This window comes from Oryctolagus cuniculus, chromosome 4 (genome assembly GCF_051225735.1).
Source record: "Oryctolagus cuniculus isolate XC-2025 breed Fujian yellow rabbit chromosome 4, ASM5122573v1, whole genome shotgun sequence".
Classification (NCBI taxonomy): domain Eukaryota; kingdom Metazoa; phylum Chordata; class Mammalia; order Lagomorpha; family Leporidae; genus Oryctolagus; species Oryctolagus cuniculus.
In genome coordinates this window covers 11,725,342-11,868,010 of record NC_142870.1, presented here as the reverse complement: position 1 = coordinate 11,868,010, position 142,669 = coordinate 11,725,342, and the positions used below count along the sequence as shown (strand labels likewise).

Below are 142,669 nucleotides of genomic sequence, written 5' to 3'. Positions count from 1 at the left end.
GTCCCAGCTGCTCCACTTCCAATTCAGCTCTCTGCTATGGCCTGGGAAAGCAGTAGAAGATGGCCCAGGTGCTCAGGCCCCTGCGCCCACATGGCAGACCCAGAAGAAGCTCCTGCTCCTGGCTTCAGATCAGCCCAGTTCTGGCCGTTGCAGGCATCTGGGGAGTGAACCAGCAGATAGATGGAAGACCTTTCTCGCTGTCTCTCCCTATCTCTGTGACTCTACTTTGCAAATAAATGAATCTTTAAAAATAATAATACAAAGTCTAGATTGTTTCAAAACACTTCAGCAGAGCTGGAATACAGACGAGAACGGCTGTGTGGCGACAGCAGCCAGAGCCAGCTGAGGGTGCGTGGGAATTCACAAAACCATTCTGCTGACTTTTCAAATGAAATGTCCAAAATATGTTTGAAATGGTCTGCAATGAGCCCCTTTTATTATCCTGTCCCAGGAAAAAGGAAGCAGAAGTAGAGTCGAAATTTTTAGGAAAAAAAAAAAAAAACTAAGGCTACAATACCCAACTTAGGTGTCATTTTGGCTTAGGGCACAGTGCTAGGCCCTGGTTCACCTGGGCCGGTTGGAGAAGGTTGATGAGCCTCTGACCAAGGGCTCCCTTTGCTGCCCTGCTGTTGCTATGCCAATACCCACTCTCCAGCCATCCCCAATGAGTACTGATAGATCACGTGGCTACTCCAACGGCTTCTCCAAGGGTAACAGACTAAATGGAGAAAACTGGCCAGCAGCCCCATCAGCAAGGCTTGGCTGTGTGGCTCTGCAAACCCTTTTCCGGAGTGGAAGGGAGAGGGTGACAAGCAACATCTAGCCAAGTCCCAACACCTCAAGCATGTCATACAAACGGTGAGGCAGCCGAGGCGCACCTGCGTTCTCTCACCTTTGCCCCACCCTGTTTTGGTGTTAAAGTCATGCTTTCCATTCGGGGTTCCTATTCTAGATCTTTCCTGCCGCTGTTGGGAAATTCAGTGATAAAAGCAACTTGAAGTGCCTGCAAATCTAAGCCTCAGGTCTAATTTCGAAATCAAAATTGTGACTACCCGATAGTATTCACAGAAGCACCTTTCACTTGAACAGAAAGCTGCTGACTGAACGCTGCTGCATTAGAAAAATCGCGAGATTTCCAGAAGCGAGCATACGTCTACATCGCGTCACCCATCTCCACCCCGGGGATTTGAGCAAGCAAAGCCACTCCACAAATGCTGAGGCTGTGTTTCCAAAATGACCTTGGATAGTCAGTGTCACAGATACATGGGGAAAGGGGAGGCTGGAGTTAGAAGAAAAATTGCACATTGGCCGCGGCTCACTAGGCTAATCCCCCGCCTTGCGGCGCCGGCACACCGGGTTCTAGTCCCGGTCGGGGCGCCGGATTCTGTCCCGGTGGCCCCTCTTCCAGGCCAGCTCACTGCTGTGGCCAGGGAGTGCAGTGAAGGATGGTCCAAGTGCTTGGGCCCTGCACCCCATGAGAGACCAGGATAAGTACCTGGCTCCTGCCATCGGATCAGCGTGGTGCGCCGGCCACAGCGCACCAGCCACGGCGGCCATTGGAGGGTGAACCAATGGCAAAGGAAGACCTTTCTCTCTGTCTCTCTCTCTCTCACTGTCCACTCTGTCAAAAATTTAAAAAAAAAAAAAGAAAAATTGCACATTGGTATCTTTATCACCAAAACACCAATATATTACCACCAAAGTAATGGAGGAATATAGAGCCCAACTCCAAAGAATGCACCTAAGTTTTTAATTACCCCCACATTAAAAAATATGTAATGTATGCAGCCATGTGTATATATGTATTTTAATGAATATATATATATATATAGGAACAGCTGTTTTTCAGGGAAAAGTAGAGTCACAGACAATAATAATATTCTTTTTTTTTTTTTTTGCAAATTTGTTTATTGATTTTGAAAGTCAGAGTTACAGAGCGAGATATAGAGGGACTACTCCATCCACTGGTTTACTCTCCAGATGGCTGCAATGACCAGGGCTGGGCCAGGCAAAAGCCAGGAGCCAGGAGCTTCATCCGAGTCTCCCACATGGGAGCAGGGACCTATGTACTTGGGGTATTGTCTGCTGCTTTCCCAGTTGCATTAGCAGGGAGCCAGAGAGGAAGTGGAACACCCAGGACACAAACCAGTGCTCATATAGGTAGTGGCTTTACCCTTTTTATTTTTATTTTTTTTTATTTATTTGAAAGCAGAGTGCAAGAGAGAGAGAGAGATCTTCCATCTACTGATTCATTCCCCCAAACACTTGTAAAAGCTGGGGCCAGGCCATGCCAAAGTCAGTAGCCAAGAGCTCAATGAAGGTCTCCCACTTGAATGACAGGGAACCAAGTACTTAGACCGTGACTGCTGCCACCCAGGGTGCACCTTAGCTGGAAGCTCAATTGTAAGCAGAGAGTAGACTCAGGAGTGGAGATAGGACTTGAGCCCCGGCAATCTGATATGGGCTGCAATCAAGCCAAGTGGCAGCTTACCCCACTACACCACAATGCCCACTCCCACCCCGCCCCCCATGCTTTAAATCCTCTCCAGATGACTTACAATACTTAACACAAGGTGAGAGTTATGATACTATGTTGCTTAGGAAATAGTGACGCGGATAAAGTCTGTATGTTCAGTACAGAGCCAAACATCATAGGCAGGACTCCACAGCACACATCAATAGCAAAGTAGCGTCTTTGATGCCGGTTGGTTGGTTGTATGTGGATGGCCCACTGCACACAATTTATTTCTCTGTTACACTTCAGTACAGCAGGAGGGGGTGGGGAAGAGCTCATGTATCTGCAGGATTAAAGCCAGGGCTCTCAGTAGGAAAGAGCAGACAGGGCTCTTGGGGGAGAAATGAAAAGTGACGAACCCACCTGCGGACAAGCAAGCTGGCTGGGACCTCGCGGGACTGGCAGGGGATAGGTAACATTCATTGTCTTTCCCAGGTCACCGAGTGGTAGCTGTGGTCAGGCAGCCCCTGGGAGGTGTCTTTGTCTCCCTCACATCCGGTCTGCTAGCAAACCCTTGGGCCTCACTCAGACCTGCAACTCTCTCCTTTCTGTCCCCACTTCATGCACACCAACCCCCATGTTCCTCAGACAGACAGGGCCTGGCCTCAGCTATCTCCTCTCCCTGGCACACGCACCCCCGGATGCCCCTGTGACTCACCCCCTTACCTCCCCCAAGCCTTTGCTCAGATGTCACCTTCTGCCTCGACCTCCCTTACTTAAAACCGGAGCCTCCTCCATCTGTGTTTCCATGCCCCAGCGCTGCGACATACCACTCCCACAATGCTTGTCAGCCCCTGCTGCAGTTTGGATGTCCCCACCACAGCTCAGCTTGAAACGCAATCCCCGCGGTGAGGCTTGAAGAGGGTGATACCCTGCGGTACCAAGAAGGCCCCCTTAGATGAGACCCCTGGACCTTGAACCTCTCCACTTCCAGAACCATAAATCTTAACTGGTGCCTAAGCGCTAGGCCAAATGCCTGTCCCTATTTTTAATTGACACATTATAATTGTGTATCTGTATGTCTGGGGTTCAATGTGAGGTTTTGACACATCAGGTAGTGACCCAAATCAAGGTTACTATCATATCTAGCACCTGCAACACTTGTCACTCGCTTGCGTGAGAACACACTAGCTGTTTGGAGGAAACACACAGTGTGTTACTGGAACTGTGGTCATCTTCCTGTGTCTTTGCTCTTCTGGGGCCCCCTGCACCACCCTCAGTTTATGAGCTGACTCAAGAGGGGTACGGCCCCCAGAAAGAGTAAACCCTGAGCAGGAGCTTGCTGGCTTCTGGGGAGAAGAGGGTGCTGGAGATGGCTCTGTCATGTGGCCAGTGATTCACTCCATCACGTCTGTGTCATAAAGCCCCAATAATGATGATTTTGGGAGGCATCCTGGTTAGGGGGGCCACACAGATGGATCAGAAGGGCAATAGGGCTGGACTCCATGGGCCGGGGACCCAGAAGCCTGCACTGGGGACCCCTCATCCACTGCCTCCTAGGATGCACTGATTGGAAACGGAGTGGCTGAGACTAGCTTTGGGACTTTGATATGGGAGGTGGGCTTCCCACATGGCAGCTTAACCGGCTGCATCACGAGGCCAGTGGGAGGAGCTGGGAGGGTCAATAGGCAGCCAGGAAAGGCCCTGTGGGAATAAAGAAGCAGGTGTCTGTATGAAACCTGACATCAGCTGATCAGACAAAAGACATGCCCCAAGAAAATGAAAAGACTGCTAGGGAACACAATGGGTCCCATACCCATAGGTCACCCTGTGAGAAACTAGACCGGCATCAGACCAGAACGCACCGCAAAGCAGCAGGTCTCAAGTGCTTGGCAACTGACCAGGGAGGCGTAACCTGTCTTCATTGGTCAGGCCAAGAGTGTTTCTCAACTGTGGCATCTCCCAAGTGGTCGACATGGTGACTTGTTCACAGGTTAGGAACCATAACTACTATACAAGAGACATGGAAAAACAAAACAAAGCAGATTCCTGATGTATTGAAACTATGTAGAAGAATTGATCAATGAATATGCACTCCCTGTGTAAGCTCCCAATACCCAGACCTGGATGGCCCCTCCTGGCTAGCAGGAGTCTCTGCTTCTCAATGAAATCCACTTTCACTTGCTTTGCTCACTCCCCTTTGTTGTCCGCGTGGGGCGTGGTAATTCTTCAGCACCATAAGTCAAAGAACCGACTCCGAACTCCTATATTACCACGGCCTCATTCTGCACTTGCTGCCTCCCTGGGATTGTCAGGAGAGTGAGACAGGAGCCCCCTGTGCTCTTCATCCCACAAACCTGCTTTCTCTACCTGGATTCAGCTGGAGGAGAGGGGAGACGCAGGCTTTGTATTTCTCAGGGGCCACCACTATCTGTGCCCCCACTTCCCATCAGATTACACCCACCCCTCCCCCACAGCCCAGCGCAGCCCTGTCCAGTGCCAGATCCATGCCCTTCATCACTGTGGCTTCCACAGGCCCACGGGAGGGTGAAAATCTCCTAAATAAAGCTGCACCAGCTCCAGGTATCGGCCACACATGCTGGCTCAGCAATGCAGCGTGCCATCGGCTGTGGGCCATCGGCTCTGCCCCCTGGTATAGCCTGCCTGACTCAGGCTGACTGCTGATGACGATGGGACTGCAGCCGGCTAGTTGGAGAAAAGACCCAAATTCAAAGGAGGATTCTGAGTACCCACCACTTTGGCACCAGTTGAAAAATTGTAAGTTAAACCATTATAAGTTGGGGTCCATGGGTATCTGGAAGCAGTACCTGGATCTGTTCCTTCCCTTGCTGTCTTTTAGAATCCAAAGATCTGTTTCTTTTTGTTTTTGTTGTTGTTGTTGTTGGTTTTTTGGTTTTGTTTTGTTTTTTTGTTTTTTTGACAGGCAGAGTGGATAGTGAGAGAGAGAGAGAGAGAGAGAGAGAGAGAGAGAGAAAGGTCTTCCTTTTGCCGTTGGTTCACCCTCCAATGGCTGCTGCGGCTGGCGCACCGTGCTGATCCGAAGGCAGGAACCAGGTGCTTCTCCTGGTCTCCCATGGGGTGCAGGGCCCAAGCACTTGGGCCATCCTCCACTGCACTCCCAGGCCACAGCAGAGAGCTGGCCTGGAAGAGGGGCAACCGGGAAAGAATCCGGCACCCCGACCAGGACTAGAACCCGGTGTGCCGGCGCCGCTAGGTGGAGGATTAGCCTATTGAGCCGTGGCGCCAGCCCCCAAAGATCTGTTTTCAAATAGAGCCCACGTCCCTCCCGATGAAATGCAAATGCAAAGAGCACCCCCTTGGGAAGACTCTCATCCCAACAGTTGAACCGGAGTCTAATCAAGGCCTGCAGCTAGCGTCTACCCACTGGAAATATGAAGGCTAGAGTTCAAGTCCATGATGCCACATAGAAACAAACAGACAAGTGCAGAGTGGGAAGTGAGAACTAAAGCAAGGACAAACATGGAGTCTGCTCCAGGCTGAAAGACACCTACGAGATACAACAAGCAAACGCCACGTTGGGTCCTGATTGGGCCAAACCAACAGAAAAGAGACACTCTGTAGGCAAGAAAGGAAATTTATGATGGACAGACCTTATACCCAGTCATGTGCCACATACCAACATTTGGGTCAATGATGGGCCACAGACAACCCCTGTCCCATGAGATTATCAGGGAGCTGACAGCATCCTGTGGCCCAAGGACATGGTCATTGTCCTAACATGATAGCACAGTGCATTCCCCACGTGTCTGTGGCCCACACACACACCTTCTGTGTCACCAGTCATATAAAACAGCACATGCAGCTACATCTGGGACACGACCCTCGATAATGACGAGAAATGACCACGGTACTGGATGTGTGTTTACCACGCTGGCATACTCTGTATCATCATTTTAGCATGTACTCGCACTTATTAAAAAAAAAAAAAAAAAAAAAAAAAAAAAAACAAGTTTACTGAAGGACAGGATGACCTGGCTCACTGGCAGCCGCCTGCTCCACCTCACGTTTACACAGAGGCCACGTCCAGGGGTTGACCTACGCCATCGCGGAGGTGTAAGTGCACTCTGCGGGGTTCTGACGATGACAGGCGATGTCGCTTAACAGCACATGTCCCAGCAAGCCCCCGGGCCGTGAAGTGATGCCCGACTCTATCACCTAAGAAGCGGTGTGTGTTTTGTGAGGTGTGATGATCTTATCGTGCTGATATACAAAAATGTGTGATGCCCTTACAGCTAATGGCTGGAGGGTGTAGAGGTTAATCCATGTGATCTCTAGGATTTTCATTAAAGTACTCCGGCATATGAAAAGGGATGAATGAAACCCAGGTGGCAAGGTTTGTTTTTAAATCAGATTGACTGAGGTTTAGACACAATAAAGCTCACTCTGTTAATATGGGGCTCGTTTGGAGGAAAGAATACGGGTAGGCAACCTCTACCGTAGTCAATCATGTCCTCACCTCTACAGAGTTCCCTGCGTATGCAGACGTTATTGCGTTTAGGTGGTGGATGGCTGGATGGGGTGTACTGTGTTATGTCTTTGCTGCTGTACGTCACCCTGAACACATCCGGCCAATAAGAATGGGGCTGGTGCTACCTGTTCCACAGCTAGGGTGCCTGACGAGGGACACATGAGTATCTGATCCTGGAAACTTCTACAGAAGTGTCCCCAGGAGAGTTCAGAAGCCCTCCTTGAGACAAGGATTCAAATACAAGTGATGGATTAAGGATGTGCTGATGAAGAAACAGGCTGAGAAACTTCGAGAGCACAAAGCACTATGGTGAGTGAAGCCAAAATACACACCGCTTTTGTGAGGCAGTGGGCAGAAGTCTCCAAACGTCAACCACTGCACGATCCGTGGACCCCATGATGAAGCCACTGAAGGTAACCTTTCTGGATTTACTGAGGATTCCTGGGAGTCCGCATGTCCCGACAGTCTCACCCCACCTTCCTGCTGCACGTGGTTTGCTCCGAATTCCTTGGCTTCTCGGGCAGTTCACATTTCTGGTGTCAAGCACTCGTCTTCCACATTGTAAGGACATGTGAGTGTGTCGATTTCACCGCCCTCTATTTCTGCGCACTTCTGTCCCGCACCTGGCCCCTGCCTCTGCCTCTGCTTTGGTGGTGAAACCAAAGTCTGCCTGGAGCCCATTCGAAGTCTCTGTGTCACAGCTTCAGCAAATGGTTCATCCTGGGAATTAAATTTCCAGCGACCGGCCTGAGCCTCAGTCACTGGCAGAAGTAGGAAAACTCAAATCCAAAATGTTGTGCTGTGGTTTTCCAACACTCGGTGGCCTCTGTTGAGCTTTAGGTGATGTGAGTCCTTGACTGTGCACTTCATAGTTGTTCATGGCTTCTCCATTGGTTCTGGTGCCTCTGATGCAGCCTCGAGTGTTAGCCCTCCCCAGTCTGCCTTGTCCCTTCCGGGTACATCGCCACATCTCTCAGCACCGTTGCAGGTGCAGTTGGTTGTCTGGTAAAGGCTTTGCTTTACTGATGATGGTAATGATGATGTGTGATGGCTGTGATGAGGATCATAACTGGGAGCAATTGAATGAAGCTGTGCAGAGAGGTTTAAGCTACACACCAATCTCTCTTGATGGGGAGATTTACAGAATTGGTGACTCCCCTGGGGCAGATCGGGAAGACTCCTCCTTGGAGTTGGCTCATCCCCACATAGATCAGTGCACGTGTAGGCAGGATTGCTAAGCTTTGGAGGAGTCTGCTGCCAGACCCAGGACGGCACGAAAGGAGTGAGAATGTGTCCTTGTCTGATTGCAGCCGTGATTAAACAGAAACCGACAGAAGCATGGGCGTAATGGCTGTGGCATTTCAGATGGCCAAGCGTTGTTCAGGCTTCTCCACTGAGAAGCACGGTCTGCTTGGCCTCCCCTTGATGCTGAGCTGGTCTTATGAGTTGCCTTGGCCAATGGAATATGGCAGAAGTGACCATGTGTCAGTTCCAGAACTAGACTTCAAACATCTCATAGCTTCCACGTATGCTCCCATTGCACATTACTGTGCTATACCCTAGGCTGTTAGAGGCCACGTAGGGAGATGACCTGAAGAACCAGTGGTCATCCTGGACGTTTCAGCCCCAGACAAGCTGGGGCTTGGACCATACATGTGATCTCTGCCAACATCACTCGGAAGCAGATGAACAGCCTAGCTGAGCCCTGTCAGACCTTCTGGGCCACAGAATCCAGAGAAAGAATACATTGGTATTATTCAGTCCCAAATTTGGGCATGTTATACAGAAATATATAACCCCTAATTGCTCTGTCGGAGCCAACAGGATACTCAAGGATCAATCCCTCAAGCGGGCTTTCCAAGGTCCTTCCAGCAAGTCCTGTCCATCTTGGGGATAGTTGGGGAGAAGAAGAGTGTAGTCAGAAAAGTACTGGCTCCTGTTGAAAAGGCTCCTCCAGGGACCGGCGCCGTGGCTCACTTGGTTAATCCTCAGCCTGTGGTGCCAGCATCCCATATGGACGCCGGTTCTAGTCCTGGTTGTTCCTCTTCCAGTCCAGCTCTCTGCTGTGGCCTGGGAAAGCAGTAGAGGATGGCCCAGGTGCTTGGGCCCTGCACCCACATGGGAGACCAGGAGGAGGTACCTGGCTCCTGGCTTCGGATCAGTGCAGCTCCGGCTGTTGCAGCCACTTGGGGAGTGAACCAATGGAAGGAAGATCTTTCTCTCTGTCTCTCTCTCACATTGTCTGTAACTCTGCCTGTCAAATAAATAAATGAAATCTTAAAAAAAAGAAGAAGAAGAAGAAAAGGCTCCTCCTCCAAAAAGCTGTGAGCTACGTGGTCCCTGGTGTGGAAAGAATTGTGTCCTTGCAAAATTCATGTGTTGAAATCTTCGCCCTCGTGTGTTGGTATCAGTGTGTAGGACCTTTGGGAAGTCATTAGGTCATAGGTTAGAGTCCTCATGGATGAGGTCAAAAGCCTCAGAAAAGGCAACTGGAAATCTCTCTCACTCTCTTTCTGCCATGGGAGGATATAGTGAGAAGACAACCCAGAAGAGAGCCCTCACAAGCACTGGCCATGGTGGTGCCCCGATCTTGGACTTCAGCCTCTGGAACTGTGAGAAACACACGTGTGCAGTTCACAAGCCATCCAGTCTCTGGGACTCTGGCCCCGTGCTGCCCTGCATCCAACTGCTTACAGGGCTGAGACACATAATATAAACCAATGAAGCGGGAGGGCGTGTGCAGATCGATCAGAGGCGTGAGCACTCTTCCCATCCACAGGGAACTGTGTGTTTCCCAGTTTTTGGAGACCATCAGCCGACCCTGAGTGATCAAAGAGGTGCTAGTAGAGATGTAAATAAAAGAGAGATGATTTCTACCAGACAGAAACTCTGCAAGAACAACTGAAAATGACAGGTGCTCTTGGCTTCAGGTTCCGGGGGGGTGGGGACAGGTCGGGGAGTAGACATCGCAGGCTGCCCACCATCCCGCAGGACTGGGAGGTCGTTCCCTGAGCCCCTGGAAGCGTGGATGCTGGTGGCGCCCAGCCAGGCCACTCTCTGGGAACTGCCCTCAGCAGAAAATGGCCACCTGACCCCCCATAGTCATGCCCCCTCCCGGGCAGCCTCCAGCCAGGGATGACTGTTAAGGCTCCTTGGCTTGAGGCAAGGACAACCATGAGACACGGCCATCCTAGTGCGCAGTCTTCATGGATCCACCACGCGGATTCAGCTCCACTGCCTAATCTTCTCCCTCATCTCCACTGTCAATGTCAATTCTGAGACCACTGCCCAGATAAACTCCTGTCTGCAGAGTTGGCTTCCCCATGAGCCCCACCTAAGCTGGGCAGGGGCAAAGATGGCCAGGAGTGCACCTGTGACTCCAGCCCGTGATTTTGCCTTGAGCTGCATCTTACAATGTTTTAAGAGATGCTCTAAATCTAGAATTTTATAGGAAATAGTTTAACATCGAAGTGCCAACTTGCTTTTTTGGCTGTTTTCATATGCAATCTCTGAATCTAACCTTCTTCACCAAAAAAGTGAGGCTTCACCATGGAATATATCCAGTCTCTTGAATTCAGTAAACTCCATGGACTCGGCATTATGCCGTATTCCCTCATAGTCTCTGATAACTGGTCAAATATGAAAAGATAGTAAACAGCATTGGCCTTCATGTAGGCTCTCAACCTTATTTCCTACCTATCATCTATTACACTACGTCATTCCAGTCAATGGTCAGTTATCCACTTTGCCCCCAGTGGAAATGCCCACAATGGGACCTCACATGGGCCACAAGATGAGCACATTGGCTCCTGTGTGGCAAATGTGCCCTGTAGCTCAGCACTCTTCCTTGTCCTCAGGCACTGGAACAGAAATTCTCCAGCCATGTCAGTCTCCATCAATGAAACCTTTGAATTTTAAACTTCAACTTATTTCTGAAACTGCTGATCCAAGATTAATGCACCCATGTCCACAAATCAGCATTGAATTGCCAAGTCCCCTCCTGCAGTTCCTGCATGCAGTAAGAGCTCCCAGGAGCTCTCGTTCCCTTCCCTTTTTAAAGACAGTAATCAGAGAGGTTGGGGTTTTAAGCTTGAATTCTAACGAAGAGAAGACTTCCCATCTTCAGAGCCATGAAGCTGTGCCAACACAGGTCAGCACTAGGATAGGCGAGAGAGTGTCCAAGCCACGTTCTGCACCTGCACAAAGGGACATATGGGGACAGAGGGGTGACTTGGGTGTGTGTTTTCCCCTACATCGGGGGCTTGAGGGAAGCCAACTCCCTCACCTTCTCTACATATTCACATACAAGGGAGCCAGTGTTGTCTGTTTAGAAGGTGGGGCCAGCACCAACTTAGCAGGGTAGGAAGGATGCCCTTTTCATAACATGTGTGTAGTACAAAACAAGCAGTGAAAGTTAAAATAATTACCTATGAACGACTGTGTATGTTTCTTTCGTCTAATTAGGCAATCTGCCCAGGTGTTTAGCACCAAAGCCTCTATGCTTTAATGGGAAACAGTCGAGAACAGAAACTAATTAGCAGCATTAATCCAAACCAGAAGTCTAATGATATTAACCACAAGTCACCATTGCAATCAGGACCCTTGATTCTAAACCATTTTTCCAAAGGGAGGCAGGCAAAGTGTTTTGAGTTTTAGAATACGGCTTCCAATCGTGAAGTCCAGGCGAATGTGGCCACTCTCAGAGAGACTGAAGGAATTGAGATTAACCGGAAGGCAGTTCAGCCGATGCATACTTTATCCATGCCCCATTTTGTAGGCACTAAGTGAGTAAATTCCATCCCAAATCCAATAGCAGTCAGCTCTGTCCACACGGTCTTTCGCACCTCTCTCTTGGTGTCCCTTAAAATGCACAGGTGATGACCCACATATCCCTGGAACTTTCAAACATGGCCTCAAAGCTCTTGTGAAAATTTCCCTTTGATTCATTATGGTTCTTATTTCAAAGCGGGAGAAGAAAACCAACCAAATTCCAGGAGAAAATTTCCTAGTTGTGAGACGGCCAAGGGGCTCTCAGGGCTGTAACCCCAACAGGATGGGCCCTTCCACGTGCCCCTCTGGTCTTCTCCCGGGATTTTTTCATTTCTGGTAGCACCGATGGGGGAAAACTATTGATCTGAAAAGACAGCAGGCAGGGTGCATCCGTTCTGTGGTTCACTAGCATCAACAACAATAATTTTAGGTTCCTAGACACTGAGCTTGTGAGTGCTTAATTAGAAAAAGGTAAAATTGCACAGAATTTGGGCTGAAAAAGAAGCCCCACTCTGAGGTCCAGGACACGCAGACCCCCAAAAGTCCCGATGTGCTGTGGCAGCCAGCATTTTCCTGTCCCTTGCTCTCTCCCCCGATGAGAGGTTTTGTTAGTGTTTGCAGCCAAATCTCTCAAGATTCACCGCGATGTGCCCCTCCACCCACCTCCCACCCACCAAGAAAAGGAATTGCACTGTCACTTCTCTGATTTCTGCTCCCCGTTCCCTACCATCGCTATCTGTCCTCAATGCCTTAACAGACAAAAAAAAAAAAAAAAAAAAAAAAAAAAGTTCTTATAAAGAACAACTTTCCAAAGAATCGAATCGAGCAGCACTTGGCAGAATTCAGTATCTGCCTGGCAGAATTTTTTAAAGGAGAAAAAAAAAAACCACAATATTTTCCCCAGCCTTCCCTCTAGAATGTAAACTGCTTGCCTCGTGAGAACACGCCCGTGGCCCGGCACCTGCTCTGGAGGCTTGTGGCTTAGGAACCAGAAGGCGTAAATAAAAGCTATGTCTAAGGTAATGCTCCCCGCAGCTGCCTGGGGAGGGGAGCCGGGTTTGTTTATTTTTATTATTATTATTTTTTTCATGCTCGCTTTGTTTGACACAGGCTAGGTTTTTAACTAGCTGGCTTTCAAACATTGCTCATGTTTAAGGGTTAAAATAACCCGGTCATTATCGGGCTGTTCCCAAGGACCCACAGCAGACTCGCTGCAGCTGTTACGCAGCCCAATTGCCATTCACAGGGGATTCGGCTTCTTTCTATATCGCAGTCTCCCACCTTGATAAAAAAGAAAAAACACACCCATTTCATTTGGACTGTGTACTAAGAATAATTGCCACCAATATTGATTGGCCCTTGGGGACCCGGCTGAAGGTAAATTTGCACACGGCAAAATCCCAGCTGATGGATCCTCACCCAGATCGCTGCTTATTTGTGACATGTTCCTATGTTTAGACTTATCTACGAAAACTGTGAAATTAATATCCTCAGGTTGGGGACAATATGGTGCCACACCCTGTGAGGCACACCACGATCTCCGTTCTTCCGGTTTTTACGCTGCTCCTGTCTGCGCCCACTGCAGATCTTCATGGCAAGGAAACCTTAAGATTTCTGTCACTGGGGGGTGTCGTGGGGGGTGTCGTGGTCTCGGGGTTTTCCGTGCCATGGGGCTTTGGGGCATGGTTTCAGCTGGATGTTAAGCCAGCGGGCTCTGGCACGGGCCCCTAACTTGGCTGCTGCTCCCACTCGGTGCCACATACCTCGGTCACCCACCCGGGGAGCTGAGCACTTCCTGACAAGGGCTTTCGTCTGCTAAAGCCAGGGAGGAAGACGTGCAGGAGTCATGACTCCTAAATCCACCCGATTCCGTGGCAAAGGTCGACTGTGCCAGCGATGGAAATTCCACGTCTCTGAGATGAGTCACAGCTAAGAAGGAAAAGCGAACCCGATGCACTCTCGCCTAAATCACGCAGAGATGTGCTTCGGACCCGTGTGTGAAAAGACACAGATGACACTGACATTGGCAATCCCAGGCAGTCAGGGGCTGTCACAGCGACACAAGGAAAAGCAGCAGAGGACGAGGACGCTCGGCTTCCTGTGTGTCACGCAGTTTCTTTGTCTCAAATATTATGATCAGAGTCGTTGCAAAATCGGATGTTCCTTCCTCTCCTTTCCAGCTTCCTCCTTTCTCCCCTACTTTGTGTGCTGAAATGAAATGACAGTTTGTAAAGAATCTGAAGGAATTGTTTTACATAAACACGCACAGAGAAAAGGCCCAGAAAGACGCACCCTGAAATCCACAGAGGTCGCCCTGCGATGATTGTTTGGGCTCATCATTTTCTCTTTATTTATCTCTATGTCCTAAATTCCCCACAATGTATGTGAACTTCAGTAACAAGCAAACAGTTATTAAAAAAAAAAACCTGCTATAAATAACTGCATGACACCATGCTTCCGTCTGCAAGTTCTATGTCATTTCGCTCCCAAGTTGTTTTCAAGGGAAAATTATATAAACAGAAGATGTGGTATCACCGTCAATATTCACCCTTGAATTTCGCTTACAGAATTTGTTTTTATGTTAAAATATTTCAAGCTCATTCTAACATACTACAGTGAGTAATTAAAATGCAGCTATCCTTTACTTTTTATTTACTTATTGGTTGGTTTCATTTGCACTTTGGAAGGAAATTTTCTTATTTTTTCACTTTTTGGGGCATTTTACTTTATTATCATCATCTGAGGTTTCAACACAAGGCAGCAGTGTCATAAACCCAAGTCGTAACTGTTGAGTTACAAAGCCCACAGCACATGAAAAGCACAAATGCCCCACATACACACACTGTAGTTTATTATTCTAAATTTTTAAAATTATTTTCCAAATTGCAACCCAGCTAGCTCAACATACAATGCTTCTGTTGGACTACAGAAAAACAAAAAGCAAGTCTAGTATTTGCTTTTTGATCCCCCAGTAGATCTCCAAATTAACTTAAACAGCACCTCCAGTTGTTTTCAAAGAGAAATAGGCCATAAGAAACAGAGACAGGGCCAGCGTTGTGGTACAGCGGGTTAGGCTGCTGCCTGAGATCCTGGAATCCCACTTGGGTGCTGGTTCAACTCCTGGTTGCTCCACTTCTGATCCAGCTCCCTGGTAATGCACCTGGAAAAGCAGCGGAAGATGGCCAGGGGCTTGGGATCCTGCTGCCTAAATGGTAGACCTGGTTGGAGTTCTAGGCTCCTGGCTTTGGCCTGGCTCAGTTCCAACAATTGCAGCCATTTGGGGAGTGAACCAGTGGATGGAAAATCTCTCCCCCCCCATCTCTCCATAACTCTGCCTTTCAAATAATAAATAAATACATATGTATATAATAATAAATATATAATATATAAATAAATATAATATTTAAACAGTAAATAAATATATGTAGATCAAATCAACAAGTTCTATATCTTAAATATATACAATTTTTGTCACACCTCAATAAAGCTGGAAAATTTTTTTGAACAATAAAAAAATTTCGCATACAAAAAATAAAGTGGTTTTGAAGTTGAGACCACAAATGCTGATTCTACTCCTACAAAATACTTCTGCTCATGCCAGCCCCACCCTAAAGACCACCACGTTTTCAGCTCAGGAGCACAGACTCCACGCAATGGGCCAGCCCCGCAGGGAGGGGCTGTCGCCACGGTGGACCCTTTGCTGCTGACCTCAGCAGCAATCTCCCTTCGGAGCGTCCTGTGGTTATGAATCGCAGCACCACGTGCTAGGTTGGCATCACTAATTTTTTTTACTTCTGATTACACTTATTTGGACATACCAAAGGCAGCAAACAGGCTCATCAAATTATCTTGGCTGAATCTGGTAATTTGTTGACAGTCATCATTCCCCTAATCTCACACTCACACACACACACACACAAGCTTTGAGTTCTAGATCCTTTCCTTGGAGGCTGGGTGTTGCAAGAGGTATCACCAGAAAGTGACCTAGAGCCGTTGTCATGCCAACAGCCTTGTCCATGTCAACAAGTATGGTCTTAAAAAGAATAAAGGGGGCCGGCGCCGCAGCTCACTAGGCTAATCCTCCACCTGCGGCACTGGTACTCTGGGTTCTAGTCCCGGTTAGGGTGCCGGATTCTGTCCTGGTTGCTCCTCTTCCAGTCCAGCTCTCTGCCGTGGCCCGGGAAGGCAGTGGAGGATGGCCCGGGTGCTTGGGCCCTGCACCCGCATGGGAGACCAGGAGGAAGCACCTGGCTCCTGGCTTAGGATCGGCGCAGCGCGCTGGCTGTAGCAGCCATTTGAGGGGTGAACCAACAGAAGGAAGACCTTTCTCTAAAAAAAATAATAATAGTAATAAGGAGAGGGGGAAACAGTTCCACTTATTTGCATGTGGAAGGTTAGCAGCTGGACTCTGAGCACAGGCAGATGTGACAACTCAGACACTACCCGGAAGTGGGAAAACTGCCCCTGGATTGTGTGGGTGGTCCCTGCGAAATAAACCATGAGCTCCCCCAAACACATGAGGGGACTGCAGGAAGTTCATGGGAAAGAAAGTTAAAAGACAAGCTTAATTTGGTGCAAAAAACTTTTGAAATCCATGCATGGTTTTTCCATAAAACCATATTATTGCATATTATTTCATAATAAGCCCCCTCCTATTAGGAAAACAAAGGAAGGATTTGTATTTTTTCCCAGTGGGTTTTGTGCATTCCATTTACAATGCAATGTATTCCTAGAAGTATTCTTTTAAAAAAAAAGATTTACTATTTGAAAGGTAGAGTAATTGAGGTGGGCAGGTGGAAAGAGAGAGAGAATTTCCATCCACTGGTTCACTCTCAAATGGCAGCAATGACCACAGATGGGCCGGGCCAATGCCAGGAGCCAGAAGCTTCTTCTGGGTCTCCCACATGGGTGTTTGAGCCCAGGCACTTGGACCATCTTCCTCTGCTTTCCTAAGTGCATTAGCAGGGAGCTGGATAGGAAGTGGAGCAGCCAGGACACAAACCAGTGCCACTGTGGGAGGGTGCTGTCGAAGGCAGCAGCCCAACCCACAGCACCACAACACCAGCCCCAGGGGAGTCATTCTTAGATGCATTTTATTTACTAGAAAAATACTTTGAGGGGCATGTAGTTTAGGAGTCGCTAATCTGTCAACAACAGGTGCATGGGCTCCTAAGCCAGGCATCACCGGGGAGACCACGCACTGCCTCCCAGGGGTCCCTGCCCAGGGACAAGGTGAAGGTAGGCAGAGCAGGAAAAGGCTGATCTGTTGAAAAGGCAGCTCCTGCAGCCTCAGGCTGGTCACAGAGAAAGTCGCCAGGCAAAACAGTTCAATGTTGACTTCAGATGCATAATCTTGTATAAGTGTGTGCCAAATTTTGCATCAGACATGCATTTTTAACTGTATCATGATTCAAGGTACTACTATGTCCTAGTCTACATACTCAATCATACAGACACACATCTATATGAGGGCAGCTCCAAAATTCATAGAAAATGCAGTTTGAAAATCAGTTTGCTTTGGTGCAAAAACATTTTGAAATCCACGCACACCAGGAGCCTTTAGGAAATTCATGGGAAAAGGCACTCTGTGAAAAAGCTCTGCTCAGATTCCATTATTTTTTAAAGATTTATTTATTTATTTATTTGAAAATCAGAGTTACACAGAGAGAGGAGAGGCAGAGAGGGAGAGAGAGAGAGGTCTTCCATCGGCTGGTTCACTCCCCAATTGGCCGCAACGGCCAGAGCTGTGCCGATCTGAAGCCAGGAGCCAGGAGCTTCTTCCAGGTCTCCCACATGGGTGCAGGGGCCCAAGGACTTGGGTCATCTTCTACTGCTTTCCCAGGCCATAGTGGGGAGTGAACCAGAGCTGGGAGTTTCCTCTCACTCTCTGTCTCTCCCTCCCTCTCTGTCACTCTACCTTTCGAATAAATAAGTCTCTAAAAACTATTCAATAACAAACTAACAAAAGTTTCTCCCCACCACAAGGTGAGGTCTCCTAGTGGCTCAGCACCCCAAGAGCAGAAGAAGCCCCAGCTCCTAGGTGACCTTGAACTCTGGGAGACAGGAGAATCCCCACCACGCGAAGGCATTGAGTACCCACTCACTGTCTGGAGTCCTCACCATCCCCAGCAAGGAAACAAAAACTTCTCTTAAAAAAAATAAAAGCTTTCTGGGCTTAGTGGGTAAAGCCACTGCCTGCAGCACCGGCATCCCATATGGACACCCGCTGGAGTCGCAGCTGCTCCACTTCCGATCTAGCTCCCTGCTAATGCACCTGGGAAAACAGCAGAAGATGCGCCAATTGCTTGGGCCCCTGCTCCCATGTGGGAGACTCAGATGAAGCTCCTGGCTCCTGGCTTTGGGCTGGCCCAGCCTTGGTCCTTGCAGCCATTCAAGGAGTGAACCAGCTGATGGAAGATCTCTCTGTCTCTACCTCTCCCTCTGTAACTCTGTCTTTCAAATAAATACATCTTAAAAAAAAAAGTTTTCAAATCTAAAAGACGGAGTCAGTTTCCATATATGCCTGTTGGGGTGTACTTGTCAGCCCACTCCCTAACATGCTTCACATTGTATGCAATAGGAAGTGGCTTGGAAACAGTTTCCTTGGAGTTATTTTCACCGTCAGGCTGTGGTGAAGGGCTTCTTCCCAAGCACATGTTGTAGGGGCCGGCATTCGTCACAGTCATTAAGACACCACTGGGGACGTCCACGTCCTACATCAGAGTGCCTGGGCTCGAGTTCCAAGTCCATTCTCTCTCTCTCTCTCTCTCTCTCTCTCTTTTTTTTTTTTTTTTTGACAGGTAGAGTGGACAGTGAGAGAGAGACAGAAAGGTCTTCCTTTGCCATTGGTTCACCCTCCAATGGCGCCACAGCTGGCACACCGCGCTGCCAATGACAGGAGCCAGGTACTTCTCCTGGTCTTCCATGGGGTGCAGGGCCCAAGTACTTGGGCCATCCTCCACTGCCCTGCCTGGCCACAGCAGAGAGCTGGCCTGGAAGAGGGGCAACCGGGACAGAATCCGGCGCCCCCACCGGGACTAGAACCCGGTATGCCAGCGCCGCAAGGTGGAGGATTAGCCTAGTGAGCCGCGGCGCTGGCCTCCAAGTCCATTCTCAATTCCAGCTTCCAGCTCCTGCTGCACCTGGGAAGCAGCAGGTGATGGCTCAGGGGTTTGGGTTCCTGAGGTTCAGTTGTGGGCATTTGTAGAGGGAACCAGCTGGGCTCTCTCTTTCTTTCTCCCTTCTCGCTCTCTTCTCCTCAAATAAATTAATAAATAAACTCTAAAAAGTAAAAAACATGCTGCCTCAGTTGTGATCATTTAAACAGATATGATGCTTCCCTACATTTCAAAAGAAGCCAGTATAGAATGACGTTCCATCCATGCCATTTTCCCCCCAGAAACCTTTTTATTTAAGGACTACAAACATCATGCATTTCCTAAATACAACTTTAGGAACATTGTGATTCTTCCCACCATGTCCACCCTCCCACCCCTCTTCCTCCTCCCTCTTCTATTCCCATTCTTATTTTTTACTAAGATCTACTGTCAATGAATTTATACACAGAAGATTAACTCTATACTAAGTAAAGAGTTCAACAAATAACATGAAAGGAAAATGGTCCTCAACAATTTTTCGGTTTCTTCTATGTTGTTCAGTCTCCACGTGATTGCATATGTTCTAGAGATTCTTGCATTGTTGGTTCCCAGCTTCATTCCATTGTGGTCTGAGAAGATGCATGGTATGATTTTGATTTTTTGAATCTTCTGAGACTTGCATTATGGCCTGGCCTGTGATCTTTCCTAGAGAAAGTTCCGTGCACTGGTGAGAAGAATGTGTATATGTATTCTGCAACTGTAGGATGGAAAGTTCTGTAGATATCCATCAGGTCCATTTGGTCTGTGGTGTCGATTAACTCTGTTGTTTCCTTGCTGATTTTCTGTCTGGTTGATCTGTCCATTACTGAAAGTGGGGTATGGAAGTCCCCCATTACTATTGTATTTGAGTCTATGTCTCCCCTTACATATGTTAACATTTCTTTTAATTAGCCAGTTGTCCTGTAATTAGATGCATATACATTTATAATAGTCACATCTTCCTGTTGAATTGATCCCATAATCATTACATAGTGCCCTTCTTTGTCTCTTTTAACAGTTTTTGTGTTAAAGTCTATTTTGTCTGATATTAGGATGGCAACACCAGCTCCTTTTTGGTTTCTATTTGCATGGAATGTCTTTTTCCACCCTTTCACTTTCAGTCTGCATGCGTCTTTGTTGGTGAGATGTGTTTCTTGTAGCAGCAAATAGATGAGTTTTGTTTTTTAATCCACTCAGCCAGTCTGTGTCTTTTAACTGAGGAGTTGAGGCCACTTACATTCAAGGTGACTACTGATAAGTAATGACTTGGCCCTGCTGTTTTTCCATAAATATCCCTGTTGTTTACCTTGGATTTCCTTTGTAGTTTTGCTGGAAAATTTTCTGCCTTCATGTTCTTTCACAGTGATGACCATGTTTCTGCATTTCTATGTATAGAACATTCTTAAGCATCTGTTGTAAGGCTGGACAAGTGGTGAAAAATTCTTTGAATTTCTGTTTGTTATGGAAGGCCTTTATTTCACTTCCTTCATAAATGAGAGTTTTGCAGGGTACAGTATTCTGGGTTGATAGTTTCTTTTCTTTTAAGACTTGGACTACATCTCGCCATTCTCTCCTAGCCTGTTCTGATGAGAAGTCAGCGGTGAGTCTAATTGGAGTTCCTCTGACAGTAACCTGACATTTCTCTCATGCACATCTTAGAACCTTTCTTTGTGTTTTACTGTGGAGAGTTTGACTACAATGTGTCATGGTGAGCATCATCTCTGGTCATGTCCACTGGGAGTTCTATGTGCTTCCTGTACTTGGACGTCCCTTCCTTTCTGCAGGGAAGTTTTCTGTAATTATTTCACTAAGAAGGCCTTCTATGTGAGATTTCCAGAGGTTTGTCTTCTAAATACCATTTTTTTCCTTCTTTCAGATGTAAGGGAAGGGAAAATAAGTTGACCATTAAAGCATGTGTGCATGTGTGTGCCACAAGAGCTTGAATCTTGCTGTGATTCGGAGTAACAGACGCTGGAAATTCAATGACAACTTAGTCCTTTAGGGCAGTGAAAATCACAGAAGCGCACGGTCCAGGGAGCCCATGTCCGGCCTCGCCTCCGTCGTGAGCCGGCGGGGGGTCGGGGGTGACGTTGTGTCTCCGCTTCCATTTCCTCGCCCGGGGTTTGGGGGAAGCGGGGACAGGGATGCCCAGTGCTCCTCGCCCTCTCTCCAGTTCAGCGCCCTCCTCTCCCACCTTGTTTAAAAGAGGGGACCACGGCTGCCGGACCTGTTTTCTTGAGACACAGCGCCACCTGCAGGTGATGGTAGTCACGACAACAGGTGCGTGCAATTGACCCGCAGAAAGCCTTCCTGGTGTCCTAAGGGAGATGGTCACACCCTCGGGAGTGGGCCCCCTGGATTCGGATCAGTGGGTATGGACACGGCGCCAAGCTGAGATAACTGGCCCACAAGGAGACAGATGCCTAGCCTCGGCCTCACTACCACCGACCCCAGCTAATAGAGCTCACACCCACAATTGTTCCTTGTGGATTCTTACAAAAGAGAGGAAGCCGGGCGTACACGGGATGACCTGTAGCGTGCAGAACAAGCTCAGTGGACATGCCTCTTCCTTGGGCAAGTCCACACAAGACAGTCTCCAGCTGTTCTTGTCCCGGCAAGAGGTCCACTTGGAGATATCTCCTGTGGATGCTTCTACTTAAAAATATCTATCTATGGGGTGTAGGGGCCCACGCACTTGGACCATCTTCTACTGCTTTCTCAGGCCATAGCAGAGATCTGGATCAGAAGTGGAGCAGCTGGGACTCGAACCAGCACCCATATGGGATGCTGACACTGCAGGCAGCAGCTTTACCTGCTACGCCACAGCCCTGACCCCCAACAGACCTTGTGAAATAGGAATTAATATCCCCATTTTTCAAGATGAGGGAAGGGAAGATGTGAGAAGCCCAGAAATAGCAAAGCTGGCATGCAGGCTTGGATGAACACAGGCACACAGACGTCCAGTGAGACTGTGGCAGACACCGCCCCCTGTCAAGGGCGTAGCTCTCATCACGGTGTACCACTTGCACTCTACAGTTCGGAGAGCAGACCAGCTTTGAAGTGTGTGATCTCTAAAGAAAACTACCCTATCTTTTGCCAGCCACCAATGCTGGCAGGCTGGATGAGGTGTGATAGGGCAGTTTCTTTCCAAGTACCTAAGTGTTGGTTCTTAGAAACAGCGTAGATAACATTTAAGACCATCCTTGTAACAACGTCCCAACACTTCCTTGATGCCATTAACTCTTGGCTGGGAAAGGAGTGGGACACATGGCAGCCCAAGGGAATCCACCAGATCTGAATTTGTCCCTTTTTCCTGTGCATCAGAGGGGGAGAGAGATGGAAGCCACCGCTGGGTGGCTGAGCTCTCTGGCTGTGATCTCAACTCTTTCCTATTTCTACAAGTGCTGAGACCATGGGCCAACAGAATCGGATTTTTCTCTTCTTTGTATCCTGCGCTGTACTTTTTAGAATACTGGCACAAAAATGCACCTTCACTAAATATCTGCTGGTGTATGGGGGTGGGGGAGAAAAGGTATCCAGGCTGTGTGCTGAAAACAAGAATGTCGGACCCGATCAGACATTGCTGAAATGACAGTGAGGCATCGAGACGGGACAGAGTCCAGAGAAGGAGATCGGCTGGGAAGGGGAAGTGCCAGGGACTCTCAGGTTGTGGTGGATGTGGGAATAGGTCCAAATGGAACAAGACACTAGAATTGGGGTGACCCTCTGGGAGAAGGAGAAGTTAAGATCTGATATCGAAACCGCAAGGCAGACGCCTGAAAAAGAAATACATACTATTGTGCAAGCGCAAACTGCCTGCTTTAAGCACTCTCTACACAGAGGAAACCGTGTTATTCAAGGTTGAATAATCACTAGGTTGCAGCTAATCAGCAGTCCGGGGGTGAGGGAGGAGTCGGAGCTCAGCATCTGGCTTCTGCATGTCTGTGCCGTGGTGTTGATGTTATCAGTCACAGGAACAGGAGCAGGGAGGGAGTGGAGCCAGCCCAGTCACCCAGGGTGAACTGGGGCAGGGAAGCAGAACCATCTAGAAGGCGAGTGTCCTGGAATGAGTAAGCAGCAGTGGCTGAGCCTAGCTAGAGGCTGGTGAGACCTCTCTCTAGACCCAGCAATGAAGGTGAGCAATCCATTGTCAGATGTCAGCATCATCTGTGTGTCTGTCCTGCTGGCTCCTGTCTTCTTTTTTTTTTTTTCTTTAAGATTTATTTATTTTACTTGACAGTCAGAGTTACACAGAGAGAGAAGGAGAGTGAGAGAGAGAGAGAGAGAGGTCTTCCATCTGCTGGTTCACTTCCCCAGATGGCCGCAACAGTGGAAACTGCACTGATCTGAAGCCAGGAGCCAGGGGCTTCTTCCAGGTCTCCCATGTGGGTGCAGGGGCCCAAGGACTTGGACCATTTTCTACCATTTTCCCAGGCCACAGCAGAGAGCTGGATTGGAAGTAGAGCAGCCGGGACTCAAACCAGCACCCATATGGGATGCCGACACTGCAGGTGGGGCTTTATCCACTACACCACGGCAGCGGCCCCATCTCTCATGTTTTCTTCCTGCCCCACCTTCAGCTAACCAAGCCCAGTTTTTTACAACTGCTAATCTGCAAGAGGCAGAGACCATGGAGAATCAGAAAATACCTCCTATCATTGTGTGCGCAAAATAGAACCTAACACGTTGGAACCTTTTGAGCTCTGCCGGTTGTCTGAGCTGTGTCAAGAACAAGGCCTTTGGCCGGCACCGTGGCCCACTTGGCTAATCCTCCTCCTGCAGTGCCAGCACCCTGGGTTCTAGTCCTGGTTGGGGTGCCGGATTCTGTCCTGGTTGCCCCTCTTCCAGGCCAGCTCTCTGCTGTGGCCAGGGAGTGCAGGGGAGGATGGCCCAAGTGCTTGGGCCCTGCACCCCATGGGAGACCAGGATAAGCACCTGGCTCCTGCCATCGGATCAGCGCGGTGTGCCAGCCATAGCAACCATTTGGGGGGTGAACCAACGGAAGGAAGACCTTTCTCTCTGTCTCTCTCACTGTCTAACTCTGTCTGTCAAAAAATTAAAAAAAAAAAAAAAAAAAAGAACAAGGTCCTTGGTGTGTTATTTTCTGAAGCTCTCTTTTCTGCTCTTTTGTTCTGCATGGGGCCTGGAGGGCTGCTGATGCTCCAGAGAGAGAGAGGATTTAAGTGGTGAAGAGCACATACTCCATTTGAGGGTGCACAGCGGGGAGTGCTGAAGGGTGTTACCTGGAGGACTGGGTTCGGACAGGGTAACAGGAGCTCCCATGGGGGAGGGCTTTGTGATTTCTCCAAACACATACCGTGTGCCGCACACTAGTCACCGAGTGAGGACAGTGACGAGGCAAGGTCCCGGGTGATTCCCATGGACTGAGCGGAGGAGATATTTGGGCGTTTGGCTGGGTCCAAAGGAGGCAGAGACTGTGCAGGGGCAAGGCAGGCAAATCCTCCACCATGGAAGGGTGGGGAGTGGCTTTACCTGCCTGGAGCAATTGGCACAGGCAGGTGCACAGTAAAGGGTGAAGACACTTCTGGGCGAGGAGCAGCCGGTACCTGGGGCAGCAGTGTGAGGACCTCATGATCTTTGAAGATGCGAGGCTTCAGGCTCCACCAGCCCACAGGGCCACTTTGTGTGATATTTTTTAAAGATTTATGAATTTATTTAGAAAAAGTTACAGAGAGAGAGAGAGAGGGAGAGAGAGAGAGAGAGGTCTTCCATCCACCGGTTTACTCCCCAGATGGCCACTACAGCCGAGACTGAGCCAAGCTGAAGCCAGGAGCCAGGAGGTTCATCCGAGTCTCCCACATGAGTGGCAGGAAGCCAAACACTTGGGCCATCTTCTGCTTCTTTCCCAAGTGCATTAGCAGGGAGCTGGATCGGAAGCAGAGCAGCCAGAACTTGAACCAGTGCCCACGTGGGATGCTGGCATTGCAGGTGGCGGCTTTACAAGCTACGCCGCAATGCTGGCCCCTGTGGGGATATTCTGTCCTCTGGCCGCTGCAGTCCAGGTGTAGGGTTGACAAGGAAAGGTTACCTCCGTGGGAACTGCAAGACACTCACAGCCTCACTGCAGGGGCTCAGCCCCCACGAGCCCCTCCCTAGCTGTGCTCTGATGACACTTACTGCCTTGAGCGTTTGCTGTTCCAGCAAACACGTTCCCACCCTGACGACCCCCTCTGCTCCTTTTTCCAATTTCATCTTAGAGGTGAATGTCTCAGGTCAGCGGGACAGCTCTCTCACCCAGAAGTTGCCCCACATCTCCCTAACTGCACTCACCACAGTTACAAACACTTGTGAGGACGTCTGTGTCCCCCACGACAGTCCGATCTCCCAGAAACCAGAGTCTGTGTCCCTCGCGTTCACTGCCAAGTCCCCTTGTGTGTGCCGTGCACATGGGGGTGCGCTCGGCAAATGCTTCTGGAATACATGAATAATGGGGTGCATGGCAAGTTCAGTACAGGAGCCACTGGAAGCTGCCTCTTCCTCTAAGGGGAGGGGCCTGGCCACAGTGCCTCCTTCCGCCATACTTCCTCATTCAAATGCATGGCTTACGACCACCTGGGGATCTGGAAGCTGAGGCTGGACCAGCTGGCCTCATCTGTGTCCTGAAGAGGCGGGCTCAGCACACTTTACAAAAATGTGCTGTCTGATCTTCTGTATATTAAGATAATCGAAAATGAATCTTGATGTGAATGGAAGGGGAGAGGGAGTGGGAAAGGGGAGGGTTGTGGGTGGGAGGGACGGTATGGGGGGGAAAGCCATTGTAACCCATGAGTCGTACTTTGGAAATTTATATTCATTAAATAAAAGATAAAAAAAAAATGTGCTGTCACCTTCCCCAGGCTGTATGATAGAGGGAAGACACCTCGTTATATAAAGACAGTGTACAACAGTCAGGGGACTACCCACATTTGGAACTCAGAACTGATGGAGGGCTCATTTCACGGTGTTTCATCATCATTTATCGATTGGAAAAACATTTCCTGGGCACCGGCTATGCACCAAGCACTATTCTAAGGGCTGATCTTTTCCTATCCCATGATAGATTTTTGCAACTCAATTTGCTTGGATTGTCCACCTTTTCGTAGCAATAAACAAAGTGGCCAGTGCTTGGACATCCTACGTTCTAATTGAAATGCACTAAGCCAGGTCCAGACTTGTCCTGTTCATAGTCCTGACAATACCACTGGGACATGTGAGGAGAGGGAGGATGGCAGCAAGGAGTGCAGGTTGGATAATCCAAACCGCAGCAGGATGGTGACTCCTGCTTAGAAGGGATTTGCTTGTGGACTGTTGCCTAGGAGCAATGGATTTAGTTAAAGATCTGGAGTTTCGTAAGGAGGTGTTAGGGAACTTTCTACAGGAAGAGAAACCCACCTTTGGCTGGAGGGCTGCATCGTCCATCCTGGTGGATCCTTCCACACCACTCGGTTGGTGCAAAGTCACCACCCCAGGCTTCGCAGAACTTGAAGGCAGCCCTGTCCGCTCAGCCCCACCCACAGGACCAGCCCCACTCCCTCTTCACCATCCAGCATCCTTCGTGCTAACGCACAACACAGTAGAGAACCACACCGGTTGCCAAAGAGTCATCCATCAGTACCACCCAAGACCTAAGTTACCAAAATCCCTAATGCTCAAGTCGCCTCCATAAAATGATGTTGAATTTGCGTAGAACACATCCTGCCACACACTTCAACCCAGCTCCAGCTAACTTGTACCCAATACAGTGTAAATACTGTATACACGGTCGCTATACTGTATTATTTATGGGAAAATGACCAGAAAGAAAAATCTGAACGGGAGAAATCAGACACAACCCACACACACACACACATACACATTATTTTTGATCCACTGTTTGTTGAATCTGAACCCAGAGGCTATAGAGGACCCACTGTGGGTTTTTTTTTTTTTATGTAATCCTGATTACAGGTGAAGGCATATACCAGAAGCTCTCTAAAGATTCCATATCGTTTATACTCTGAAGTTTCCATTAAAGATTGTAGAAAGAAGACCTGAGTACTTGCTGCTTAATTCTGTCCTGGCAGAACAGGAAGTTCTATTTTCCGGGGATTGTTTGGCCTTTAACATGCAGGCCCAGCAGAGGGCGTCATTTCCTAACATGAACGGAGCGATGGCCCCAAACAAGTTGGCCGCTGTGTTCTCCTTTATTAAGTGGCATGGGCTGGGCAGCTCAAACAACAGAAACTTAATTCCCTCTCCTTCCTGGAGGCCAGACATTCAAAACCAAGGGCTCGGCAGGGGTGGTTCCGTCTGAGGTCTCTGGCTTGCTTGTCTTCCTCCTGGGTCTTCACAGGGCCTGTGTCCTGATCTCTTACAAAGACGCCATATGACCTCATTTTTCCAGACCTGCCTTTTTAAAGACCCTACCTCCAAATATAGTCGCAATCTGAGGTTCTGGTGGTTAGGACTTCAATACAGGAATTTGGAGAAAGTTGACACAGGTCAGTCCATCACACTCATCTGGCTTTAATTTTTGTTGACCTATGAAAAGTTGTATACAGATGGCCCCTGACTTACGATGGTTTGACTTAAGATTTTTTTTTTTAATTTTATGATGATGTGAAAGCAATCTGCATTGAGTAGAAACCAAACTGTAGATTTTGAATTTTTTGTTTTGTGTTTTTTGTTTGTTTGTTCGTTTGAGAGGCAGAGAGAGAGAGAGAGAGAGAGAGAGAAACTCCCATCCATTGTTTCACTTCCCAAATGCCCACAACAGCCAGGGCTGGGTAAGGGCTGAAGCTGGGAGCCGGGAATTCCATCCGGGTCTCCCATGTGGGAGGCAGGACCCCAACTACTTGAACCATCACCACTGCCTCGCGGGGTCTGCATGAGCAGGAAGCTGGGGTCAAGGACTGGAGCCAGGCATGGAACCCAGTACCGTGATGTGGGAGCAAGTGTCTTGCCTGCTGGGCTGACTGTCCACTCCCAGATGTTGGGTTTTGACCTGTTCCCAGGCCAGCCACATGCAGTAAGATCCTCTCTCAATTGTGTATTTCTCAATGTTTCCCCCATTGTTTTCTTTTTTTATTATTTTATATATTTGACAGGTAGAGTTATAGACAGTGAGAGAGAGAGAGACAGAGAGAAAGGTCTTCCTTCTGCTGGTTCACTCCCCAAATGGCAGGAGCCAGGTGCTTCCTCCTGGTCTCCCATGTGGGTGCAGGGCCGAAGCACTTGGGCCATCCTCCACTGCCTTCCCGGGCCACAGCAGAGAGCTGGACTGGAAGAGGAGCAGCCGGGACTAGAACCGTCGCCCATATGGGATGCCGGTGCTGCAGGCGAGGATTTACCATGTGAGCCATGGCGCCAGCCCTCCCCCATTGTTTTCTAAAAATCATACTGCCTTTTCTACTCCCCATAATGGGTCTGTGGTTTAAAGTCTTGGTCCCACACACCGCATCAGTGGTGTGCTCCGATTGTTGAAAGTGCAGACCTGCCCACCCCTGTGGTCCTGTGAGTTCACAGAGGTGAACAGAGGCAGCCTGTGAGTGGCACTGACTGCCAGCTTCAGAGGCTGAGTTGGGTTCCCGGGGCACGGAATGGGGAGCTGCAGATGTTAAAGCCAAGGTCATTGCAGACATCTTCAAGACCAGCATTGCAGACTCTCTCCTCCCTCTAATTTCCTTCTCTCTTGCCCCAGCTCCATACACCCAAGGCTGGGGCTGCCCCACTGATGGGCTAGCCTGGATCTTCCCAGGGCCAAGCGTGCCTCATCAATCCTGCAGTTAGAGGATAGCAAGCAGGCTCTGATGCAGTAGAACACCCGCAGTTCCCCACCCCACCCCCTCCTCTGGGTCCCACCTATGAAAGATTCCACCACCACTCACATCACTTGGGCAACAAACCACAGTCAAACCATAACAATGACCTTGGCCAGTTGAGAGGTAGATGTGACCCAGAAAGGATGATGATTCTTCGCTTACAGTGAAATTCAGCGTGGACTTGCTCTGCCATAGACTGCTTTTACTGACAAGGACATTAGACAGATAAAATTTAATTCTTTCCAGGAGTGTCTAAGCCCCCCACCTGAGTCAACAGGGAACCATTCATGGGCGCATTCTGGAACCCCGGAGTGAGCCTGGGCTCTCTCCCTTTGGAGAGTGGAATGTGTATGGCTCAGGCCCATTGATATCACCATCCAAGATATCAACGGCTCCCACCTGTTCTCAGGCCCCCAGTTATCCCAGCACGGCCTCAGGGCATCTTTGGGCTCCGCTAATGGAATCCACTCACACTCATGGCACAACTGGGAGATCTGGAAAATTCCATAGGGGGGACCATGGGGCAGGGAGCGGTGTAGCTCAACAGTTACATCACGGACTCCCCAGAAAACAACCCCACAACAGTGCCTCGCCTGCTGCCCTGCCCAGAAGGGCTGGGGTGGCTTGAGCCCTGTCTCTCGCTTGCTCTCTGTCTCACTCTCGCTCTCTCCAGCCCTGCGGCCCTCTGTCATTTGAGTCCCTTGCAGCAGCCCAGCTGAAACGTCTCTTTCGCACGATGCAGCCTTTTAAAAGCCAGCTGGATTGCATAGAGCTTTCTAGTTTCTGTTCCCTTGATAACCTGCTTAACTGAGTCTCGTGCGTGCCTTCTGCGTTGCGATTGTGAATGGGGCTCTGGAGCCAGGCCTCGGGACCGGGACCCTGCTGTCACCCCTGCCGTGTGTCACTGGGTACTTCCGGACCTCCCTGGCCTCTTCCCGTCTGTAAGTGAGGGAGGCGGGAACAGCCCCTGACTCACAGGGTGATTCGAGGGACTGAGCGGGACATGGAAGTTGTGGGAATGCTGGGAATGCCGGTGTTACAAACACCGAGTCAGCCCCAGGCCCCTGAGACGCCAGCCTCACTCACCTCGGGGCCAAACGCTTCTGATGACAGCCAGTGACCCATACACATAGCACGCACATACGCACCACGCGCACCACACGCAGTGTCCACCACACACACCACACACAGCGTCCACCACACACTACACACACAGTGTACACTACACACAACACACACAATGTCCACTACACACACTATACACAGTGTACACCACACACACTATACACAGTGTACACCACACACACCACACACAGTGTCTACCACACACACCACACAGTGTCCACCACATGCACCACACACAGTGTCCACCATACACACCACACACAGTGTCCACCACACACACCACACAGTGTCCACCACACACACCACACAGTGTCCACTACACACACCACACAGTGTCCACCACACACACCACACAGTGTCCACCACACACACCACACACAGTGTACACTACACACACTATACACAGTGTCCACCACACACACTATACACAGTGTACACCACACACACCACACACAGTGTCCACCACACACACCACACACAGTGTTCACCACACACAGTGTCCACCACACGCACCACACAGTATCCACCACACACACCACACACAGTGTCCACCACACGCACCACACACAGCGTCCACCACACACAACACACACAGTGTACACTACACACACTATACACAGTGTACACCACACACACCACACACAGTGTACACCACATATACCACACAGTGTCCACCACACACAGTGTCCACCACACACACCACACACAGTGCACACTACACACAACACACACAATGTCCACTACACACACTACACACAGTGTCCACCACACACACTATACACAGTGTCCACCACACACACCACACACAGTGTCCACCACACACACCACACGCAGTGTCCACCACACGCACCACACACAGTGTTCACCACACACAGTGTCCACCACACGCACCACACAGTATCCACCACACACACCACACACAGCGTCCACCACACACAACACACACAGTGTACACTACACACAACACACACAATGTCCACTACACACACTATACACAGTGTCCACCACACACACTATACACAGTGTCCACCACACACACTATACACAGTGTACACCACACACACCACACACAGTGTCTACCACACACACCACACAGTGTCCACCACACACACTATACACAGTGTACACCACACACACCACACACAGTGTCCACCACACACACCACACAGTGTCCACCATACACACCACACACAGTGTCCACCACACACACCACACAGTGTCCACCATACACACCACACACAGTGTCCACCACACACACCACACAGTGTCCACCACACACACCACACAGTGTCCACCACACGCACCACACAGTGTCCACTACACACAGTGTCCACCACACGCACCACAGTGTCCACCACATGCACCACACACAGTGTCCACCATACACACCACACACAGTGTCCACCACACACACCACACAGTGTCCACCATACACACCACACACAGTGTCCACCACACGCACCACACACAGTGTCCACCATACACACCACACACAGTGTCCACCACACACACCACACAGTGTCCACCACACACACCACACACAGTGTCTACCACACACACCACACAGTGTCCACCACACGCACCACACAGTGTCCACCACACGCACCACACAGTGTCCACCACATGCACCACACACAGTGTCCACCATACATACCACACAGTGTCCACCACATGCACCACACACAGTGTCCACCACACGCACCACACACACTGTCCACCACACGCACCACACACAGTGTCCACCACACACACCACACAGTGTCCACCACACGCACCACACACAGTGTCCACCACACACACCACACAGTGTCCACCACACGCACCACACACAGTGTCCACCACACACACCACACAGTGTCCACCACACACACCACACAGTGTCCACCACATATACCACACACCACACACAATGTACACCACATATACCACATACCACATACCACAGACATACCACACACACCACACATATACCACACACACCACACACAATGTATACCACATACACACCACACACAATGTACACCACACATATCACATACCACACACACCACACACAATGTATACCACATACATACCACACACAGTGAGCACCACATACACCGTACACCACACATACACCACATATATACCACACACCCCACAATGTACACTATACCACACAGCACAAAAAAACACATCTGTACCACACACGCCACACACAATGTACACCTCATATACCACATACAACACACAGCACATGCATACCACACCTACTACACACAATGTACACCACATATACCACACACAGCACACACAACATACACCACCTAACCACATCCATACCATACACCCCATACACACAAAATATATACACCACAGGTAACATGTCGGGGACCACCACATGGCCTGAATTCTGTTAAAGGCCACTGCATGGCGTGCCTGTCCAGACTGCCACGGTGAGCAGCGCAGTTATGTCAATGGCAAAGGTCATTTGACGTGATGCTGAGGTAGCCAAGGAACTGCCGTGGGCTCCGGCAAAAGCAAGGGGGGGCCGTCCGCCCTGTGATTGTTCTCTTCATCCCAGCTTCCAAGCCATCACATCCTCTCTGCAAACACCCAAACTCTCCTTTGTTCCCTGGTTCACTGTTTAAACTCCTGCATCGGGTAATCCTGTGTCCACGGAGCTGCGTGTTTTTCATGACTAATCAGTCACATCACCGTGGATAATAAACACGCGGAGTAACCAGACATCTGGGCCTCTGCCTCTGCCTCTGCCTCCACCCTGGCAGCGGACAGAGCGCCCCCTGGTGTCCCCACGTTAAACTCTTCAGTCTGGTCTGCTTCCTTCATCTACGCGCTACTGTTCCTCCTTCAGGTTAACCTGACACCCTGCCACGCTGGACACAGCAATAACCTACACTGCGTATACCACCCACATCACACATAGACCAGACACAAATCACACAGCAGAAATCACACAGCAGACACCACACCCACAACATACACCACATAACCGCATCCGCTATATACCACAACTACAATACACACCATGCAATCGCTTCTTGGCCTTTTGGCTAAGATCAAGGGCGATGTACACCATCCATGCCACACACACACCATACACCTGACACACCACATATACACTACACAGCACACACACACCACGTCCCGTTATGCCCAGTTCAGTTGTCCCCAAAGACCACCAAGGAGCCGATACCGCTGTAAAGCACACGAGAGTTCTATTGCAGGTCCGGGCCTGGTCTCTCAATCAACACTGACGCAGCTGGTCTGAGTTGAGAGGCCCGACCCTTCAGTTAACAGGGTTTTTATAGGGTTTTCAGAGACATTCTGTACATCATGGTCCCATTTAGCAAATCATCTCATCCCGCGGGGAATTTAAAGGACATCTCTTAGAATGGATTAGTGCATCCAGCGGCGGGAACGGACCTACTAAAGGTGGTTGGATGGCTTTGGGGTTGATGCCTTTTGAATTGATTGGCCGAAGCATAAGGTCCGAGCTGCTGGGTCTCAGGTAGCTATCAATCGCCTTATTTGCCCCGAGAAGACACCAGGAACTCTAGGTATTTCTCTGTTAATCTGTTAATCAGCTGTTGCTAGGAGAGTTTATTGCAAGGGGAGTTCATTTATTTACTTTTAGGAGCTTCTGGCTTAGGGTTCAGGGCCTGGTCAGGCCCAAGTTACAAGATGGAGGCCTAATTTAAAATAGTTACACCTTGATCCAGGCTCAGGTCTCACAGTACCACACACATGACATGCCCCCACATGCCACATGCATCACTCATATAACACACATACACCATGCACCACATCACACTGCATACGCCACCCCAACACCACACCCAACACGCACGCCCCGTGCACAGACCCCCCAAACTGCACACACGCGTCCTGCCGGGCCCCGTGCACTGCTATTTCTGGCCCATTTCTGCATTCCTTTTACTGCAATCAGGAGGGCTGAGCCTCACCAGATCCCTTTCCCAGCCCACAAATGAGCCCCAAGTTGCAATTTTCTAACACAGGCGTGGAGGGAGGCGAGGAGAAGCCACAGGCCGCTGCAGAACGGGATCTGTGTCTGCCTGGACCTCTCACAGGGCGGGCTGCTGAGCCCTCAGCCTGAGCCACAGCCACTGCTCACCACCGCCCTGCCACGAAGCCTGCAGGATGCAGGCGGGGCTGTCTTGGTCCCAGAAGCACCCTGGCCGGCTTCTGCTTCTAATCACTCTTTGTTTCACAATGGCCTGCGGGTTTCCTTTGTCTTCCTCCAGATCAGTGTTGCCCAAATGGCAGCCGGCCCAGCCCCCTGCACCTGAGATCCCAGCAACCACAAATACTTTGCATTGCGGGTGTGCGGGTTCCTCCCTCCCTCCCTCCTTCCCTCCCTTCCTTCCTTCCTTCCTTCCTTCCTTCCTTCCTTCCTTCCTTTAGGTAGGAAGTCAGATATGAGCTTATGTGTGTGACATAAAGGCCTAAAGAGAAGACGTCTCTGTCCCGCATATGCATATGCATCTGCATCTCAAAGTCATTCATGGGCAGCCCGGTATTCGCATCCTGCCCTGCCCCCTCCTACCCGATAACCTGCCAGGTGGGGGTCCCCGCCCCTTCTGCCTGACAATCTTCCACAAATCTCCCAGATGCAGCCCGGTATCTGCATTTCAAACACCCTGCTCCGGGATCCTGGGTTAGGACGCCAGCTAGGCTTCCTCCTGTCTGATACCTTCAGGGGAAAACTCAGATAGGAGCTTCTTAATATTTACATCCATAAAATCCTTTGTTTCGGGAGGAGATGTGTGAAGACAGAGACCCATCTCCTTAAACCCCCCCCCACCGCCACCCCCAACCGGACTGGGCGCTCAGCCCTCTGCCTCTCTGCTGAGCCGCCCGCCTGCCTGCCCAGGTGTACTCTTTCCACTCTACCATGTAACCTCGCCCCCCACCCCAGGTCTGAGCAACTGGGCACTCTCTCCCAGGTCCTGTCTGGAGAGGTGCCCATCCATTCTTACGGGTGTCCCTGCCCTAATAAACTTTGCTACTTTTACTTTCCACTACTCTGTTTCACGCCTGAATTCCCTGCCATTCACTGGTAACCTTCCCTCCCTCCCTCCCTCCCTCCCTCCCTCCTTTCTTTCTCTTTCTTTCTTTCTTTCTTTCTTTCTTTCTTTCTTTCTTTCTTTCTTTCTTTCTTTCTTTCTTTCTTTCTTTCTTTCTTTCTTTCTTTTTTCCCATCATTCCCCAAACAATACAGTCTACCAACTATTCACTTAGCACTGACGCTGCACTGGGTGTCATACACCACCTAGGGACAAGGTGAAACATTCCAGAAGATGTGCATAGGCTACAAGGGACGTGAGCATCCTCGGATTTTGGTTATCTCCGGAGCTCCCCTACCCAGTCCCTGCTGGATACGAGGGAGGATGAAGACCCTAAAGTCTCAGAACTAAAGGGAAGTCACTGGAAGGGAGTGAGACTCGAGGGCAGGGCTGGGCCAGCCAGCCAGCACGGAACAAGGATGAGGGCTGGTGTGGCACGGGGGGGGGGGGGGGGGGGGGGGTGGGAGTGGGGTGGGGGGGGATGGGTATGTGCTCTGTTTTGATTCTGACTGCGGAGCCAACTGTTAAGTAAGCAGAAATCTAAACCCAGTGCAGAAGAATCAGTCCTGTCTGGTGACTCAGAGGACGTGCGTACCGGGGGGAACACTCCGGGAAAGTGAAGAAAGCGCCTGGAGCCCACAGGCCTGGCCCCTTTCTACTGGGAGAGGACTCCATGGGATCTTATCCTGGCCAGCATTCCTCCCGGTTCCCAGAAGCTCCCCGCGCACTGGGAAGAACTGGGCTCGGCAGCGATGACTCACCCCTGGGGCTGTGACCAGCCCTGCTCCTCGTGCCTGGGCAGCTCTGTGGCCGCTGCTCAGAACGGGGAACTCCTACCCTGGACTTTCCCTCCAGCTCCGCCTGCATCTCAGCGTTCTGAGCGATGCCAGCATTACTAGACTATTTAGCGTAAGTCAGATTTGTCTCTTAAAAACTACTAGGACCAGAGATCTTAATCACATTGATTTATATGAAAGTTAGATTGCAGCAATAAAGTGAATAATAAAGTGAATGGATGGGCTTTGGCATGGAAGATGCCTTTTTTTTTTTTTTTGACAGGCAGAATCAGACATTGAGAGAGAGACAGAGAGAAAGGTCTTCCTTTTCCTTTGGTTCACCCCCCAAATGGCTGCCACAGCCGGCGTGCTGTGCTGATCCGAAGCCAGGAGCCAGGTGCTTCCTCCCGGTCTCCCACGCGGATGCAGGGCCCAAGGACCTGGGCCATCCTCCACTGCCCTCCCGGGCCACAGCAGAGAGCTGGACTGGAAGAGGAGCAACCGGGACAGAATCTGGCGCCCCGACCAGGACAGAACCCGGGGTGCCGGCGCCACAGGCCAAGGATTAGCCTGGTGGGCCGCGCCAGCCAGATGCCTCTTTTTTTTTTTTTTAAGATTTATTTATTTTTTACTTGAGAGTCAGAGTTACACAGAGAGAGGAGAGGCAGAGAAAGAGAGAGAGGTCTTCCATCCATTGGTTCACTCTCCAATTGGCCGCAATGGCCAGGACTGCGCCAATCAGGAGCCAGGAGCTTCTTCTGGGTCTCCCGCGCGGGTGCAGGGGCCCAAGGACTTGGGCCATCTTTTACTGCTATCGCAGGCCATAGCTGGGAGCTAGATTGGAAGTGGAGCAGCCGAGACTAGAACCCTTGCCCATATGGGATGCTGGCGCTTCAGGCCAGGGCGTTAACCTGCTGCACCACATCGCTGGCCCCAGAAGATGCCTCTTGGGACACCCGCATCTCCTGTCAGAGAAGGTGGGTTCAACCCCAGCTCTCGCCCTTGATTCGTTCTCGCAAATGCAGACTCTGGGAGGCAATGGGTGTTAGATCAGGTCGCTGGGACCCGGCCACCCTTGTGGGAGACCTGGGAGCTCCTGGCTCCTGGCTTCAGCCTCAGCCCAGCCCTACATTCTGGGCATTTGGGGACTGAGCTGGCAGATGGAAACTCTTTCTCTGGCTTTGTCTCACTTCTCTCAAGTAAATTTTTTTTAAGTTTTTCTTTTAAAAAAATGAAGTTAAGGTCTATTTAAGTGTATTTTTAATTAATTTCCTTTCTTGGAAAGAAGTGATTTTTTAAGCGGTATTGTGCTAAAATACCCAGGATGTGCAGTCACCAGGTGTGAACTTGTGTATTCCTATGTGTACACACAGAGGTGCACACACCGATGTCTCCCTTGCTGTCTCAGCACCCATTTCTCGACCCACCCCGCCCTCCCCTACACCCCTCCCCCACACCCCATCAGTGCCTTCCTCCCCCCCCCCCCACCGGGTTCCTCATCAGACTCAGTACAATGGCCCTCCCTCTTCTCAGATGCTCACAGCCTCACTCCTCAGTGTCCTTTGCCAGCTTTTCTTGCCCTAGGAAACCTTGATGTTGACAGCGTCCTTGGCCCTCCCTCCCCTCTTCATTCCACATGCCTTCTCTAAGCCACAAGGTCCCACGGGAGCTGCAGGTGGACAGCTCTCGGTTGTCCCAAAGATAGGGCAGATGCAGCATCACTAGCATTCAGTGGGTGAGGCTAGAGAGGCCAAACAGGGTAACATTGCCGAAGGCTGTCCACGCCCACCTCCCTCTGCAGGCCCAGGACTCCCCAGCCAGAACCTGCCTCCGAGCTCTGCTATCTCACTCACGCACCCAACAGGCACCGCGCCGCCTACCCATCCCACTGTCTTCTCCACACACTGTCTCTCCACCAGGATGTCTTTCCCCAGTGCTCAGCATCACCATCCGGCCAGGTACTTAAGCAAAGGGAGTCTACAGCTGCCTGTCCACCCCCAACCCAATCACCGACCCCTTCCAGGTCCGGCTCCTAAATATCTGCAAAACCCACCCGCTTTTCTCCACGTTCACTGGTGGCATCACTCTCTCAGCCACCGTCCTCTCTCTCCCTGGACTTCTGCAGTACCTGCTCACTGGTCTCCCTGCATCACAGCCCCCGTCCTCGTTGGAACCAGGGTCATCTTGTAATACAGCTGCTCTGTTCTGAGCTCTCTCTTAAACTGCCCAGTGGCTTCCCACTGCTTTCACAATGCAGCCCCAAAGCCCTCACCCTGCAGGATTACTCCTCGCCTTCTTCTCCCCTCTCTTGGCCCCTTGCTCTGTTTTCTTTCTTTTTTTTTTTTAAGATTTATTTATTTATTTATTTGTTTGAAAGGTGGAGTTACAGAGAGGCAGAGAGAGAGAGAATCTTCTGTCTGCTGGTTCACTTCCTAAATTACTGCAATGGCTGGAGCTTGGCCAATCCGAAGCATGTGGGTGCAGGGGCCCAAGGACTTGGGCCATCTTCTCCTGCTTTCCCAGGCCACAGCAGAGAGCTGGATTGGAAGTGGAGCAGCTGGGACTTGAACTGGTACCCATATGGGATGGTACAACACTGCAGGCAGCAGCTTTATCTGCTATGCCACAGTGCCGGCCCCTCCTTGCTCTGTTTACTGTGGCCACATTGATCTCTTGCCAGCACTTCTAGGGCTCTATGCCCCTCCCCCACTCAACCCCAGCAAACCTTAGCCCTCCTCTCTGCCTGAAATGCCTTTGCCCAGCCCATGGCTAACACCTAACATTTTTCCAGTTTCCTGAATCAGTCCAAATGCCACTTCCTCCAGGAAGCCTTCCCTAACTCCCTAGAACAAACCATGTATCCTCATATCTCCTTTCTAGAACTCTTCACAATGACCATGAATCACCTAGGTGCAAAATGGTTTATTTAAGGCCCCTCGACCCTCTTGTTCTGTAAGCAGCTGTGCGGGGCTGCAGACCAGGCCAGCCCTGTCCACTGTGTGCCGTGGCACCCAGCACAATGTCCAACAGAAACTTCTCAGTCAAAACCTATTGAGTGGATGCAGGTTCCGGTTTCAACAAAGATGCTGAATCAGCAAGAAGGGGCTGAGTTTCCCAAGATAAGCCCAAGAAGAACTACAGTGGGAAAACTGGAGAAATCAGAGGGGAACAGTTGAGAAGGGCTGGGGGGGGGGTGCTCTGGCTGGTTGCAGGATGTGGGTGCTGGGTGTGGAAAGGGCCAAACAGAAGAGGAACTGTGCACTTCTGCTCTTGCTCCGCCCCTGCCGACACCAGGGACAGCAGTGCCTGCCCCAACACCCACGCTGGCAGTGACCTCAATCCAGAAATCCCCATAGTAAAATCCAGGTATTTCAGAAGTCCTGTGCCTATGAGGAGCTGGGAGAGGGAGTTAAGGAAAAACAAAACGAGATAGTGTCTTCCTTTTCTGACCCTTCCCTTCCAAAGCCTCAGGTCAAGGAAATGATATCCAATGAATGACTCCTCTTGTATTGCTTTTCCTGGATATAAAAGGTGGAGAGATGATCAGAGGGGTTGTCTTGCTGGTTGGGGCATGGCTGAGGGTGGTGCAGGTGTCTGGGGCTGGTCTGCCCCTCCCCTCTCCCCTGGGGCTGATACAAACCAGAGTCCAGTCTTCTCCCATGGGCACTGCCTGATGGAGAAGCCAACCCCTCTTGGAAAATGTTTCATGGGTCAACACAGCAAGACAGTTGGGAAGCATAACCATTTCCCAAAAGATAGATTCCAGATTCCAGATTAGATTACTAGATACAGATTACTAGATAGATTACTAGATCACAGATTCCAACAGAAGCCGAAATGTGGGCAAAGTCCAAGAAGTTACAATCAGATTCCAACAGAAGCCGAAATGTGGGCAAAGTCCAAGAAGTTACAATCAGCCGTTTTTCTTCACTTGCTAACTTCTTTCTTAACTTACTAAGAAATAAGGAGAAGTGAGACAAACTACTGTTAAAAAAGGCATAAGAAATAAAGATACATTTATACATGTATAGCATTGTTACATTGTACTCCATAAAAATGTACAAACACTATATGTCAATAAAAAAATGTCTAGGGAACAGGATTTGGTTCAACCTTTAAAATGCTGTTTGGGAAGCCTGCCTCCTGCATCAGAGGGCCTGAGTTCCTGGCTCTACTCCTGATTGCAGCTCCTAGTAAGGGGCACCCTCGGTAGCAGCAGGTAATGGCTCAAATGGTTGAGTCCCTGCCATCTACGTGGGAGACCTAGACTGAGTTCCTGGCTCCTGACTCCAGCCTGATCCAGCTTTGATTATTGTGAGCATCTGGGGGATGAACCAGCAGGTGAAAGTGCCGTCTCTCTTTCTCTCTCACTCTCACGCCTACTCTCACTAGCTCTCAGTCTTTCAAATAAACCTACTTAAAAACAGGAAAAGTTCTTGGAAAAAATAATTGTTGAAGGAAAGAACACATTTTTACGGCAATAAACTCAGAATGAATACAACTCAGGGACGAATAGATGAGTTGGGAGTTCAAATTGAGGAAGTCCTTCAAAAGACGAGCAAAAAATTAAAAATATTAAAGAAAAACAAAAAATATGGGACAGTTTATAAATAAATGTTAATACCCCAAAAATCTGTGGAATCAAAAAGAGCAAAAATATCTAGACAATTCATAGTGAAATATGAGACTATCAAAAATGAAGAAAATTCTGGAAAGAGTAGCTCTACAAAGAACCGAAGACAGGATCAGCAACCAATTTCCCAACCACAAGAAGACCTGAAGACAATGGAACAGTGCGGACAAGTAGTGAGGAAAACGACCTTAGAACCGTGAAACATGCGTGTACGTCACCTAGGTCAAGCTCTGTTTGTTAAGTCCTCTGACTTCAGCCCTTAAGGAGATCTGTAAAATTCCATGATAACAGCATCTTGATTAGCGTTTGGTTGAACACCATGTGTGTTCACCAGGAATTTCTGAAGCCATATTACAATTTCACCTGATACCAAGTCTGCTCATGGAATGAAACACTTCATAGCAAGCAAATAAAATACGCAAAAGTCAGTGGGAGGGAATGTTAATGATTTATGAAAGCAAAAAACAGAGCCTCAAAAGACTACAAATTAAAAACCATTAAAAATATAAGAAAGAGAGCAAAGAAACCATTGGCTGGATTCTGGGTGATGACTGTACAGGTCTGGGGAGGAATACCCTCAGATGGTCAGGGGTTAGGGCCTAGCTTGGGGGAGGGCAAGTGGGTCTATAGATGTTGTTAAATTATTTAAAATAATGCATTAGGGGTCAGCGCTGTGGAGGAGCAAGTAAAGCCACCATCTGCAGTGCTGGCATCCCATATGGGCGCCAGTTCGTGTCCCGGCTCCTCCACTTCTGATACAGCTCTCTGCTGTGGCCTAGGAAAGCAGTGGAAGATGGCCCAAGATCTTGGGCCCCTGCACCCACATGGTAGACCCAGAAGAAACTCCTGGCTCCTGGCATTGGATCGGCGCAGCTCCAGCTGTTGTGGCCAATTGGGGAGTGAACCAGCAGATGGAAGACCTCTCTCTTTCTCTCTCTCTCTCTCTCTGCCTCTGTAACTCCATCTTTCAAATAAATAAATAAATCTTAAAAAAAAAAAAAAAAAGAGGTGGGGCCTGACTGCCTTTTTCTTTTCCTTCCAGCACTAGTTCATTTCTCAAGCAAGCTTGGGGGATGGTTCAGACATCATAGGACTATGGCAGCCCCAGGGCCCCTATGCATACCCCATAAGAAGATTGACAGGTGGGGATGGAGAGAATTAAGTCCTGGGTGTTGAAGCTGGATTTAAAATAAAGTAAGAGAAGAACAAACTGAGTAATTCTGAGAATCAGAGGGGAAAAGAGGGTCACCTGCTCGTGATTTGGCCCCTGAGTTGAGGTTGAATGTGATAGAGTCAGCTGCCTCTCTCTCTACATACAAGGCCAAGGGCTTGCAAGGCTGCAAGGCTCTGTTAGTAGAGCTGAAACAGCCACTGCCACCCCTCACCCCATCCCCACTTCCTCCCATGTGCCAGGCTGAAGACAGCACCTGCCTATGTGACCACACTATGATTTGGGGTTTCTCAGAGGAACCTGCCCCCAATCACCTCACTTACGCAAGTCGGAGGTCAAGTTCCTAGCTTCAGAATCTGCCAAGAGGAAACCAGGCTGCAGCATCTAGCCTCAGAAGTGAACTTGACCTATGAGATGACCAGGCCAGAGTTGGGACCAGATCTGGTCCTCCTGACACTCTTTCCATTGACCCTGGGGAAGCAGGAAGTTGTAGAGGTAGGGACTTTAGGAAGAGAGGGAGCCAACCCACATGAGCACAGTCTCCAGCCTGCAGAAATGCCGTCACAAAACTCACCTTCCATCATGAAGCCTTCGATGATACACAAGAGTATCACACATCTAGACTATTCTTTATCCAAACACCTCATTCTCAGCAGATAACATTGCCACACGCTTCCTGCAAAAAGCAGAAGCTGCCCGTCTGGGGACACCCCCCGCCTGCCGTGGGATTCTGGTCTGAAACTGTGACCTAAAGCACTCAGACAAAAGCAGTCCCCTACATCACACTTGGCAACCTGCATCGCACTTGCCAAAGCATAGAAACCCCCTAGCATGATCGCTCAAGCTTAAAAACAGACACACCCGAGTTATTGACAAGATTGTAATTTGTCTATGTCCTACATATGATTTAGGCCAATACTTGGATTAATGTCAAGATTACAATTGATATTGTTCAGATTGTAATTGGTATTGTTAAGATTATACTTGATATTAGTTTTGCATAGGTTTTGGGTCAGCGTGACCCCAGTAACCATGTATTCCCTCTTGATCCTAGCAGTCATGCATTCCCCCACACAATTTTGTGGTTTTTGCCTTTATAAACCCTGTTGCTTTGAGCTTCGGGGTCGAGAGTTCTTTAGGGCATGAGCCCGCTCTCCACCACCAGCAATAAAGGACCATCCAATGTTATCCATGTGTGGTACTCCTCTGTTTGCACTCACTTAGGCACAACGCATCCACCCCCTCTCCAGGTGCACCGCCCTTTCAGAACCTGGACGTGTTTACCAAGCCAGAAGCTCTCCAAATTCCATTGTTGGCCGGCGCCTCGGCTCACTAGGCTAATCCTCCGCCTTGCGGCGCCAGCACACCAGGTTCTAATCCCGGTCGGGGCGCCGGATTCTGTCCCGGTTGCCCCTCTTCCAGGCCAGCTCTCTGCTGTGGCCAGGGAAGGCAGTGGAGGATGGCCCAAGTGCTTGGGCCCTGCACCCCATGGGAGACAAGGATAAGTACCTGGCTCTTGCCTTCGGATCAGCACGGTGAGCCGGCCGCAGCACGCCTGCGGCGGCGGCCATTGGAGGGTGAACCAACGGCAAAAAGGAAGACCTTTCTCTCTGTCTTTCTCTCTCACTGTCCACTCTGCCTGTCAGAGTGGCAGGCAGACATAACTGATTATTGGCTCAATCTCCAACATCTGTCCTTCTCTCCTTTCCCCCAGAGGTTGGCAGGTTGCGGTCAAAAGCGTGGGCTTCATTTCTCAGAAAGCTTGCTCTTTCTGGTGCCCAGCCCCCATCTTGAAGCTATCCAAGGGCCCACCAAGGGTCACTTCATTCAAGCCAAAGACGCTCCTATCACCCCTGTCATTGAGGGAAATAACAGGGATTCAGAAACTGTGTCAGGAACCAGGACAAAGATCAGCCATCTAGGAAACCATAGAATCCTTGGTATGTTAATGATGCTAATTTATCTTTTTAAAGATGCACAGAGAGATCTTCTATCTGCTGGTTCATTTCCCAAATGCCTGCAATACTTGGGGCAGGGCCAGACTAAGGTCAGGAGCCCAGAACTCAATCTGGGCAGGGGCCCAAGTACTTGAGCCTCCACCTGCTGTCTCCTGGGGTGTGCATTAGCAGGAAGCTGAACTGAAAGTGGGGGAGCTGGCACCCCATACAGGCTGAACCCCAAGTGGGATCTTAAGTACTGTGCCAAACACTCACCCGATGCTGATTTAAATTTCTAGTCTGATAATTTCAAATTCTCTACCATATCTGAGTCTTATTCTTAAGCCTGCTTTTTCTCTTCAGATTGTGTTTTATTTCCTGTCTTTTAACATGCCTTGTAATTAAAAAAAAAAAGAGAGAGAGAGATCTATTTATTTGAAAGGCAGAATTACAGAGAGAGGGAGGGGGAGAGACAGGAAAAAAAAAAGAGATCTTCCACCCACTGGTTCACTCCCTGAATGGCCACAACAGCATGGCTGGTTTAGGTTGAAGCCAGGAGCCTGGGGAGCAGGAACCCAAGTACTTGGTCCATCTTCTGCTGCTTTCCTAGACTCATTAGCAGGGAGCTGGATAGGAAGTGAGCAGCTGGGACTTGAACTGGTGCTCTGATATGGGATGCCAGAGTCAGAGGAGGCAGCTCAAGTCCCTGCACCATGACACTGGCCTTGCAATTTCTTGTTGAAAGCTAAACCTGATGGATCAGATAATAGGAGCTGAGGTGCATAGTCCTTAGTATGAGGCGTTCCATCTGCCGTATGGTTAGACTGTTTAATGTTGGCTACAGCGGTGTCACAGGCTTCAATCTCATCTAGTGGATGTCCTAGAAATGCCTTCTTAAATACAATTGTAATCCATTGTTATTGTAGTGGAGTGCTGATGATGTGTGGTAAGGCATTATGTGGGGGAACATTCCATAATCTTATGATGAAATCTCAGGTTGTTTTTTTTAAGCTTTTTTATTTATTTATTTGAGAGGTAAGATTTAACAGAGGGAAGGAGAGATAGAGAAAAAGAGACTTTCCATCCGCTGGTTTACTCCCTAAATGGCCACAATGGCCGGAGTTGGGCAAATCCAAAGCCAGGAGCTTCATCCGGATCTCCCACGTGGGTGCAGGGGCCCAAGCACTCTGGCCATCTTCCACTGCATTCCCAGGCCACAAGCAGAGAGCTGGATCAGAAGAGGAGCAGCTGGGACAGGAACTGGCACCCAGATGGGATGCTGGTGCCACAGGTAGAGGCTTAGCCTACTATACCATAGGGCTGGCCCATGTTTTTTGTTTGTTTGTTTGTTTGTTTAACGAGCCTGAATCAATGCGTTGTGACCTTCAGAGAAGTTTCCTAGTCTTTGTTTCCCGTATACACACATAAGCAGACAAGAAGGTTAGAGTGAACTAACTTGTTTAAGTTCCCTTCTGTGGGATCAGATCGTGTTCTGGAAAAGTAGTTCCCCTTGAAGACAGGTTTTGGTTACTGAACACGCAGGGCACATGTGAGAACAGCTGTTTCCTTCCCCTTGACCAAGCAGGAGCGGACTTTTCTCTGGCTGTCATCATGAGAACCTGATGGGGCTTCTCAGTAAAACTCAATATTTAAAGATTGATTCATTCATTTGAAAGGCAGAGTTACAGAGAGAGAGAGAGAGAGAGAGAGAGAGAGAGAGATGTCTTCCATCTGATGGTTCACTCCCCAGACGGAAGTCAGAAGCCTAGAACTTCATCTATGTCTCTGAGGTGGGTGCAGGGGCCCAAGCACCTGGGCCATCTTCTGCTGCTTTCCCAGGTGCGTTAGCAGGAAGGTGGACAGGAAGTGGGGCAGCAGGGACCGGAGCTGGGATGCAGGCACCTACCCTTAACTGGCCGCACCACAATGCCACCACCACCTGCCCTCAGGAGTCTTATCTCCTCTCTCTCTCTCTCTCTTTTTTTTTTAAAAACAAAAAGATTTATTTTTATCCCTTAATCTAGTCCGGGCTCAGCCTCCAGAAACTAATCGATTACATTTTAAGTTTTCTTGTTGTCTTGGAGGCTGCTGGTCCCAGCCAAATGTGGTTCTCGCACCTGCCCGTCACTCCATTTACTGGGGCTACACTTTCCCTGTGACTCAGTTCAGGGAGAGATCAAGGAAGAGTTGTCGGTTCTCAGTTTGTGCAGCTTTTCAGTTACTGGGGTTGGGGGAGGATGGAGTGATGACTTCCAAGCTCTTCATATCTTAGGGTGAACAGCATTTTTTTTTTCAAGCTTTCTCCTGATCATCCAAGTGAAAATTCATTTTGCAAAACATCTGGAAAGGAAAAAGAAAAATCACCCATTATTGTCCAAGCTGCAACTGATCACACTTAATGTATTGATACATTTCTATTTTTATATGTATTTATGTAAAAGCGTGCATGTAGTGCATGGAGTCCTGTGAAGATGGGCTCTTTCTCCCATGTTCAGTGGAGATTTCGGCCATTTCAACAGCAGTGGCTGAAAACATTTTCAACGCTGAATGTCGTTTGTAACTCACAGGATGCTGGGTGAGTTCTCTTCCCACCTCCTGCTGGTGGGAACCCTGCGGAGGGCAACAGGCGAATTAGGGCGGTGGCTTCCTCCGCGTGCACCCCGGTGCCCAGCGCACAAAGGGGGACCAGCGAATGTTTAGCTGACTTCATGGATGGAAATGTCCCTTCTTTCCGCCAGTTTACAAGAAGTAAGAAACACCCTCTGGGGCCGGTGCCATGGCTCACTAGGTTAATCCTCCGCCTGTGGTGCCGGCATCCCATTTGGGCGCCGGTTCTAGTCCCGGCTGCTCCTCTTCTGATCCAGCTCTCTGCTGTGGCCCAGGAGAGCAGTGGAGGATGGCCCAGATCCTTGGGCCCTGCACCCGCATGGGAGACCAGGAGGAGGCACCTGGCTCCTGGCTTTGGATCAGCGCATCGCCGACCGACCTTGGAGGCCATTTGGGGGGTGAACCAACGGAAGGAAGACCTTTCTCTCTGTCTCTCTCTCTCACTGTAACTCTACCTGTCAAATAAATAAATAAAAAATCTTTAAAAAAAAAAAAACCGCCCTCGTCCTCAGTTTCCTCCGAGGCCAGAAAACGGAAAACAAAAAGTGGGTAGCTCCACTAAAATAACCTGGGTGGCGAGTGTATTTTTTCCCCTTCTTATCCAAAATGATTTTACCATTTGCAGTGTAGTAGCTTAATGTTCAGAGTACATACACACTTTTCCCAGAAAGCGTTGCACGTTGACGGGGGACGTATCCTGGGGAAGCAAGCTCATGCAGGGTTTTCGGGTTCCGGAACCTCGGAAACCAGCAGTCAGCGAGTGGACCAGCCACGGGAGTGCGAAGGAAGACGTGAGGGAGGCGGCACTCGCACCATTTACTGAGCCTGAGCCTGAGCCTGAGCCTGAGCCTGAGCCTGAGCCTGAGCCTGGGGCCGTTTCAAGTCTTTAAGGCTCACGGCTTCCGTTTTCTGGATCGGAAAACTACAATCCGAGCAGTTCATATAACCGAGAAGTAGGGGAGACCGTGAAGAACCCCTTCACTCGCTCCGCCCTTCTTTCAACACAGTTTGAGTGTCGTCTAAGTTCCAGGCACTACAGTAAGCAATACGGCCCCAAATCCATTGTCCCTTCTCCCTTGCACCTGCCTCGCTGAGGCAGCGGGTTGGGTAGGAGCAGCACCAGCTGGCTGCAGATGCCAGATAATTAGCTCTGGCGGCATTCCCGCCCCGCCCCCGGCCCCGCCCCCGGCCCCGCCCCGGCCTGCCAGACCCCGCCCCTCGCTCTCGTCCCCCAGCGCCACTCCCGGCCCCGCCTCGCCCCCGGTCTCACCCCGGCCGGCCAGGCCCCGCCCCTCGCTCGCGTCCCTCAGCGCTGCTCCCGGCCCCGCCTCTAGTCCCGCCCCTCAGCGCGCTCTCGGCCCCTCCCTCCGCCAGGCCCCGCCCCCGGGTCCCGCCCCTCGGCCGGCGCGGCCGGTCCGGTCGCCAGCTTTCTCTCTGCCAAGCTCGGCCTGCGCTCCGCGAGCGCGCTCACTTTGCAAGTCCTGCCCTTCCTGCCCGCCGGAGCCCGGTCGGCGGCCACTCTCTGGCTGCGCCCTCCTTTGTCTCACGCGGACCCGCGCCGCGGCCGAAGAGGCCGCCGGGAGCGCGCCTCCCGGCCGCAGGGCCCGGCTGCGGGCGGCCCGAGGCTGGCCTCTCCGAGGGGATCGTGCGGCGACATGCCAAGGTGAGGGGACGTGGCGGGGGCGGAGGTGGGGTGCGCGCCCCCGCCCCTCGCGGCCGGCTCCCGGAATCCCCTCCAACCCCTCTCGTCCGGAGGCTGCCCTCCCCGCGTCCTCGGCCCCTGGCCCCTGCGCGACCCTCGGAGACCCCGCAGCCTTCTAGCTGTTGTGGGGCGCCGCGGGCGGTCCCCGTTCATTCATCATCCTGCTGGGGCGGGGCGGACTTTCTGGGAGTCCAGGTCTCCCTGCTGCCCCTGGCACCTCGCCAAGAATGCCTGGGAGGGTCACCGGGCATTTGTCACCTCCAGGTGGGCGTCGTGATGAAGCTGGAGGGTCAGATTCCTTAAAACCCACCCCGCCTTGCAAAACCGGGGTACCCCGTCAGGCCTCGGCTTCGGGGTCTCCGGCCCCGCGCCCCGGGAGACCCCCAGGATTAAGCATGCCTTGTCCCCCGGGAGCGGTCGCCGCGGAGCGCCCTGCGCCCTTAGATCCTCGGCTTGGCGGCCGGCGTTGGGGGAAGGGGCGCGGGGACGCAGCCTGGAGACCGGGGGGGGGGGGGGGGGGGGGACCGTGGCGGGTCTGGGTGAGTGAGGTGCGGCACAGATGCTCTCCGGGCGCTAGGAGACCTTGGGCGCCCGCGTTTCAACCCCAAGCGGGTCCATCAGAACGTGCCGGAGTGAGGCGGAGGCTCTGTCCACCCCTGTATTTGGCTAGCGATGGCCTGGTTGAGAACCTGGGCATCCTACTTCCTTTCTGTTTCAGTATTTGTCTCCACACAACCTAAAGTAACCTGGCCGAGCGAGGCGTCAGAGGCTGGAGGGAGGGGCTGGGGCTGGCATCGGAGGCCCTGAGACCCTCCCCGCCCCTGGGGAGAGAGACGGGGAAAGGGACAAGGGAACTTGCAAGGAGCCCTGCTAAAGGGGTGTGTGTGTGTGTGTGTGTGTGTGTGTGTGTGGCTCTTCGAACAGAATCTTATGATTGCCTTAGACCTACAACTTCATAAAAATTTGAATTCAACAAAGTAAGCCCCAAAATGAGAAAATTGCAAAATAAGAGATTTAAAAGCGATTGTAGACCAAAGAAATCATAAAAACACAATTGCAGAAGAAATAAATTGGAGGGATGTTTACAAAAAAGCAAGAAAGATAGTTGAAAAATAAACGAGAAATATAACAAGATGTTAGCACTGTTTGGTACTAGATGGTAGAAATAAGGATGATTGTTACTGTCTTCTTTGTACTTTTTTGTATTTTTTTAATTTCGAGGATAAGTTATGTAATCATATGTATATCCATGTATTTTACTTTTGTTTATTTGAAAGGCAGAGAGTGAGAGTGGGAGGAAGAGGTGTGGGGACAGAGACAGAGATGTCCCATGCACTGGTTCACTCTCCAAATGCCTGCCGTGGCCAGGGCTGGGTCAGGCCAAAGCCAGGAACTGGAAATTTGATCCCGTTGTCCCAAATGAGCGGCAGGGATTCCAACTACTTGATCTCCCTGGAGTACGAATTAGCAGGAATTAGCAGGAAGCTGAATCGGGAGTGGTGCCAGGACTGGACCCTAGGCTCTCTGATACGGGACATGGATGTCCCCTGCACCAAACACTCATCCGAGTACCTGTGTTTCTGAATCCAGTTCATTCCTTATACATCGATTGCCTAGCCGTGTGCCAGGCATCAGGCTGCGCCAGGTGGAAGGAAAGACACAATTGCACTATTTCCTGGGAGAATGTGAAGCAGTGTGTCCCTTGAGGGTTGTTTGTCCAGGAGGAGTTGGAATTTGAGAAGGGTTAGTTTTGGGGATTTTTGAGTTCAAAGAAGGCAAGGAGGCAGCCAGTTAAAGTAGAAAGGACTTTATATTTTAGGGACATACTTGGTGGGTAAAGAGAGTGTCTGGGTTGAGGCTACCCAGAGAGAGCAGGGGCTAGCAGCAGGCAGAGTCCCTTCTTAGGTGGCTTGTTGACCTGCTAAGTGGGTGGGGGACATGTCCCTGGTGAAGTCTACAGTGCATTGTCCTAGCAGTTTGGCATGTCCCAGGTACAGGGCTTTGCAGAGCAGTCAACACTGCACTAGCCTTTAGATTCTCTGCCTGTGACCAGTTTCATCAGGCCTGGGGGTTCAGGGTCCTGTCAGGCCTCAGTGGCCTAATAGATTCTAACAAGAGGAGTCATTTCCCCCAGGCAGCGTCATGCATTTGAGCTGGGCCTTGACAACAGAGGGTGTTCATGTGAGTGTGAGTGGGAAGGCCAGCTCCAGGGTAGACCTAGGAGTGGGGTTAGGGGGAGGCCAGCAAAGGGGGTGATCTGTTGCCTGGAGCCCCAGGGCAAAGCAGAAAGCTGATGATGGCCTTGAGTTCACCCCGAGGAGCTTGGGCATTGTCGGGCAGCAGTGTGCTCCAGCCTGGACTGGCTGTATAATTTGTACAGTGCACCCAGAGCAAATAAAAATGCAGGGCCCACTCATTTAAGAAGCGGGGAGAAGTTACTAAAGGTACTAAAATATACACCTTTTCCCCGTGATCTTTCCTTGTTTTTTATTATTTGCTATTTAAAGTCATTCTAAGTAAAGCAAGTCATCAGCATGGATTTTACAGTACTTGCTTTTGCAAAGTCAGATTTAATTGCAAGTAAAAGTGTTTAATGCATATGTGCAATCACTGAATTCCACAATTAGTGTTTTATAGCAAGTCTTGGGAAGTTCCCTCAAACCAGCCAGAAGAAGCCAACTTAAGCCGGACTCAAGAAGGTTGTAAAAGAGGAAGAAAGGTCTTCCCCAGGCACAGAGCCCCCTCAGGTGTGATGCCACTGGGGGGCCCATGCAGGTCCCCTCAGGTCGCCAGGGCCCCCCTGCCCTGGTGAATGTAGGTGTGTACACACTTGGGCCTGGAGTCCCCCTCTTGGCAGCTGCTGTTCAATCCAGTATGAGGCAGGCTCTGGCAAAGTTGAGTCGCTTCTCTTCCCAGGGACCTGCCATCCCACCCCTCTGTGTACAGGCCACAGCCAAGGGTCCTGAAACCTTTATTGCTAGGTGCCTGGCTCAAGGGTGACCTACAAGCTCATCCCCTCCAGACCCAGAGTCCAGCCAGCCATGCCCTGAGTGAGGCAAGCACCGCCAGGTCAGGGCTGGAGTACCTGACCTTGACCTCCCCAGCACCCATGCCAGGAGGGCTTCAGAGAAACATTGGGACTCTGCCAGTGTCACCCAGTTGGCACCCATGCCAAGGGTGGCAGCAGTCATGGGGCACAGGGAGAGGCCCGGCAGGGACTCAGCTGTGGAGAGCATGTCTTGCAGAGGACAGGAGCAGTGCGTGTGTGAGCTGAGGCTCCCACCCTGCCCTGTGCCCCACCGTTCCATCAGCCCCCCCACTCACAGGCCACCAGCGCAAAGACAGAATCACTAAGAACTTCAAGGCAGTCACAGAAGCGCATTTCAACCAGCAATGCTCCCTTCTGCATGTAGGGCCCTGGAGGGTAGAGGCTGGCCCTCACTGCGGAGATGAGACTAGGCATGCTTGAGGGAGACTGATCTATTGGTAGTCAGGGGGAGTTCTAAGGGGCTCTGTTAACAGTTCAGGCAGGAGGGGCAGGCATTCCCTGAAGTGGTTAAGACTCCACTTGGAATACCCGCACCCTGTATGAGAGTGCCTGGGTTTGAGTCCCAGCCCCTCTCCCTATTCCAGCTGCCTGCTAATATAACCTGCTAATAGACACCTTTCCACCCACACAGCAGTGCCAGCTGTTGCCACATCTGGGGAGTAAATCAACAAACGGCAGATCCTTTTGTGTTTGTCTCTCTGCCCTTTCAAAGAAATAAAAAATATTTTTCAAGTTAAAAAACAATTCGGAGGGCCGGTAAAGCTGCCGCCTGCAGTGCCAGCATCCCATATGGTTGCTGGTTCAAGTCCCAGCTGCTCCACTTCCGATCCAGCTCTCTGCTTGGGCCCCTGCACCCACGTGGGAGACCTGGAAGAAGCTTCTGGCTCCTAGCTTTGGATTGTCCCAGCTCTGGCTGTTGCAGCCATTTGGGGAGTAAACCAGCGATGGAAGCCCTTTCTTTCTCTGCCTCTCCTCTCTGTGTTTAACTCTGACTTTCAAATAAATAAATAAATCTTTTTAAAAAAAAACACACAATTTGTCCCTAGAGACTGAATATTGATTGCTATGGATACATAACAGAAATGAATATGGGCTGTCAGCAGAAAAAAAGGGGAGAGACTAGAGGCCTCAGGTTGGGCATTTGAATGAAGGGAGTTGGATCAGATGTGACATCAGCAATCTAGGTGTGCCCAGTGTCACAGCCATGGGCCTCACCCACCACGAAGTGATGTCGGGGGCTGGCATTGCATCCATCACAAAGGTATCCTAGCAGATGTTTCTAAATGGGCACAGTGCAACGGGGTAAGCTGTGGGCGAAGGTGTCTCAGTGTCTCATTGGTGGTGGAGTGTGCCGCGGGGATGGAAATGTTGACTTGGAGCTGCTTGGATTTCTCTAGAATATCCCGCCTGGGACTTTAAAGAAATGCAGTTGTTTTTGGCTTGAGCTCAATCAGCTACATCACGATCTTTTTTTTTTTTTTCCTATGGGCATGGGGCCTTAGACCACCCGGTGTTTGAGGTGCAGAAGAATTCTAGAATCAACAGGGCTTTGTCATCTGTGTGGGGACGAAAGATGGAGGGAGAAAATGAACGAAGACATGCTGGGGCTCCTTTCATTTCTTAAAGAGTCCTTTCTCATCTTAAGAGTAGGGCAGGCTAGAGCCCGGTGCTGTGCGCAGCAGTTTAAAACCCCGGCCTGCAGTGCTAGAATCCCATATATGGGCGCTGGTCCACGTCCTGGCTGGTCCACTTCAGATCCAGCTCCCTGTTCATGCACCTGGGAGAACAGTAAAAGATGGCCCAAGTGGTTGGGCCCCTGCACCTGTGTGGGAGACCCAGAAGAAGCTCCAGGATCCTGGTTTCGGATCAGCTCAGCTCCAGCCGCTGCAGCCAAATGATGGGGAGTAAACCATCAGATGAAAGACCTCTCTTTCTCTCTCTCTCTTTCTCTCTCTCTCTGCCTCTCTCTGTAACTATGTCTTTCAGGTGAATAAAATAAGAGAGTAGGGCAGGCTTTCTAACTGCGACTCAGAATTCAGATATGCTGAAAAAGAAAATACTTTTTAATCTAAAACCTGAAACTCAGCAACTTCTGGAAGGTTTAAAAATAAAAGCACAAGCAAATCAAGGGGCAAGAGACAGATGAGGGAGAAGAAAAGATGTGATTCATAACACAAAGGGCCAGTTTCCTTCACACTTAAAAAAAAAGCATCTGCAAACCAATAAGAGAACAACAACTTCATAGAAAATTGGGCCAAGGAAGGAACAGACAGAGGAAAGGAAACGCAGGCAGTTCTTGTAAAAGATGCTGCATCTCACCTAGAGTAAGAACTGTAACTGAAATTAGCGTGACGACAGTGCTTCACTTATGAATTGGAAAAACATCCAAGAGCTAGAAAGCAGAAAGTCTCACTTGATGTGGATGTAGGTGGTTATGTAATTGGGCACAGCCCCGGGGGCAGGCAGACGCACTACTTCTATCAGAATTACAGCCACGTGGCCCTGCCTGCTGGAGTTCTCCATCTGCCCCTCCAGGCCCACTTTCTACCCTTTCTCCACCCTTGACCTTGCCATGGGATCCTGTCTCAGAACACAACCCCACTCCCCTTGCCCTACGGTTTCACACTGGTTTCAGCAAGTGGGGGCAGCCCCAAGTAAGAGAAAGGAGGGAGACAATGAAGGGAATTTATTCCTCAGCTGCCCTGTCCAGTCACCTTAGCCTGATTGTGGCATTTGTCCTCACGTCTTAGCTCCTCTTACAGGATTCTTCTTCCAAATCCCAAATCTCCTTTCTTGTTTTCCCTTCACACTCAGAGTGGTAACAGCACCGACTGGTGTTTGCCCAAGGTACTACATGCTGCCTATGGTTTGCCTACCTCAGTTGCTCTGTTAAAAGTCTACCTCAAAATCTAATTTGAATGTGCAATTTCTTGCTGGGACTCTTTGATGCCTTAGTCCACTTAGTGCTGCTATAACAGAATACCATGTTCATCTGTAATGAACAGAAATGTATTTGGCCCACAATTCTGGTGGCAGCTGAGAACTCAAAGATCAGAGGGCCAAGTCCAGTGAGGGCCTTCCCCGCCTCCACACCCTGGTGGAAGGCCATGGGCGAGAGAGCACGTATGTTCGAGTGGACCAAGCCAGCTTTTATAGCAAACACTCCGTCTCCCACAGTGACAGCATTAATCCATTCCCGGGAGCAGAGTCCTCGCGACCTCAGCACTTCTTAACGCTGGTGTTGAGGATTGGGTTTCCGACAGCGAACCTCGGGGCACATGTCGAAGCCACAGCAATACCCTGCCTGGAAATGTCCTAGGCGTAGACTTGCAGCTGTGCAAAATGATGCCTGTCCAGGAGAAGACCTTCCAGAGGAGATGGGAGCTAGTTCAGTTGCAATCCACTGGGGATTAGTTATGTCAATGGTGGCTGTCCATAGATGAGAATGTTATGACTGTTTTTTTTTTTTTTTAAGATTTATGTATTTGGTTGAAAGGCAGAATTACAGAGGCAGAGATAGAGGCAGAGAGAGACAGACAGAGAGAGAGAGAGAGAGCTTCACTGGTTCACTCCCCAGATGGCCACAACTGCAGGAGCTGGGCTGATCTGAAGCCAGGAGCCTGGAGGTTCTTCCAGGTCTTCCACGTGAGTGCAGGGGCCCAAGGACTTGGGCCATCGTCTACTGCTTTCCTAGGCCGTAGTAGAGAGCTGGATTGGAAGTGGAGCAGCCGGGACTCGAACTGGCATCCATATGGGATGCCAGCACTGCAGGCAGCGGCTTTACCTGCTAAGCCACAGTGCTGGCCCCTGTTAGAACTATTTGACAACACAAATTCTCCTTGGTGGAGGGATTTCCCAAAATATATTTTAATGGAAAAATCAAGGTAGAACAGGGGCCATCTGTGCTATCTCATGTTTGTTGTCTAAAAGGGGGGAAATGAGAAGCTGTGTTTATTTTTTTCTTATGTATAAAGACATTCTGAAGGATTTGCAAAAACAAAAGTCGTGGGGGCTGGTGCTGTGCCAGAGAATTTAGGCATTTGCCTGTGGCGCCTGTATCCTGTATGGGCACTGGTTTGAGTTCTGACTGCTCCACTTCTGATCCAGCTCTCTGCTGTGGCCTGGGAAAGCAGCAGAAGATGGCCCAAGTCGTTGGGCCCCTGCACCCACATGGGAGACCTGGAAGAAGCTCCTGGTTCCTGGCCTTGGACAGGTCCAGCTCCGGTCATTATGACCATTTGGAGAGTGAACCAGTAGATGGAAGACCTCTCTCTATTTCTCCCGCTCTCTGTCTGTAACTCTGTCCCTCAAGTAAATAAATAAATCTACAAAAAAAAAAAAAATTCAAAGTCATTTTCTTAAAGGAGCAAGATTTCTCACTTGGATTTTGTATGTTTAAAATTGTGAACCAAATGACTGTTACCTGTTTAAAAGTTAAGTTTAAAATTTCTCCCTGAAGAATAGCATTGTAGCCCAGAAGGTTAAGCTGCCTCCTGCAACACTGGCATCCATAATGGTTCAAGTCCCAGCTGCTCCACTTCTCTTAGATCTGTAATTGATGCACAGTTATTCTTAAGTGTTGAAAATTAACTGAAATGTGATCCCTGTTGAACATGGTGGTGGGAATGGGAGAGGGAAGAGATGTATAATTTGGGACATGCTCAGGCTGACTTGCCCCAAGTGGTGGAGTTGGAAGCATACCAGGGGATTCCAATTCAATCCCATCGAGGTGGCATGTACCAATGCCATCTCACTGTTCCAGGTGATCAGTTTCAGTTCACAGTTGGTCATGGTGAAGGGACTGGGAGTCAAAGGGAGCACATAGACAAGTCTAGTACCTGCTAATGCTAACTGATGGAGTAAATAAAGGGGAGAGTGATCCAACATGGGAAGTGAGATACTCAGCAGACTCATAGAATGGCAGATGTCCTAAATAGCACTCTGGCCTCAGAATCAGCCCTAAAGGCATTCGGAGCTGGCTGAAAAGCTCATGAGAGTATTTCAGGCATGGAAAGCCAAGACACTCTGGCAAAAGATCTCTGCGAGTGAGATCCCAGTGGAAAGAACAAGCCATCAAAGAAGGAGGTACCTTTCTCTGAAGGGAGGAGAGAACCTCCACTTTGACTATGATCTTGTCTAAACAAGATAAGAGTCGGAGAACTCAGAGGGCTTCCATAGCCTTGGAAACTCATGACTGGAGCATGGGGAGATTACTGATGCCATAGACAGGAGTGTCAATTGGTAAAGTCAACAACAGGAGTCACTGTGCACTTACTCCTCATGTAGGATCTCTGTCCTTAATGTGCTGTACATTGAGATTTAATGCTATAACGAGTACTCAAACAATATATTTCACTTTGTGTTTCTATGGGGGTGCAAACTGTTGAAATCCTTACTTAATGCATACTAAACTGATCCTCTGTAAAAAAAAAAAAAAAAAAAAAAAAAAAAAGAAAGAAAGAAATTATCAATTCCCAACTTGACTCTCACTGGGATTAAACATGACAATAGGTCTGCTCTGATTTCATCATCATCTAAAAAAATCATCTATTATTTTTCACTTTATGTTTCTGTGTGGGAGCAAACTGTTGAAATCCATACTTAATGTATACTAAGCTGATCTTCTGTATATTAAGATAATCGAAAATGAATCTTGATGTGAATGGAAGGGGAGAGGGAGTGGGAAAGGGGAGGGTTGTGGGTGGGAGGGACGGTATGGGGGGAAAGCCATTGTAATCCATAAGTCGTACTTTGGAAATTTATATGCATTAAATAAAAGTTAAAAAAATAAAAAAAAATAAAAAAAAAAAAGTTCATGGAAAAAAAAAAAAATGTGTCTGGGAAAGCAGCAGCAGATGGCCTGAGTGCTAGGGCCCTGCCACCCATGAGGGAGACCCAGATGGAGTTCCAGGCTCCTAGTTTCCACCTGGCCCATCCCCTGCCATTGTGGCCATTTGAGGACTAAACCAGCTGATGGAAGATTCCTTCCCTCCCTCCCTCCCTCCCTCTCTGTAATTCTGCCTTTCAAATAAAATCTTTAAATTTTTTTTTCTTTAAAAACAAGATTTATTTATTTGCGAGGCAGAGTCACAGACAGAGAGAGGGAAAGACAGAGAGAGAGGTTTTCCATTTGGTGGTTCACTCCCCAAATGGCTGCAACAGCCGGAGCTGGGCCCATCCAATGCCAGGAGCCAAGAGCTTCTTCTGGGTCTCTCACTTGGGTGCAGGGACCCAAGCATTTGGGTCATCTTGCACTGCTTTCCCAGGCCAGTAGCAGGGACTGGAATGCAAGTGGAGCAGCCAGGACAGGAACCGGCGCCGGTATGGGATGCTGGCGGTATGGGATGCTGGCGCCGCAGGCAGAGGCTTAACTCACTATGCCACAGCACCGGCCCCAATAAATCTTTTTTTTTTTTTTTAACCTCCCCCTGGCTAGGGGAGAGGTTGGTTTGAGAAGCTGAAGAAGGCTACCCCGGGAGGGTAGAGGAAGGCTGGAGCCAAGGATTTGTCTATCTTGGTGGCCTCTTGCTGTGACTTTGTCTCCATTCTTATCTTCACAATTTACACACCAGAATTTTGCTTGCTTAATACTGAATTCCTTTCAGGTATGAACTAAACAAAGGACTTAAAAAAACAACAAAGAAAGATGTTTTGGAGCCCAAATGCCTCGGCTGTCAGATCCCTTCATTTGCATCTATTGGGTAAGTGTTTTAACCGGACTCCTACAGGAAAGAACCTGTGATGTCCTTATCACCAAGAGCCCTGCAAACCCAAGAGCAGCTTGCCTGGAGTCAGAAGTCAAATGTAAACTAGACAGGAGCCTGCAGGAATAGTTTGGAGTCCATAGTTTTCTGCCCTATTGTTACTCTTAGGAAAACAAACAAGAAGGACGTGAAACTCAGTATAAGATGAGGAATACCTTGTATGTAATCCTATTCTTGCCTTTTTTTTTTTTTTTAAGATTTATTTATTTATTTAAAAGGCAGAGGCAAAGAAAGAGAGAAGAGTCTTCCATCCGCTGGTTCACTCCCCAAATGGCCCCAACGGCCAGAACTGGATTGATCTGAAGCCAGGAGTCGGGAGCTTCCTCCAGGTCTCCCACGCGGGTGCAGGGACTCAAGGACTTGGGCCATCTTCTACGACTTTCCCAGGTCATAGCAGAGAGCTGGATTACAAGTAGAGCAGTCAGGACTCGAACAGGCACTCGTACAGGATGCTGGCACCGCAGGCAGCAGCTTTACCCACTATGCCACAGCGCCGGCCTCCATTCTTTTGTTTGGGAAAAGACCAAGTTCCTTATCACCTACCACGTCCATCAGACTGAAGAGTCATCTCTGAACTTTGGTTTCTGTATTTTTGCCTGTTCCCAATTTTTTTCCTTCCAGTCCTATTGATCAGTGCCTTTTCAGTATCCTCCTACTGATCCTACTTCCATGTCGCTATGTCATCTTTTCCGCAGTCTAGCAGTAGGGGATCCGTAGAGGGGCAGTTCTCTGGGTACAGCACGGTGTATGCACTTGATAATGGATAGATAGCATCCTTGCTCTCCCCCACTAAAATGCTGGTAATCCCAATCCCCCTGGAGTCCCTGTGACATCCAGACAACAAGGGCCCCCCAAGTTGAGACTCACCAGTTTCCATCACAAACGCCTTTTCTGCCTCTTCCACCTTTAGTGAATGTCTTTACCTTTAAAACTGGCTAATTAGCAACATACTTATTCATATTTGGTGAAATTTTCCAGATAGATAACTGCTTCTCAGGCTATACCCTCGACCAGCACAGCCCCTGTTGTTAGTGTCAGATCCCACATGGACCTTATTTTGGGTAAAGTCTGGATGCAGTCCTTGGACCATATGTTGTGGGTCAGACAGCTCCCATCTGCTGATTTATCCCACAAATGCCCACAACAGTCTGTGCTGGGCTATCCTGAAACCAAGAACCAAGAACTCAGTCTCGGTGTCCTGTGTGGTGTGGGGACACAGTACTGGAGCCATCACCTCTGTCTCTCAGGGTACATGCGTGGCAAGCTGGCGTCAGAAGCCAGAGCTGGACTCAAACCCAGGAACTCCAGTGTGGGATGCGGGCATCCCAGGCAACATCTCAAACACTAGGTCAAACACCCACGCCCCAGCATTTTATTTTTTAGCAAGCACAGGAAAGTTTGAATGCAGTCTGAATACGTGTGTGTAGAAGACCCTCAAGCTTAGGGGGATATCTGTAAGTTGAGCCCAGAGAAACTTGGTTGCTTCCCTAACATGTTTTTCTTCTTCCTAGTGTGCATCAGCCTGGTGTTTGGGATTTCACATGCTTGGCTTGGTAAGAGATTTTTGGGGTTTGACTAAATTTTGAGTAAGGATCAAACTGTTGAGGTGACCATTCGGTTTCTAATCCCAAATCTGTTGTCGATTTTATTGGAATCTGGGGAAGGGGCAAAAGTTAGGACTCTAGTTTTCACATTTGTCTCTCAATACTATTACTAGAGATTAGCACTAGAAATCATTTGAAAACTCCTTGAAAGAATATTCAAACTCAATATTCTTACTAACGGATGAATGAGGGACCCCAGTTACACCAAACAAAAAATTGACCCAGAAGTACTTTCCATTTCATTTGCATCCTTCATTTGTCGGTTCCAGATAGAGGAAAATCATTTCTGTAAACTAAACTTCTTATCTACTTATATGAATTTGTCACGAATCTTCACTAAGCGTTCAATAATGTCTGACCTTGTGCTAAAACACCAGGCGATGTAGAGTTAAAAACCACAAAAGTCTGAACCCTAATTACAGGAAACTCAGATGATCTTTAAAAAATTAACTATATAAGGCAAGACTTGACAAATAATAGCTTTAGACTCTCATCTGCCATTGCCACTGCCCAGCTGCATAACACTGTATAACAAATTCAGTCTTCCCATCTGTAAAATGGGCACTTACTTGAGCATTGTTGCGGGCCTTATCTGCCTACAGGGGCCAGGCTGAGTGCAGATATGCTCCCCTCCTCTCTGACAGGGAGTAAGTGCAGCAGAGACTCCAGGACAAGAGCAGCCTGCAGTGGGCAGAGCTGCTTACGGAGGACCTGATGGAGGAGCCAGGGCTGTGCGGGAGGACGGGACAGGGATGGGGGGGGGTGCACACACCATGTGGCCCAGGATGACTGGACTATTCTGGTCAATGATTCACATAAAATCACTGATAATCAGAAAAACCCTTCTGTGCAGATCCTGGTCACTCAGTGCTGAGTTCCTGTTTCCTGACCTTGCTGCCTTGAACGTGTGTTGCTCATTAATAAGCTATATTAACTCACTTCCTACATCCAGTCGACTTCTTGTGTTTCAAGACCCCAGAGCTGGCCGGAGGGCTTCACTGTTGGAGGTGTGGGCCCTAAATCCCAAGGCCTAGGTTCAACAGTGGCTGGAAGACAACCTGGGCTCCACATTTCAATGCTTTTCTCCACCACCACCCTCTCCTGCCTTTAGATTTCACAGATCAACCTTGTGTTTTTAACATGACGTTACGAAGTCTGCGGCCAATTTTGTCATGGAAATTAAAAAACCATCCCATTGTACCAACTTACTACAAAGTACAGCACACAATTATGAGGTTGGTTGGCTTTTTTTTTTTTTTTTTTTGGCTAAATATATATCTTTCTACTACGGGAACTTACTTTCTTTTGCTCTTGCTCTCAGATTTTTATTCACAATATTAAAAGGCCAAAGAGAAGACACCATCTGTTTCTAGTTAAATGGAGTACTTTAATAGTCCAAAGCTATTTTTTGACAAAGCTTGTATTTATAATCAGAGTCAGTTTCTACAGGTCAGAGCTTCATAAAAAGAATCATTTCTGTGTATGGTTCCTGCGATGACTTATCTAATTTAATCAGTCTGAATGTTTTCTAAAAGTCAAGGATCTGTTGACCATGTCAATGGTGTATGTTCACTTTGAGGCTACCTAGCTTAGCCTAGGGCAAATCTGGGTGCAAAGTCTGGTTTAGTCACTGAGCAGGTCACCACTTGATAGACCTGGGCCTCTGCTTAGGGGCTGTTGCAAAGATTAATGATGTGATGGGTGGAGCCGCCACACTCCTAAGCCGTTGCTTTGACCCAGCAGCCCCTCGGAGAGCCCCTCCGTTGGTTGTTTATCTGGCTGGCGGCTGTCTTGAACTTGCCTTCTGCACTGTGCAGTTGCTCATCTCACTCACCTACTTTCTTTTTTTTTTTTTTTTTAAGATTTATTTAATTTATTTGAACGTCAGTGTTATACAGAGAGAGAAGGAGAGGCAGAGAGAGAGGTCTTCTATCCGCTGCTTCACTCCCCAGTTGGCCGCGACGGCCGGAGCTGCACTGACCCAAAGTCAGGAGCCAGGAACGGCTTACAGGTCTCCCATGCAGGGGCAGGGGCCCACGGAATTGGGCCATCCTCCACTGCTTTTCAGGCCACAGCAGAGAGCTGGGTGGGAAGTGGAGCAGCCAGGACTCGAACCAGCACCCATATGGGATGCCGGCACTGCAGGCGGTGGCTTTACCTGCTTTGCCACAGCACCGGCCCCTCACCTACTTTTCTGAAGCTTGATCAATGAAAATGGCACAGGGCTGACTTGGGCCTGGACTGTGTGGTCTTCCCCAGAGAGGAACAGGGTTTCAGAGAAGGTATTCGCGATTGTCCTGTGGGGACCCGTAGAACTGGGACCTCATCCATAAGAGCCCAAGGTTTGACCATTGCTTCATTCATCCGGCAAATATTTACTGGCACTTAGTACATGCCAGGGCGTCCAAACATAGACCAAAGTCCCTGCCTTCCAGAGCGGCAGAGACCTCATTAAACAAATGAAGACCCCCTGTGGCAGGTGGAGGGCAACACTAGAGTGAAACAAAGGAAGCTAAGAGGGGTGGAGCCTGCAGGGCGGGGAGGGTGGAAGGGGCTGCGTTCAGATGAGGTGGTGGGGAAGGTGAGGTGACACAGTGACGCTGGGGCACAGCTCTAAAGGAGTGAGGAGGTGAGGTGCACCGAAAACGGGTTCTTAGGACCTGAACGCCAGTGTCCTCCTTTTTCCGTTTCTTTGCGTTCTGAAGTAAACTAGACACTATGAAGATAGTTGAAGGCTGTACAAACATCACGAGACCGTCTTGTGACGTCATGGACGTGCTGGAGGACATCCACGAGAACTACCTGTTCCTGCTGGAAGGATTCAGGGGCGGCTCCGCGTTGGATAACTGCTCGGACATCTTCACGTCGGCAGACAGTGAGCTGGCCTCTGCTTTTCGACTTGGTCACCGTGATCAAGAGCATCAGAGATAGGAAGGTTTCAGACTCCGAGCGTGGGGCTCGCCCCTGGCTGTGCCTCTCCCTAGCTTTGGAACTGCCTTAGTCCTCGCGGCTCTGAGCTTCAGTTTTCTGTTGTGAAAAGTGGAACCATAATCTGTACCGTGCAGATTACTGCCCAGTGCCTGAATAAGTTCACCATGTGGGCAGTAGTTGCGATTTTTCTGTTCCTTTCAGGGCCTGACAGGATGTAGGGAGCTCCACCCACCCCACCCCCCCTTCCCCCCAGCCTCTTCCCCTCCCCCTCGCTGAGGGGTAACCCCATAGCTCTTACACAAGTGAGCATGAACACTGGCTGTGCATCCACCTACATCTAAAGCTCAGACGAGAAGACTGGGGCCCAGGAGTGGAGCTACCTCTTCTTTTTGTTTTGTTTTAAAGATTCATTTATTTATTTATTTATTTGAAAGGCAAAACAACAGAGAGAGAAGAGACAGAGAGATCTTCCGTCTGCTAGTTCACTTCCCAAATGGCTGATACAGCTAGGGCTGGGCCAGGCTAAAGACAGGAGCCAGGAGCTCCATCCTGGTCTATCACGTGGGTGGCGGGGGCACAAGTACTTGGGCCATCATCTGCCTTTGCAGGTGCATTAGCAGGGAGCTGGATCAGAAGCTGAGAGCCAGAACTCAGCCAGCACTCCAACAGGGACGAGACGCCAGCATCCCAAGCAATGGCTAACACCGTACCACAGTGGCGGGCTCCTGGAGGTGCCCCATCTTTCTTCCCCTGGGCCCGGATTCAGCTCCCTGAGACACTGTGGTAACAGTTCCAGCTCCCTTACCTTTCCCTTGTCCCAATTTGCATCCTGTTTCCAAAAGAACAGTTCTGCTTCAGCTCCTTGTCATAGGCTATGTGGGTGTGCACAGGCCCATACGTCCTCAGCAAAGTGACAGCTGAATCCCACTGTGGCCAATGATTTAGATACTTATGAGATTGCTGGAATTTTGTGTATCTGTGTGTAAATAGACTTACATGTGTATACACAAAGAGCATAATTTATAGAACATGATATTTGTTTCATTAAAGTAATGAGATATTTCCCATGATTCGCTGGAAACTGTAAAAATGCGTGAAGAAGCCGGCACCGCGGCTCACTAGGATAATCCTCCGCCTTGCGGTGCCGGCACACCGGGTTCTAGTCCCGGTCGGGGCACCGGATTCTATCTTGGTTGCCCCTCTTCCAGGCCAGCTCTCTGCTGTGGCCAGGGAGTGCAGTGGAGGATGGCCCAGGTGCTTGGGCCCTGCACCCCATGGGAGACCAGGAGAAGCACCTGGCTCCTGCCTTCGGATCAGCGTGGTGCGCCGGCCGCGGCGGCCATTGGAGGGTGAACCAACAGCAAAAAGGAAGATCTTTCTCTCTCTCTCTCTCTCTCTCTCTGTCCACTCTGCCTGTCAAAAAAAGTAAAAAAAAAAAAAAAAAAAAAAAAGGCATGAAGAGCCAGGTGTAGAGGGAGGGAGAGTGAGCTTACTCAGGCCAACTCCTCTGAAGGAACTGAGCAGTGTGTGTTGAAACCTTAGTGTGGACTTGATCACATCCAGAATTGCGCTCTAGTAATCTATCCTGAAGAAATTGTTAAGGACAAGTGGAAAAATTTAGCCCCAAGAATACTCGATGATGTGTTGATTTTTTAAGTAAGTTTTTTAGTTTAAAGATTTGAGGTACATGGATTCTATTCAGAAAAGTTAGAGACGATCTGAGTGTTCACATCAAGCGACTCCGTTAAACCCTGGTGCAGCCGAATTACCACGTCCTGTCAGAACCTTTCCTGGTTTGCTGTGGCACCGCTAACCAAGCCACCTCGCTTCTACTGTTCTGTTTCTCACCACTAAAATTAAAATGGCACATGCTACCCTTGGAGTCACAGGCAGATTTAAAATAATGCTTCTTTAAAAGCAGTAAGGCTGTATCCTGACAGTGGGAGGCGTTGTTATGCGATCGTTGGCTGATGGATTTGTTTCTCACTTTGCTTTCTGACAGTGTATTTTGAACCACCAGAATTTGAGATTGCTGGCTTTACAGACCTCATTAATGTGACAGTGAAATTTCCACCCATCATCCCCAAGATATTTAAAAAAGAATTACAACATTCCTTGTCACTGGTTATCAGTGAGGAGTCGGGAGGGATTGTTAAGACGGTAAGTGATCTCTGGTGTTAGAGCAAGTCAGCTCTGTATTAGCCACAGACACACTCGACTCCTTTAAACAAAGTTGAACAGTTCACACTAAAAACTCTGGACCTCTGTGAGGCCTGACTTCAGGAAAGAAGTCTCTGTAGCAATGTGTCAGTTTAGCCCGACAGTGCAGTCTTTAAAGTAAAAAGCCACACATACAACGTCAGGGAGCACGCGGAGGGCACAAGTAGTTCAAAGACCCGAGCCTGCAGTGGGCCCTGTGCGTCTGAAAAACAGCAGAGAAGGTTGGCTGGGGTGGTGTGACCCGGGGGAGGGTTGGAGGAGGTGAGGCCAGAGGTCAGGGGACCAGGCCTGGTATGGGCTTTGTCAGCCCAAGTCTTCTGAATGTGATGGAAGCCACTGGAAAACCAGGGCTGAACAGGAAGTCCCACGGCGGGCAAAGGTGGAAGTGGGGAGATCAGTGAAGACCCTATTAGATGGTAATCACTTAATAGGCAGTAACAAATTATATGGTTAATATCACTTTTTCTTTAATACCTACATGGATTATAGTTAACACTCTAGGAAAAGGGAGCAAAATAGTGGGGAGAAAGTAGTTGATGTGGCTCAGGGATCATATCAAATGTCATGAAGTATCATATTTCTACCTTAGCTCATTAATTTTTAACCCATGGGTGACTAATTCCATATTTTAGGTTATTATTTTTTTCTTGCTATTTATTTATTTATTTGAAAGACATAGAGAGGGAGAGACAAGATAGATCTTCCACTTGCTGATTCGCTCTCCAAATAGCCACAAAGGTCAGGGCTAGGCCAAGCCAAAGCCAGGAGATTCATCCTGTGCTTGTTGGGATATTAACAATACTCTATGTGAAAAACTATCATTGATAAGGATCTTATTCACAAAAGAAAATTCATCTTTAAAGCAAGAGGAAAAGAGTTACGGATGTAATCCATGTCACAGGTGGCAGTTGCCTGGACTGCTCGGTGGGGGGGGTGGGGAGTGAGAAGTGATCAGATTCTGCATACACCCTGCAAGTGGAGTGAGCAGTATTTTCACGTGTATTGAATTGTGCTCTCGTTGTGGGAGTGGAGAGTAGGAAGGTATCGACCACTTTGTTGAAGCCTCATACAGTGACTTCAGTGACATTCACACAGCCAGTAACAGCAAAGGTTTACTATAGGAAAAGAACATGTTCTTCTTAAGAGAGCAGAAGCAGGCCAAGAATCAAAGCTCAGGTTGAAGCTGAGGCTGGAGACCCTGAGCCAACTGGAGCTGTGGTGTCACAGGAGCTGCTCTCAAGTCGCGGGTCCCTTAGTGAGGTCTTGAAGTCACCTGGTGTGTAGGCCATGTGGGCATTACCTCTGCATGCCGCTTCTAAGTGGAAGTTTCTTTCAAGCTTGGAATTCTTTCTCAAATTCGAGTAGCCCTTATCTGTGTTTTTCCTCAAGGTCTAGGGTAAGGGAGGCAGGGACAAACAGACCACCAGAGAGTTCTGGAATGTGCTTTTCTCAGCTTTTCCGGTTAACCCTTAGCTGCCTCCTGCCTCAGTATGGCAGAAAAGGAGAGACTCCCACACTTTGGTTATGGACAGAGCAGGTGGGGGTTGATCATGAGGAGCTCAGTTTTGGAGATGTTCAGTTTGAGGCGTCCAGAAGGCACCTTGGAGGAGAGGTTGGCAGGAGTTGGATGTTCTGAGCCTGGAGTTTGCAGACCTCCCAGCGAGGGAGATGTCCGGAGAGCCAGTGGCTCTGCGGTGTGTGTTAGATGTCTTGAGACCAGAGTGGAGGCACAGAGAGAAGAGACGTCCGAGGGTGGAGCCCCAGAACATTCCAAATGTGGAGGTCTACCAAGTAAGGACGAACCAGCAAAATGGACTGAGAAGGAGCGACTGGCATGGTGAGAAGAGGACGAGATGAGAGTGATGTCCTGGTCACTGAGAGAAGAAAGTTCCAGAAGAAAAGTGTGAACTGTCGAATCAGATGCTACAAATGAGACAAGTTAGGACTGTGAGGCGATTGTTGGCTCTGGCAGCACAGTAGTAATCAGGCCCTAAATTAGAATAGTTTTGGTGGAGTTGAAGAGGCAAAGGCCTGGTTGAAGTGGATTCAAGAAAGAAGGGGGGAACCCTAACTGAAGGCTTGAAGAGGGCTCATCTATCAGAATTTTTCTATGAAACAATAGGCAGTGGTGGCTAGAGGGGAAAGTAGGGGCAGAGGAGAGACTTTTTAAGATGGGAGAAATTACAGCACGTTTGCATGCGTGTGGAGTGTTCCAGAGAGTGTCCTTGGAGCAGTGTCCTAGGGTAGGTGAGCGTAGAAGGTGGAGCAGCTGAAGAAGTTGCCCTTTGCCGGGAGCAGGGAGCCTGCACCCCCAGTCAAGGAGCAGGAAGCAGAGGACGCAGCACAAAAGCATGCAGGGAGGGCGCTGGGGTGAGCTTCCGGGTGCTTGGTGAAACAGGAAGCACGCGAGCCCTGCCGCAGCACCCAGCGTGCTGTCCGGGCGTCTCCCCTCGCTCACGTTATGCTCTTGTATGAGAGACGGGAGTCCTCCTACCGTGACACTGGGTATCACCATCTCCGTCTAGTTCTTGGGCTTATATGTCAGTTTGTCTGTTTCATAATTTCTCCTCCTTACACACAGAACCACACTATCACAGAAGACTGTGTGTGAACTGCTAGAAATCCTAAATTTATAAAACTGCTAACGAGAAGGTATTTTGAAAGCCATAAAACGTGATACAAAAGTTGTTATTCATGACAGGGCCTTCATAGCATCTTAGAAATTCTGAAATGGAACAGATTAGAAGGAAAAGCAAAGGCACGGTGCTTTCCGGACAAGACAGGAAGTCAGCCCTCAGCCTGAGTTCAGCTGCAGACTCCGGTGTGACTTTGTAGAAACATTGTGGCTACGCTGAGTTGCAGGTTCCTCATCTGTTGAACAGAGAGATGCCTGCTTTGCAAACTGTTAGAAAATCAGTGAAATTAAGACAACAGAGCTTTAGAAAATTCATATTATGAAAAAACTATGCAGGGATTTTTGATGTTTTTTTTTGTCACCAAAAATAAGCTTATCTTTTAATTCCACAACCTTTTTTTTTTTTAAGTTTCATTTATTCATTTGTGAGACAGAGCATGCACACTCACACTCCCATCTGCTGGTTCACTCCCCGAATGCCCACAGTGGCGCATTCCACAAAGTTCATGAAAAATGGGATTTAGGGGCCAGCGCTGTGGCATAGCAGGTAAAGCCGCCGCCTATAGTGCCAGCATCCCAGATGGGCTCTGGTTTGAGTCTCGGCTGCTCCACCTCCGATCCAGCTCTCTGCTGTGTCCTGGGAAAGTAGAGGAAGATGGCCCAAGTCCTTGGACCCCTGTACCCATGTAGGAGACCCAGAAGAAGCTCCTGGCTCCTGGCTTTGGATCAGTCCAGCTCCGGCCGTTGCAGCCATCTGAGGGAGTGAACCAGCAGATGAAAGACCTCTCTGTTTCTCTGCCTCTGCCTCTCTCTGTAACTCTGCCTTTCAAAAAAATAAATACATCTTTTTTTTTTTTTTAAGGATAAGTTTATTCTGATGCCAAAAAATTTTTGAATTCTTGCATACAAGGGGTCTTTGAAAAGTTCTTGGAGGGGCCAGCATTGTGGCACAGCTGGTTGAGCTGCTGCCTGCAACATTTGCACCCTGTATCGGACTCCTAATTTGAGTCTTGACCTCTGCTTCTTATCCAACTCCCAGCTAATGCACCTGGGACAGCAGTGGGAGATGGCCCAAGTTCTCTGGCCTCTGCCACCCCCGTGGGAGAACTCAATGGAATTCTGGGCTCAGCCCTGGCCATTGTGGCCATCTGGGGAGTGAACCAGTGGATGGAAGACCTATCTCTGTTTCTCCATCCCTCTCTCTGCAATTCTACCTTTTGAAATAAATGCATGGGTTTCAAAAAATTTTGCACCAAAATAAATATCTTTTCACTCTGTTTTTCTAGGAACTTTGTAAGATGCCCTTGTGTGTGTATATGTATGTGTGCATGCGAATATATAAGTACGTGTCCATGTAGCCTTGTGATAAGTTGCTTGCTGCAAGTGACCGATAAATCCATTTCTCTTGCCAAGCCTGTAATATTTCTTAACTCTGTCCAGGCTAACTCCAAGTATCTTAGCTCTCCTTGAAAGCAAATCACCAAAGATACTTGTAGGGCCTGCCTCAATGAAATTCTCACTCAAAGTCTTACCGATTTTTTGCTTATTTTTATAGCATAAACCCAAAATAACAGGAAACATCGGTGGAAATTTCAGCTATGTCATTGACAAGTTAATTCCAAACAGCAACTACTGTGTATCTGTTTATTTTGAGCCTAAATTTATGGGAACTCCCATAAAGTCTCCCTTAAAATGCACCTTCCTTCAGTCTCGCCAGGAATCAGGTATGTTCATTTTTTTTTTAATAGTTGTGAAAATGGATGCTTTCATTCTGAGAGAAAACCTATTGAAGAAGCAAGTCTGAAGTTCAAGGAGCTATTAACAGGAAGACCAATAAAGGCACATCACAGAGGGGTTTCGTGGTGGCCAGGCCCTGCTTTCTGCAAGAGTCACTTTCATGTTGTGGTACCGGAGGGATGGTCAGCCATGTACCTGTATAAAGTCGGCAGTCTTTCTGAAATGCAAATATTTTTGTTTCAGGAAGTCAGGATTAGATTCGGTGCGCGTGCCCTTAGCGTGGCCATCGTCGACGTCAAAAGCTGGACGGTGCTGAGTTTCTTGAAGCAGCATAATGCAGAGGCAGCACGGGGTGTAACAGCGGACGCAGCGAGGCTGAGGGTGGTTCATAGACACGGCCTGACTCAGGGGAAAAGCAGGTTTGCCAGCATGGACGAGATGGCACTGATGAAAGGGGGAAGCCTTCTCTTGCCGAGACATCAGGACAGTAAACGTTGTCATCCGGAACCTTCCTCCATGCTGAGCAATGCACAGGGGGTGATCCAGCCAGGGCCCTTCCCCACTGATGTCTGCTCAGTGACTAACAAGATCTCGAACTTTCACTGAAAGGAAAAAGCTCCCTCGAGAAGCTCCTCTAGCTTTCGCAGTCCCAATGGAAGTTTCTTCAATGTTCTGATTGGCAAGAGTAAAAATAGTGGGGATTATACAGAAATGGCTTTGAGTGACAGGGTTATCCGTGAATCAGCCGGCTGCCCAGAGCAGCAGCAGGTTCATGACGGTGCCGAGTCAGAGCGGCAGTGCAGGGTGACCTCACTCCCCAGTGCTCCTCAGGGCCCCGTGCTACGCAGACTCGTTTTCATGGAAGAGGTCTCCCAGACCGTTAGCTTCAGCTAGTTTTGTAATGTCTGCTAAGTATGAGCAAACCTAAAACTACATACAGAGTCTTTATGCCTGTAGCTCTCAAAAAATATAAACACAAAGCAAAATTACATATTTAGGTCCTAACACCAAATCTTTGACCACAGCTAGATATCCCACAATTCAGTCCACTCCTGACACTGATCACCCAAGTCAGGACAGAGCCCGCAGCTTAAGGGCTCAGTCCCACAGGCTGGCTCCACTGCAGATGCCAGCCACAAGTCCTGAACACTTTCTGTTCAACTTGGCTGCAAATTCAGAGGTTCCCAGGATCCCTCTTCAAGTTCAAAAATTTGCTAAAATGACTTCAAGAACTCAAGAAAGTGCTCTACTTCTGATTACCATTTTATTATCAAGGATACCAAATGAATAACCTAACGAAGAGTGCCTTAGGACAAGGTCTGGAAGGGTCCCAGTTTTTGTTGCCATGGAGTCAGAATGTACCTCCTCCCAGGGTATCCACATGTTCTCCAGTCCAGAAACTCCTCAGGCAGGCCTTGGTGTTCAGAGTTTCCGTTGGGGTTTTTATGTAGGCGTCGTTGATGAAGTCAGTGGCCACAGGACTGAACTCAATCTGCAGCCCCTCTCCCTTCCCTGGAGGTCAGGGGTTGGACCTAGCAGTTCTGACCCCCTACTCATGCAAATGGTTTTCCTAATGAAATTGACTGTCCCCTTGGCTGGCACCATGGCTCACTAGGCTAATCCTTCACCTGCGGCGCCAGCACCCCAGATTCTAGTCCCAGTTGGGGTGCTGGATTCTGTCCCGGTTGCTCCTCTTCCAGTCAAGCTCTCTGCTGTGGCCCGTGAAGGCAGTGGAGAATGGCCCAGATGCTTGGGCCCTGCACCCGTATGGGAGACCAGGAGAGCACCTGGCTCCTAGCTTTGGATCAGCACAGTGCGCCGGCTGTAGCAGCCATTTGGGGGGTGAACCAAAGGAAGGAAGACCTTTCTCTCTGTCTCTCTCTCTCTCTCTCACTGTCTAACTCTGCCTGCAAAAAAAGAGAAGAAAGAAATTGACTGTCCCCACCCCAACGAGTCACCGTGTTAGAAGCTACCTCAGGTATGGCCCCTGTCTTGAAGCTGTTCCTGCTGTTACAACAGGATACCTGAGACCAGATAAATTCCAAGAACGGAGATTTATTTCTCACAGCTCTTGAGGTTGGGAAGTTCAAGATCTGTGGGGAGCAACTCGGACTGGACTAAGTTACTGGAATTGGGACTTATTCTGTGCATCTGCTCTCCCACAATATGGTGCTGGGAGAGGAGGAAACAGCTTCTATACAGCTGCCTCCAGTTCAACCAATAAACAACAGGACCTGCTCCTGATTGGAGGAGAGCAGCGTACTCGGCGTGTGGGTAGCAGAGTTGGGATTGGTGGAAGAGGACTATAAAGGAGGAGAGAGACAACATGCACCAGGAACATCTAAGAGGAACACCTGTGCAGCCCCCTAGAGAGCCGGCCGGCGGTGTGCCGCTCCCCCGCGGAAGTGGGGAAAGTGGCTAGGGGGAACCGCCCTTCCACGGAGGTGGAATGGTCGGTAGCCAACCCGGGAAGAACCAGCAGCAAACCCGGGGAGGGCCGAGCAGACAAAAGAACAGCGCAGGGTCCTGTGTCGTTCCTCCACGAAGACGGGGAGCGACAAAGATCAAGGAGACAAATAAGACGAGGCCTTCTCGCTGTACCATAATGTGGCAGGGACATCACAAGGCAAGAATGCCTGAGAAAGGGAGAGCCACTCCAGCGGTAACCCATTGTTCAGAGCAGAGCCCTCCCCACACAAACGACATTTAGAGGCCTCTCTTCCCAGTGCTGTCATGGTGGCAATGAACTTTCACCTTGAGTTCTGGAGGCAACATCAACCCGTAGCAGTCACTGCAAGGGGCCCGTTAGGAGTACCGAGCTGTCACTCACAGGAGATGCCATACAAGAAGACCTCGGATGAGTCATAGGACAGTCACACGAGGTTTCATGAAACTCCCAAGAAGGCACAGGGTCTCTGGGGGTTGGCATGCCCTGCGGTGACTCACTTCTCACTTTCTCCTCTGATCTCTCCTAACTTACCTGCTAAGAAATGTTCACACGACAGCAGCAGCCTGTCAGGTCCTGTCTTCTTCACTTGGGGTAAAAGCATCGTTTTGTGTCTTAAGTCAGCCTCCGTTCTTTTTTTTTTTTTTTTTTTTTGACAGGCAGAGTGGACAGTGAGAGAGAGAGAGACAGAGAGAAAGGTCTTCCTTTGCCATTGGTTCACCCTCCAATGGCCGCTGCGCTGCGGCCGGCGCACCGCGCTGATCCGAAGCCAGGAGCCAGGTGCTTCTCCTGGTCTCCTATGGGGTGCAGGGCCCAAGCACTTGGGCCATCCTGCACTGCACTCCCTGGCCAGAGCAGAGAGCTGGCCTGGAAGAGGAGCAACCGGGACAGAATCCGGCGTCCCGACCGGGACTAGAACCTGGTGTGCCGGCGCCGCTAGGTGGAGGATTAGCCTAGTGAGCTGCGGCGCCGGCCAGAACATGTTTTTACATTGCATCATTCACATTATCTTCCAACACCAGGCTGATATGCATGTGTGCTCACTTGTGACTATTTCTTGGATTTCTTTTGAAGTAAAGGCATTTAATTTCTTTCATCAGAATCATCAGAATCTGCCAAAATAGGAGGAATAATTACTGTGTCTGTGATAGCAGTTGTCTTCATCGCCACCGTCCTGACACTGAAACGGGTTGGTTACATATGCTTAAAGAACAAGTTCCCCAAAGCCTTGGTATGTAGCTTTAAAATTTTCCTATCTATTATTTGTTTTTTAACTTAAGGGATTTTATCTCATACTTACAAATTCTCACAGAAGATATAATTTTCTAAAAACATCGAGATGCTTCATCGCCCTGGGTTCTTCTGCCTCCCTGTAAGCCTGCATTTCGTAGCTATCTGCACTTTATGATTTCTTACTGTATCCTGTCCAGCTGTTGTTTATGGTGCTCCCATCAAATCCCATTATTATTAATGCCCTGCTGTTTACTTCACCACTTTCCAACTCAGGGTGTTTGAATTGACTTATTTTTCAGTTCTTTTCCTTTCTGTCCTTGTCCATGATGAGCAGTGCATTGGACACTCGTGTAGAGATTATCTTAGTTTTAGATTACTTCAGTGGAGCGTAATACACCAACCGGAATTATAAAGACATAAACAGCTGATTCGCAACACCAGTGGCAATGCATATACCCCTCCAGAGCTCCACTGGCGTGGATTCCTCACTCGTGCTACTCTTGCTCGTTGTTGTGTGTGCAGCAACCCCTGACGTCACTCCCCCGTGTTACTCTCACTCCAGTGAAAACAGCCCTTCGCCTCTTTGCTTCTGCTCAGAGCCTTTGCGCAGCCTGGGTTCATCTTACGCATTTCCAAAACTTCTTCATGTTTTTTACCTCAAGTGTGTTTGCTCATCATGTGTCATTCGTCCTACCCCATTGCTTTATTTTTTATAATAAACTCTGTACTGTTTCATTCAAAAAGAGCTTTTTTCTGTGTTGAACTCATTGAACTTATTCTCCAAATTTTCGACAGCCGTCTAACAAGGCTCTCATCTTATGTGTGGTCATCTTTTGTCTAATGTTTTTCTATTGAAAATTGTTCTTCTGTGTGTAAGTAAAAACTCTAAAAATAGGAAAACAGAGCATTGTAGGTCTAGTATGTTTGTGTGTATGTGTTTAATCAAGAGCAGATGTTAAAAGTTTTAAATATAATTTTTTTCATTCTTTTTGAAATGTAATGAGTATTCGCTGAGAATCTGCTTTTATCAAGATGTTCTTGGTGCTGGGGATATAGAAGTAAACAAACAAAGTGAGGGGAGAGCAGACCGCAGTAGCCCAAACCACTGGTGAAAAAGCAGCAGGAAGAGCCTAGAGGGAACGAGGCTTGAAGCTCGGGGGGGGGGGGGGGGGACCTGCACCATCCAAACTGGAGGAGAGAAAAAGGAAAGGACAGACAGACATGTTTCTGTCTCCAGTCACTTCACAGAGGTGTGCTGCAACAAGCCAGTAGAGCGGCGCCATTTTGGTCCTACGTAACAGCTGCGCCAGCTTGTGTCTGCCCGGCAATCAGCCAAGCAGACTCCTGACTCTGGTGGGGAGAAATAACCGGGCGCTAGGAGCTTGTGACCGCGTGAAGCTTCCGAAGCAGGACTGTGAAAAAGACCGAGGGCGTGGGGGAGGACACGCAGTGTGGCTGGGACTGTGAGCAGTCTCAGGGGGAGACGCCACAAGCTCGGGGGTTCGTGGTTACCTGGTGAGAGACATCGCTGGGGAATCTGCGCTTACACTGAGGATTGCACAGATCCTTTGTGTGGTCCCAGGGACAGAGCGGGTGAATATTATACCCACTGGGGCCAGTGCTCAGGCACTGGTCTCCATCAAGAAGAGCTCAGCTGAGCAGAATTACTTCCCTTCTGATTAAAAAAAATTAGAAGATTTACCACGCCAAACCTGGGAGTGTCACCTTAGGCATGCCCTTAACCCTGGAGAACTGAACAGAGTTCTCTGGCCACACCCACTGCAAGCCTGTAAAGATTCGATGGAAGCAGACATTCCACTTATCTACAGTCATAGTACAATGATAAAGCTGCCACAGCAAAAAAAAAAAAAAAAAAAAAAAAAAAAAAGAAGAAGAAGAGGAAGAAGAAGAAGAAGCAGCCAACATGTATCTCCACAAGAAGAAGAAGCCAACATGTATCTCCACAAATGCCAAACAAACATACCAATCCAAGAAACAAGAATAAGGAAGACAACATGACGCTCCCAAAGGAACACGACACCTCAATACTAGATTGTGAAGACAACGAGATAGAAAAAATGCAGAAAATAGAACTAAAAAAATTGATCATAAGATAACATAGAAGTTATCAAAAGCAAATGCATGAACTACTAAAATCCATGCAGGATATGAAAGAAAATTTCTCCCATGAAATTGAAATCTTAAAGAGAAATAAAAATGAAATGAAGAATGCAGTGGAGAGCCTTAAAAACAAAATCGGTGAGGTAGAAGAGAGAATATCAGAAGACAAAGGACAGGCCGGCGCCGCGGCTCACTAGGCTAATCCTCCACCTTGCGGCGCCAGCACACCGGGTTCTAGTCCCGGTTGGGGTGCCGGATTCTGTCCCGGTTGCCCCTCTTCCAGGCCAACTCTCTGCTGTGGCCCAGGAGTGCAGTGGAAGATGGCCCAGGTGCTTGGGCCCTGCACCCCATGGGAGACCAGGAGAAGCACCTGGCTCCTGGCTTCGGATCAGCACGGTGCGCCGGCTGCAGCGCGGCGGCCGCGGCAGCCATTGGAGGGTGAACCAACGGCAAAAAGGAAGACCTTTCTCTCTGTCTCTCTCTCACTGTCCACTCTGCCTGTCAAAAAAAAAAAAAAAAAAAAAAAAAGACAAAGGACAGGAAAGTATACAGTCAAACCAAAGACAAGAAGTGGAAATTAGCAACTGAAAAACACTGTTGGGAATCTACAGAATACTATTAAAAAAAAAATCGGGTTCTAAGAGTTCCTGAAGGCATGGAGAGAGAGAAAGGATTAGAAAGCCATTTTAGTGAAATACTAGCAGAAAACTTACTGGGTTTGGAGAAAGAAAGGGATGTCCAAGTACAGGAAGCACACAGAACTCCCAGTAGATATGACCAGAAATGCAGAAAAGATCCTTGCCATGACACACTGTAATCAGACTCACCACAGTGAAATATAAAAAGAGAAGATTCTAAAATGTGCAAGAGAGAAATGCCAGATTACTCTCAAAGGATCTCCAATAAACTCACAGCTAACTTCTCATCAGAAACCCTCCAGGCTAGGAGAGAATGGCGAGATATAGCCCAAGTACTAAGAGAAAAAAAACTGCCATCCCAGAATATTATATCCTGCAAAGCTCTCATTGTGAATGAAGGTAAAATAAAGACCTTTCATAGCAAACAGAACTGAGGGGCCGGGCTGTGGCTCACTTGGTTAATCCTCCACCTGCGGCGCCAGCATCCCATATGGGTGCCAGGTTCTAGTCCCAGTTGCTTCTCTTCCAGTCCAGCTCTCTGCTGTGGCCTGGGAGGGCAGCGGAGGATGGCCCAGGTGCTTGGGCCCCTGCACCCTCATGGGAGACCAAGAAGAAGCACCTGGCTCCTGGCTCCTGGCTCCTGGCTTTGGATCAGTGCAGCGCCTGCCATAGCGGCCATTTGGGGAGTGAACCAATGGAAGGAAGACTTTTCTCTCTGTCTCTCTCTCTCACTGTCTATAACTCTACCTGTCAAATAAATTAAAAACAAAAAACAGAATTGAAAGAATCTGTCACCACCTGTCCAGCCCTACAAAAAAAATGCTTAAGGATGTGTTACCTACAGAAACACAGAAACATGGTCATCAATTTGAAATAATGTAGAGGAAGAAAATCTCTCTGTAACAAACCTGCCTTTATGGAACTTCAAGTCTAAGGAGTAGGGTAGAAACAGCGACAATTTATAGATGATACAGTTGTCTAAATAAAATATTCTCATGAAACCTAGAGATAAATCCGTAGGATTAAGAAGTTCACATACAAAATAACATTTGGTAGCATTCAGTTACTAAATAAACATGAAACTGCTTTGCGATATCTAAGAAATAAAGCAAACACAACATAGGTACATACTCTGTGAATTTTCACAAACTGAAAACATTCTGTAACTCTCGCCCAGATCAGGAAAGAGAATGTGGTGCCGGCTTTGTGGCGTCGCAGGCTAAGCCACCACCTGCTACGTAGGCATCCCACATGGGTGCCAGTTTGAGTCCTGGCTGATTCACTTCCGATCCAGCTCCCTGTTAATGCTCCTGGGAAAGCAGCAGAAGATGGCCCAAGTGCCTCAGCCCCTGCCACCCATGTGGGAAACCCAGATGAAGCTCCTGACCCTCGACTTCGGCCTGGCCCAGCCCTGGCTGTTGCAGCCATTTGGGGAGTGAAGCAGCAGATGGAACATCTCTCCTCTCTCTCTCCCTCCCACCTTCCCTCCCCCCTCTCTGTCTACAACTCTGCCTTTCAAATAAATACATTTTTTTTAAAGAGAGAGAACATAACCAGCACCCCCAGAATTTTCTCTCCTCCTGCCTTGTCATCACCCCTTGCCAAGGGTGATGACATCCCGATGACTAACAGCATGGATTAGTTTTACCTGGCTTTGATCTTTAAAAAAAATGGAATCATACAGTTTTAAAAATATAATACTTTTTAAAAACATGTAAGCAATAAACTGAACTAAATGTACCAGCCTTTTGTGGAGACATTAATCAAATCCCACTGAAAAGCATTAACAAAATCCATGTCCAAAGAGGATTCCAAAGCAGACTGTGTCATGTGAAAATACAATTCATGACAGCATGGGCATCACAGATTGGCAGGAGGAAATGACACTGGATCCCTACCTCACGGCCACACACAGAAATCAGGTCCTGGTAAAGGCAGGCTAAGAGAATGAGAAAGACCAAAGCATCCAGGTTTTAGAAGGTAATGCAGATGGCTCCCTGCTTACAATGGTTGGAATCAGTATTTTTTTTTTTTTTTTTGACAGGCAGAGTGGACAGTGAGAGAGAGAGACAGAGAGAAAGGTCTTCCTTTGCCGTTGGTTCACCCTCCAATGGCCGCCGCGGCCGGCGCACTGCGGCCGGCGCACCGCGCTGATCCGATGCCAGGAGCCAGGAGCCAGGTGCTTTTCCTGGTCTCCCATGGGGTGCAGGGCCCAAGCACCTGGGCCATCCTCCACTGCACTCCCTGGCCACAGCAGAGAGCTGGCCTGGAAGAGGGGCAACCGGGACAGAATCCGGCGCCCTGACCAGGACTAGAACCCGGTGTGCTGGCGCCGCTAGGCGGAGGATTAGCCTAGTGAGCTGTGGCGCCGGCCCGGAATCAGTATTTGACTCCACCTCGGTGCAAAGGCAATACACATCCAGTAAAGACCAAATTTTGAATTTAATATTTATTATAAAATGAATTATTATACAATTGAGCTCAATACTTTATTATAAAATGGGCTTTGTCCTGGGTGATTTGGCCCAGCTGTTCAGTCGGTGAGATGTATGTATGAAACGCATTACTGACTCGTTGGGCTGTCGCCCCAGTGTAAGTTGAGGAACATCTGTGTAGAACATTCTATACTTTGGGGTAAGGAAGTTCCTCTCAGACACAGAACCTTAAAGGAATAAAACTGATATGTCTTACTCTCAAGTTGAGAATTTGTTTTCAGCAGACGGCATCGTAAGGAGAATAAAATGATAAACCACAGATGGGGGATTATAAATAATCGACATGTAATTGGTGTGCCAATTATATAAAGAACTCCCATGAGTCAGTAAGAAGACCCGCAAGCAGCCCAGTGGGAAACTGCAGCCCCTGGGTGAGGCTGGATAGTGTCAGGGAAGGACGGTCTGCCAGGCCACACAGCCTGTGAGCCTGCGCCAGCACAGGGGGGCAGGGACGGCCACGGTGCTGACGAGGGCTCGGGGTCTGTGAAAGAACTCTCCTGACCCCCTCCTCACCAACTGCCCCTCCTAGTTATTCTGGCACTGGGACCCCCCAGCAGGCTGGACTCGACCTGCCTCGCTTGCCCGGTGGCTTACCCTTCCCCGCCGCTAGCTCACCCTTCCCCGCCGCGCCTTGGAGGTGTCTTCTCCCAAGGACTGGGATGGAACAGACTCCAGCCTGGCTCTCTGCACTTCCCACCCCTGACCCTATAGGGGTCTTCAGAGCCTCCAGGGTCCTCCGTTTCCCTGGACTTTGACCTGATGGAAATGGCACCCAGGAGCCCGTCCAAGCCTGTGGTCAGTTCCTGGACACGGCTCAAGAATGCTCTCACAGCCCAGATGGAAGCCTGTCCAGCGGGGTGAGGGGTTTCCTGGAGCAGGAAGCAGCCGAGTGAGAGACGCCGGAACCCAGCCTCAGCTGCAGCTGCCCACTCACAGGCACGACCCTCAGGTTCAGCGTCTGAGCCGCTCTGCACCGCGTGTTCGCGTCGGTAAAGTGGATATGAAGATAGTAAGCCTGCTTCCTAGAGCTACTGTGAGGGGAAAGTGAGTTACAGTGGGCTCTCTCTATCTGCATTTTGCACGGATTCAACCGGCCAAGGACTGAAAATACACATATAGACTTTTTCTTGTCGTTATCCTCTAAATAATATAATTTAACAACTGTTTACGTAGTGTTCACATTTTATTTGATGTTGTAAGAAATTTAGGGACAACTTAAAGTACAGAAGTATTATACGGAATGTATATATAATGGACTGGGACATTGTATGTCAGGGACTTGGGCTTCCACAGGTTTTGGTATTCACAGGGGCTCTGAGGACCAACCCCGGCTGCCAAGGGGGCCAAGTGTGTGTAAAACAGAGCAGTGGCCAGCCAAGAGCAAGCACTGTGTCCCTATTAGCTGTTGTCATTGGTGGTGGCGACACTGTCCTCAGCATCGCCATGTGCATCTTTGTGCTGCCTCACAAAGCTTCATTATATGAAAGATCTAAACATAACTGATACGGTCTCTTTCTCTCTCTCTCTCTCTCTCTCGTCTCTCAAGAATTTTCAGAACTTTCTATTCTGGGTATTTCCTGAGCTGCCCCCATCAGAAGCAGTGGACGTGGTGGAGGTCATCTGCATCAACAGGATGAAGAAACTCTGGAATTACAACTATGACGACGAAAGTGACAGCGATGACGAGACAGCCCCCAGAGCAAACGCCGGTGGCTACACCACGCACGGCCTGCTGGGCAGGCCTCTGAATCAGACCTCCGCCACCTCGGCCACCTCTGAGGAGTCCCAGTCCGCCGACGGGGACGCGAAGGAGTCAGACGTGGAGGAGCCTGACTCACCTGAGGCCCACGCGGAGTCCCCCACAGTCCCCAGGCCGGCCCTCTGCCCCTCGCCGACAGAGTGCACCGACGAGAGGACAGAGAGTCCGCCCCAGGACCCCGTCCCCGATGGGGACAGCAGCAGCACCGGGGGGTCTGGGGACCGAATCGTCTTCAACGTGGACTTGAAATCTGTGTTCATGAGAGTCCTTGACGATGACACGGAAGACGCCCCTGTGACGTTCTCCCCTCCTCCAGAGGACATCAGCGACCTAGAGGATCCCGGTCGCACGGAGCCCACCACGCTGGCGGCCGGTGGGGACGGGCTGGAGCCACCCCACCCTGGCGCCTCTTTCGAGTGCCAGTGCCCTGCCGACATTCCTTCTGAGAGGAGTGACACTTCTGATTCCGACTCAGACGTTGGTGCGGGGGGCGACTATATAAGGAGATGAGTCCGAAAAATGTTTAACTCCGACCATCAAGGACCCACAGGGTCCTCTCTCCTTGGACCCTAGCTTGCTGCTTTGTGGTCTGCAAGTGTTTTCTGCCAGGAGGAGTAGGGAACCTCCTGGGCTTCCCGGCGACACCACCCGTGCAGGGTCCCAGCATGGGAAGCGTCCTGCCACTCAGCGCCGCGTTGCCCAGTTCCAAGTGATACCCTTGGAAGGGCACATACTCTGTCCATTGCATTCTGCTGGTGTACCTGGGAGCAAGGTACCCAGGGAGCACAGTTCCCTGTGGCCCTCCAGGGTGAGCTAGGGCCCTGCGGTGTGTCTGACAGAGAAGCAGATGGGTGCAGGGGAGGCTGGGGTCGGGGAGAGAACAGGAAAGCAGGCAGCAGTGGAGGAGGGGACAGGACGGAGTGGGGGGCCGGGAAACAAGGATCGGCCAGCTCGTCTCCATGCACCTCTCAGATGCCAGAGTCGGCCTCCCGTGCCGCGGGAACAGCGCCAGCACCTCACCAGCCCTCTGGAGAGGAGTCACAGATGCTACACACTCCGGTCCAGGCAGGTGACTAACGGAGAGAGGACACATTGCACAGGGAAGAGGAATAAAATCTCAGTGCCATCTTGTGGGATTAAAAAAAAAAAATCACAAGTGCAACTGCGGCATGCAAGAGCTGGGGAGCTGACCTGACACTCGCCGACGTGCCGCATGCCGGTTCCAGGCGTCCTCCGGGTGATGGGGTGTCTCATGACTGGGGGGAGGAGGGAAGGCGAGGCTCTACCACGTCACGGAGCGAACAGCGCAGGACTGGGCCACAGAGCTCCCCGGCTGCCATCTTGCTGTTGTGGCTCGGGGCATTTTGCTAAGTCTCTCCAGAGCCCCAGTCCTCATTTATGAATTACGGGGATTACCACCCTATGAATCCAGGGCAATACTGGGAAGTATTCAGAAATAAAGACGCCAGTGGGAATGGGGCAACCTGGGGAGGCCCCGGGATGAATGAGCGGTGGGGGACCCTCCTTTCTCACCGCTCCCACTCCCGCCAACTCTATTCAAAAGGTGAAAAGGGAAAGTTGTAGGAGACCCAGTTGTAGGAGCCTGGAGAGATTATTTGTATCATTGCGCTAAAGTAACTCAGGCTGTGCCGGGGCAGCCATCACTCGATGACTGAAATGCCCTACGGAAGAGGCCGCACGCACATCCTGGCCTCCCGGGCCCTCTGCATTTCCAGACTGGTATTTCAGAGTAGCCTCTCCCATCTGCACTTGGGTGTGTCCCTTTCACAGTTTTGCATCATGGCCTGAGCTGGTAACGGGTACGACAAGCACACTTTTTAGTACAAACTTGGCGCAGCCTCCATGGCGAGCACCCGTGCAGATCTGTGAGCCCACCGGCTCGCTGTGACCACCTCCCGCCCCCTTCCTCACACATCGGCCTGGGGCTCCCCTGGCAGACGGCAGGCAGAGCTTCCAGTCCGTCGGCCCGCGCTGGAGTTTCCAACCGCACCGCTGCCCACGTCCTAGAAAGAGGAAATGAAAGTTTTCTGGGCTGGCCCCTGAAAAATGCTGCTCACTGGCAAGTAAACGGCGCGGCTTTCCTGGGACCCTCCCTGGGTGGGTAGACTCTCACCCTGGCGTCCCCAACAGTGCTCTTCAACCACCTGCTGGGGAGAGGGCCTTCCAGAGAGCCAGCTGGGCCCCTGAGAAAATGAAGGTTTAGAGAAAAACCAGCACTGCCCCAAATTCCACCCTTCAGATAAAACCCCAGGGTGAGCGGCCCAGTGCGCGGATGTGGGTGCCTGGAAAAGTTCACAGGGCGAGTTGGGCGCAGCACGCCGGCTCGCAGTCCCTGGGTTTGAGGTCCAGCTCTGCTGTTATGGCTTCCTGCTCGTGCGCACCTGGGAGGCGCAGGTGGTGGGGTCCCTGCCACCTGCACCTGTTCAGGGTTGGGTTCCGGGCTGCTCGCTTCAGCCTGGGCACCTGCTGGGTATTTGGGGAATGAACCAGCAGGTGGGAAGGAACTCTGTCCACCTTTCAAATTAAAAGGCAAAAATGTTCACGGAGAATGAAATTAAAACCTAAGTTTATTGTGATGCAAGAAAGTTTGTAACTTTATAATATGCATTTTCTATGAAGTTTTTGAAGATGCCTGTGTATGTGAATCTCGACATGTTTTTATACCGAAACAAACTTTTATTTCTGTCTTCCCACGAACTGAGTCCAGTGTGCCTTTTCCTCCTCGCTCTTCCTCCAGTGCCCCCGCCACGCCCCCGATACGGAGCTCCAGGGGCGGCACAGGTGCACCCGGCAGGGGGCGGGCCTGATGCGGGGGCGGGGCCTGAGCGCCCCGCCCCTCGGGTTCCCGGAATAGGGCGCGGCGGCGGGAGAGCGAACCGGGGGCAGACAGGGGCGTCCAGTGCCCTCCCCGGCACCGGGCTGGCACGGCCATGGCGCGGAGCCTCGGGAGCTGGCTGTGCGGCTGCCTCCTGGTGTCAGGTGAGGGGTCTGCGGGGAGGGTCGCGGGACCTGGACCCGCCCTCCGAGGCACGCTTGGGACCCTTGAGCCCAGTCGAGCTGCGCTATGGTGCACGCGCGGGACGACCCCACATCGCACCCCTGGAGCGCGGGGCGAGGGCTGCACCCGAACTCCGGCGGGAGCGGCCGGCGCCTGCCTTCTTCCGCTCCCCAGCCGGTGGGCTCTCCCTAAAGACCGGCTCCCGAAAGTCCAAGGCACCCCACGGGGGCTGTCACCGGAGCCCACCGGGCGGCAACCCCGCCCTCCACCCACCCGGGACCGACTCCTCCCCAGCCGACGGGCCCGCATCCCCGCCCCCCGTCTTCTCTTCGGTCCTCAGCGCGCTGAGCCCTCAGTCCCATCTCCAGCGCCCCACCTCCCAGGCGTCTTAAGTCTGAATCCGGTGAATGCGTGGCTGCGCGGGATTCCGGCAAGGCGATGGCCCCTCGCTGCCTGGCCCCGGGGACCCTGCATTGTTGGGTGTTCCTGCTGCTCCTCGGGGCCACGGCTGCCTGAGGCTGCCACCGCCACCTCCACCAAACCTCAGTGTAGCCGGGGCCTGCGGATTCTTCGCTCTTCCTCTCCACGTGCTCCTGAGGGGGTTCCGCAGAACCCTGGCATTAAATACCCGGGCTGCACGCAGATCCACGACTCTCATGTGTGTCTCTTGGCGACGGTTGGGTGGGTAGGTGGTGGTCTATTATGCGCCTCTCTCTACTTGTGCGTATGTTAGAATTTCCTATTAAAATTTTAAAGCCTAATTTCTATCTGTAGCCCAAATCCGTGGGCCCTCCGAGTGCATCCGTCTGTCTCCCCGACTCCGCCACTTGAACTCAGTCTGATGCCACTCCTAGGGAAACTCTGGGCTGCCGGTGCCAGCCCCAGCCGGATCCCCAGAAGCGGGTGATGGCTTTGACTTCTGCACAACAGATGTATTGGCAAGTCTAGACCTGACATCTCTGGAAATAAATCTTAAGGCTGTCTGCCCCACCTACGCCCTCCCATCGGTCTGTCTGGACCCAAATCCAGGTCGCCGTCATCTGTCCCTGCGCCACACATCTGCCTTCCCCGGAGTTCACAGTCATCACAGCTCACGTCACTCACCTGTCCCCTCCCACGGGGCACTGGAAGACCTGCAGCTGGCCGGGAGACCCAGGCGTTGGACGTGCGTGTTTTCATGGGCAACGTTTTCGAAGCAAAAGTTGTGAATTCTTTTCCTTTGTGTTCACAGCACTGGGCATGGTGCCACCTCCTGAAAACGTCAGAATCAATTCTGTTAATTTCAAGAACATTCTACAGTGGGAGTCACCTGCTTTTCCCAAAGGGAATCTCACGTTCACAGCTCAGTACCTCAGGTGGGTCTGGGGACCCCCGGCGGTGAGAAGGTGACAGAGAATGGCGGCCCTGGGCTGGATCCCACGAGGGAGGGAGTCTGGCTGCTGTCACCTACGTGACCGTGACGGCCCAGGGGAGCCTTTTCCTTTCTGTCCGGGGAATTCTTGTGTTCAGCTTTTCCTCTTGACATTTGCTTGTTGGTCTGGCTCCTGGTCTGACTTCCCCAGGGCTGCTCGTAGATAGGTAGATACATTATCCTGTGTGTGTGGAGGGCAGCCACAAAGAAGGCCTGGGCTCACACAGAACCAAGCTCACCTGTCATGATGGACATAGCAGGGGACTTCAAGAAGTTCGTGGAAAATGGAATTGAAAGATAAGTCCATTTTGGTACAAAACAATCGAAAGCCATCCGTAGAGAGATCTTCACAGAGTTCATGGAAAATGTATTAGGGAAAAAAATGCATGAATTTCAAATTATTTTTTGAACCAATGTAAACTTACCTTTTTAAAAATAGGTTTTTAACTTTTTAAATAATTATTTATTTCATTTACTTGAAAGGTAGAGAGAGATTTCGCATCTGCTAGGTCACTCTTCAAATGTCACAACAGCCAAGGCTGGGTCAGGCCAAAGCCAGCAGCCTGGAACTCCGTCTAGGTCTCCCACGCACGTGGGTGGTAGTGACCCAACCACTTGAGTCATTGTCTGCTGCCTCCCAGGAAGCTGGCGTCAGGGATGGAGCTGGGGCTCCCAGGCATTCCAGTATTCCCACATGGGATGCAGGTGTCCCAAGGAGCGGCTTAACTGCTGCACGCTTGCCTGCCCAAAACTTACTTTTTGACTCGGTTTTCTCCATGAAGTTTCTGAAGGCCCCTTGTTTTTGCAGAGAAAGGTGGCCCCACTGTTGTCTCTCTTAAAGCCGCAGCACCCAAAGCTGACAGTGTGCATGCACATTGTGTCCGTGGGAAGCTGTGCACACAAGGGACGTCTACAGAGCCAGTGGGAAGGCCCGGCTGCCACACCACCCACCCCTCCAGTGGATTATAACCACACGCCCGTGCTGGGGGAGGCTGTGTCTGACGCTGCGCGTAAGGCAGCTACGCCAGCAGAGGATGGCTGTCGCTGTGACGGTTCCCCCAGTAGTGGCCTAACTCCTCTCCTGGCCTGCCTGTCAGTGCTTCCCTACGCCCAGGGGAGACAGTCCCTTCTGCCCTCCCTGGGCAGCCTGCCAGCCCACGGCACAGGCTGGACTACAGGTGACACATCTCCACAGCAGGTGCAAACAGCCAGCACACCTGCTTCCCGTGTGACTCAGCAATGAATACAAAGATTGACAAGCGCTTCCGCGAGGCAGGGAGGGACCGGGCCCCAGCTGCCATGAATCCCACAGTCCTACCCATTACAGCCAAGGCCTGCTAAGTCGCAGAAGTGGAAAGATCAATAAGATAGTGCTTGCTAGGGCTTGGATTTTTTTTTAAACTTTTCTATTTTGAATAATTCCAGACTAACCAGAAAATTTCCAGATTTTAAGCCTGGTGCAAAGAACTTGCAGATGGCCTACGTCCAGATCCCCCAGCTTTTGATACGGCCACGTTCTGTCTCTGCGCGTTCTCTGCACGCTGTCGCTCGCTCGCTCTCTTTCTTGTGCATCATGCCCTTTGCCCCTTATTGTTACAGTGTGTGTTTCATAAGAACCAGGCTAATCTCTCACATCGCACGGTATACTGCGGTCAGGTGCAGGAACCCTGACGGAGTGCTTTCATGGACTCTGCAGTCCATAGTGCAGTTTTTTTTTTTTTTTTTTAATTTGACAGAGTTAGACAGAGAGAGGGAGAGACAGAAAGGTCTTCCTTCAGTTGGTTCACCCCCCAAATGGCCGCCACAGCTAGAGTTGCGCCGATCTAAAGCCAGGAGCCAGGTGCTTCCTCCTGGTCTCCCATGCGGGTGCAGGGCCCAAGCACTTGGGCCATCCTCCACTGCCTTCTCGGGCCACAGCAGAGAGCTGGACTAGAAGAGGAGCAACCAGGACCAGAACCCGGCACCCATATGGGATGCTGGTGCTGCAGGCAAAGGATTAACCAAGTGAGCCACAGCACCAGCCCCCAGTGCAGTTTTGTCAGTCCCAAGAGTTGAACAGAGATCCTTTGACGTTCAGGTTTCTCTTCCTGAGACACGTTTTTCCAATCAGACTTTCTGTATGCTTTCATCGCAGTTTCCTCCACTGGGTCTGGAAAGCTACCTTCCCTCTCCCCGTCTCTCCCCTGTCATTTCTTAATTGTTCCACGCCTGGCTTCCTGTGTCACCACGGTGCTTGGTTTCTGCCGTTCATCTTTTGATGAGCAGTGTCAGTGACACCTGCAGGTACAGGGGCAGGAGGTGGCCGTGGCTGGCCTCGAGGTATCTCCCACAGAACTGCAGATAGGGCAAGGTGTGGGCTGCAGAAGACAAAACATGTGCTGGGCATGTGCTTGGGGGAGAGACTGGACCCCAGAAGATGGGAGGACCCCTGGGTAGCTCCATGGAGCTGTCTGTTGTGGATGTGCAGCAGGGTGGGGTGACCAGAACAGGGAGCGTGTCCGAGGGTGTGCTGGTGATGTTGCTGTGGACAAGCCCCCAGATTAGAAGCACATACCGTGCATGGGCCGTATTACCTATTGCCTGGGGAGAAAAACTTTCCTAAGTGGAATAAAAACAAGCTAAGCGAAAGAGAAGTTGTTGCACAATGACTGCGGGTATACCATGTGTGCCAAGACACTGGCACATTCATTTCAGGGAGGAAATGCCCGCAGGTGAGACTGCCCCTGGATGCAGTAGCCCCTGGGTGTTCCAAGTGATGGGGCGTTGGGCAGCCACAGAGAGTGGGTTGATTGGTAAAATATACGCGGTGGATTAGGTGAAAAAGGCAGCTTGCAAAGCAGTTCCGTCTCTGTTCTCTCTGTCTGCCTTTTGCAAGGTCGGTCATTATGCCTATCGTGGTTTGTTTGTAACGTGGCAGCCAAGGCTGGGTACTGTATAACGAAATCGACTTGGCTCAAGATTCTGGCGGCTGGAGCGTCTGAGCAGCAAGGGGCCAGAATCCTGGTGCAAGCTCCCTGGCCGCGTTCCAACGTGGTGAAGAAGCAGAAGGGGGACTGGCAGAAGGGACCCAGTACCCGGGTGGCCTCGCTGCTCACGGCCTGTGCTCATGGCGCTAACTCATTCCACGAGACCATGATCAATCCCTTCCAAGGCGATGCCTCCACGCCCTGGACCCCATCTCTTAAAAGGTTCCACAGCCGGCCAGCGCCGCGGCTCACTAGGCTAATCCTCCACCTTGCGGCGCCGGCACACCAGGTTCTAGTCCCGGTCGGGGCGCCGGATTCTGTCCCGGTTGCCCCTCTTCCAGGCCAGCTCTCTGCTGTGGCCAGGGAGTGCAGTGCAGGATGGCCCAAGTGCTTGGGCCCTGCACCCCATGGGAGACCAGGAGAAGCACCTGGCTCCTGCCTTCGGATCAGCGCGGTGCACCGGCCGCAGCGCGCTGGCCGTGGCGGCCATTGGAGGGTGAACCCACGGCAAAGGAAGATCTTTCTCTCTGTCTCTCTCTCTCTCACTGTCCACTCTGCCTGTCAAAAAAATTTAAAAAAAAAAAAAAAGGTTCCACAGCCTCTCAACATCACCACACTGGGGACCGAGCTTCCAGGGGGCACACGCAAACCACACCCAAACCAGAGCCTTGTCTCAGGGTCATTCAGGTGCCGTGGAGCACACCATGGAGCACAGTGCGGAGAGCGCTCTTGTGCTGATCAGAACCGGCGACGAAGAACCCGCTTGAGACTTTTCTCGTTTCCTCTGTGGGTCTGAGGGCGGGAGGCCTCGGAGACCCCGTGTTGGAGCTCTCGTGACTTCGTCTTTCTGATTGTACAGTTACAGGAGATTCCAAGACATGTGCAAGGGGACTGCCAAGACGGAATGCAATTTCTCCAGCCTCTCCAAGTATGGGGACCACACCCTGAGAGTCAGAGCTGAATTCGCAGAGGAGCACTCGGACTGGGTGCAGGTCGGCTTCTGCCCTGTGGATGATAGTAAGCCGCTTCCTTTCCGCTCCGTTCTCATGCCATCGGCTTGCCTTGCTTGTGTTCACATGGGCTGCTCCACCAGCCAGAATTCTTTGAGTTTGCACCAAGTGGATGGCCTTGCTCAGTGAGCTCAGGAATATATTATCAAGAGGGCCGTAGCCTTGGAGAAATCCATGGAAGAGACAAGAAAGGATAAATGTATCATCAACAAAATAAACGTATATGTTTCCAACGCCTCAAGGGAGTGAATGCGTTGGAGCCAGTGCTATCAGCGAGAACTGGGTAGATTCAGGCTGTACGTGTTCTGAAAGAAGTTATTTTGGAATTTTGACTTAAATAAATATGACATGATAGGCAGCAGAAGAATACAGGCAGGTGTGGGACAGAAAGAGCGCATGGCAGAAAGTCAGCTTAGCCAGAGCGCAGTACAGAGGGTGGGATGCAGCTAATGGTTGGGCCACGGTGGCTGGTAAACATTGGAAAGATGAATGTCCCCAGGTCAGATCCTGAGGTCATGGAGAGGCACCAGAGGCCAGGAGGTGAACCTGTTTATAATGTCAAGAGTTGAAAACTATTTAAACCACCATCCAGCCATTTAGGAACTAAAGGCAGGGCTGGTGGTTACAAGAACCTCATTAGCAGAACTCACGGGCCACCCTCCAGGGGTACACAAAGAGAAGCCCCTAAGGAGCTGTCTCCTTGTGGGAAGGGGTCCCCTGCTCTGGACCCCTGTGGCCTGCACAATTCCATCCTCATTGGCAGGGAACAGGGCTAGGGACCCCCTTCTTCTCTTTCTGTCCCAAGCTTGAGCAAAAATCTTATATATGGAGTCAGAAATTATCGATGTTATCTTTTCTAAGGGCACCTGTATGAAAGTAAATGGGAAAAAAATGAACACACAAAGAAATAGAGTTTAACAGTAGTCAAGTCCCAAAATGGTTCAGGCAGCCCTCTAGTCATAGATTCCACATCTAGGGGTTCAACCAACTGTGGATTGAAAAGGCCTGGAAAGACAAAATTGCATCTGTTCTGAACATGTATAAACTTTGTTTTATTCCCTAAGCAATAGAGCGTAGCAGCTATTTATAAAGCAATCACATTGTATTAGATGTTGTAGGTAATATATATCCAGGAGGACGTACGTGGGATATACAAACGCTATCATATTTTTCATAAGGGATTTGAGCATCTGTGGTTTCGTCGTCTGCAGGAGTCAGGGTCTTGGAGTTACTCCCAGATACGAGAGATGACTGTACAGGTTTCTGCTCCTTAATCGCTTCCCAGGTCCACACTGGTTCCAGGTCCTGCTTTTGTTCCCTTCTGTGGAAGCTTCCTTTAGAGGTGCACAGCTTGCTGAGAGGTCACACGGATAGTGAGTGGCAGGAGGATTCACATCCGGCTCCCGTAACCTGGCTCCTAGCAACGACTACCCTGTGCTGGGTGTTCACATCTTGAAGCTTGTTTGTTTTCATGATCAGAAGGTGCTTCAAAACATCACGTGAAACCCATTGGTACTTGGTGAAAGTATCTAACATAATTTTCATGTCTGGCTTTCAGACCAGCAGATTAGCATGGGCAGAGGCAGACCCATTAGCGGCCTCCCAAACAAGTCTCAGCAGCCAGAGAAGAACACAGGATACAACAGCCCAGGGCCATTGTTATTCATTAGGTGATTATTACCAAGCACCTACGGTGTGGCAGGCACATTCTTAGTGCTGAAGCGACACCTGTGAACAAGAGCTTTTGTTCTAATGGGAAGACCCATAGAAGACAGATACATATTGTTTGATAAGCAGTGACCGTGGCTCCCAAGAAAGCTAAAGCAAGCTAACAGGACAGAAAGAGGTGGGAGCTGTTCTTTTCTATAGGGGATAAGATACGGTCTCTTTGAGGAGGTGGCATTTAAACAGAGACCCACATTAAGAACAGATCACCCACATGATTATATATGTTGGGGGTTTGGTTATAGATGTTAAAGATTTAAGGACAGCCATTAAAAATAATAGAAAATGGCTGGCGCCGCGGCTCACTAGGTTAATCCTCTACATTGCGTCGCCGGCACACCGGGTTCTAGTCCCGGTCGGGGCACTGGATTCTGTCCCGGTTGCCCCTCTTCCAGGCCAGCTCTCTGCTGTGGCCAGGGAGTGCAGTGGAGGATGGCCCAAGTGCTTGGGCCCTGCACCCCATGGGAGACCAGGAGAAGCACCTGGCTCCTGCCATTGGATCAGCACGGTGAGCCAGCCGCAGCGCGCCAGCCGCAGCGCACCAGCTGCGGTGGCTTGGAGGGTGAACCAAAGGCAAAAGGAAGACCTTTCTCTCTGTCTCTCTCTCTCTGCCTGTCAAAAAATTAAAAAAAAAAAATAGAAAATACCATCTGTAGCTTCCAACCCAGCAATAGAAAGAAAATTCAAGCCAGTAAAAAAAAAAAAAAAAAAAAAAAAAAAAAACAAAAAAACAGGAGGGTAAGAAGCCAAAAATAAATATATAAATAAAATTTAAAAGTTGTGTGTTAGAAAAAAAAGCCAAAGTAATGTAGTAGAAATGAGTCCACATATATCAAGAATTACAATCAATGTAAATGGGCTAAACTTCATTGATAAAAACAAAGGCTATCACATTGTTTCAAAGTAACAAAATCTAACTCTGCTCCTTAGCACATCTGTCATTGTCACAGTAACAGTGTCACAGAGAGCCGTGTACTTGAGGAGACTCCTTGCTCTGCACAGCTGTGAAAAATCAATGTTGCAGTGAGGTTGTTACAGTGTGATTTTGATGGTCAATTTGCTTTGTTCTTGGACTTAGCTATTATTGGGCCGCCTCGGATGCAAGTGGAAGCCCTCGCTGATTCTTTACATTTGCGTTTCTCGGCGCCCCCGATTGAGAATGAACCTGAAACATGGACCATGAGGAATATTTATAACTCATGGGCTTATCATGTGCAATATTGGAAAAATGGCACTGACGAAAAGGTAAGTGTGGCTCATCACAAGCATTTCAGATGTAGACTCCCACGTTCTCTGCCCAGTTTTGCTCTGAGACCTTGGTGATGGAGGGAGGGAGCCTGACGCCATCCAGGCCAGGCCCGCGAAGATGCCAGGAGGCTGCTAGGCTGAGGGATGGCCGATATCTCTGCTCAAACTTCCCAAGGGACATGCACAGAGGAGACTTTCAGGGTGATGGCTGCACAGCGCGAGCACGTGTTTCCTTCTCTGAAGGGAAGTTGCAGAGGGTGGAGCTGAGTCAGCACTCGGCTGGGGGAACTTGGAGTCGGCTGACTCACATGGTCAGCTAAATGACTGCTGTCTCGTGGCCTCAACGCTGTAGACCCATGCATGCAGCAGGTTAGTTAGGTGCATGGGCGCTGCCCCACTGCTGGATCTGGGGCCAGCAGTGTCATCACCATTCTAACCTTAGTCTTCCCTGTGGTTTCTCTAATCCTCTGTTAAAGGAGATAATTCCTTTGAAACTATAGACTTGCAATCAAAAGACCTGAGTGGAGTATTGTTCCGCCACCATGGGACTCTGGTCACTTCCCTAACCTGCAAAATGGACACATTAACAAAATGAGGAAGGAAACTTACTTCAAAGCAATGACAAAATGGAAAACTTGTCCCATTGCCTGGAACAGGGTGTGTGGTTAACACGTGAGGTTCCTGTCCCCTGAAGTAGCCGTCTTAAGGCTGTTGGCACTCATCCCTGATCAAGTTCTACTCTTAGACTTTAATGCTTCTAAACTGAATGCATTCATGGTCCTAAAGTGCCGTACATATATGTTATGGAAGCTGTGTTACATACATGCTACCTGCATGTTAAATGTTGATTTTTATTAATTCCCAAGGGTTTGGGAGAAAGGAATCACCTATGTTTATTTTAGGAATGATGTCATTACATGTATATATATGCACACTGTATACTGCAAGAAAATCTCAAGCTAACTTTTTTTCCTCAAAAAACACTGCATTAAATGATGCAATGCCTTCCTCCATTCCTGCTGCTTTGGCAGAATGCACCACGTTTGAAGGAGTTTATAAACAGTAGCACTGCACTCCTCACAGTAGTGGAGGAGAGAAGTCCACGATCAAGTTAACGGCCAGGTTCAGGGGTGGTGTAGGATGACTCCGCTTCCGAAACAGCAGAAGGCCAAGGGCAAAAAGAAGCAGCAGCCCCCTCCCACCCCTTCTGTAAGAGCACTACACCCCCATTCACGCAGGCTCTCCCGTATGACCCCCTAAAGGCCCCGCCTCTTCATACTATCACGTTGGGGTCAAGTTCCAACCTATGAGTAGGGGGTCGCACACGTTCAGACCACAGCGTACAGGAAGTCTGCCTTCCTCGCACAACACTCAGTTTTGCTGATCGTCAGGACCCCAGGACGTAAATGCCTGGAAAGCAGCACCAACTCAAACGCAGGTGTCTCAGCTACGCCCTGGGCTGCCGGTCAAGGCCAGGTCACTCCAGTTAAGGGTGTTGCACAGCCACCAGGACTGAGCGCCTCCTGCACCTGTGGGAACCCAACTCCGTAGTCATGTAGTCTCTTATCTGGAGCTCCCCCACCGCACAGTTCTGGGGCGGCTCGCTGGCCCTCTCGCTCCACCCGCTGCGGGGAAGCCTTTGTGTGACCACAGGCTGGTGGGGGCAGGCCCTGGACCCTTCCTCCCACATGCCTCCACTGTCAGGCGGGTCCCTCTGGAAAGCAGGCATTCCTCAGCTGCTACCAGAAAAGATCCTTAAAGTGACAGCAGGAAGGCTTTTGCAAGATAAAACTAGGAGCTGCCCAGAAGCAAGAGGACAGGAAAACCCTGCCCAGGGACCCAGGGAAGCCCCTTCATGCCGGCCCCGCCTGCCTCCCTGCCTGCCTGCTCCATTCGGGTCAGCTCCTGACTTTAGTCTGTGAAAAAAAAAATTCCTTGTAAGCTTTTAGAGGCGTTGGACTTCTAGAAACGAGAGCCGGGTGTGGCGTGTTTTTGTTGGCTTGTTTCTTTCTAACTGACTTGTTAGAAGTTAGGCCACACTCACCGTGTGTAGAGGTGTAATCGATGGGCAAGAGCTCAGCTTCTCATACAGAAAGGGAACACACACACAACCCCAGGCCCAGAAGGCACACAGCCAATGACGGGACCTAGAGTCTCTGCTTACTCTGGGTTCCCTTTTAACTCCCTTTATGTTGCCAGGAACTATTCTGCTTTCTTGCATTTGGAAATACGTCATCAAGTGGTATCTCAAATGCAGGTTAAAGCACGAGGAATAGGGATGCCAGCCCCCAGGGTCTCGCTGTACACAACCGCTGTGTCAGTAGCTTGGGCTGCAATAACAAGATACTGCTTATGAGGTGGTTCAAACAACAGGTGTTTCTCGTCTGACTGTCCTGGAGGCTGGCCATCCAAGACCAAGGTGTCTGCAAGGCCTGTCTCTCAAAGCTCCAGGGAACAGGCCTCTCTCCAGCTTCTGCTCATAGCTGAGTCTTTGGCCTTCCTTGGCTCATAACAGCATCGTCACCTTGACCTCTGCCTTTATCTCCACATGGCCTTCCCCTCTGGGTGTGACTGGGCGTACATCTCTCCCTTTTGTAGGGACACCAGTCATACTGGATTAGGGACCGACCCTAACAGTAAAGACCCCACCCCCAAATAAGCTCACATTCACAAGTACTCCAGGTCCCAGCTCCTACATAGGGGTTCTTATCGGACACTGCTCAACCTATTAAGATGGATTTAGCTATTTTTTATAAAAAGGGAGGAGGGTAGTTTGTGTGTCTTTAAGATGGAAAATTCAGGAAATAAGATGGTATTGTCAGCATCATGGTTGATCCTTGTGTTTCCCTTAGACAGGGGTCAGGTGCCCTGGAATGAGCCAGGAGGAGCACCCACCCCCTACTCTTCCCTAGTCTAAGTCGGAAGCCAGGATTATAACTGGTGGGGGTAGGAAACAGAGGGAAAGGACAGCACCCAGTCACTGAGGGCATTCTTGTTCCCTTACCAGTTTCAGGTCACCCCTCAGTATGACTTTGAGGTCCTCAGGAACCTGGAGCCCTGGACCACTTACTGCGTTCAAGTGCAAGGCTTTCTCCTGGATCGCAACAAAACTGGAGAATGGAGTGAGCCTGTCTGTGAGCAGACCAGCTCTGACGGTGAGTCGGCCGGCGCACAGCCTGCGTTCTGCATCTCCGAACATTGCCCGCAGCTTCGTGGACGCCCAGCCGCTGAGCGTCAGGGCTGGGAGGCTCTGTGGCCGTGGAGCACACGGGTCCACCTCCACCCGGCTGGGAGGCCTGTGGCCATGGGAGCACGCGGGTCCACCTCCACCAGGTCAGGAAGTCTGGGCAGCGTAAGCCACCACGTGCAATGCTGGCATCCCATACTGGAGTGCTGGCTGCTCTGATTCTGATCCGGCTTCCTGCTAATGCGCCTGGGAAGGCAGCGGAGAATGGCTCAAGTACGTAGCCCCTGATTTCTATGTGGGAGACCTGGATGAAGTTCCTGGCTCCTGGCCTCAGCCTGGCCCGGCCCTGGCTATTGCAGCCAACTGGGGAGCCAATCAGTGGGTAGAAGCTTCTAGAAGATTCTCTCTCCCTGATTCTCTCTGCCTTTCAAATAAGTAAATATTCAAAAAAAAAAAAAAAAAAAGATCTGCACCCCACACATGGCCTCCCAGCCCTGGTTGCCCTACTTCATGCTGATGAAGGAGGCCATCATCATCTGAGCAGTTCACCCTCCCTTAGACCAAAGGGGTGGATGGGACATCTGATGAGCTGAGGTCTGCCGCCAGGTGCCTACCTTCTCTGGGCTGCCCTGCCCTCCCCTGCCGCCACGTCTGTCCCTGGCAGATTGCACCTCTCCAGCCCTGAAGACAGGAGATGGGAAGGAAGAGTCTAGAAGCCTCACCAGTGCCTTCAGTATGTCTTGATTCAGTGCCCCTCATCAGATGCAGACCTCTCTAGTGGCACCCACAGTATCCAGTACAGGGCCTCCAGCCTGGTTTTTTTTTTTTTTTTTTTTTTTTTTTTTTTGACAGGCAGAGTGAACAGAGAGAGACAGAGAGAAAGGTCTTCCTTTGCCATTGGTTCACCCTCCAAATGGCCACCACGGCCGGCGCGCTGCGGCTGGTGCACCGCGCTGATCCAATGGCAGGTGCCAGGTACTTCTCCTGGTCTCCCATGGGGTGCAGGGCCCAAGCACTTGGGCCATCCTCCACTGCACTCCCAGGCCACAGCAGAGAGCTGGCCTGGAAGAGGGGCAGCCGGGACAGAATCCGGCACCCCGACCGGGACTAGAACCCAGTGTGCCAGCGCCGCAAGGCAGAGGATTAGCCTAGTGAGCCGCGGCGCTGGCTTGTTTTTCTTTTTTTAAAAGATTTATTTGTTTAGTTGAAAAGCAGAGTAACAGATGGACACAGAGAGAGAGAGATCTTCCATCCACTGCTTTACTTCCCAAGGAGCTTCTTCTGGGTCTTCCATGTGAATGCAGGGGCCCAAGCACTTGGGCCAGCTCTGCTGCTTTCCCAGGCCAGAGCAGAGAGCTGGATCGGAAGTAGAGCAGCCAGGACTTGAACCGGTGCCCATATGGATGCTGGCATTGCAGGCGGGGGCTTTATCCACAATGCCACAGCGCCAGCACACACTGGTGTATGTTTGTTTGTTTTTTAAGATTTATTTATTTATTTGAAAGAGTTACACAGAGAGAGAGAGCGAGCGAGCAAGAGAGAGGTCTTCCAGCCACTAGTTCACTCCCCAATTGGCTGCAATGACCGAGGCTGCGCAGATCCGAAGCCAGGAGCCAGGAGTGTCCTCCAGGTCTCCCATGTGGGTGCAGGGGCCCAGGGACTTGGGCCATCTTCTACTGCTTTCCCAGGCCACAGCAGGGAGCTGGATCAGAAATGGAGCAGCTAGGACTCAAACTGGCACCTACATGGGATGTCGGCACTATAGGCAGCAGCTTTACCCACTACGCCACAGCGCCAGCCCCACACCCTGGTGTTTCTTAGAAGAAACAGAGGGAAGAAGGGGAGGGGAGAAAGAGAGAAGACGGCACCGATGGGCCGGGCACTCTGTGCAGGTGCAGCACGGTTGCATAGTCAGTGAGACCCTGGTGGCCCTCGTGTTGTGGACAGCCATGGGCCTCTTAGGAGAAGGCAGCTGGTTCAGCAAGCTCAGACCGTGGAAGCAGGAACGTGGTCGGGCCTGCCGTGACCTAAAATGACACAAAACATACAGTTTGATCCGGAAGGAAAATATTGCAGCTAGTCTGTGAGTGTAAATCATCAACCACCAACTGACAAAATGCAAGTATTTCACAAAAGAAAAGGAAAAATCATAATCCGCTGAAAACCTGCTTTTGTCAAATGCCATTTATAGAATTTTTTAAACATACTGATCTCATCTAAATTGCACAACAGGTTTTCTGAGAACTTTAGAAGGCCCTTCTCCCTTTCCACAGACCAGAAGTGAAGGTGCAGAGAGGTTAAGTAACTTCCCAGACACTCAGCCAGCCAAGGACAGAGTCAAGGCAGAGCACAGAGCAGTCCACGCCCAGGCTGTGTTTCCTGGACCCGACCACCTACAGATCCATGCCAGAGGTAAACTGAGTCACCGTGCATACGACAGAGGCAGGTTGTCTGCCTGGCAGTGGGGTCGGTGGATCTGAATCACGCTGGAGAGGCCCACGGGCTGCTGTTCCTTGTTAGACTTTTCCAGATCTCCCCATTCATCTGGTCAGTACAGCTCTTCTTTCTCTTTCTCTTTGGGTGAGTGATAAAGGCATGCCTCAATCTTGTCACCACCCACCAGGTGCACCCTTGTCTAAGAGGCTGGGGTGCCACTGCTCCGAACACGAGGAGACCCAGGTCCCAGAGAACCTCTGGGTGGCTCTGACTCATGCCAAATCAGAGAACTACTGGAATAGGAATGGCAGGTGGATGTGTGGGTAGGAGTGTCTAGGCAGACCTCACACTGTCAGCCGGGGCATAGCCTGGGGGCCACACCAGCCAGCTTCCTCACCACGTGTCCCTGCATACAGCAAGAGGTACATGTTTGGGTTGAACGTGCCCAACACCTGGGCAAGAAGGAACCATCTTCTGGTTCTAGTACAAGAAAGAGGAATTCATGGGGAACTGGGATAAGTGTCCTTAAGCCAGCGAGGATATGTTCTGGAAAGATTTGGGGTCAATGCCATGGAGAACGGAACCACAAGAGGACAAGGGAGAGGGGGAAGCGGGCGGGAGATGCACCAGGTCCCTCTCCCCTTCTCCCTGTCCAGGGCCACACCCACCCATCAGATGTTTAAGGAGCATCTTCTGTGAAGCTCGCGCTCAGGCAAAGCCTGAGATGCCAGCAAGTGACTGCACCTGATGTGGCTCCAGGACCAGGCGTTCAGGGTTCCTTGATCGGCCTTGTATAAGTGGCACCTGCCACTTCCCCCACAAAGAATCCTTTTAATTTGACTTGCTCTTGGGAGCATTGCTCTCAGCACTGTGGTACAGTGGGTGAAGCTGCCATCTGCAGTGCAAGCATCCCATTTGGGCGCTGGTTCGAGTCCTGGTTGCTCTGCTTTGGATCCAGCTCCCTGCTAATGTGCCTGAGAAAAGAGTGGAAGATGGCCCAAACATCTGGACCCCTGCCACCATGCGGGAGGCCTGGATGGAGCTCCTGGCTCCAGCCTGTCCTAGCCCCAGCCATTGCAGCCATTTGGGGAGTGCATCAGTGCATGGAAGATCCCTTCTCTCTCTCTCTCTCTCTCTCTCTCTCTCTCTGCCTTTCAAATAAATAAATCTTGAAGACAAGGATGACTTGGGGTTAATGATCGAGGTTCATTCTCTTGCCTTCTCAGCACTCAGTGTGCTGAGCTGTGTCACGATGGTGCTTTGTACTGGCAGAGGTTGGGTGGGGGGAGGTGGCCAGGGGAGCTGGGGCAGGGGTCTGGTGCTGGGAGCACGGGTGACCAAGGTGACATCCCGGATGCCACCAGAGGCAAACAAAGCAGTATATTAGTTAAAGCAATAAAAACAGGGTTTATTCAGTCGCGGCTGTGGTGGGGGAAAGCTCTGAGCTCCATTTACACAGAGGGGACCTCGCATTTGAAAGGGAGTGAAGCAATTACAGAAAGAGGTTGGAGGGCTGGTCAGTCCCCTTGCCATCGGGCCCTCCGTGTTTGCCAACTGGGGTCATCAAAGCCAGGCTTCCACGGTCCCACAGAGACTGCGGAGGGGGTCCTGAGCTCCCTGATGGTTCCCAAGGGATGGCTCTCTCGGGTCTTGGAGGAAGACACTCCTGCATTGCCAGAGACACACGGGAGGCGGGAGTTTTCAGCAAGCTCATGGCAAATGGGATTAAGAGAGAATCCAGGTTTCCCATGAGTACTGAAGGGCTGTATGTGGAGGAACAGAGGAGGATTCATGGGTTAAGCTTTTTTTTTTTTTTTTTTTTAAGGAAACACTCTCAGAAAGAAAGGTTCTGAGAAATGGACGTTCTTAGAGAAGCCTTGAGTTTTTCCAGACAGAAATTCAAGGGAGGATGGGGCCTGCAGCTGCTAGAAGCCAGGCCAAAGCCTTGACCACCCTGACGTCTGCCGGTGCGAGGGCTTGGCTGGGGTCGTTTACCCCGAGAGCCCTCACGGTGCTCCGGTGCCCAGGTTTCACTCGGGTTCAGGGGCCCAAGGAGTCCATTTGCTGTCTCAAGGCATAAGAGCATTATTCAGAACAAGGGGCTCATTGCTGCCCTGAAAGCAGGCAAAGTGGGTAGACTCTTGCTTGTTATTTTTTAAAATTAATTAATTTATTTGAAAGGCAGGGTTACAGAGTTGGAAGGGTGGGGAGAGAGAGAGAGCTTCCATCCACTGGTGCACTCCCCAGAGGGCCAAGGAGCCTGGAACTCCTTCCGGGTCTCCCACGTGGGTGCAGGGGCCCAAGCACTTGGGCTATCATCTGCTGCTTTCCCAGGCACATCAGCAGGGAGCTGCATCAGAAGTGGAGCAGCTGGGACTCGAACCAGTGCTCACATGGGCACCTGCTGCACCACAACACTGGCTCCTTGTTCTTACTCTTCTCATGGGCATCATCAGCAGTGCCAGGAATCAAACATGAAGCAAATAGGCAGGGGGCAACCCTCAGTGCAAACCCTGGGCCCTCGTCCCAGCTGCTGCATTTCTGAGAACCATTGCAAGATGAACAAATGGCCTGTGTCCAGGGGCCGCCATGGGATGGTGACAGAGTGGCCTTGAGATCACAGAGCTCCTTTCCAATATGTGGCAAGGCGATAACACCCCCATTGTCCCCACCAGACACCACCCCCTCCTGGATGGTGGCCGTCATCCTCATCGCCTCGATCTTTGTGGTCTTCCTGGTGCTGTTGGCCTGCTTCGCCTTGCTGTGGTGCATCTACAAGAAGACCAAGTACACCTTCTCCCCCGGGAACGCTCTGCCACAGCACCTGAAGGAGGTAGGTGGGGAGCAGCGAGAGGTGGCTCAGAAAACCTCCAAGGGACAGTGTTTTGTTTCTTTAAGCTTTTCATGTGAAGTCAGGGCCGCCTAACTGCAGACATGCTTTCCAAGAAGAGCACACGTCTCGTACCCTGGCCCGTGCCCATTTCAGGGACGGCTGAGGTCAGGGAGCAGCTCAGGAAGGAGGCGAAGGCTTGCTCCCCAACCGCGGCCCCTGCTCTGGCTCTCACTGCTCAAAGCTCCAAATATTCAGGGAGCACAGGTGGCAATGACGTTCCTGGCCAGGAGGGAGGGGGCAGAGGTCAAGGTGAAGAAGGTCAGGAGGAGAAAGCTTGCAGCTCAGAGCTGGCCAGGAGGGGGCCGAGATGGGGGTATAGCAACAGGACAATCCGAGTGACACGGGCCAAAATAGAGAGTTAAGAAGGAGAGAAGATACAGGCCGGAGATAGAGCCATGGGAAATTCGCGATGGGAAGCCCAGGGGAGCAACAGAGACCAGGCAGGTCCACGCCGAAAGAGCAAGTAAGAAAGGGAAGCATCAGAGGCTCTGACCAGGGAGGTCGGCAGCCCCCAGTGACCCAGGAGAGACGGGAAATTGTGGGTCCACAGAGCTGCGAATAGCAGCGGGTGGGAGAGCTTGGCGAACTGCTGTTGAAGTTCCATGCGGGAAAAAGAGAAGGTATAGAGGGACAAATTGAGAGGTCAGGCATCCTCCTGCCACCTCTCTCCTTCCCCCAGCCTGGACCTGAAGCCAGCTGGGAGAAGCCATCTTGTTTGTTTATATTTTCTAATGTAAGCAGGGGACTGCCGACTTTGCCCTCCCTCACCCCCACACACATGCCCATCAGTAGCAGGAGCCACCTCACCACACCCCCTACACAGGAATGAGGACTGCAACATCACATAGAAACCTATTCCCCACCACGCAAGCTGTACAAAAAGGAGAAGTCCTGAATATCGAAAACTCGAGCCCACTCCATCCACCACTGAGAAGAGAGCCAGGCTCCGGTAGGTGGGGTTCTGTGCACCAGCGCTCACACCTGCCTCTACCATGATTGAGAAGTGAGCCGGGCTCCAGTAGACGGGCTCTGTGCTTCCACTGGCAATGCACAGACACAGAGCAGCTCCTAACAGGGGAATCCTCACCACAAGAAAATCTCCATAGATTAGAGGTACAGTTCATTAAGCAGGGCAATATAACCCTGAACACACCAGAGACAAACAACAGGCATCCTGGGACTGTGAGGAAAAGGGCGGGGCACACCAACAGAAGTGAACAACCTCCTCTAACCAAAAAGCCAGAGGAAAGCTACAAAGGCCCACGGGGCCTTACCTTGGATGTCTGCTCCACCCTGGAATGCTGAACAGAGCACCCAGGCCACATCCAGCACACACCTCTTGGAACTCACTGAAAGTATAGACATCCCACTAAATCACAAAAATACAAATTAAGGAGAAAAGCAACCAGACAAAAAAAGAAAAAATACACAAATCCCCCCCAAAAAAGGAAAAACTCTAAGTAAGAATAAGGAAGACACTATGAGCCCCCAAAGGAACACTGCAATGCTTCCATATTAGAAGGGGAAGATGAAGAGATTGCAGACATGCCAAAAATGAATTCAGAAAAATTGTCAGATTACTTAGAAGCAATCAGAAGCAAATTCACAATCTAAATGAGAAGTTTTCCCAAGAAACTGAGATATTAAAGAGAAGTCAGAATGAAGTACCAGAAATGAAGAATTCAAATAAAAAAAATGCAGTGGAAAGCCTTAACAACAAAAAATGAGACAAAAGAAACAATATGAGAACTAGAAGACAAATTTCTGGAAATATTACAGTCAGACCAAAAAAAAAAAAGGGGGGGGGGGAGGAAGAAATTAGAAAACTAAAAAACACTGTTGGAGATGTACAAGATACTATCAAACAACCCAACATACAGATCCTAGGAGTTCCAGGAGTTGTAGAAAGAGAGAAAGGATTAGAAGACCTTCTTAATGAAATAATAACAGAAAACTTCCCCAACCTGGAGAAAGAAAGAGACATCCAAACACAGGAAGTACACAGAATTCCCAATAGGCATGACCAGAAGAGATCTTCACCATGACACATTGTAGTAAAACTCTTCACAGTAAAACATAAAGAAAGATCTTAAAATGTGCACAAGAGAAATGCCAGATCACATTCAGAGGAACCCCAGTTAGACTCACTGCAGACTTCTCATCAGAAACCCTACAAGCAAGGAGAGAATGGCAAGATATATTCCAAGTCCTAAGAGGAAAAAAAAAAAAACAAAAAACAAAAAACAAAAAAAACACCTGTCAACCCAGAATACCCACTTACAAATAAAGGAGGAAAAAAGATCTTCCACAACAAACAGAAACTGAGAGCTCAGATCTATAAGAGATACTCAAGGGTGTGCCACACACAGAAACACAGAAACATGGTCATCACTACAAAAGAAGATGAACACAGAAAATGACCCAGTACAAGTACAAAGGAAACCTAAAGTAAAAAATTAGGACTATTAACATAAATATGGTAGAGCAAATTCGGTACTTACCAATAGTCCCCCTGAATATAAATGGTCTCAACTCTCAAGTTAAAGGACACAGACTGGCTGAATGGATTGAAAAAGAAAACCCATCTATTTGCTGCCTACAAGAAACACATCTCACCAACAAAGATACACACAGACTGAAAGTGAAAGGATGGAAAAAGACATTCCATGCTAATAGGAACCAAAAAAGAGCTGGTGTTGCCATCCTAATATCAGAAAAAATAGACTTTACCACAAAAACTATTAAAAGAGAGAAAGGAGGACACTATCTAATGATTAAAGGATCAATTCAACAGGAAGATGTGACTATTATAAATATACATGCATCTAATTTCAGGGCACCTGGCTATCTAAACAAAATGTTAATGGATCTAAAGGGAGATATAGACTCAAATACAGTAGTAATGGGGGACTTCCATACCCCACTTTCAGCAATGGACAGATCAACCAAACAGAAAATCAGCAAGGCAATAGCAGTTAATTGACACTATAGACCAAATGGACCTAACATATCTACAGAGCCTTCCACCCTACAGTCACAGAATACACATTATTCTCACCAGTGCATGGAACTTTTTATAGGATTGACCACATGTTAGGTCATAAAGCAAGCCTCAGAAAATTCAAAAATATCAAAATCACACCATACATCTTCTTGGACCACTATGCGATGAAGCTGAAAATCAGCAACTCAGGAATCCCTAGAACATATGCAAATATATGGAAACTGAACAACATGCTCCTGAATGAACAGTGGGTCATAGAAGAAATCAAAAAAGAAATCAAAACATTTCTGGGAACAAATGAAGAAGACAATACAACATATCAAAATTTATGGGATAGAGTTAAAGCAACGTTAAGAGGAATGTTTATAGCAATTGGTGCCTACATCAAGAAACTGGAAAGGCACCAAATCAATGAGCTATCAGTGCACCTCAAGGATCTAGAAAAACAACAGCAAACCAAACCCAAAACTAGTAGGAGAAAAGAAATAATTAAAATTAGAGAAGAAATCAACAGAATTGAATCCAAAAAAATTACAAAATATCAGCAAAATGAAGAGCTGGTTTTTTGACAAAATAAACAAAATTGACACACCATTGGCCCAACTAACAAAAAAAAAAAAAAAAAGGAGAGAGAAGACCCAGATCAATAAAATTAGAGATGAAAAAAGAAATATAACAACAGACACCACAAAAATAAAAAAGAATCATCAGAAATTACTACAAAGAACTGTATGCCAACAAACTGGGAAACCTAGAAGAAATGGATAGATTCCTGGACACATACAACCTACAAAAATTGAGCCATGGAGACAGAAAAGCTGAAAGACCAATTACCAAGATGGAAATTGAATCAGTAATAAAGACCTTCCCAACAAAGAAAAGCCCAGGACCAGATGGCTTCACTGCTGAATTCTACCAGACATTTACAGAAGAACTAACTCCAATTCTCCTCAAGTTATTCAAAACAATTAAGAGAGAGAGAACCTTCCCAAATTCTTTCTGTGAAGCCAGCATTACCTTAATTCCTAAACCCAAAAAAGATGCATCAGAGAAAGAGAACTATAGATCAATTTCCCTGATGAACATAGATGCAAAAATCCTCAACAAAATTCTAGCCAATCAAATCCAACAACACATCAGAAAGATCATTCACCCGGACCAAGTGGGATTTATCCTTGGTATGCAAGGATGGTTCAACATTTGCAAATCAATCACTGTGACAATTGACATTAACGAACTGAAGAACAAAACCCATATGATTATCTCAATAGATGCAGAGAAAGCATTTGATAAAATACAACACCCTTTCATAATGAAAACTCTAAGCAAATTGGGTATAGAAGAAACATTCTTCAACACAATCAAGGCAATTTATGACAAACTCATGGCCAGCATCCTATTGAATGGGAAAAAGTTGGAAGCATTCCCACTGAGGGTGCCCACTCTCACCATTGCTATTCAATATATTCCTGGAATTTTTAGCCAGAACCATTAGGCCAAGAAAAAGAAGTCAAGTGATTCAAATTGGGAAAGAGGAAGTCAAACTATCCCTGTTTGCAGATGACATGATTATATATGGGATCCAAAAGATTCCACCAAGAGACTATTGGAACTCATAGAAGAGTTTGTTAAATTAGCAGGGTATAAAATCAATACACAAAGAACAACAGCCTTTGTATACACAGACAATACCAAGTCTGAGAAAGAACTTCTAAGATCAATCCCATTCACAATAGCTACAAAAACAATCAAATACTTTGGGATAAACTTAACCAAGGATGTCAACGATCTCTACGATGAGAATTACAGAACATTAAAGAAAGAAATAGAAGAGGATACCAAAAAATGGAAAAATCGTCCATGTTCATGGATTGGAAGAATCAATATCATCAAAGTGTCTATTCTCCCAAAAGCAATTTATAGATTCAATGTGATACCAATCAAAATACCCAAGACATTCTTCTCAGATCTGGAAAAAATGATGCTGAAATTCATATGGAGGCACAGGAGACCTAGAATTGCTAAAGCAATCTTGTACAACAAAAACAAAGCCAGAGACATCACAATACCAGATTTCAAGACATACTACAGGGCAGTATGGCCTTATCTAAATACTGGCGGAGATTGTGGATTCAGAAGGCTTCCATAGCCTAGACAGCTCGAGTCGAAAGCCTCAGTCAGTGCCACAATGCCAGCCCCCTTCCTTCTTAAAGGGCTAGATAGAAACTGTTTTAGGCTTTGAAGACCCAAGAGGTAAAATGAAAATTATGTAGTTACTTAATGTAACCCTTTAAATGCAACTGTTGCAAAATCTGAACCCGCTCATGACTCCTGGGCCAGCCTAGCCACCGGCAGCTGCCTGTGGTTCACAGCTGGGCCATCTTGAGCCACTTTTACCCTCCCCAGAGGCACAGCCTGAGCTCTGCCTGCCTGGTGCCATGTGGCAGCAGGCTGTTTATAGCTCACCCCCATGAACCAGCCTGGCTTCCCTGTGACCAAGACTGACCCTTCTCCTCCTCCTTCAGCTGCTTGTGAGAGCCCTTGCCCTGTTGGGCTCACAGCAGATCCTGGTGTCACAGTGGTGGACAGCGTGGGTGCCTAACAAGTGTCCTCAGACCCCATCTGTGGGCCTGAAAGGCCTTGCAATGGTGCCCACCTAAAGAGCAGAGAGACTCTAACAAAACATGATTTTACTCAGGATTGAGCAGCAAATTTAAAATCCTGGGTACACATGCCATGGCGATCCATGGGGAGCCACAGGCATAGCCAGGGAGAAAAGGAGATCAGAGATTCTTTTTAAAAAATTTATTTGAAAGGTAGAGTTACAGGAGAGAGAGAGGGAGAGACAGAGAGAGAGGTCTTCCATCCGCTGGTTCACTTCCCAGATGGCCACAATGGCTGCAGCTGGGTGGATCCAAAACCAGGAGCCAGGAGCTTCTTCTTGGTCTCCCACGTGGGTGTAGGGACCCAAACACTTGGGGGCCATCTTCTACTGCTTTCCCGGGCCACAGCAAAGAGCTGGATTGGAAGTGGAGCAGCCAGGACTCAAACCGGTGCCCATATGGAATGCCAGCGCTGCAGGCAGTGGCTTTTACCACTGTGCCATACAGCTAGCCCTCCCCCCACCCCCAACAGATTTATTCAAGGAAGAAACCTGAGAAGTGGCTCACGACTGGCATGCACACAGGGCGGACACATGACAGAGAGCCTCCCCCCACCCTTACAAGCTGGGGCTTACATAGACAAGGTGGCTGAGGGTTGTGAGAGTGGGGAGGGCATTAGGTGGGACCTTTTTCAGGTTAAATCGCTGAGGGGGGGTGTCAAGCTGGTTGAAGACAAATGCAGGGGGCTAGGAGGTCTCTCCAGGGATTGGCTCTGCTTTCAGTCACGTAAGCAAGGGACTGAAATGTCCCTAAGGCTTGTGTCAACCCTGAGTACAGACAGTTGCCGCGCTAGGTTGTTCACGTCATCTTTGGGAGTGAGGGATAGGTCTTTGATTTTACTTGCCTTGTCTGCCGAAATTCCCAGTCTGGCCATTCCTGTCCCGATTCCTGCCAGGACACCCAACAAGATTAGCAAGGGGGTGAGTCCAAAATCGCTCTCGACGTGGTGGGTTAGAGGGACAGAGAACAGAGGCAGGTCCAGGGCCGAAGACAAAGGGGGAAAGAGGAAAAGGAGAGTGCGCGTCCCTGCCTGGTTAGCGGGATAACAGGTTTACACTCGGTGGCTGCAGAGAAAGGATGTTCCTGTTTTGTTTCCTGTGTGTGTGCTGTGGGGAGCCGTGGGGTGGAGTTAGTCTGGCTTCCTGTCCCGGGCTGCTTCGTTCCTGCTTCTGCTCATGCAAACGCTGGCTGCTGACAGGGGTTAGGGCGAGGCTCCTCTGTCTTCATCAAGCTGAGCAGGGGTGACATGGGGACCCGCAGTCACGACAGGTTCCAGCAGGACGCGGCCTGTGAGGGTGCCACAGTACCAGCTCAGAGCCTCACAGCCTCGTGTCATGAGCAGGACCACCTGGAATCCCATTGCTTCGGGTCTGGAGGAGACAAATCTAACAAGCAGATTCAATACACAGGGTCCCAAACAAGGAGTTGAATCATTATTAGAGAACCTGGGAAAGTTTTCCCAGGCAACCAGAAACTGACAAGAGGGGCTTGATAATAATCAGGTGGGCGTTAAGGCCTGGCCAGGTACATGTGAGGCCCAGACCTATCCAGCTCTTTGCATGGGGAGCTGGAAGAGGGAGGTCTGAACCTCCGTAGGAAAAGCACCCTGTTGGCTCCCATTACCTGGCTGGCTGAACAGGTGGCATCTTTAAAAGGAAATGTACAGTCCTGCCTGCAAAGCCATTGACCCCAGCCCCTCCCTTGGTAGCGGTGGTCACTATGGAAGCTGGGCGGAGCGAAGGGCTTTTTCAGCTTGGAGCCATCAGGGTCTACTGTTCTGACTTGGGAGTCCTTTGACTCCAGGGCACTTCCAATTCCAGTGACCCGGCTCTTGGCAGAGCTGACGGGGCTCACTGGAAGCTGGCTTCTGTCATGCCTGCTGTTTGCCCGAAGCCCTGGCTTTCATCATGGAAAACTAGTTCCGTTTGGGGGCAGACGGACCTTGTTAGGTCTCCTTAACAGCAGCTCACGGCAGATGTACGGCAGTAGAGATGTGAGTTGACCTGCCACTTGACTTTACATTGTCCCTGTTGCCTAGCTCTCTTCTTCCTCCTGGTCTCTGATACCACAGAGGCAGCCTTCAGAATGTCGGCCAAGCAGGTGCTAAGTCCCATCCCTAGTATTTGAAGATTTCTATTTTTTTAATTTTAATTTTTATTAATAACTTGATAATAGTTTTAATCATTTGAAAGACAGAGCTACAGAGAGAGGTAAGACAGAGAGAGAAAGGGAGGTCTTCCATCCACTGGTTCACTCCCCAAGTAGCTGCAACAACTGGATCTGGGCCAATTCAAAGCCAGGAGCCAGGAGCTTCTTCTGGGTCTCCCACATGGGTGCAGGGGCCCAAGCACTTGGGCTATCTTCTACTGCTTTCCCAAGCACATTAGCAGGGTGCTGGATTAGAAGTGGAGCAGCCAGGGGCCAGCTCTGTGGCTCAGCGGATTAATGCCCTGGCCTGAAGCACCAGCATCCCATATGGGCGCCGGTTCTAGTCCCAGCTGCTCCACTTCTGATCCAGCTCTCTGCTATGGCCTGGGAAAGCAGTAGAAATGGCCCAAGTCCTTGGACCCCTGCACCCACGTGGGAGACCCAGAAGAGGCTCCTGGCTCCTGGCTTTGGATCGGTGCAGCTCTGGCTGTTGCAGCCATCTGGAGAGTGAACCATCAGATGGAAGACCTCTCTCTCTGTCTGCCTGTCCTCTCTCTGTGTAACTCTGTCTTTCAAATAAATAAATAAATCTTTTTTTTTAAAATGAAGTGGATCAGCTGAGACTTGAACCAGCACTCTGGGCAGGGGCTTTAACTTGCTGTGCCACAGTGCTAGTCCCTGAAGATTTCTCTTAGTATCAGGGTGATCTAGAAAGCTATGGTCGTGAGCAAAGTCTCACCTTCGTATTTCCCTGGGTGTTAATACTGTGCCCATGAGAACTATATCCTTTTGGGTAAGATTCAATGTGATGACTTGTCTGTATATTTTGAGGTCATCAGTAAAACTTTTATCTCTTGCTTAGTTCAGTGTGAAAAGGAGAGTTTTTGCCTGTTTCCTGTGCCAATGGCAAAATAAACCTGGTTGTGAAGTCATATCATAAGTTAAGCTCTCATGTTGTGGCTATGCTGTTTGGTTTCTCTATGTGGCCAGGCATTATTACATAAAAAGGTTAGCCATCCCTTCTGTAAGGTCTGGGGATCAAACTGTACATCCCATGGAGAGTCCTTCAGAATGGTCAGTTTCCCATCTAGAAGAAAATGAAGGAGGATGAGGCAACAAGCCAGGCCCCCCTGATTGCCTAGCCTGTCCTCTGGCTACCACACTTAACCGGTGTTCACCGCATAGCCACACTTCCTGGGCCTTTGGACTTAACCGGCGTTCACCGCATAGCCAGTGGGTTATGGGCCTGGGTTGCCAGGCTGTGCTGGTGTCCCTGTCCCAGAAGCCTGCTATCTGGGATCCACTGCATCACCTGTCTTGAATCGTCTCTGTCTCTTGTGGAAGTCTCCTTCCTTTTGTCTGGACCTCTGTCTGATCCATATTCTGACCTCGTCACGCCTGGTTGTTTTCTGGCCTTTTTCTTCATCTTTAGTCTGTGACTGTCTCTGGCACTTGAAACATCAGACCTTTATATAACTACAACATAAATTCGGCACCATTTCATAACCCAACAATGTATTTTACACAATCTAAATTAACTAAAAAAAAAAAAAAAGAAAAACTAGATCTTTGACCCTTGCAAAAGTAATCCATTCAACCTGAATATTTTAACCAAAGCTATGAAACAGATTTAGTCAAAGTTACCATAATCACGCAAACTTTTTTTTAATAGGCAGATAGTGCTAACTCCTTAGTACTTGGCCCATTCCCACTGCTTTCCCAGGCCATAGCAGAGAGCTGGATTGGAAGTGGAACAGCCAGGACTTGGAACAGCGCCCACATGGGCTGCTGGCCCTGCAGGCCGGGTCTTTAACCCACTGCACCACAGCACCAGCCCTGCCTTAGGAAACATTTACCTCATTTATGTTTATCCAATTTATTTTTAGTGACTACACCTAGACTTAAGAAACAGACATCAGATAAGCATACCTACTATTTTAAATCATTTTCCTGTCAAAGAAAACTCTGAAGTTAGTTCATTGTGCTTCGTACACAGAACACAATGAGTGTTATAACTTCATCTGAATTCTTTGTTCTTAAGTCAAAATTAAATGTGTGCTAGTTCAAATAACTACCCAAGAATAACATTTTCTGACCAGCAAACACAGGCACGCATGTATGTTAGCAATTGTAAAGCTATCTTTAACCTTCTTTTAGACAAATTTAAAGCAGATTCTCTATCAAAGATTTACTTAGATCTACTTAAGTTTTGTGACCCAAAAGACATTTGGATTAATGTAATTATCTTTCCGACCCACTCTGTATTGGCTCACTTTGGCATAACAGCATACGCGCTTGCATGGGCGGAACTTACTCCCATCTTCTTTCCTTCTCATAGAACAACTCCAGCCAGAAATCAGTGGCATAAGCCAGAGGGCTATTCAGTGGCCGTTTCTCGCTCAGTCTCAGGGAGTACTGAGGCCAAGCAGTGTCCTGTAAAACACACCATCTCTCTCTTTTATACACTTAAGCCACAATTTCTAATTTTGCCAAATCTACCCGAAGGGGCTGTAAGAATAGAGCTCTGATGACCCATAGCCAATTCGGCTAGATCCATTAAACCAAGTGACAAAACACGTTTGCGAAGTTGCTAAGCCGTTTTTCAAGGCAGCGACCTTCCTAGATCCAGAAGAGAGAACTCCCTGTAAACCCAGCTCCAGTTCCCGCTGAACCAAATGAGCACCAGACCTTACCCTGGCATTGTTATACCTGCGGTTACTATTTGCCAAAGACATCTCTTTAGATTTTAAGTTGAATTTGAGCCTAGTTCCACCCCCACCCCCACCCCCCATCAAACACCTTAGAGCCGCAACACGTGCTCAACAGTGAGCAGACTGTGGCTATCTGTGACAGGCACGGCTTCAGGCAGCTGCAAGAGGGCTCCCAAGAGTGCCCGTGGGCCAGGGCTGCTGTGCACGGAGATGCCCACTGGAGACTGGTAACTTACACTCACATTCGAGAGCGAGGGAAGGGGAGTCCTTGCCAGGGAGGCTCCTGGGCCTGGCAGAGAGACAACTGGCCTTCTTCCTCCCTGCCATTAGGCAAAGGGGCGGAGTTAACAAAAAGAGAGGGGGAAAAAAAAGTTTAAGCAGCTGTCTGCCTCCCCCCACCCCCCAACCAAAGACTGCAGCCAAGGAGGGGGAGGAGTGGGCTTTAACCCTTTAGGCCCTTGCACAAGCACAGCGGAAGTTCAGCGGCATAACCAGATCTTGGGTTTTAGGTTTGAAAAAAAGTGAGGCCAATCTTTTTTTCTTTTTTTTTTTTTTAAGATTTATTGATTTATTTGAAAGTCAGAGTTACAGAGAGAGAGAGAGAAGAGAGAGAGATCTTCCATCCACTGGTTCCCTACGCTTAGACTGACATCCCTAAACCAAGTCTCGTGGGAAGGATCCCAGTGGAACTGACCTCGCACCCTAAACCCTCTGAGTTTCAGCCCCCTAGGCCTGCCTTGGCACCTGGGGAGCCCAGATGAGGGCCGACTTCTTACCAATCCGGCGGGCTGGGAATCAGGTCCAGGGTTGCGTGCAGAAGAAAGAATTGACAAACGGTTTCTGGCTGAGAATTCACAGGGAGATGAGAAGATACAAGTGGAGAATGAGGAGGTAGAGACCAAGGCGGTTCTCAACTCCCTTGGGAGCCTGGGGAGACGTCTCCCAAGCCTGCCCAAGTCACCCCAAGGAGGACACTGGAGGGGGTCTGAGAATTTCACCCTCGTTCCAGCGAGGAGAGACGCTGGGTCAGGATAGCAGTGGAGGAAGGGAGTCGGCACTCAGGTTCCCTATCAGGGGGTTCGTGTCTGGTCGCAGCTGGGAATCTGGGCTCACATTGAGGACCTTGGCCTGAGACGATCAGTCTTCCCCCAGGTTGCTTCCAGTCACATGCGTCCCCGGCATCTTTCTGGGAAGGAAAATGGAAGTGATTGATAGGGAAGAGCAAGGGGGAGCTGGGCAGAAATGTGGCCGAGCAGGGAACAGTGTGGCTGGAGGCTTCCCCTGGGGGTGAGAGGGTCTGTGAGGGTGGGACACTCAAGATCACCTGGTGGTCCTCACCCCCAGTTTGCCACAGAAAGGAGAGGGAAGTTCAGGGTGGGGATCACAGTCCTCACCCAGAGGGCATCGGGTACATGGACGTAATGACTGCCTGCAAGCCGTATGAACTTCCAAGGAACCACAGCAGGTGCAGGGCTGATCTCTCACACCCTTCCCGACGTTGGGCACCAAAGCGTAAGGAAAGGAGTAGGACAAAGTGGAGGCCAGATGCGAACTCACAGCCAGAACGGGTTTGCTCACGGAATAAGCCTGAGAGGTGGCTCACTCCGGGTACACACACAGGGAGAGCCCAACCCCCTTCCAAGCTGGGGCTTCCCTGGACAAAGGAGCTGATGGCCGAGATAATGGGGAGGGCATCGGGCGGGGCTGAGCTGGTTTGCGTGGGCTTTTTTCACGGCCTCAATGGCTGAGGCAGAGTGGAGCTGGTTGGCAGCAGGAGGCAGGGGCTAGGAGGTCCCTCCGGGGGTTGGCCCTGCTTTCAGTCAGGAGGGCAGAAGGTGCTTTGTTAACTGACCGCCACGAGGAAGCAAGCAAAACAATTCTGGTTTTGCTTCTGGGTTCACCCTCAGGCCCTGGTCAGACAGGGAAGGACCGAGGGGGTGGTGGAGAATCCAAGCCAGGACAAGCAGAGTAAAGGAGCCTCTTAGAGCGAGCCCTCGGTGCCTTGGCTGGAGACCCCATGACCCCCTAGACGGGGTGTAGGAGAAGGGCCAGGGGGGAGGGGGGAAGCTGCAGGACACCACGGAGCAGACCAGCTTCTCCACATCACCAGATTCTCCAGGTTGGTGCTTAATGAGCAGGAGTGTGCTGCCCACCGCCCCGTGGAGCACTGGGAGTTGAGGGAAGCTTGCTGGGGACGGAGACCCTGCCCTGACAGCACGGGTCTGTTGGTCCAGCCCCCGGTTTCTACATGTGTCCAACCAAGATGCTCGGCCCAATCGTTGCTTTTATAAGGTTTTCCACATCCTCCTTTGTTCTCTCATCCTTTCCCCCTTCCTCAGGGGAACCAGGGGCGGCTGAACCCCCTGTCTCTGAGGTCCGCCCTTCCTCCCAGCATCCTCCACTGCCTAGCAGGGAGCTTGACATAGTTTTACTTGCCCCACTCAAGACTCGGGAGGGAAATCCTGACAAGTCCACCCCACCAGGAAGGGTACCCACCCTCCACTTCAACTGGGGCATAACAAAAGGCCGAGTATGGGAGTTACATTAAGAGGGGAATAGACCAACCAATTGGAGAGCATCTCACAAGGATTCTAGACAGAGTGGAGGGGATTAAAAGGCAAAGCTTTAAGGAATGTACGACCATTGAATCTTGAGGAATAGGAGGAGTCAGATCCGCTGGTCGGCCCACAGGGATTAAGAATGGAGTATGTGAAATCCACAGATGCACGGAAACAGAAGTAGACGTCTTCATCCTCAAAGCACTGGAGACCACAGGATGATGGGCCTCTGGTCCTCTGGTCCTTGTCCCCGACTAGCCCTGGCCCTATCTACAGGGGAGACACACTGGGGAGTCAGGGTCCCTCAGGTGTGCGGAGACCTCACGGTCAGGTCAACAGGTCAACATTAATTACAACATTAATAACAAGATATTTCAACATGCAACGACTCTTGTTTTCCACTATTGAAATATTTTACATTCTCTTTTCAGTGTCAAAATCTGGTATGCATCACACACAGCACATATCAGTGAGAACGCCCACATTTCAAGTAGTCCGTGGCTACCTGTGGCCCCTGGCTACCGTGCTGGACAGTGCGTGGCGAGGCTGGACAGTGCCACAGGGGGCCCCTAATGCAGCCTGGGGACAGCAGGAAATCCTGTTGTTCTAAGATGCATTTTCCAGAACAAACCACACCCCCGCTTCCTAAAGAGTGGTGCCCAGGAGTTCTGCATAAAATCCTCGTTCGTTTAGAGAAAGAAAAGGGGGAAGATGATAATTAACGGTTCTGCTCCTCTCCAGTTCCTAGGTAACCCTCATCACGGCACGCGTCTGTTTTTCTCCTTCCCACTGCTGGACGAGAATGAAGTTTTTGACAAACTCAGTGTCGTTGCGGAAGACTCCGAAGGCAGCAAGCAGAGTCCCGCTGAGAGCTGTGGCCTCGGGACCCTGTCTGGGCAGGAGCCCCCAGATTCCATTGCCGAGGAGGAAGCCCCCCAAGCCGGGCCTGGCCACGCCCCAGCTCCCACATCCACCTCGCAGGGGGACCAGAGGGGCAAGGATGGTCCAGGCGCCTCGGAGCGCTCCCCAGATCCGGAGCTCGCCGAGGCCGGACTCGCCCCGGCAACCTCAGAGCTGGCTTTGAAGAGCTGACGGCAGAGGGACTGCCCCCCTCCCCTGCCGGAGCGTCCTGCTCGCTCAAGGCTCCGGTGACCCCTTCACAAGCTGTCCACCGAGAGTCCCGCGTGCAGCCTCTTCGATTCACTCACGCGCGGGCCACGCGTTCATGGCGTGGACAGAAATGCTTGGAGGCGTGAAGACACAGGTGCTGGGAGACGCTGCCTGCCGGGCCCCCGAGACAGCCGGCCGCGAACCCCACGTCCACGCGGAGCGGTCAGCCCGACACCGGGCAGACGCCGGCTGCTTGGGCCCTCAGAAGCAGACAGGATTTCTTTTTCTACCTGAGTATGTTTTGTATGCCGCTGGTGCTCTCAGGCCACACTCTGTGTGACGGTGCTGATGCCACACGTGTGTCATCGTTCACTACTGAGTGAGGCTCTCGTGTCACGTCTGGACACCTCTTCATCCGGGAACTTCCTTTCCCTGCCTGCCACGGGGCGGGTGCTGGGCTGGGTCTGAGGTCTGGTCTTTTTGGGTTTTTTTAAGCATTTATTTTATTTATTAGAAAGACAGGGAGAGAGAGAGAGAGAGTGAGAGAGAGAATCGTCCATCCACTGGTTCACTCCCCAGATAGCTGCCACAGCCAGATCAGGGCTAGGCCACAACCAGGGTCTCCCATTGTGACAAGGTGACTTGAAGTTTAAAATTTTCCCATAGGACATAGCCAGCCCAAGTGGCTTTAGGCTATTTTGCTTGGTTGCTCCAGAGCAGGGACTGTTCCTTGAAGAGAAACGAGTTACAGATATGGGTCTGCTCATCTGGCTGTAACCAGCATAGTTCTGGCTTCTGTACTTCTGCTTGCTTGCTTCCTTGATAAAGGTCAAGGCCACCGACATGTAGTTTCTGCCTTTAATTACGCCCCACGGCTGCGACTCGGCTGTCTTCCCTGGACTTGTTCTAGAGGAGGGCAGGCGCCAGCTGACTAATAAAGACTCCTCATTTAACTTAACCGCTCTGCTGGACTTTTGCACGATGCGCCCCACCACACCATATAGTTGTCAGGGCGCAAGTACTTGGGCCGTCTTCTGATTTGGAAGTGGAGCGACTGGAACTCAAACCGGCGCTCTGCTGTGCGCTGCTGGCGTCCCAGGCAGCGGCTTAACCGGCTGCGCCTCCACGCCAGCCCTCTGCAGGCCTTGCGTCATCGCGAGCTCTCGGCCCAGGAAGCTTCAAGGGACAGAAGTGCCCAGGGTTTCAGTTCCAGCTCAGACATTCACTGGCCTGGGGGTCTCTCTGCTGCTTCTTCACCTGCACTGGGGACAGAAAGATCTGAAGGTTAGCAACAGTTTATCCAAACCCCTGCCCCAGTGGCCAGCGCGCAGCCGGCATGCATAAACCACAGCCATTCCTCCAGCCTCAATCCTGCAGGTGCTCCACCTCCGCCCACACGGGCTGGAACCGCTGTCCCCCTCGCTGTGCTAGACGGCCTGGGACAGCAGATTCATTACAGGCCCCGGCGTAGGAAAAACACTTCTGGAAACTGGCGTTTTTAAAGGCAAGTCACGAGGGACATGGATCGCAAGTTTATTGCCCCCCCCCCCATTTTAGGGTTCAGTATTTTTCAAGTTACTTTCAAGTACATAGAGGGGCCATCAGCATTATGCTCAGTGCCTTACGCCAGTCTGGAGCTGGTCTGTGGACAAGAGAGAAATTTGCTCTCTTCCCCACCCAAGCTCTGCCTCCCTGGACGTGGGGCTCAGCCGAGAGCAGTCTTGAGTTCCACCCTTGTGGATGCGTAGGTGGGTTGGAGGGGAGAAAAGGAACCGCCTCGCCCTCAATCCTGTTCCACCTTTGACTCCTTTCACATATTGAGGGCTCTCCCACCTAAGAAGCTGACCCCCCCCACCCTGAGGGGCTTACATCACCACATGCTCATTTTCCCAGCACCCCTTGCTGCTGATCTGTAGGCCGGGAGTCCTGGGAGAGGCCTTCCCAAGGTCAGGAAGAAAAAGAAAAGAAAAGAAACTTATCCTGGGAATGGAATGTGATCAGTACCTGCTTGCCTGTGAATGTCTCCGCGCTGTAGCCGACATCTGCCCGCAGGTAACTGATTCGGCTCCCTACTAGCACAGAGCATGGTGTTAACCCTTTCCAGGAAGGAAACTTCATCAGTGACTATGTAAGCATGGGCAGCGTTGTATCAGTTCCTACAGCTGCCACGTAACATACCCATGCAGCCATATAAGGGAGGCAAAGAAGCTAAAAACACAGATAAGAAAAATCCCTTCTTTGTTGGAGGCTCAGTCTTTTGGATACAAATCCAACAGAGCCTTACGCAGACATAATCACAGCCTACTTCCTGGGAAGGGCCTTGGTGTCTCTTCTCTGCTCACGGATGCGATTCAAGCTCATGTCCCATGGGCTGGGGGACAACTGTGGACCTGTGGGGGTCTCAGTGACAGGTTCGCTCTAGGACACGCCAGAGGCAGACAGTGGGAGATTGGCGAGGCCGAGGCAACTTGGGCTGGCTGACAAGGTCCCAGCAAGGCTGAGAAGGACAGCTGCAGTCCTCGTGATGGTTTTAGGTTTGCTGAGAACTAAACTGCACATAAGAAAGCCGGAGCTTCCTGGTGGCCCCGCTAATTTCAGGGAAAAGCGCTTAGTCTCATAACCCCCAAAACGTCCATTGCTTTGTAGAGTTTTAATCAAGCAGAATGTTATGTAGGAGAAGGGGTTAATGCTTCACACAAGGTTGAGCTGTTTGTGGAAAAGAATTAAAAGGCAACGGGCTCCCTGGTACATATTATTCCCACTAGAATAAAGATAAATGCTATTACAGCTTTAATTCAATAATGTGCTACAAATACAACAATGGTTAGGATGTCAGAAGTGGAATAGACCTAGTGAACCTTTAGGTAAGTACAATAAAGAAATGAAAGAGTTACAGAAAGAACTGCAGAAGAGGGGAAGCATTTAAAAAGGGCCTGCTTTGAACATTGGGCTTCTAGTAAAGATTAGATTAGGAAGGTGGTCCTCTAGCTCAACAGCACTTCTGGCCTTGGCTTGTGTGGGCAGCCCGTTGTCTCGCACCTGTCGGTGATAGTAACCCATGCTCTCAATATGCCATTGAACGTCAAAGAAATTGTAACTAGATGCAGACATAGAACCTAGAGGCACCATAAGATACAAGGTCAGTGGTTCTAAGAAAATGGACAACAGACTCGTTATTGTAAGAAGAGAGAATCATTGTGCGACATGATATCAAGTCTGGTGCTGGAGAGCAGAGCCGCGCCATCAGCTTGCTGTGAGAGTCTCTCATTTCTCCCTGCACCAACGCCTCCCACACCTTCAGGAACCCCTGGACCTGCTGGAGCTGGACTCCGGCAGGGAATGGCAGTCCACACACGGCTTCTCAGCGCCTCTGCATGGACAGGGAGCGTGAAGCCTCTGTTTTCATTCTTTCTGCCAAAGGCATGGCCAAGTGTAAGGTGAAGAGAACGGGGGATGTGTACGCTTTCCCAAGGAGGACCTTGTTGCAAGCCCTACAGCAGCAGGCCGGAGTGTGGCGTCCCTCACAAGAAGGGAAGTGGAGTTTCGAACCAGCAGTTATATTCTACTGCAGAGCAACAAGTGGCCAAACAGATCTGGGTGGGGTGGCAGGGAGGGGAGCAAATAAGAACAGCTGACACGCAACTAAAAGGAGTAAGTGAACTGGGCAGGAAGGAGTGTGTTAGGGTTCCCCAGGGAAACAGACCCAATAGTGGGTGTGTGCGTGTGTGCATGTGTGTGTGTGCATGGTGCGTGTATGCATGTGTGTGTGTGTGTGCAGGAGGGGGTAGAGTTTAAAGAATTAGCTTAGGAGCTGGCACTGTGGCTCAGCAGGTTGATCCTCTGCCTATAGCGCTGGCATCCCATGGGGGCACCAGTTCAAGCCCCGGCTGCTCCACTTCAGATCCAGCTCCATGCTAATAATGCACCTTGGAAAGCAGTAGAAGATGGTCCAAGTGCTTGGGCCCCTGCGCCCACATGGGAGACCTGGATGAAGCCCCTGGCTCCTGGCTTTGGGCTGCCCAGCCTTCCCTGTCTCTGTAACTCTGCCTTTCAAACAAATGAATAAATCTTAAAAGAAATAAAGACGAATCGGAACGCTGGATGCTCCAGCAGGCAGAGCAAGCCCTTCCAATCCTTTTTCTCTTAAAGCCTTCAACTGGGTGAGCTCCACCCCCACGGCGCAGGCCATCTGCCTGACTCCAGGTCTACTAACTAAATCACCAGTAATGGCCGCATGGCCCAGCCCACACTGACACAGAAAACGGGTAAGTGCTGAGGTCGTCCATCTGTGATTGCCTTTTTGGAACAGATTTTTTTTTTTCAATGTTTGTAGCATATGTAGAAATACAATTGATTTTTTTTTTGACAGGCAGAGTGGACAGTGAGAAAGAGAGACAGAGAGAAAGGTCTTCCTTTTGCCGTTGGTTCACCCTCCAATGGCCGCCGTGGCTGGCGCACCATGCTGATCTGATGGCAGGAGCTAGGTACTTATCCTGGTCTCCCATGGGGTGCAGGGCCCAAGCACTTGGGCCATCCTCCACTGCACTCCCTGGCCACAGCAGAGAGCTGGCCTGGAAGAGGGGCAACTGGGACAGAATCTGGCGCCCCGACCGGGACTAGAACCCGGTGTGCCGGTGCCACAAGGCAGAGGATTAGCCTAGTGAGCCAGGGCGCCGGCGAATACAATTGATTTTTAAAAACTGTATCCTAAGGCCGTGTTATATTTAGTAGTTTTATACAATCTTTAGAATTTTCTTTGTTTACAATATATATTGTTTGAATAAAGATGTTTTACTTTTTTAAAATAGGCGATTATCTGGAGGCACAGTTCAGAGAGACAAAAGGATGGAAAATTTAAGCAGATAAAGATGTCCAAAAGGAGAGGTGAGGAAGAAGATGGTAAAAACAATATTTGATGCTGGAAAAAAAATAATGGCTGATGAAAGACCCCAGTCTACAAATTTAGGAATCCCAAATCCCAAGACGGACAAACTAGGAATCGTGCGAGTCCTGAATCCACTCGGGTCCGAGACATCTCCCCTATGCTTTCCTGGCGTCAGGAAAACAAAAACACAGAGGCAGCGTGCGCCTCACCTCATCTCACCGAGCCCACAATTTGTCCCAGCTGCAAGTCGGGGAAACTTCCTGTGCCTCCCAGTCCCTATCACTGCCCCAGCTATGAATCAGGCAGCCCTGAGGTCCCTGTGTCCGGGGACACCTGTCTCACGGTATCTGGGACCCTCTCCAGCCGCCCCAGCCCGCATCCCACATCCCTTGGTTCGGCCGCTCCCCACTGTCTCCCTCCTCCCCGACACAGCTCCCTATGAAGCCCCAGCCTTACACAGGAGCCCCGAGCTCCTCCCCCTCCGAGGCTGCTCCCGGCAGTTCTTCACCCTAATAAAACTTTCTTTGCTCAGCGTGGTCTTGGTTGTCACTCTCCATCGTGGTTGACAACCTTAACAGAAATCATCAGGGCAAAACTGCAGAACGCCCAAACCAGCGGAGAAGAAAGATTACCTTCAAAGGAAAAACAAATCTGGATGATTACAGATGGTTACCAAAGCCAAAGAGGGGTGGGACACCCTCCAGGTGCTGCAAAAGCTGTGTCAACTTGCATTGTGGACCCTGCAAAAAATATCTTTCAGGAAAAGGGATACAGACTCAACAAACAACATCTGAGAGAGCCTCACATCAAAAGGGCTTTATTAGGCAAAGATCTGAAGCATTATTTCAGGCAGAAGGAAACTGATCCAAGATGGAAGTTGTGATATTAAGAAGAAATTCTGGGGCTGGCGCTGCAATGTAGCAGGCTAGGCCTTGGCCTGTGGCACTGACATCCCATACGGTTGCTAGTCTGGTCCGTGTCGCAGCTGCTCCTGTTCTGATCCAGCTCTTCGCTTATGGCCTAGGAAAGCAATAGGAGATGGCCCTGCAGCTGCGTGGGAGACCTGAAAGAAGCTCCTGGCTCCTGGCTTCAGATCTGCCCGGCTCTGACCTTTGCAGCAATTTGGGGAGTGGGCCAGTGGATGAAGACCTCTCTCTCTCTGTCTCTCTCTCACTCTGTCTATAGCTCTACCTATCAAATAAATAAATAATATATTTAAAAAAACAACAAAGGAGAAACTTAGCAAATTAAGCCATAGCCTGCAATGCTGGCATCCCATATTAGTGCCAGTTCGAGTCCCAGCTGCTCCACTTTCAACCAGTTCCTTGCTGTTGCACCTGGGAAGGCAGCACAGGATGGCCCAAGTCCTTGGCCCCTGCACCCACGTGGGAGACCAGGAGGAAGTAACTGGCTCCTGGCTTCAGATGGGCCCACCTCCAGCTGTTTCAGCCACTTGGGGAGTGAACCAGCAAATGTAACATCTTTTTCTCTGTCTCTCCCTTTCACTGTCTGTAATTCTACCTCTCAAATAAATGAATAAGCTCTTTGAAAAAAAAAAGAAAAAAATTTAAAAATTAAACAGAAGAGAGTTTGGGATACAGCTAAAGCACCCAGAGGGAACAAATTGAAGTGTTTTAACTAAAGTTGTTGTATTCAGGACACAGATAACAACACTGGCTCACTTGAGGACAGATAAATGAAGTACGCTAAGATTTCCAGAGTAACTGACTACTGGAAAAGTGTTTCTTAGTTGGAGGGAGAGGATTTTGTCCCAGGGAACACTGGGTAATGTCTGCAAACACATTTGGTTCTCCAGACTACGGAGGGGGTGCTCTGGCATCTAACAGGTAGAGGCCAGCAATGTCACTGGACATTCAACAATGCGCAAGACTGTTGCCGTTGATTTCTCAACAATGTTGCAGTGGATTCGTTTCTGAGAGGAGGGGCGTGGTGGGGGCAAGAGGCACGGAGTCACCACACAGACCCTGGGAGTCGGGTGAAAGCGGGCTTGAGGCGAGCAGCCCGCAGACTCGTTTATTTCAGTTGGTACAACAGCTTATATAGCCAAGACCAGCCAATCTGGTCAAGGGGCGGTCTATGCCCCAACCAATCCCAGCCTGTTGCCAGGCAGTTTCCAAAGCCATCCAATCACAGCCTGTTGCCAGGTGGGTTTCAAAGCCATTCCTGAGTAACTGACGCTCGCTTGCCAGTGGCCACCTTGGCATGGCCTTCTCATTCCACCACACAAGACGGTTCACAACGAAGAATTATCTGGTCCAAATTGTCAATAGTGTGCAGTGAGAAACACAACAATAGGGAAACAGTGGAATAAGGAAAAGGATTCATCAAGAGATTCTTCAGACAAGAAGGGGAAGAAGAAGTCTTAGAAAAAAAAAGCAGAATCAAGAGAAAATATAATGTAATACAATAAAACAAAATCCAAAGCTAAATGAATTTATCCAGCTGAAGACAAGATTATCAGATGAGGCCGGCGCCGCGGCTCACTAGGCTAATCCTCCGCCTTGTGGCACCGGCACACCGGGTTCTAGTCCCGGTCGGGGCACCGGATTCTGTCCAGTTGCCCCTCTTCCAGGCCAGCTCTCTGCTGTGGCCAGGGAGTGCAGTGGAGGATGGCCCAAGTGCTTGGGTCCTGCACCCCATGGGAGACCAGGAGAAGCACCTGGCTCCTGCCATCGGATCAGCGCAGTGCGCCGGCCGCAGCGCGCCGGCCGTGGCGGCCATTTGGAGTGTGAACCAACAGCAAAAGGAAGACCTTTCTCTCTGTCTCTCTCTCTCACTGCCCACTCTGCCTGTAAAAAAAAATATATTATCAGATGATATTTTTAAAAAATAATAGTTGAGGGGCCAGGGCTGTGGCGTAGCAGGTAAAACCACCACCTACATTGCCGGCATCCCATATGGACACCCATTCAAGTCCCTGCTGCTCCGTTTCCAGTCCAGCTCTCTGCTATGGCCTAGGAAAGCAATAGAAAATGGCCCAAGTCCTTGGGCCCCTTCACCCGGGTGGAAGACTCAGATGAAGTTCCTGGCTCCTGGCTTCGGATTGGCCCAGCTCCAGCCATTGAGGTCATTTGGAGAGTGAACCAGTGAATGGAAGGCTCTCTCTCTCTCTCTCTCTCTGCCTCTGCCTCGCTGTAACTCTGCCTTTCAAATAAATAAATAAATCTTTTTTAAAAAACAGTAAAGCATTAGCTGTTTTCAAAAGATCCACACAAAACATAAAGATATAGAAGAATTAGAAGTAAAAAGGGAGAAAAGACACATGAGGAAAAATTCTAACCATGGAAGTTGATTTCACTATATTTTTTTTAACTTTTATTTAATGGATATAAATTTCCAAAGTACGGCTTATGGATTACAATGGCTTCCCCCCCATAACGTCCCTCCCACCTGCAACCCTCCCCTTTCCCACTCCCTCTCCCCCTCCATTCACATCAAGATTCATTTTCAATTCTCTCTATATACAGAAGATCAGTTTAGCATACATTAAGTAAAGATTTCAACAGTTTGCTCCCACACAGAAACATAAAGTGAAAAATAATAGATGATTTTTTAAATGATGATGAAATCAGATCAGACCTATTGTCATGTTTAATCCCAGCAAGAGTCAAGTTGGGAATTGCTAATTTCTTCTTTTTTTTTTTAACAGAAGATCAGTTTAGTATACATTAAGTAAAGATTTCAACAGTTTGCACTCCCATAGAAACACAAAGTGAAATATACTGTTTGAGTACTCATTATAGCATTAAGTCTCAATGTACATACAGCACATTAAGGACAGAGATCCTACATGAGGAGTCCTTTTCATTATGATCAATTGTGAACTGAAATTGATCATAATGAAATTGATCACTTGGACTAGTGAGATGGCATTGGTACATGCCACCTTGATGGGATTAAATTGGAGTCCCCTGGTATGTTTCTAACTCTACCATTTGGGGCAAGTCAGCTTGAGCATGTCCCAAATTGTACATCTCTTCCCTCTCTTATCCCCACTCTTATGTTTAACAGGAATCACATTTCAGTTAAATTTCAACTATAAATTTCACTATATTAATAATTTATTAATGGCCGGCGCCGAGGCTCAATAGGCTAATCCTCCAGCTGCAGCACCGGCACAGAGGGTTCTAGTCCTGGTCAGGGCGCCGGATTCTGTCCTGGTTGCTCCTCTTCCAGGCCAGCTCTCTGCTGTGGCCTGGGAGTGCAGTGGAGGATGGCCCAAGTGCTTGGGCCCTGCATCTACATGGGAGACCAGGAGAAGCACCTGGCTCCTGGCTTCAGATCAGCACGATGCGCTGGCCGCAGCACGCCGGCCACGGTGGCCATTGGAGGGTGAACCAATGGCAAAGGAAGACCTTTCTCTCTGTCTCTCTCTCTCTCTCACTGTCCACTCTGCCTGTCAAAAACAAAACAAACAAAAAAATAATTTATTAATAAATGATTTCACTATATTACTATAATCCAAAGCAGACTTTAAACCACAAAGCATTACTAGAGCTAAAAGGAGCATTACATATTCATAAAATGCTTCAGTTCACCAGGGAGATAAAACAGTTATAAACATATATGCACTCAACAACACAGCTCCAAAATAGATTAAAATGAATAGAGGAATAAAGACTAGACAAATTCACCATCACCATAATAGCAGACATCTGTGTAGCACTGACCATGAGCTATAGATTCCATCACCTGTGAACTCTAACATGGCATCAATTATAAGATGCACCATTAGTATTTGAGGGGAAAGTGAAAGTTGTGTCACTTGAGCTGTCAGTTATAAGACATATCTAGATGTTGGAGAAATTAAAGAGTGTGTTTGTGTGTTTGTGTGTGTGTGTGTGTGCGTGTGTGTAGAAGAGCGAGGGGAAGAAAATATGGCCAAGTGTAAATAGTGATTTTAGGGGCTGGTGCTGTGGCCTAGCAGGTGAAGCCGCCACCTTCACTGCCGGCAGCCCATCTGGGCACCAGTTCAAGTCCCGGCTGCTCCACTTCTGATCCAGCTCTCTGCTATGGCCTGGAAAAGCAATGGAAGATGGGCCAGGTGGTTGGGCCCTGCACCCACGTGGGAGACCTGGAAGAAGCTCCTGGCTCCTGGCTTCTGGCTTAGGATCAGCACAGCTCTGGCTGTTGTGGACCAGCAGATGGAAGAAACCTCTCTCTCTCTTTCTCTCTCTCCCCACCCCCCCCCGCCTCTGCCTCTCTGTAACTCTGCCTTTCAAATAAATAAATAAATATATAAATAGTTAAGAAAAAAAAAAGTGATGGCCAGTGCCACGGCTCACTAGGCTAATCCTCCACCTGTGGTGCCGGCACACCGGATTCTAGTCCCAGTCGGGGCACCAGATTCTGTCCCGGTTGCCCCTCTTCCAGGCCAGCTCTCTGCTGTGGCCAGGGAGTGCAGTGGAGGATGGCCCAAGTGCTTGGGCCCTGCACCCCATGGGAGACCAGGAGAAGTACCTGGCTCCTGGCTTTGGGTCAGCGCAGTGCGCCGGCCGCAGCAGCCATTGAGGGGTGAACCAACAGAAAAGGAAGACCTTTCTCTCTCTCTCTCTTTCTCACTGTCCACTCTGTCAATAAATAAATAAATAAATAAAAATTAAAAAAACAGTGATTCTAGGTTCAGGTTAACTGGATGTTAAATTTTTCTAAAGATTTTAAAGTTTTCAAAATAGAAGTTGAGGAAATTGTAGTGAATATACAAATGTTTACAAATAATTATCAATTCAAACAGGTATCCATTTCCTGAATGTTTCAAAATACACAAGGATTTCTCAAAAGGAGCTGATAACCATTTTCTGTCTCAGAAAACACACACACACAGGCACTTCACCGTCATTTTGCTGTAAATCCTTAGAAGTTAAAGTCTTTTTTTCATTTTTAATTATCTTTATATATAGAAGATCAACTTAGTACATACTTAGTAAAGATTTCAACAGTTTACACCCGCACAGAAACACAAAGTATAAAGTACTGTTTGAATACTAGTTTTACTGTTAATTCTCATAGTACAACTCATTAAGGACAAAGGTCCTACATGGGGAGTAAGTGCACAGCGACTCCTGTTGTTGATTTAACAATTGACACTCTTATTTATGACGTCAGTAATCACCCGAGGCTCTTGTCATGAGCTGCCAAGGCTATGGAAGCCCCCTGAGTCCACAAACTCCGACCTTATTTAGACAAGGCCATAGTCAAAGTGGAAGTTCCCTCCTCCCTTCAGAGAAAGCTACCTCCTTCTTTGATGGCCCGTTCTTTCCGCTGGGATCTCACTCACAGAGATCAGAAATTAAAGTCTTGCCCCGGCATCTTTCTATCTGACAGGTCTGATGGGCAGGATGACACTGAGGACATCCCCCTGCGGGGACACTGTCCATGCTGAAAGGCAAGTTCCAAAGAGCTGAGACGTACTGACCACAGCGCCCCGCTATGCAGCATCCACACTGGCCAGTGCCCTGGGCAGCCTCCGTGCGGCTCACTTGGAGAGACACAGGGGAGCAGTAGGGCTGATGGCATTGGCAGAGCACTGGGAGGACACGGGCAGAGACACTGGGCACGAACTGAGGGAAGCCAGCCCCTGCCTTGGTGAGCTGTGCAGCCAGTTCCTTCACCTCTGCGCTCAGAGCAGCGCTGTGCAGATCTCCCCGCCCACCTCACGGAATCACCTGAGGCTTGGGGAGTTTAGTCAACTCTCGTCTTCCTCTTCATTTTTGAAAAAATAAGCAATAATACTGAAGCAGTATCAGGTATTAAGTGCTTACTGTGGGCCAGGCTTTGTGATAAGCATGTCCCTTACATGATCTCATTTATTTCTCCCTGTTCACCTTTCAACTGAAACCATGCAGACAGGAGCTGCACTGCGGGTGCATCCCGGATGTGTGGTGAGAACCACTGTGCCGAGGAGGTGAGAAGGCTGCAGATCTTACAGCAGGAAGTGAGAGAGAAGAACCCCACCTGGGACCAGAAGAGGCTTAGGGGCCACCACTAAGACACCCTAAGAGAAACTGTAAGTCCAGTTTGCTTGGAAGGTCCCTTGTTTGCTTGAAGGTTCCCCCAGGGGAAGCCCGTGCAAGCTCTCAGCACCCCCTCTCCTCACTCCACCCTCCTTCCTCCTGGGATGCCTGTCCTGTGCCCCAAAGACACAATGGCCCCCAAGGCACCCTGTTCCCTCCCTCTCACAGCCTGCGGATCTCAACAAAAGCCACCCATGTCGGCCACCTGGGAAGCTTCAGCAATGCCAACGGCCGGGCCAGGCCTCTTCATGACCATAACTCCGCTCTGGCGTGGAAGCCCAGCATCAGTAGACGGTCAGGCTCCCCGGGTGACTCTGCTGTGCAGCCTGGGCAGGGAGCAGCTGGCTCGCAGAGCAGGGCTGAGAGAGCGCCAGCACCTGCTGACCCACGCTTCTGTATGACTTCCTGTTCTCTGGCCTTCCAATGAGTCACTTTTGCTTTGAACACCCAACTAACGGGCTCCACTCACTAGCTGGTACTTCCACAGGAGGGTCAGGAGCTGTCGCCGTTTCTCTCCTGAGCGGTTCACGAGCATTCTGGGAAATGTCACTCCCACTCTGAGGGGCTTCAGGCTTCCTGGTTGCTCACCTCTGGCCATCTGGGAGGCAGGTCTCTGTGCTGCTCCCTTTCCTCTGAGCTGGAGCCTGGCAGAGTGCTAGTGGATGTAGAGAGTGTGCAGAAATATCTGTTGAGTTAATGGATTAAAAAAAAAATGTCAGGGACCAGTGCTGTGGCACAGCGGGTTAAAGCCCTGGCCTGAAGTGCCAGCATCCCATATGGGCGCCCGTTCTAGTCCCGGCTGCTCCTGTTCCAATCCAGCTCTCTGTTGTGGCCTGGGAAAGCAGTAGAAGATGGCCCAAGTCCTTGGGGTCCTGCACCCACGTGGGAGATCTGGAGGACACTCCTGGCTCCTGGCTTCAGATCGGCACAGCTCCGGCTGTTGCCATCTGGGGAGTGAACCAGCGGATGAAAGACCTCTCTCTCTCTCTCTCTCTCTCTGTCCCTACCTCTTTCTGTAACTCCGTCTTTCAAATAAATCTTTTTTTAAAAAATGTCAGACAGAAGCCCAGTGTCCTGCTTAGAGCTCTCTGGGGCGAGAGTTATGATGTGTATAAGAGGTCGAGAGACAGAAAGTAAGGGACTGTCCAGAAGGAACTAGAATAATGACACCTCCTGCCCCAACTCTAAACATTTTCTAGGCTTCAATGAGACTGGGAGATAAACAACCTCACCCAGACATCCAGCTGGAACTGACCGTGGGCCACGCCCGTCAGCCAGCCGAGGGATCTGACACCAGCCCCACCACATGCCCCACTCTCTCTACCCTCATGGTTACAATTCTGTGTCTAGCAGAAGGATGACCATGACACATTGGACTGGAGCCCTGGCGTCCTGGAACTGGAAAAGACTTCAAAGAATATGTAACAACGGCAGAGGCAGATTAAATGGAAAGTCACTGACACATGCAAATGAGAGAGCTGTAAATTAATAAAATGTACGCAAGAGTAAAAAACCAGTGATAAATATTCCAGGTAAGAGAATCAGGTTATTGCGACAGTGTTGTGGTGCAGCGGATTAAACTACCGCCTGTGATGCTGGCAACCCATATGGGTGCCAGTTTGAGTCCTGGGTGTTCCACTTCCAATCAGCTCCCTGCTGATGCACCTGGGAAAGCAGAAGAAATGGCCCACGTCCTTGGGCACCTGCACCCACATGGGAGACCTGGATGGAGTTCCAAGTTCCTGACTTCAGCCCGGCCCAGCCCTGGCTAGTGTGACCATTTGGGGAGGGAACCAGCGGATGGAAAATCAATCTCTCTCAGTCTCTCTCTCTCTCTCTCAACTCTGCTTTTCAAATAAATAAATCTTTAAAAAGAGAGAAAGAAGAGACAGTTCATCCTGATGTCATGCTCTGAATTTTTCCCTCCCTCCAGAATTCATGTATTGAAATGCAACCCCCACTTGTCCTGGAGCTTTAAGGAGGCAGTGACGGTTCTGAGTAGTTGCTAAAAGTCCTTTTACTTTCCCTCTTAGGTGACTCGTGCCATCTGGGCGGCTGTGGTGCAGCCCTTTCCCTCTGATAGGATCGCCTGGTAACTTGGAGTACCCCCGGGAGACACACGGTCTGCTCTTCTTGGTCTTGAAAAGCTGAAACACAAGCAACTCCATTCTGGGGAATTAGAGCTGACACCTCCAGAGGCCTGAGGAAGTGGTGGGAACGTGCCCTTCCCGTGATCCCCCTCCTGGGCTGCCTGCGGGGGCCTGTAGGCTTGGGAGAGATTTGTAGGTGATGGTGAATCGGAATGAAATGGTAGGTTTTGTGTAGATGCATTTGTCTGCTGTAATTTTATATATATATATATTAAACTGACTGTAACTGTACGGTTCATTTCTGTTGTAAAACATCATTAAACCATTTTCCAAGTGAAAAAAAAAAAAAGAAATATAATCCCCTACGTATGAAGAGGTGGGAGCCCTGGTAAATGACCGGATCATGAGGAGGTGTTACTGGTGAATGGCAGGGTTCTTGTCTTCACGCAAGAAAGAATTCAGGCGTGAGACAGAGAGTAGTGGAAAGTAAAACAGCAAGGTTTATTAGGGCAGGGACATCTGTAAGAACGGACGGGCACCTCTCCAGACAGGACCTGAGAGAGAGCGCCCAGTCGCTCGGTCTGGGGGAGAGCCAGGTTACATGGTAGAGTGAGAGAGTACACCTGGGCAGGCCAGGCGGGCGGCTCAGCAGAGAGGCAGAGGGCTAAGCGCCCAGTGCAGTTAAAGCCAGGGGTTTTTAAGGAGATGGGTCTTTGTCTTCACACATCTCCTCCCGAAACAAAGGATTTTATGGATGTAAATATTAAGAAGCTCCTATCTGAGTTTTCCCCTGAAGGTATCAGACAGGAGGAAGCCTCGCTGGCGTCCTAACCCAGGATCCAGAGCAGGGTGTTTGAAATGCAGATACTGGGCTGCATCTGGGAGATTGTGGAAGATTGTCAGGGAGAAGGGGCGGGGACCTCCACCTGGCAGGTTATCGGGCAGGAGGGGGCAGGGCAGGATGCGAACACGGGGCTGCCCCTGAAACATTATCGGGATGACTTTGAGATGCAGATGCAGAACATAGACGTCTTCTCTTTAGGCCTTTGTCACACACACATAAGCTCATATCTGACTTCCTACCTAACAGAAGGAGCCCTCGTGGACAGCATTGGTGGCCTCCTAACCCAGGTGGGAGGAGGCTGTTCTTGACTTCCACCCTGTGAGGGCATGTGAAACTCTCCTCCGACGAGGCATAGGCCCTCGCGCTCACTGAAGCTGCTGCTGGCATTTTTTTTTTTTTAATCACTCAGACATCCAAGGAAGGAACTTCCAACACATGAATTCTTGTGGAAACTACGAATGGTTTTGGAATCCATCATCACGCTGCTGGCGTCTTGATCTTGGTCTTGCCCGGTCTCCAGAGCCATGAACCTCTATGGCCTGCAGGTTACCCAGGCAGTTTGCTACAGTGGTCCGAATACGCACCTGACCTCTTTGACATGGGGTGGAAGCTCTTTCTCGATTCCAACTGTACAACAGAAACCTCTTAGAATTCTACATCATCTCAAAGCTCTTTCCCATTTATTTTCAATCCTTTGTTTTCTTGTCACTAAAATGGGAGTATGGGCTTTATTTTGCAGTGTAAAAAGTATACCCTTAGTGGCAATTTTTGAACCTTAAAATCTATCTTTGACCGGAAAGACCAGTGAAGGAGTCTTTTTACCAAATGAGCTTGTAAAGCAGAGCTCTGGGGCTGTTTGGCCAAGTGCATCGTCAGGGAGTTACAGACTCGATGTTTGCTCAGATGGTCTCGGTCTTTGACGGTGAGATCATCCCTGGGGACAGCTTTGACAATGAAGGGGTTGCTGTGTCCCCAACAAGTCCTGTTGTCAAAGACCCGCCATTCGCGGCCCCTGTGGTGTGGGGTTGCAGCCCCACTGCCGGCACCAGGAGCTCGCTTGCTGCTTTCCCAGTCATCAGAAGTGTCATTTACCACGACCCCACGCTTGCCGGAAGGTGAAGAGGAGAAAAATGGGAGTTGTGAGAAGATGGACGGAGTCCTGCCGGAGAAAACTCTCTTCGGAAGAAAGCTACTATCTTCTCTTTCTTTTTTCTAGCCTTTCAGAGATTCTACATAGCTCTCGCAGCTGGAACAACAAATTGTGCTTGCCAGATAAAACAAGGAAAAGCTCGCTCTTGGAGGATCCCTATTTTAAACCAGGAGAAGCTTTTGAAAGTGCCTGCGGCGCCGGACGGCCCGCTCACCGCGGATGTCCCGCAGCCATGCAGAGAGGCAAGAAGCCACGACCCCAGGAAGGTCTCTGCGTCCTGTGTATTAAAAAAAGCAATAACAGCCTCACTGAGAAAGCACTCACATACCGTACCACTCACTCATTAGAAGTGTGCAATCCAACAATTTTTAGCATATTCACAAGGTTATGCAAGCATCATTTTCTCATTGCAGGACACGTCCATCACCCCCCCCCCAAAGAAACCCCCTACCCCCAGCAGCCGTTCCATAAATTGACCCCACCCCTTCCTAACCCCTAAAAGCCACCACTGTGCTTTCTGTGTCAGTGGACTTGCCTGCTCGGGACATTCCATGGAAAGGAATGAATGAGAATGAGACCCTTCGTGACTGGCTTCTTTCATTCAACTGTAGCATGTGTCAAGGCTGTGTTTGTTTTCATTGCTATGCAGTATTCCATTGTATAGGAAAACCACATTCTGCTTATCTGCTCATCACTCGATAGGCATTTGGGTTGTTTCCACATTTGGATTACACAAGTAACATGGCCATGAACACCCAAGTACAGGTTTTTGTGTGGATGTAAGTCTTCGATTCTCCAGGTTATACACCAAGGAGTGGGGCCGCTGGGTCATAGGACGAGTTTAGCTTTTTCCAGAGCTGTTAACAGCAGTCTATCACTTTTTACACTTCTATCACTTTTTACATCTGTCCCCGCTGTTAGCTGTAAAAAATGGCAGGATCATTTTCCAGTCCTGCCCTTGCCTCCCTAGCACTTGAACGCCAAAGGCGCTAATAGATGGCCAACATAGATCTGCCATTTTGAAGATCTGTGACCTCAACGCTCACCCTGAGGTGGAGGAACATTTCTCATTAACACTTTAGATGCCTGAATTCTCCAACCCAAGCTAACCCCTTGCTACCTTTCCCTTAAGAAGTCAGCTTCTCTCAGAACTTCTGCTGACAGCCCTGTGGCGGGTCCACCACTGTTGGGACTTCCCTGCCTTGGCTGTGTGTCTCCACCTGCCTCATTCCCATAAAAGGAGCAGAGTGATGGCGGCTGGGGGAAAACAAGAGGACCTGTGCCAGGCTGATTGGGGAAATCAGGGGAACGGGGCACTGTGAGGGGCTGAATCCAGTGGACTCAGAAGATGAACACTGATTCTCTCTGCACAAGCAGAGGATAGACATTCAAAGCAAAGGGTGGCTGGTGAGCTGGCTCCCACGGGCCAGAGCTGAATAAACCTCCCAAGTGTTTTCTCAGCCTGAAGTCTCCAGCCCCAGCAAATCAGCCTAAACGCTAAATAACTCTCAAAAACTCATGGAAACTGGGAATTAAGTACAACCTCTGCGTGGGCACACGTTCTGCACGTTTGGTGATGAGCACCGGCCTGCTGCATCGCTCCTGGATCCTCACTCCTCGTCGTCCTCACTCCTCGACCCTTGTTCAACTCCCCGACTCCTTCCTTCCTGGACACCGCAGGCTCCCCTAGCCTTCGAGGCAGCCCTTACTCCACCAGGCCCCTGGACCATGCTGCAGCTTTGATCTCCCGGTCAGAACATGGGCTCCGCTTGTCCCTTCCCTTCTCACCAGTCTCTTTGATGATGGAGCCAAGAAGCACAAATAGCACTTGAATAGTCTTGTTTTCCTCTTGGCTCTCAGTCCACAAAACACCTTCTGCCCCACAGCAGAGGACCTGCCCTCTTTGTTCTGCTGCAAGTGTGGCTTCTCAAAAGCTTGCAAGAGATTCTTGGTTTGTTCTGGTTCTGGCACTATTTCTAGAAGGTTCTATGGGCTCTGACGCTGATGGCTTTGGCTTTGGGCCCACTTTGTGCACTTTGATCCTCACGTGTTTTCTGTTCTCATATCAATCCTTTGGTTTTCTTCCTCTTTGCTGTCTCTCCCTTGGTGGCAGCCTTTTTCTGGCAAGCTGCAAAGCAAAAAAAAAAAAAAAAAGGACAATCTCCTCAGAGGTTTCTCACTGAGTTAAACTTCCTCATGCATGAATGCCAGAGAAAGGAAGCCAGGAACCGACAATAAGCTGGAGGTCGGATCTGGTGACAAACTTGACCTGTGTGCCTCACGTCTCATGGAATGCTGAAACTTGAACCCGAGTTCCCAGAATCCCCCAGAACATGCCACGAGGACCCCCTACTAAGCCCTCCACAGCTCCCCAGGGCTCACCTCATTTTTTTGGTTTTTGTTTTTGTTCAAGAAAAAAGCAATCATCAATCAGCACATCTGAATCAAATCCGTGAAAGAGTTCTTTGTGCGAGTCTTACTTCTCTATGGGCTTTAGATTATTTCAAAACAGAAGTTATAAAATTCAACAGAAGAGGAACACAAAATATCTAAACCCTCTAGGAGGGCTTATACCAGATCATAGGAGGAGACTTCAAAATGTTGGTGGAAAGTGTAATTAAAAGATAAACTTCTTTTGGTGCAAAACAGTTGGAATTCATGCACATGAGAGGTCTTCAAAAAGTTGATGAAAATGCATGTTCTAAAAAATCTATGCATGGGTTTCAAAATTGTTTTTATCACAATAAATTTATCTTTTTTAAAAAAAGATTTATTTGTTTAAAAGTCAGAGTTATGCAGAGAGAGAAGGAGAGGCAGAGAGAGAGAACTCTTCCATCCATTGGTTCACTCCCCAATTGGTCCTAACAGCTGGGGCTGTGCTGATCCGAAGCCAGGAGCCAGGATCTTCCTCCAGGTCTTTTCATGCAGGTGCAGGGGCCAAAGGACCTGGGCCATCTTCTACTGCTTTCCCAGGCTGTAGCAGAGAGCTGGATTGGAAGTGGAGCAGCCGGAACTCCAACCGGTGCCCATATGGGATGTTGGCACTGTCGGCAGCTTTACCCACTATGCTACAGCACCGGCCCCAATAAACTTATCTTTCAATGCCATTTTTCCATGAACTTTGTGAATTTCCCTTATACTTGGGGAACTGTAAGCCACAAGAGTGGAAAATCAGGTCAACTTTTAGAGTTCCAGAAGGGAAGGCCACCCCACAGTCAGAAGCAGCTATAAGCTTAATTAGACTTAGCCAATTTTATTATTTTTAAAGAGTATTTGATTTAATTGAAAGGCAGAGTTACACAATGGCCTGGGGCTGGGCCAGGCCAAAGCCAGGAGGCTGGAGTTACATACGGGTCTCCCACATGAGTGGCAGGGGCCCAAGGACTTGAGCCGTCTTCCACCGCCATGAAGACCTGCAGCACATGGTGGATGAGGTGACGGGTAGAGGTGTTTCCTTTTTTTATTTTTTTTTTTCATTTTTTTTTTTTTGACAGGCAGAGTGGACAGTGAGAGAGAGAGACAGAGAGAAAGGTCTTCCTTTTCCATTGGTTCACCCCCCAATGGCAGCTGCCGCCAGCGTGCTGCAGCCGGTGCACCACGCTGATCCGAAGGCAGGAGTCAGGTACTTATCCTGGTCTCCCATGGGGTGCAGGGCCCAAGCACTTGGGCCATCCTCCACTGCACTCCCTGGCCACATCAGAGAGCTGGCCTGCAAGAGGGGCAACCGGGACAGAATCCAGCACCCCAACTGGGACTAGAACCCGGGGTGCCGGCGCCGCAGGCAGAAGACTAGCCTAGTGAGCCGCGGTGCCAGCCAGAGGTGTTTTCTAAGGAACGAGTACGTGACAGCGGAGCTCAGCCTTTCTTGTTTGTCTTGGGGAAGACGAAGAGACAGAACAGAGGAGGTGGCTCACAGAGGCAGACCCCGGCCCACCGCACAGATGTCCCCATCTACCTGTTTGGTCCAAGAGTGAACGAGCTGCCTCAGAAGTGGGCAGCCTCCTTCCCAGCATGAAGTGAGCAACCGGGGCTGGGAGGCCACGTGTGCAGGTGCAGACTTGCAGACTGAGTGGAGGTGGACCCGCGTGCTCCACGGCCACAGGCCTCCCAGCCAGGTGGAGGTGGACCCGCGTGCTCCACGGCCACAGGCCTCCCAGCCGGGTGGAGGTGGACCCGCGTGCTCCACGGCCACAGGCCTCCCAGCCCTGACGCTCAGCGGCTGGGCATCCACGAAGCTGCGGGCAATGCTCAGAGATGCAGACGCAGGCTGTGCGCCGGCCGACTCACCGTCAGAGCTGGTCTGCTCACAGACGGGCTCACCCCATTCTCCAGTTCTGTTGCGATCCAGGAGAAAGCCTTGCACTTGAACGCAGTAAGTGAACCAACGGAAGGAAGACCTTTCTCTCCATCTCTCTCTCTCTCTCACTTTCTAACTCTACCTGTCATATAAAAAAAAGAAAAAGAACGAAATAAAGAGAAGAGAAGAGAAGAGAAAAGAAAAGAAGAGAAGAGAAAAGAAAAGAAAATAGGGATCTGGTAGAGGTAACTAGTTAATTTACCACAAGGTCATACTGGATCAGGCTGGATCCTAATTGCTGGACTGTAGTCTTCCTTTTTCTTTTTTTTCCCCCAAATATTTATTCGTCTATTTGAAAGGCAGAGTTACAGAGAGAGAGAGAGAGAGAGAGAGAGGAAGAGATATATATAGAGAGATCTTCCATCCACTGGTTAGTTCCCCAAATGGCCACAATGGCAGAAGCTGAGCCGATTAGAAGGCAGGAGGCGGGAGGCGGGAGGCAGGAGGCAGGAGCCTCTTCCCAGCCTCCCACAGGCGTGCAGGAGCCCAAGGACTTGGGCCATCCTCTGCTGCTCTCCCAGGTGCACCAGCAGGGAGCTGGATCAGAAGTGGAGCAGCTGGGACTCAAACTGGTGCCCATGTGGGATGCCGGCACTGCCTAACCTAGTATACCACTGTGCCAGCCCTTGACTGTTGTCTAAGAAGAGAAACAGACAGTGGTGGACAGACACAGACACGGAGGGCGTGAGGACACGGACAGGTTACTGGAGATCGGCTGCTCAGGGCTTCTCATCTTAGTGCAAGAAAGAGGGCAGACATGAGAGCGCAGTGGCAAACGACATGGGGTATCTTCAAAACAGACGCCGTGCAGCTGGGGAAAGCAAGGTTTGATGGCGAGAACACAGCTGTCAGGCCAGGCGGGCGGCTCAGGACAGAACCAAGAGCTGAGCGCGCAGTCTGGATTCAGCCTGCGGCTTTTCAAGGGAACGGGGTCCAGTTCTTTGTGCTGTGCCTCCTTCTCTCCTCCCTCTTCTCCTGGACACAGAGACTGCTGGGTGTGAATGAGGCAAAATTCCTCCCAGAGTTTCACTACTCAGCGCCAGAAGACTGGGGAGCTCCCTGGTCCGAGGAGATTCTCAGAGGGCCTTCCTTGACTGAAGGGTTTCATTGCCCGACAGAAGGAATAGCCAACTGGCCTAGGCAGAGAGAATTCTCCTGGGGAGCCCTCCTGGGTGGGAGAGGGGGAGGAGGGGAAGGCTGGCACCACCCACAGAGGTGGGCAGGACTTAGTTCTGTAAAATATGGCTGGGCTGCTTGTTTTCCCTTAGGCCCCTCCCCCACACAGGCAGATTCCTAACTTCCTACCCAACAGAAGTGGAGATTAGCCAGGCACACCTGCAAGCCACACAATCTTAAGGAGGTGCACCTGCAAACCCCAGAAGTGAAAAGATCACTGGTAATCATTAGAAGCTAGGAAGAGTGAAAACAAGAGTCATCCCCAACCCCTTTGGAGGGATCAGGGCTCTGCCAAATCTTGATTTTGAGCTTTTGACCCCCAGAATGGAATCATTTTCTGTAGTTTTCAACCACCTGGCTTGTGGTGTTAAGGCAGCCCTGGTAAACTTAGGAGGGGGCTTCAAACAGTTGGTGGAAAAGGGAATTTAAAGGCAAGTTTTTTGCAGCCCGTGTTGTGGTACAGCAGGTGAAGCCACCACCTGCAAGGCCAGTACCCACACAGGTGCTGATCCAAGTCCCGGCCGCTCCACTTCCCATCCAGCTCCCTGCTAATGGCCTAGGAAAAGCAGCGAAGACAGCCCAAGTGCTGGGACTCCGGCACCCACGTGGGAGACTTAGACGTAGCTCCTAGCTCCTGGCTTCGGCCTGGCCCAGCGCTAGCTGTTGCGGCCACCTGGAGAATGAACCAGCGATGGAAGATCTCTCCGTGTCTCTCCCTCTCTCTCTGTTAACACTTTCAAAATAAATAAATAAATAAGCCGGCGCCGCGGCTCAATAGGCTAATCCTCCGCCTAGCGGCGCCGGCACACCAGGTTCTAGTCCCGGTCGGGGCGCCGGATTCTGTCCCGGTTGCCCCTCTTCCAGGCCAGCCCTCTGCTGTGGCCAGGGAGTGCAGTGGAGGATGGCCCAGGTGCTTGGGCCCTGCACCCCATGGGAGACCAGGAAAAGCACCTGGCTCCTGGCTCCTGCCATCGGATCAGCGCGGTGCGCCGGCCGCAGCGCGCCGGCCGCGGCGGCCATTGGAGGGTGAACCAACGGCAAAGGAAGACCTTTCTCTCTGTCTCTCTCTCTCACTGTCCACTCTGCCTGTCAAAAAAAAAAAAAATAAAAATAAATAAATAAATAAATAAATATTTTTTTTAAATGAGGCATGTTTATTTTGCTACAAAAGTTTTGAAATCTACACATAAGCATAATAGAGCGGCAGAGGGCTCCATTGCTTCCTGCTGCTCTGTGAGGGCCTCTTCTCGTGGCTAAATCTGGGAGGAAGTGGAGGCTGGCAGCGGTTTCAGTGAGCATGAACCTAAGCCTACCCTCTGCTCAGAGGGCCCACCTGGAGGTTGCCTGTGCACTGACTGTCACAGTCCCCCAGCTCCCCAGTGCAGAGACGCTCAAGCCAGCCTACTCTCTTAAAATCACAGAAAGAAATGCACTCAGTGTGATTTTCTTCCTGAGTCAAGTTGATGATTTTGTCTCCTAGGTGCCTCCTGGTTCCTGTTTGGATCAACCAGACATCAAACAACGTCCTTTTTTCTATACCCATCAGCTCTCTTAATTAATTACTGCTAGCTAGTGGGCTGGAACTTTATAGTCCCAGAAATGCTGTCCTTGGTTTGTAGCTAAAAATAAGCTCAGAAGGTTAAAGCTTTAGGCATGACATCTATAAGCAGGAGAATCTGTGGCAAGGACAGGCTGTTAGACAAAGAGGCAGATCACAAACCCTACAGCCAGAACACGTTTATTCCAAGACAAACCTGCAAGGGACCCACTCCAGGCAAGGGTAAAAAATGCTTTCCCGTGCAGACTAGGGGTTTATATAAACAGCGCTGCATTTGGTTCTGGGTGGGCAGGCGTTAGGGTTGAGCTGGTTTGCTTAGGCTTTTTGCAGGCATGGGCTCTTTCAGACTTTGGCTGGGGCTGCATTAATTGCTGACTCCCAAGATGGCAGTGCCCCATAGGACAGCGGCACTCCTGCTCACCACCCATCATTCCTAGCTGCAAGGGTACACAGGGAGCTGGGGCACTGGCCTCTTTCTGCCTACTCGCTGCTGGTGAGGGGCTGTGCCTCTGTTCTTTGGATTGGACTGATTGGAGAAGAAGAGTACTCTTTTAATTTTTTAAGATTTTATTTATCTATTTGAGAGATAGAGCTACAGAGAGAGGGAGAGGCAGAGAGAAAGGTCTTCCATCTGTTAGTTCACTCCCCAAATGGCCGCAACAGCCAGAGCTGTGTCAATCCAATGCCAGGACCCAGGAACTTCTTCCTGGTCTCCCATGCGGGAGCAGGGGCCCAAGGACTTGGGCCATCATCTACTGCTTTCCCAGGCCATAGCAGAGAGCTGGATCGGAAGAGGAGCAGCCGGGACTCAAACAAGTGCCCATATGGGATGCAAGCGCCACAGGTGGAGGCTTTAACCACTATAGCGCGTCTCCTAGCATGTGATACTTTTATTTTGTATTTTTCTTCTTTTGAATCTAAGGATGTGAAGAACAGAGGCCGGCGCTGTGGCATAGCAGGTAAAGCCACCGCCTGCAGCGCCAGCATCCCATATGGGCGTTGGTTCAAGACCCGGCTGCCCCACTTCCCATCCAGCTCTCCGCCATGGCCTGGGAAAGCAGTAGAGGATAGCCCAAGTGCTTGGGCCTCTGCACTCACATGAAAGACCTGGAAGAAGCTCCTGGCTCCTGGCTTCAGATCGGCATAGCTCCAGCTGTTGCAGCCATCTGGGGAGTGAACCAGCGGATGGATGATTGACGTCTCTCTCCCTCTCTCTGCCTCTACCTCTCTGTAAATCTGCCTTTCGAATAAACAAATAAATCTTTAAAGAAAAAAAAAAAAGTGCACAGCCACACTGATGATGTCCTTTTGAGGGGTTTGTGGGCTGTCCTCTGGCTTTTGGAATCTGCGCCAAATGTCTGGGGCCGCCTGGGACATGAGTTGGGGGTGAGTGAACAACTGTCCTTCTCCGGAATTGGGATCTGCGTTGCCTGTTCTCCCACTGCCTCTGAAAGGCGGGACACAGAGCGGGGCTTTCTTCAGGACCCTGGGTGAGTTCACGAAGCTCCTGCTCATGCTTATTTCTATCCATAGCCACCAACAGGAAGGAAACCATGTATTCCTGTGGCTGAGACCTTTGTCTTTAAATTAAACTTCTTCTACCTGACATTAAAGTTGTAGTAGAAGCCTTCCCAAGGTCAGAAAAGAAAAGGGGGGTGGGCAGCATTGTGGCTTAGCGGGTAAAGCTGCCGCCTGCAGTGCCAGCATCCCATAGGCGCCAGTTCTAGTCCCAGCTGCTCCTCTTCCGATTCAGCTCCCTGTTATGGCCTGGGAAAGCAGTAGAAGATGGCCCAAGTGCTTGGGCCCCTGCACCCACATGGGAGACCCAGAAGAAGCTCCTGGCTCCTGGCTTTGGATAGGCCCAACTCTGGCTGTTGTGGCCAACTAGGGGGTGAGCCAGCAGAGGGAAAACCTCTTCTTTCTCCCTCTCTCTGCCTCTGCCCCCTGTAACTCTTTCAAATAAATAAATCTTAAAGGGGAGGGGGGTCTGGGAATGAAATGTAGTTGTTATCTACTTGCCTATGAATGCTTCAGCTGTAGTCCCTACTGCTTATATGTAACCATTTCAGGTTCTGCTTATTAGCACAGAGCAGTGATGTTAACCTTTGCCAGACCGCAGATGGTTCAGTATGTGTGTGGAAGGAATATCATTAGTAACTAGGTTCACTTGTGCAGTATTGTATCAATCCTGTGGTCACTACGTAACATTAGATTATCCAATCAGATGCAAGCATGCATGCATGTAGCCATATAAAGGAGACAAAGAGGCTAAAACCATAGAGAAGGAAATACCCCTCTTTGTTGGGCTCAGGCTTTTGGATAAGAAACGCCACCTGGGCCTTGTGCCAGCACAGTGAAGGACTACTTCCTATTATAAAGCCTTGGTGTCTTGTCTTGGTACACAATTCCTGCTAGCCTCAGGCCTGTATCCCTGGGTCTCCAGGTTGGTAGGACCAATCCGGGGTGGGGCACCCTAGGGACAGCCTGCGAGGCCTCTCTGGGCGTCTCTCTGGAGCTTGGCAGGGTAACTCAGCTGTGTGCTGCTCGGCAGAGTGCCAGATGTGCTTCCATTCACCCAGAGTTAAAGCGGAGGACAGAATGAGCTGGAGCTCCTGCCAGGTCAAACTGTAGCACTGGGGCAGGCGAAATAACCCCTTATGATGTTCGGACCGGTTCTCGGAGAGTTATCTCTGATAAGGAGAAAGGCACATGGACCCCCGACTGGATCCTGTAAAAAGACAGGAGAGACGGGGATCAGGTGGGGAGCCAGGTGGTACATTTGAGGAAGGGTCAGCAGGAGGGATTTGAGGGGGCCTGGGGATACGGTAGAGGGTCATCGGGGGGTCAAGATGGCAGAGGGGAATGCTGGGATGATGTGTTTCAATGGAAGTTTTCTGCTCCAGGGGGAGAACTTGAAATGAACGAGAACTACAGAGAGAGCAGCGAACTTGGAGGAGAAACAAGGCATGAACTTAAGGGACCTCTGACCATTTGCCATTTCTCTGCGTAAAGCTGTCAAGGTCACAAAGAATTTGGAAATCGAGAGTACCGGGGCCGAAGGTTAAGCCTCTGCCTGCAGTGCCGGCACCCCGTCTGGGCACAGCTCCAGTCAGAGAAATGTGACAGCGCCTGGGAGGAAGTCAGAAAGTCGGCGGGGGGGGGGGGGGGGGGTGCTATTTCCGGTGGCTGCGATTGCACCAGGACTGTAGCCTGTTGGGTGGGGTCTGTAGACAGAAGAAGTCCTGGCCTGGTCAAAGTTCCTACGCGTGCTCTTTCGGGCCTGAGCACAGGCAGTACAGAGGCTTTCTCTGGCAGGCCTCTTAGGGCCCTGCAGGGCCTGGAGGAGGTATGACCAGGGACCCAGGCCCTTGCCTGCCCTGAGCATACACACGTCTGCATTCCTAACCCGGGCGCCTTCATTCCCGGGTTTGCCCAGAGCCCGCGGTCCAAGATGGCTCCTGGCTAACGTGCATTAATTCTAAGGAAACCACCTGAAGGCCTGGCGGGGAGAAACATGGGTTTATTCTACTCCCAGGAGTGACCAGATGTGGCTGATGGGGACCAGCCAGCCAATAATCTGCTCCGCCCTGCCAGGGTGCACAGCGTTACGACAGGTCCACTGTCAAAGGTGCTCCACAAGCTACAGCCGTGTTAAGCTGACGGGGGCCTCCCCCCTCCCCAGCAGGTTCTACTTAAGGTGTCTACCCTCGGATGAGGGGAGGCCAGAGGCCACCCCCAAGGCACAGAATGGGGAGGAAGGGCAGTGGGCATGGGAGCCCTCTATCCAAGGTCACCTTCAAATGCCTGCGCCACGACCTCCTTCTTCAAGGGGAGGAGGGGTGGGGAGTACCCTGACCTTGCTGTCTGCTGTTGCGGTGGATTCATTCTGAGAGGAGGAGCGTGATGAGGATAAGAGGCGCAGAGTCACCACACAGACCCCCGCAGTCAGGTGAAAACGGGACAGAGGCGAGCAGCCCGCAGACTCGTTTATTTCAGTTGGTACAGCAGCTTAAATAGCCAAGGCAGCCAATCCGGTCAAGGGATGGTCTATGCCCTAACCAATCACAGCCTGTTGCCAGGCAGTATCTGAAGTCATCCAATCACAGCCTGTTCCTAGTCAGGCTGTTTGCCCTGTGGTTTCCAAAGCCATCCAATCACAGCCTGTTGCCAGGCAGGCTCTGTTGCCAGGGGGTTTCCCAGGGGGTTTCTGAAGCCACTCCTGAGTAACTGACACTCGCTTGCCAGCGGCCGTCTTGGCATGGCCTTCTCATTCCACCACAGCCTGCTGTGACTCAGAGTCCTCTTGTGGGGAAAGCGGGCCCCTGAGGCACGGTGAGAGAAATGGAATGGACTTTCTGGGCAAATTCCACCCCTTGGGAGCGAGCAGGGTGATGTGGCATCTGAGATAAGCATAGGGATTGGGAAATATTAACCAGCAAGGACCCTTCCCACACCTAGACAGAGGTGGGAGGTGGGTCCAACTACCAACCTCTCCTGGGCTGGTGGACAGAGGCATGGGAGCCAATCCAAACAGGACCTCTGCTGCATGCCCTAGGTGAGAGGCTGGGAGCTCACAGGTGTCACAGATAAGGGCAGAGACAGAATGAGAAAACTTTACATGAGACCAGCCCTGCCCCTCGGGTCACAGGATTCCCGGCTCTAGGCCCCTCCCCCACACTGGAGAGCTTCTATTGCTTACTGCAAATAAACTCAAGCTGGCTCTTTTTTTTTTTTAATTAATTAATTTATTTGAAAGCCAGAGTTACAGAGAGAGGTAGAGACAGAGAGAGAGAGAAAGGTCTTCTAATCATTGGTTCGCTCCCCAAATGGCCACAATGGCCAGAGCTGCACCAATCTGAAGCCAGGATCCAGGAGCTTCTTCCAGGTCTCCCATGCCGGTGCAGGGGCCCAAGGACTTGGGTTTGCTTTCCCAGGCCATAGCAGAGCGCTGGATCAGAAGAGGAGCAGCCGGGACTAGAACCAGCGCCCATGTGGGATGCCGGTGCTTCAGGCCAGGGCTTTCACCTGCTGACCCACAGCGCCGGCCCCTCACACTCGCTCTTGCACTGTGTTTTGGATTTTTCTCTTTATTTCTACAATGAGCAACAGGTCGGCAGACAAGAGGAAGCAGCTCTCCAGGACCAGGACTTGGCATTTTTGGTGGTCAGGGAGAAGCAGAAATTGCTGATCCAGTTAACTGAATGGACCGGCATGTTCATAATTAGTTATGTTAGTGGAGACATCTGGAATAGAGGCTCTTGTCTTTGCGCAAGAAAGAATTCCAGCCTGAGTCAGGCAGACGGTAGAGGTAAGGGAGGCAGCAGGTGTAGTGGGGTGGCGCATCTGTCCACAGGTCGGGCTCGTCTCCAGACTGACCGAGAGAGAGTGCCTGGCCATTCAGACTGGGGTAAGCAAGGTTGCAAAGATCCATGGAGAGAATACACCTGACAGGGCAGGTGGGCAGCTCAGTGAAGAGCTGAGAGCGCCGAGCAGACAGGAACGCACCTCAGGGACCAGGCAGGTGCCTCAGGAGAGACCACAGCACAGTCTATAGTCAGACTGGGGCTTATCAAAGAATAGGGTCCAGTTCCCGTAGCTTCCCCGGCCCCTCCTGGACAAAGGGCCAGCTGGGTGGAGAATAGGTAAAATTCCCAGTGCTATCCGACGGGTGGCCCACGTGGCACCTGCTAAGCAGAGAGGATTCTCAAGGGTGCCTTCCTTGGGGGGAAGGCTGGGACCACCCATAAAGGTATTGGGGCAGGGCAGGACTTCATAGTGTAAAACACTGGGCTGCTTCCCTTCCCAGAGGTGTTTCCTTTTCCTCATCCTCTCTCACACACTTGGGCTAACTTCTAACTTCCTACCTAGCAACTAGACACACCCAGGTCTGTTTTGGAACAAGGAGTTGCAAAGTGGCCTATTCGGGTGGCATTATAAACATTTCCATAATTGGACATATTTTATGTTGTGGGGGTAGAGAGTTAGGAAGACATGTCCCAGGTTCTTTTGAACCTCATACAATGAATTGGGATGAGGCTCAGACAAGCAACAAACGTAACAGCAAACATTTGCTATAAGGAAGTATACTCCTTAAGAGTCAAGGATGGGCCCAGCAGGTCAGAGACGGGAGGCCACTGAGGCACTA

At 50.1% G+C, this 142,669-nt stretch overlaps 2 protein-coding genes and 1 long non-coding RNA gene across 8 annotated transcripts; 2 read left to right on the top strand and 1 right to left on the bottom strand.

Annotated features, from left to right (window-relative positions):
• The first annotated feature begins 47,392 nt into the window (after positions 1-47,392).
• Positions 47,393-82,055, top strand: IFNAR2 (interferon alpha and beta receptor subunit 2). 6 transcript variants are annotated; one of them, XM_089331488.1, is made up of 10 exons: positions 47,649-47,670; positions 57,364-57,459; positions 57,741-57,851; positions 59,034-59,075; positions 60,238-60,361; positions 61,832-62,001; positions 64,060-64,217; positions 68,468-68,636; positions 72,196-72,326; positions 79,129-82,055. In XM_089331488.1, exons 5-10 carry the CDS (start codon positions 60,267-60,269, stop codon positions 79,849-79,851), a joined length of 1,446 nt encoding a protein of 481 aa, XP_089187614.1. In that variant the 5' UTR covers positions 47,649-47,670; positions 57,364-57,459; positions 57,741-57,851; positions 59,034-59,075; positions 60,238-60,266; the 3' UTR covers positions 79,852-82,055. The 6 variants fall into 6 exon arrangements, with proteins under 6 accessions (XP_017206317.4, XP_089187617.1, XP_089187615.1 ...); XM_017350828.4 differs by lacking the exon at positions 57,741-57,851 and having other exon boundaries at positions 47,393-47,670; XM_089331491.1 differs by lacking the exons at positions 57,741-57,851; positions 79,129-82,055 and adding an exon at positions 76,265-76,827 and having other exon boundaries at positions 47,393-47,670.
• Positions 82,056-82,184: 129 nt separating this feature from the next.
• Positions 82,185-114,388, top strand: IL10RB (interleukin 10 receptor subunit beta). The gene is made up of 7 exons (XM_002721294.6): positions 82,185-82,341; positions 83,592-83,715; positions 87,597-87,754; positions 90,551-90,717; positions 93,728-93,875; positions 99,019-99,176; positions 113,062-114,388. Exons 1-7 carry the CDS (start codon positions 82,293-82,295, stop codon positions 113,410-113,412), a joined length of 1,155 nt encoding a protein of 384 aa, XP_002721340.4. The 5' UTR covers positions 82,185-82,292; the 3' UTR covers positions 113,413-114,388.
• LOC138849238 (uncharacterized) lies at positions 105,031-105,988 on the bottom strand. Its single transcript, XR_011387724.2, has 2 exons — positions 105,748-105,988; positions 105,031-105,258 (listed from the first exon to the last, which is right to left on the bottom strand). It is a non-coding gene; the product is annotated as an uncharacterized LOC138849238 (long non-coding RNA).
• Positions 114,389-142,669: the final 28,281 nt, after the last annotated feature.

Excerpts from the sequence above, each read along its gene's own strand:
- IFNAR2 (XM_017350828.4), top strand. The coding sequence starts at position 57,405 with ATGTTTTGGAGCCCAAATGCCTCGGCTGTCAGATCCCTTCATTTGCAT. Across the intron at positions 59,076-60,237 it reads GATTTCACATGCTTGGCTTG|ATTTCACAGATCAACCTTGT; the intron begins GTAAGAGATTTT and ends TCCTGCCTTTAG. Across the intron at positions 72,327-79,128 it reads ACAAGTTCCCCAAAGCCTTG|AATTTTCAGAACTTTCTATT; the intron begins GTATGTAGCTTT and ends TCGTCTCTCAAG.
- IL10RB (XM_002721294.6), top strand. The coding sequence starts at position 82,293 with ATGGCGCGGAGCCTCGGGAGCTGGCTGTGCGGCTGCCTCCTGGTGTCA. Across the intron at positions 93,876-99,018 it reads TGAGCAGACCAGCTCTGACG|ACACCACCCCCTCCTGGATG; the intron begins GTGAGTCGGCCG and ends TGTCCCCACCAG. Across the intron at positions 99,177-113,061 it reads TGCCACAGCACCTGAAGGAG|TTCCTAGGTAACCCTCATCA; the intron begins GTAGGTGGGGAG and ends GCTCCTCTCCAG.